The 121,896-nt window shown below is 32.0% G+C and overlaps 1 protein-coding gene across 2 annotated transcripts; it reads left to right on the top strand.

Annotated features, from left to right (window-relative positions):
- Positions 1-6,224: 6,224 nt before the first annotated feature.
- On the top strand, positions 6,225-85,660 carry LOC142326558 (uncharacterized). 2 transcript variants are annotated; one of them, XM_075369134.1, is made up of 3 exons: positions 6,225-6,512; positions 22,230-22,728; positions 84,550-85,660. In XM_075369134.1, the coding sequence occupies exons 1-3, from the start codon at positions 6,375-6,377 to the stop codon at positions 85,491-85,493; spliced, it is 1,581 nt and encodes a 526-aa protein (XP_075225249.1). In that variant the 5' UTR covers positions 6,225-6,374; the 3' UTR covers positions 85,494-85,660. The 2 variants fall into 2 exon arrangements, with proteins under 2 accessions (XP_075225249.1, XP_075225250.1); XM_075369135.1 differs by lacking the exon at positions 84,550-85,660 and adding an exon at positions 49,225-50,228.
- The last annotated feature ends 36,236 nt before the right edge of the window (positions 85,661-121,896 follow it).

Genomic DNA, 121,896 nt, shown 5'->3' with positions numbered 1-121,896 from the left:
TCTTTTATAATTTCTTCAGTTATCTTCAGTTCTTTTAGGTCTTCTTAATCTTGTATAAACCGTTTGCCTTTAATTTTTTTACTTTGGAAGAAATTAAAAATCTGTTTATTTAATCTACTGTTATTCATTCTGAATAAATGGAAGTAAATTGCAATTCGTTTTTTTCTTATCGTGTCTGACAGTTTTTCAATTTTAATATAAAACTTTGTTATTTGAGATTAATTTTACCTGATTATTTTGAAATTTAGGACCTGACATTTTTTTATAATTTTCCTTCCTTTTTAATCTACATTTTGTAGCAGACCTTTGTTGCACAGTTTAGAGTTTCTGCCGTATAGAAGAATGTTTCCGGCTTAATCGCAGACCTATAGTGTCGAAAATTTGAGTTCCATGATAAAAACTGTTTAAAATTTTTTTTGTCTTCAGTCATTTGACTGGTTTGATGCAGCTCTCCAAGATTCCCTATCTAGTGCTAGTCGTTTCATTTCAGTATACCCTCTACACCCTACATCCCTAACAATTTGTTTTACATACTCCAAAAGTGGCCTGCCTACACAATTTTTCCCTTCTACCTGTCCTTCCAAAATTAAAGCGACTATTCCAGGATGCCTTAGTATGTGGCCTATAAGTCTGTCTCTTCTTTTAACTATATTTTTCCAAATGCTTCTTTCTTCATCTATTTGCCGCAATACCTCCTCATTTGTCAGTTTATCCACCCATCTGATTTTTAACATTCTCCTATAGCACCACATTTCAAAAGCTTCTAACCTTTTCTTCTCAGATACTCCGATTGTCCAAGTTTCACTTCCATATAAAGCGACACTCCAAACATACACTTTCAAAAATCTTTTCCTGACATTTAAATTAATTTTTGATGTAAACAACTTATATTTCTTACTGAAGGCTCGTTTAGCTTGTGCTATTCGGCATTTTATATCGCTCCTGCTTCGTCCATCTTTAGTAATTCTACTTCCCAAATAACAAAATTCTTCTACCTCCATAATCTTTTCTCCTCCTATTTTCACATTCAGTGGTCCATCTTTGTTATTTCTACTACATTTCATTACTTTTGTTTTGTTCTTGTTTATTTTCATGCGATAGTTCTTGCGTAGGACTTCATCTATGCCGTTCATTGTTTCTTCTAAATCCTTTTTATTCTCGGCTAGAATTACTATATCATCAGCAAATCGTAGCATCTTTATCTTTTCACCTTGTACTGTTACTCCGAATCTAAATTGTTCTTTAACATCATTAACTCCTAGTTCCATGTAAAGATTAAAAAGTAACGGAGATAGAGAACATCCTTGTCGGACTCCCTTTCTTATTATGGCTTCTTTCTTATGTTCTTCAATTGCTACTGTTGCTGTTTGGTTCCTGTACATGTTAGCAATTGTTCTTCTATCTCTGTATTTGAACCCTAATTTTTTTAAAATGCTGAACATTTTATTCCAGTCTACGTTATCGAATGCCCTTTCTAGGTCTATAAACGCCAAGTATGTTGGTTTGTTTTTCTTTAATCTTCCTTCTACTATTAATCTGAGGCCTAAAATTGCTTCCCTTGTCCCTATACTTTTCCTGAAACCAAATCGGTCTTCTCCTAACACTTCTTCCACTCTCCTCTCAATTCTTCTGTATAGAATTCTAGTTAGATTTTTGATGCATGACTAGTTAAACTAATTGTTCTGTATTCTTCACATTTATCTGCCCCTGATTTCTTTGGTATCATTACTATAACACTTTTTTTGAAGTCTGACGGAAATTCCCCTTTTTCATAAATATTACACACCAGTTTGTATAATCTATCAATCGCCTCCTCCCCTGAACTGCGCAGTAATTCTACAGGTATTCCGTCTATTCCAGGAGCCTTTCTGCCATTTAAATCTTTTAATGCTCTCTTAAATTCAGATCTCAGTATTGTTTCTCCCATTTCATCCTCCTCAACTTCCTCTTCTTCCTCTATAAAACCATTTTCTAGTTCGTTTCCTCCATATAACTCTTCAATATATTCCACCCATCTATCGACTTTACCTTTCGTATTATATATAGGTGTACCATCTTTGTTTAACACATTATTAGATTTTAATTTATGTACCCCAAAATTTTCCTTAACTTTCCTGTATGCTCCGTCTATTTTACCAATGTTCATTTCTCTTTCCACTTCTGAACACTTTTCTTTAATCCACTCTTCTTTCGCCAGTTTGCACTTCCTGTTTATAGCATTTCTTAATTACCGTACCAGTAGTACGGTATTACTATGACTCGTAATACGGGTATTTAGAATTTAGAATTCAGAATTCAATTAATGTTTCTTTCTTAACATTAATTAGCCTTAGTTTAGACTACAATGAAATGCCAAACTGAAAATAACCTTACGTATAATATAACCAATATTAAAAAATGCCGGTAAAAGGTTGCATAATGTTCTCCGGCTGCGCTCTTGATAAATTTTTATTTTAAACATTCGTAGGATTTTGAAAAATTAACGACTTAGTCGTGAAATATGTAGAGGAGTATTCCGAAAAAGACCATAAGTTCAATAAAAACATTTTTAATCCAATTTGATTTCTTGTTCGATGACGTTTTTACCTTAAAATTATAATTGAGAAAAAATCAAAACTTTTAGAAAAACTTTGGGCACATTTTATCAAAATAAAACCCATATAAAATTTGTAATAACACTCACAAAAACAGAAATGATATAAAATTAGTATAAATTCTTAAATCATGACCAATGGGTCCTTTTTTACTTCCTTGTACGAAGTATTGTGATTGCGAAAAATTTCGGTTTTCAGATTTCAACGGAAATATCAATTTTGACCGTCCCTGAATCCATTTTGATTAATTTCAGTGTGACGTCTGTAGGTATGTATGTATGTACGTACGTATGTATCTCGCATAAGTCGAAAACGATCAACCGTAGCATGTTGAAATTTTTGATTTAGGACTGTTGTAACATCTAATTGTGCACCTCCCCTTTTGATTGCAATCGACTGGATCAAAAGTGTCCAAAAAAGCCCAAAACCCAAAACAATCGGGATTTTAGACTGTTTCTTAACTGCAGTAATAAGCCCTCACTGAGAGCGATTCAACAATATATCATAAGTGGTACTTACTTTCATTGGTTTCAGAGTTATAGTCAAATAAAATTTTAATTAATAAATTATTTGGATCTTACAAGGGGAAGGCACATCGGTTCGAATCTGACTTCATCTCCTTATTTTTACCTTTTTATTTTTTTTATTTTATATATATTGATTTATTAATAATTATTAGCCTCTGATTGTAAAAACATTTAAAAATAAATAACAATAAAAAATACTAAAAGTTATTAATTTTTTTTTTGTCTTCAGTCATTTGACTGGTTTGATTCAGCTCTCCAAGATTCCCTATCTAGTGCTAGTCGTTTCATTTCAGTATACCCTCTACATCCTACATCCCCAACAATTTGTTTTACATACTCCAAACGTGGCCTGCCTACACAATTTTTCCCTTCTACCTGTCCTTCCAATATTAAAGCGACTATTCCAGGATGCCTTAGTATGTGGCCTATAAGTCTGTCTCTTCTTTTAACTATATTTTTCCAAAAGCTTCTTTCTTCATCTATTTGCTGCAATACCTCTTCATTTGTCACTTTATCCACCCATCTGATTTTTAACATTCTCCTATAGCACCGCATTTCAAAAGCTTCTAATCTTTTCTTCTCAGATACTCCGATTGTCCAAGTTTCACTTCCATATAAAGCGACACTCCAAACATACACTTTCAAAAATCTTTTCCTGACATTTAAATTAATTTTTGATGTAAACAAATTATATTTCTTACTGAAGGCTCGTTTAGCTTGTGCTATTCGGCATTTTATATCGCTCCTGCTTCGTCCATCTTTAGTAATTTTACTTCCCAAATAACAAAATTCTTCTACCTTTTATATTACATATTGGTGTACCATCTTTGTTTAACACATTATTAGATTTTAATTTATGTACCCCAAAATTTTCCTTAACTTTCCTGTATGCTCCGTCTATTTTACCAATGTTCATTTCTCTTTCCACTTCTGAACACTTTTCTTTAACCCACTCTTCTCTCACCAGTTTGGACTTCCTGTTTATAGCATTTCTTAATTTTCGATAGTTCCTTTTACTTTCTTCATCACTAGCATTCTTATATTTTCTACGTTCATCCATCAGCTGCAATATATCGTCTGAAACCCAAGGTTTTCTACCGGTTCTCTTTATTCCGCCTAAGATTGCTTCTGCTGATTTAAGAATTTCCTTTTTAACATTCTCCCATTCTTCTTCTACATTTTCTACCTTATCTTTTTTACTCAGACCTCTTGCGATGTCCTCCTCAAAAATCGTCTTTACCTCCTCTTCCTCAAGCTTCCCTAAATTCCACCGATTCATCTGACACCTTTTCTTCAGGTTTTTAAACCCCAATCTACATTTCATTATCAGCAAATTATGGTCGTTATCAATGTCTGCTCCAGGGTAAGTTTTGCAGTCAACGAGTTGATTTCTAAATCTTTGCTTAACCATGATATAATCTATCTGATACCTTCCAGTATCGCCTGGCTTTTTCCAAGTGTATATTCTTCTATTATGATTTTTAAATTGGGTGTTGGCAATTACTAAATTATACTTCGTGCAAAATTCTATAAGTCGGTCCCCTCTTTCATTCCTTTGCCCAGCCCGTATTCACTCACTATATTTCCTTCCTTGCCTTTTCCAATATTTGCATTCCAATCTCCAACTATTATTAAATTTTCATCTCCTTTTACGTGTTTAATTGCTTCATCAATCTCTTCGTATACACACTCTACCTCATCATCATCATGGGCGCTTGTAGGCATATAGACGTTAACAATCGTTGTCGGTTTAGGTTTTGATTTTATCCTTACTACAATGATTCTATCGCTATGTGTTTTGAAATACTCCGCCTGCCCATTATTTGAAGCTGAGTTTACTCTAAAATCACCTGACCAAAAGTCGCCTTCCTCTTCCCACCGAACCTCACTAATTCCTACTATATCCACATTTGTCCTACCCATTTCCCTTTTTAAATTTTCTAGCCTACCAACCTTTTTCAAGCTTCTAACATTCCACGCTCCGACTCGTAGAATGTTATTTTTTAATTTTCTGGTGACCCCTTCCTTAGTAGTCCCCATCCGGAGATCCGAACGGGGGACTATTTTACCTCCGTAATATTTTACCAAGGAAGGCGCCTCCATTATTGCTATGTGAAAAGGCAGAGAGCCACATTTTCTTGGAAAAAAAGTAGCTGTAGTTTTCCATTGCTTTCAGCTGCGCAGTACTCAGAGGACTAAGTGATGTTGATACGGCCGTTTAAGTCGTTCTGACTCACGCCCCTAACAACTACTGAAAGAGCTGCTGCCCTCTTTCAGGAATCATTCCTTAGTCTGGCTCTCAACAGATACCTCTCCGATATGGTTGCACCTTCGGTCCAGCTACTCTGTAGCCCTGAGCACTCAAGCCCCCTCACCAACGGCAAGGTCTCATGATTCATAGAGTTAAAAGTTATTAATGAAATAAAATTTTATGTACTTTTCATTTTTTTTAAATGTGTATATGTAATTTAGTAGGCGTCTAAGGAAGTTATGTGGTGTCTACAACAGTTTTTTTTTAAACTTGGGGGTCTTGAAACGTATTTGGAAAAACATCAATAATATTTTGACCTACCGCTATATTTTTCCTTTGTAACCTTATTTTATGCTGTTATAGCAGCCACAGAGGTATGGCGGAGAAAGTAACAATTAGTATATAAAAAAATATAGGTCAAAATAAACTTCAACTTATAGTGAGATTTAATACAAGATTTCATACTTTTCAAATCTGACCAGATTGAATCGAGCTCAGATATTTCTTCTTCATATTAATACGCCAAATTACGAAGAAGTTATTTTTAAATATTTATTCTTTCTATATTAATATTTGATGATAAGAAAAAATGCCTTTAATAGAAAAGAGAGAAGGAGGTGCTAGCAACAATGAATGGGAAGTTGAACGAGAGAAGAAAATGAAGAAGCGATCGGGTGGGGGAGGGAAACAATGTGTGAAAACAGAATGAAAAAGTGAAAGAAAAAACGCGTTATCAGTATTTCTTTTAACGATGGAAATGATTTCTATGATTAATATGAAAAGAATTAAGATAACAGTAGCCTTAAGTAAACAAATTATAATAAAAAATCCGTATGAATGTGTGTTATTTTCGATGAACAAGCATGAGATAAATTATTAAAACGTAGGCTGTACGATATGATATTAATTTAAATATTATCAGTATAATGAATCATATTAATACATAACATATACACAGTTTAAGAATTGTTTGAAAAATTATCGGAGTAACAGGGAAAAACTATGTTCATCAATTATATAATTTTAACTGGAGTAATATTATCATGGAAAGGAAACCTTTTTCCACAAAATGGAATTATTAATTATGCCTCTGCAGAATTAGCAAAACAAAAGCCATCATCCTTAAACAGTTTTTCTCAGGTAAGCTAAAAAAAAAAATAATAATAATAATAATAATCATCAGTTTAATTTTGGTTTATTTCTACAAATTAAAGTAAACACTATATTAAAAAATGAAACAACTTTAAACAATTTGGATTAAAAATTGGTTCTTGTCAAAATTCTAAATAATTATAATTGAACGTGTGGTATTTAATAACAAGGTGAGATTAAATTACTACCAAAAAAAGCTGGCAACAAAGTTGTTAAAAGTTCCTTGCACAAGTTATTTATTCTTATATAATGAAAAAATAATGATACGTGAAAAAAATTTAAAAAATTGATATTTTTTAGACTTTTTAATCTACAATTCAAAAGCTTCTGTTAAAATTATGCGATAAATAAAAAAACTATTTTTTCAATATTCAGGGAAGGGAAGAATTTGGGCTAATTTTTATTTTTAATGGTAAGATAAGCATTGTAAGATGTACTGAACTTAATATAGTAGGGTTAAGTTAAGTTTGCAAAATTCTGAGAAAATTGACCCCAAAAAACTATCTACTCTACCCTCTGAAGATACTGACTCCAAAAAACGTTTCCCTAAACTTTCAACAAATTGGACCATATACTTGAGTCTCTGTTCCAAATTTCATCGAATTAAGTTCATGCAGTCAAATATTAAGCCGACACACGTACGTGTACGTATGTATGAACATTGAGCTTCAGTTTTTTTTTTTTTTTGGGAGATTTCTGGGTCATTAAATGTTGGGAAATGCAAAAAACTCATAACCATTTTTTGACTGATTACCATACTTTCCTTCTTGCAGCACAGCTGTAGAGCTATGATGCCAGGAAAGTAAAAATAGAGAGTAATGTGAAAAAAGATCATATAAATATATATCAGAAAACGGTTCGTTAGCGAGTTTCGGCTCGCGAAAAATTTTGCTCTGCTTCCTGCTCCCTCTGTAAAATTAAACCGTACTAAAATTCTTGGAGTACAAATCGAGGGATGAATTTGGTGCTTCTATATGGTTTTTGATCTAAGAAATTAAATAAAAATGGTCCCAGACTTCTATCTCATTTAGGTTTTAAGAAAAACGGGATGAAACACGAAAACGTTTTATCGGAAAAAATACACTTTTAGGTTTTGAATAAAATAACTTTGTTAATTTACAAATAAACAAATAAAAATATCTAGTTAACATTATAGATAATTTAATTCTGAGAAAACCGATGTAAATAACGTCTATTATAATTAAACGCAAAATGAAAAGTTCAACTCTAATCAGAAACAAAACACATATAATGGATATAAGTAACGCGTTTTTAAATTTCTGCTCATAGTCAACAAGAAGAATATAAAAATTATGATTTTAAATAAGCAATTAATAATAACTATAAAAAAGTTATCAATAATAATTAAAAATATGTATGTTAGGTGCTATAATTAAACAGTTTTGAGTATTATACCGTAAGACCTCATCAGGCAACCTAAAAAAGGCTAGTTTTTTCAAGAATAAAAAATATTCCATGCCAGGCTTACTAGATTAAGTGAGGGATGAAGTAGTTTACTGTTGAATTTTTAACTGAACCAAATTTAATGTTCAGTAACTGGATGTATTTGTTTGTTTGTTTGTTTGTGTATGTGTATGTGTATGTGTATGTGTGTGTGTGTGTGTGTGTGTGTGTGTGTGTGTGTGTGTGTGTGTGTGTGTGTGTGTGTGTGTGTGTGTACAGAATGAATAATAATTATAAATTGATACCAGAGAAAATACTCTGATTAGTTCCACTAACACCTTATTCAATTTACAACTGTCACTGGCACAAGAAATGCTGACAAAAATTATATAATATAGAAAAACAATTTTAATATCTAGGGGAAATAATAACTTATAATTTAAATGAAAAAGTGACATGGCTAAACAGGACAAATAAAATGATTAAATCCCAAAAATTAACTCGGTCAACATATAACAAAAAATGCCTTTCGACTAAAACAAAACTTAAATATTATAAAACTGTAGTTAACCAGAAGTCACCTACGGAAGCGAGACCCTTTTCAAAATCACTCAGAAAAACCGAACCGATAAAATTCTGAAAATAGACAGGAGAATTGTCAGAACGTGTATCGATAAAAAACACCAAAAAGAAGGTCGAGGGTGGATTGTGCCGAATGAGGTGGTGTATCGAGAAATAGAGCCTGTTACTGATGCTATGCGGAAAAAAAGAATCTCTTTCTTCGGTCATCTCATAAGGACACCGGAAACAAGATCGTCAAGAAATGTCATTGAAAAGCTCTGGTTTCAAAATCTAGAAGTAGGATGGTCAAAGAAATTAGAGAAGATATGAAAGAATTGGGAATTTCCCTACAGAATAAAACTGGAAAAATGACAATGCTAGAAGACAAAAACATTAGATTTAAACAAAAGATAGACAAACGACAAAATAGAACGAAGAGGGGGTTTACAGATGAAGAAAAGAAAGCGAGATCTGAGCGGATGAAGAAATACTGGGCAGCTGGGAAGAGTAAAATAACACGCTTTTCTCAGAAAAGAGCTAACTAAAATTGACTTAAGTGGTCCCATGTTGGCCGTAAAAGCATAATATTTTTTTTTTATATTTTTTTATTTATTTATTTTTTATAATTGTGCAACAGAACAGTTACAAAACCTTTGTATGCCACACAATATCACATAAAGTCACAAAAGAACACCCACATATAAATTAAAAATACAATATTCAAAACACAATAATAATTATAATAACAATTATGCAGTCAAATACAAAAAATAATTAGAACTTTAAAAACGGTAGCTACGGAGTGTTAATAAAAACACATAGATGAAAACATCCAAAAACAAAAAGACAACATTACTAATACATTCCAAATAAAACAAGTTTAAGCAATAATCCTTAAAAAAACAACAATAATTTTAAAATCATGAAAGTGAGCATCACACCAAGGACAATGATCCATCGCCACGTAACCCTCTCAAATTTTTAACGAAGGCTGCCTCATCTTCCCAAAAGCTTAGCTTATCCTGGAACTCCACTGCAACACTGGTACACCGCTCAATCGGAGACACGGTGGAACCATCCGGCGTCACAAATTGCCTAAAAGACCTCACTGACCTGGCCTGGTTCCGCAAGACAACATGATAACGCGTCGGAAGTCTGTTGTGCAGAGCTTTATAAAAGAAAACCAAGTCAAAGTACGTTCTTCTATCAGATAACCTGGAAAGGCCTAATCGCCTCAACATATCCTCTCTAGTAGCACCAACAAAACAATCTCCAAACTTAAAACGCATCCAGTTCAAGAACCTATCCTGAACACCCTCAACCAGATCAGAGGCAAAACGTCGTGTACTATTCCACACCACGGTCGAGTACTCCAAGCGACTCCTCACCAAAGACTTGTACAGCAGGTTACAAGTGGAAATATTGCTAAACCGTCCACAAATCCAAAGGACAAGACCAAGGTCCCGGCGTGCTTTACTGACAATCCGAGCAACATATTCGTGAAAATATAACTTCGCGTCAAATAAAACCCCGAGGTCCTCAACCAATGTCTCAGCGACAATAACGTGCGTACCAATCCTATAGCTGAAAACAGAGCTCGACGTCTTACGAGACAAAGTCAAATGTTTGGTCTTCCGAAAATTCAAGGGCATACAATTGCGGTCAGCCCACTCAACAACCTTGTTAATATTCAATTGTAGCAACAGGTGATCCATACTATTTCTGATCGGACAATATATTTTGACGTCATCCGCAAACATCTGAAAATTGCACGTCAAAAGATGCCCGATATCATTTATAAAAATAATAAAAAGAAGGGGACCCAAAACAGAGCCTTGCGGCACTCCAGACTTAGCCAAGAAGGATTCCTCAGACATCTGTCCACCAAAACGAACCGAAAAACGCCCGTCACGAAGATAAGAGGATAGCCAATCATTAAAACGATCGCTGAAGCCGAAGCCCTTGGTCTTTGTTAACAACAAATGATGGGGTATCTTGTCAAAAGCTTTGGTAAAATCAAAATATATCACATCTACTTGACCCCTATGCTCAATTGCATTAACTGAATCCTGCAAAAAGGCGGCCAAATTAGAAGCTAGTGAACGACCTTTAATAAAACCATGCTGAAATGACGACAACATCGGGAGAACATGGTCATAAACATGTCTAAATAGAATCCTCTCGAAGACTTTGGAAAAAGTACCGATGATAGAAATAGGCCTGAAATTATCCAGGGAAGGGACACCAGGCTCAGGTATAGGAGTAACAACTGCGTGTTTCCATAGGGACGGAAAAGAAGAAGACGACAAGCTCCAATTAAACAGGGAAGCAAGGATAGGAGAAACAATCTCATTCAAACCTTTGATAACAAACGCAGGAATCCGATCCAAGCCGACCGCCGATCTAGCGTTAAGAATTCCTATAGCACCGGATACGTCAGAAGATAATAATAATAATAATAATAGAAAAACAAATTTATCGTTTTCGTACACTTAGATGGGTAAATCTAGCTAATCGAACTAATCAGATACTTATTCATTAATCTTATTAATTAATACTTATTAATTCATCGTTTTATTCTTTAAAAAATGTTTTGTGTTTTAATTATTTTATACTTCTGAAAATATAAAAATTTAGTTCTTAACATTTTTGTATTTCTTTATTAAACTTCTTAAACCTTATTTCTTACTTTTCTTTCTACCCAGAATAAAACGTTCCAAAATATTAAGTATCAGCCAGTTTGTAAAAAGTTTCAACTGATAGGAGTTAATTCTTTTTTTTAATAATTTTTAATTTTTACATGTTATTTCAGAAAATACTGGTAGTGTTGTAAAACTATCAGGTTTTACGTGTCTACAAGTCGGTTGCAAGATTTCTTTTTTTTTTTAAATGTAATTTAACATCTTACTAAAACTTTTGATTTTTCCTATGTTATTACAACAATTTTTTTTTTTAATTGAAGAATACCAAATTAATTGATTGATTTTAAATTTGAATAAATATTTTAACAAAAATAATTTCCTTGTATCTGTAGTTTTTTATTTATTTATTACATAACCTTTATTTTAATATCTGTGCGAATATAAGTTGTGCGTGTAATGTATGAATATAAATATTTTAATAAGTTTTAGAGCGAAATTAAAAAAAAAAAAACAAAAAAAACACTTTTTATTTAATTATAAAAATAATAATTATCACATTATTAAAAAATATAATTAAAGCACTTTTGATCGTATAAAAAAATTACACTAATTGTTTGTAGTATATTCTGAAAAACGCAAAACCCGAAGTCTGGTGCATGTGAATAGATAATGAGATTTTTAAGAAATGAAAAATATGTGATTTAAAAAGGATTCAAACCTACGTTTTTCAGGGTGAAACGCAAGGTTCTCTACGCCATAGAGTCGGTAGAATTTTTAGAATTTTTTGAACGCATCTTCAAATTTTTTTAACACCTATGTTTTGCAAAATGTTAGTCAATTTTTACTTCCTTGTACGAAGTAAAGGAAGTATTGTGATCGCGAAAAATTTCGGTTTTCAGATTTCAATAGAAATATGAATTTTGACCATCCTTGAATCCATTTTACTTGCTTTCGGCATGACGTCTGTACATACGTATGTATCTCGCATAACTCAAAAACGATTAGCCGTAGGATGCTGAAATTTTGGATTTAGGACTGTTGTAACATCTAGTTGTGCACCTTTCCTTTTGATTACAATCGACTGGACCAAAAGTGCCCAAAAGCAATTGAATTTTGGACTTTTCAACTGCAGTAAGCCCTCATTGACAGCTTTACGACGATAGCATGAAAATAAGTGGTACTTATTTTCATAGATTCCGGAGTTATAGCCAAATGAAATCTTATTTGCACTGAAAATAATCCTAATGTTAAAATAGGTAATGTCTATGTAATCATAAAAATAAAGATAGTTTGTGTTTAATTTTGATGAATGTTAATTTTCTTTCAAATAAAAAAAAAAGGTTTAAACGCATTGAATTTTTACTAAATAAACATGATTTTTGATTTTTATATAACATAAAAGTAATTTTTCAAAAGTTATAACCAAAATTCATTCGATCGTAATGAAACAGCTTAATCTGAAATTCTAAAGTATATCATATCGAGGATCTGGGACGTTGCAAAAACGTAATTTTAAAAAAATTACACACAAATAAGCATTGTCTTTTCTTACGATGTAATTTCTGATATCGAATTACAATATCGACTTATTTCTATTGAGATAATGCACGCTGATAATTTAGGCAACAATACTAAAAACAATTTATAAAAATTATCATTTACTATTGCTTGATTTCTTTTTGATTTTTTCTCTATGTTAAGCACTTTAGCGGAGATCTCTGCTTCTTCAGAATTTATGAAAATATATATAAAACAGAGATCCTATGAAAACATTTTAATTAATAGAAAAAAAAAAACAGTATAAATAAATGAAAGTAATTTTACGCAAACAATTATATTTTCTAGGAAAAAAATTGCTTGAATATTTAATACAATGACTGTTTGCCTTGACCAGTGAGGGTAACCGTGGATTACAGGAGATACTTTGACAGCTCTTAACAAAATTTATTAATAAACCATTCTAAATTTAGCACGACCGAGATCAACATTTTTTCTTACTCAGCTGTGTGTTTAATTATATAGGAACGATTATGATGTTATTTGCAGAGGGCACATGCATGTTCTATCATATGAGGTCCATTTGCCCATTGATCGTCATATATTCAGACATTTTTCTAAATCAACTAGCACTCTGTCTGGATGACAGAAACCCGCTAAAAGATTACGCAGACAATCACAATACGCCTTTATTTTCTATAACATTCGGACCCTTTTTTAGCTTAAATTTTCGAAATATTTAGCATTTTATAACACGAATAACCTTCATTCCCTACGTCATTCATTCGGTTCAAATGTGTTTTTTTTTTGTCTTTTTTTTGTCTTCAGTCATTTGACTGGTTTGATGCAGCTCTCCAAGATTCCCTATCTAGTGCTAGTCGTTTCATTTCAGTATACCCTCTACATCCTACATCCCTAACAATTTGTTTTACATATTCCAAACGTGGCCTGCCTACACAATTTTTCCCTTCTACCTGTCCTTCCAATATTAAAGCGACTATTCCAGGATGCCTTGTATGTGGCCTATAAGTCTGCCTCTTCTTTTAACTATATTTTTCCAAATGCTTCTTTCTTCATCTATTTGCCGCAATACCTCCTCATTTGTCACTTTATCCACCCATCTGATTTTTAACATTCTCCTATAGCACCACATTTGAAAAGCTTCTAACCTTTTCTTCTCAGATACTCCGATTGTCCAAGTTTCACTTCCATATAAAGCGACACTCCAAACATACACTTTCAAAAATCTTTTCCTGAGATTTAAATTAATTTTTGATGTAAACAACTTATATTTCTTACTGAAGGCTCGTTTAGCTTGTGCTATTCGGCATTTTATATCGCTCGTGCTTCGTCCATCTTTAGTAATTCTACTTCCCAAATAACAAAATTCTTCTACCTCCATAATCTTTTCTCCTCCTATTTTCACATTCAGCGGTCCATCTTTGTTATTTCTACTACATTTCATTACTTTTGTTTTGTTCTTGTTTATTTTCATGCGATAGTTCTTGCGTAGGACTTCATCTATGCCGTTCATTGTTTCTTCTAAATCCTTTTTATTCTCGGCTAGAATTACTATATCATCAGCAAATCGTAGCATCGTTATCTTTTCACCTTGTACTGTTACTCCGAATCTAAATTGTTCTTTAACATCATTAACTGCTAGTTCCATGTAAAGATTAAAAAGTAACGGAGATAGGGAACATCCTTGTCGGACTCCCTTTCTTATTACGGCTTCTTTCTTATGTTCTTCAATTGTTATTGTTGCTGTTTGGTTCCTGTACATGTTAGCAATTGTTCTTCTATCTCTGTATTTGAACCCTAATTTTTTTAAAATGCTGAACATTTTATTCCAGTCTACGTTATCGAATGCCTTTTCTAGGTCTATAAACGCCAAGTATGTTGGTTTGTTTTTCTTTAATCTTCCTTCTACTATTAATCTGAGGCCTAAAATTGCTTCCCTTGTCCCTATACTTTTCCTGAAACCAAATTGGTCTTCTCCTAACACTTCCTCCACTCTCCTCTCAATTCTTCTGTATAGAATTCTAGTTAAGATTTTTGATGCATGACTAGTTAAACTAATTGTTCTGTATTCTTGTACGAATGTCCTGTATTCAAATGTGTACGCATATATATTTACAGGCTGCCGCAATATTAATTTAGTAAACTAAATGGAAAGTTGACATTCCATACTGTAATGAAGAAAGAAAAAATCTTGTTTGGACAAGTTTGTTAAAAATTACGAGAGCTATTTATAGATTAAAGTCCGAAAATATGTATATGAAAGTATATATCCGAAATATATGTATAGATTAATGTTGGCTAAAAAAGTATCATAAAGTAATAGAAACCTTATTCCTTGCGTGACCTTTTAGCAGCTCCTCCTCACCTTGGCAGAGTAGTACTCGATATAGAAAATGTCTGCACAAACGATGTTGGTTTATTACTAGTAATAATATAATAAAGTTAAAAAATTGATTATATAAGAACAGTTACACATACATTTACATTACTTCTCGAAATAGTTGCCGTCCAAATTCAAACACTTGTGGTAACATGACACTTACTTGTCTATTCCCTCTTAAAAAAAACGGGGTCGCAAAATTATTCAACCGTTCCTTGACTAATTCGTGAATTCGTCATGGCTTTTGAAGTGGTGAATAGTCAGTCGATTCTTCAATTTTTTGAACAGCTAAAAATCAGACGTTGCCAAAATCAGGACTATATGGTAGATGAGAAAAATTCTCATACTTAGAACATCCTTAGCGCTATGGGCGATGCAAGACCGTGAATTGTGACGCAAGAATACAATCCCTAAAGTTTATTCTGTCAACATTTCATAATAAAAAACTGCGGATATTGTCGGATTTAGCTTCATATATTCTTCCATTAGAATTTCTTTACGGTCATAAAACACAGTAACAGTAACTTCTTTGTTCGAATTGGTTCGTTTGTATTTTTTCAGCTTGTTCGATAGATATGCGTGCATCCACTGTTTATTGTTCTTGTGTCTAAATTTCGATGAACTGAATCCACATCTCGTCTCTAGTAACAGTATTGTCAAGAAATTCACTTAATTTATTTTAGTATTACTGAAGAAAAATCAATACCTCTCGCATTCTTTACGATTTGTGTGTATCTGTAAGTTGTTTCGAAACCCATAGTGCACAGTAATTAAGAACACCCAATCTGCCTGTAACAATTCCGTAAAGAGTGGAAATTTGAAGAAATTTTAGTTCAGTAATTGTTAGGCGGCATTTATCACGAACGGTATGTTAAAATCTTTCAAAAAGTTCATCATTCGCAATAATATGTCGGGCACTTACTTCCTCGGCAAGGACATTAGTTCGCCCTATTCCGAATTCCGTACACCATTTTAACAACCGGTGGTGGATCTCGGCTCCAAATGTTCCTTCTTCTTGCCAAATACGAGTGACGCTACGTACCTCGAAACTAGCGAGAGCTTAACAATTTCCTTCACATTTCACCACGTACTACTCGACTGGTGCAGAACATAATGACGACTGAATATATATGTGACATTAGTTAAGCTTATCTTATATTTACTGAGAATGCATTATATTGCTATGGGAATCAATTTGTTTGTAACGTCAGTAATGTCTAATTAAAGAAACTATCTAGTTTCTTTTTTTTTTGTAAAGTGATTTTCTTTTTATATAGAAGACCATTTTATGTTTGCAAATGTAAATGTACAATTAAATATTACGACGCGTAATATAGTCACGAAAAATGCGAAGATAAGTATGAGCGAGAAAATGAAAAATGTTACTGACAAATAAATTTAAAGGTGAAAAAATACCGAAACAACAACAAAGAGGTTGAACGGAAAGAATTTCTAAAGAACGCAGAAGATTCGGATAATAGATTTTTTAAACCAAATAGCTTAGGTCGTATAAATATTGCCAAGGGCCAGCAAGTAAAAGTGTGTGCGATTACAGTCGAGAGTACGAAAAAAGGTGCTTCACAAGCGTATTCCGATTTGCGACATTGTTCCATTCTGCGGTCAAGTAGTAGAAGTAACCGTGAACAGTAGAAACCGTTTAACTCCTAATCAACTTTTTTTTTTCCGGCTTCGGAAGTTTATACACATTAATTGTATCTATGTACGTGCTGTGATTTGTGTTTCATATGAAATCATTTTCAAATATTACACTTACATCGCTAACTGACATTTACGGATTATTTTTATACTGTTATTTCATTTGTCTTTTTTTAATGAGTTAAATATGTTGATAACATATTATTGGTATCACACTTAATGTAAAAGCTTGTTTAAATATTAAATCTTACATATAAATAATCAGTTTTAGATAAAATTGTTAGTAGTTTATCATGTTTATTCATGACTTTGTAGTTAATTATTCGATTAAAAAAAACATGTATAAGAAACGTGAAAATAATATACAACTTTTATTACGCGTTACATATATATTTATTAAAATCTATATATATATTTTATTTTTAACAGTAAAATATATAAATGTGTAAAAACGTATTTTATTTTATTACTTATATCAATCCAAAGATTATAATATTATAATAAATAATTGTATTACTAACAATTATTAAATCCTCTGCAATGTAAAAGTGAAAAGATTGTGATGAAAGCAAACATTATGCAACAAACTGAAAAGTATTTATGTATAACAAAATAATTTTGTCTTATGAAAGACTTCAGGTAAAAAATCAGGTTAAAATTAAAATTTTTTATTTAAGTTTGTTTATTTTAAAATTTCGAAAATTAATTTTATATTTTACAATCGGTTCGGCTGCGATAATAAATTTATTTTTTTCTAAAATTGCTCTGAAGTTTGAAATAATAACAACACTTGTTTGAGCTCTTTAACTGATAATTATATACAACCAACAAATTAAAAAAAATAAACTATTTTTTTATTTTTACTCGTAATAAATTATAACGTACTGTAAATTTTAATGTAAATAATAATGGAAGTTGGTACTAATAACTTGAGCTTGTTTACCAGGTACTGTAAAACGTGTCTAACTTACTTTCTATGGAAGTAGATCTTTTAGTTTAGGGAACAATCAAACAAATATTACTTAGACCTTTATGTAATATGTAATTTTATTGATGAATAAAATTGAAGCTTTAAAAAACTGAAACCTCTTTTTAAGGAATTAAAATTAAACGGATGAAATTAAAACAAAATTAGGAAATTTTGTAATAAACAAGAATTTCTACGTTTTCTTGAATTTGCTTTTAAAATTAAAAACAGAGGCAGTGACGTATTAAATAAAACGACCAAAGATATTTTTAATTCTATCTTTATACACCGGGTTATTCAAAAAGGACTAACATACAAAACTTTATGGAGATAACTTACAGATTCGGTTGAGGTCTCATTTCATATAAAAACACATCAAATTTTGATACGCGTAGTTCGAATCGGTCACCAGAGCTGGTTTTTAAACATGGATATATTTACGGGTGCGAAACGTGCTTGCCGTGTGTTTTTGTTTCACGAATTGCAGTCAGAAACAGCAGTTCAGTTAATTTTCGTAGAGAGCATGGTATAAAGCCTCCTAATAGGCGTACAATTGGCAGCAAACCTTCGCCAAGAAAGGTTGTTCTTCTTCAAAGAGGCAACCGTAAACGGTATCTGTTATCTTGACATACTTCAAAATTTTCTAATTCTTCAGTTAGACGATAATGACCAAAATGGACGCCATTATCTTCAGCAAGACGAGGCACCACCTCACTACCGCCTAGAAATTCGAGATTTTCTTAATACTCGATACCCAGATCGGTGGATCGTGAAGGTTCAACCGCATGGCCACCTCGTTCCCCCGCTAGATTTTCTATTGTAGGGTTTCATTAAAGATCGGGTTTATGTACCATCTTTACCTGTTGGTCATGCTGAGTTAAGCTTTGAATTAACGCCTCTGCTGCAGAAGTAAAGCCCGACTTGCTGGCTACAGTATGGAATGAAATCGACTTCAGGTGGGATATATGTTGCATTACAAATGGAAGCCAATATCAAACGAAGGTGAATGTTGGGTGACAAACTTGATGTGGTTTTCTATGAAATGAAACCTCAACCGGACCTGTATCTAAATAAATTTTATGTGCTTTTAAAAAGATTTAAGTCCTTTTATAATCATCCGGTATATATATATATATATATATATATACACGAGGTTTCTAAATAAAGTAATGAGACTAGTTTTTTTTTGGTAGTCAAAGTGACAACACTGTAAAGTTACTAGTAAACATACGGTTATATGAACAGCTGATTTATATTAGATATTAATATTTTTAGTCTATTTTTGCCACATGAGACGTATAAAAACGTTTCGTGAAACAAGCTTTTATGTGCGTTACAAAAATGAGTGATACTAATTATGAGCAAGGTTTTGCAATCAAGTTTTGTGTTAGACTCAGTGAGAATGCTATTGAAACTTTTTCAAATTTGAAAATACCGTATGGAGATGACGCTCTGTCACCAGCCCAAGTTTTTAGGTAATTTAAGGCATTTTCAGATGGCCGGGAATCAGTTGCGGAGGATCCATGCTCTGGAAGATAATTAACGTCAAAATGTGACGACAATGTTAAGCAAATCAGAGACTTGATACGGTACGACCGGCGATTAACTGTCAGAAGATAGCAGAACAATTAAATTTGAACCATACCACAGTTCATTAGAATTTGACACACGAATTAGACATTAAAAGGTTTATGCAAAATTAGTTCCAAAAAACTTCACTTTTGAAGAGAAAAACAACAGGGTAAAGTGTGCCGCGATCTTCTAGGGCGAACTGAAACTGATCCTGAATTTGTAAAAAATGTTGTTACCGGTGATGAATCTCGGATATATGAGTACGATCCTAAAACAAAATGCCAGAGCAAGGAGTGGCACACTTCAAACTCACCACGTCCCAAAAAAGCAAAAATGAGCAAATCAAAAATCAAAACTACGCTAATTTGTTTCTACGATAGTAATGGCATTGTCTGTAAGGAGTTTTTGCCTACAGGACAGACTGTAAATCAATATGTTTACCGAGAAATTCTTGAAAGACTGCGCAAAAGAGTTGTTCGCGTGAGACCAGCCATCAAAGTCAACTGGATGCTGCATCATGACAATGCACTTTGTTACACTGCACTCTCCATTAATGAGTTTTTGGCAAAGTAAAACATTCCTGTAGTTCCTCAACCACCTTATTCACCTGACTTGAGTTCCTGCGACTTTTTCCTGTTCCAGATTTAAAAAACACCTCAAAGGACACCATTTTGGAACAGCAGAAAATATAAAAAAAATTTAACCGATCATCTGAAGGATATTCCGGTTTCTGAATTCCAACACTGCTATGAAGTTAGGGAAAACCGTTTGAAGCATTGCATGGCTTCCCAAGGGAACTATTTTAAAGGTGATGAGTCCATGTATAATTGGATCATAAATAAAAAGGTTTTCTGAACCAGTCTAATTACTTTATTTACAGACCTCCGTATATATATATATATATACACACACACACAAGTGATTAACCTGAAGGTTGCTTCAAACTTATAGAAAATTAATCTTTCGTAACTTTTCTCACTTAATAAATTTACAACAATAAACTAACGATTCATGAATCAACTGAAAAAAGTGCAACGTACACGAAAAATATTAAAAACGTTTCAAGAGTGGAGGGTTTAGACATGGGCCAGAAAGTTGACCGTTATGCTAACTGATAAGGATAAACTTTCTGAATGGTATCCTATAAGCAAGTTAATGGATTTAAAAGTATTAAAATATTAAATTTACTTCAAAACTGTAAGTGTTAGTTTTTCAAGTTTTTTTTAAAATAAAATATGAGCAATTATTATCAGGGTGGAACACTTTTTATTTAGTTATTTAAAAGTTTCAGAGAATAACCTAGCTATTACATAATTTAGTAAAATGCGATTGCGTGGTTTAAACAAAAGACATCTATTTTTTGTATTTTCAGATAGATAATATACAATATCTTGTTCTAACATGTGCTTTTTTCGTAAATTATAGTTTATTATATAAAAAATAAACATATATATATATATATATATATATATATATATATATATATATATATTATTATTATTATGCTTTTACGGCCAACATGGGACCACTTAAGTCAATTTTAGTTGGATCTTTTCTGAGAAAAGCTTGTTATTTTACTCTTTCGAGCTGCCCAGTATTTCTTCATCCGTTCAGATCTTGCTTTCTTTTCTTCATCCGTAAACACCCTCTTCGTTGTCTTTTGTCGTTTGTCTGTCTTTTGTTTAAATCTAATGCTTTTATCTTTTAGCTTTGTAATTTTTCCAGTTTTATTCTGTAGGTCGGTCAGGGAAATTCCCAATTCTTTCATATCTTCTCTAATTTCTTTGATCCATTCTACTTCTAGCTTTTGGAACCAGAGCTTTTCAATGATATTTCTTGACGGTCTTGTTTGCGGTGTCCTTATGAGATGACCGAAGAAAGAGATTCTTTTTTTCCGCATAGTATCAGTAACAGGCTCTATTTCTCTATACACCACCTCATTTGGCACAATCCACCATCGGCCTTCTTTTTGGTGTTTTTTATTGATACACGTTCTGACAATTCTCCTCTCTATTTTCAGAATTTTTTCAATTCGGTTTTTCTGAGTGATTTTGAAAAGGGTCTCGCTTCCGTAGGTGACTTCTGGCTGTACTACAGTTTTATAATGTTTAAGTTTTGTTTTAGCAGAAAGGCATTTTTTGTTATATGTTGACCGAGTTAATTTTTGGGATTTAATCATTTTATTTGTCCTGTTTTGCCATGTCACTTTTTTATTTAAATTATAAGTTATTATTTCCCCTAGATATTTAAATCGTTTTACTATTTTAATTTTCTGATTGTTTACCGTAATGTGCTCTATTACCAGAGGATCTATGGCCATTAGTTCAGTTTTTTCGAAAGAGATATGAAGCCCTATCTTTTGTGCTAGGTTTTGAAGGCTCATGATTTGTGTTTTGGCTTCTTGAATATTATTTGCTAAAAGAGCGAGGTCATCTGCAAATCCTAGGCGATTTAGTGTGATGGAGTTTTTCTTAGTACCCATTTTTATATTTTTGGGATTTATTTCATACCATTTTCTCATGACAAATTCGAGGGCGCAGTTAAAAAGGAGTGGTGAGAGGCCGTCTCCTTGCCTCAATCCAGTTTTTATGTATATGTATATATATATATATATATATATATTATATACAACAGATTTAAGAAAGAGGAAGTTTCAGATTCAATCTATACGAACATTTTTTTTAATACATGTTCAAGTCTTACTTTTACCAAATGTACAGATTTTTATGACTTTTTGAAAATTTAATTTAATTTATTGAAGAAATTCCTCTATGGATCCAGAGTAAAGTCCAAGAAAAGTAATTCATAATAATAAAAACCATTAAATAAATTATATCTAAATTTATAACATTGTGACCGGAAATGAGGTGTACCTGATCTTTTGACAGAGGTATTTAGTTATTTTACTGCCTACTTTGAAGCAATAAATTTACGTCCTGCACGTATATAGTGTTAATTGGTTTTTTATTTTTATTTTTGTAATAAAATTTACATTTTTGTTACAGGAAAAACAGCACATTTATGATATTGAACTGGTCAAGAGAATAATCGGATTAAAAAAATTAAGAGAAAGGTACAGAAAAAGACAATATTATGAAGCACGGCAGGGATTGACCAGTTCTAAAAATTACATAAATAGTATACTTAAACATAAATTATGGATAAAAGATCCCTATCGTGCTGCGAGCCATTTTCGTTACGGTAGAAAACGTGATTTTAGTGAAGCGGCTTATGAACACGGTGTTTTTAAAGTGAAAAACAAAAATTATTTTTTGTGGGTAGAAAGTGAGAATGATTATATAAGTAAAGAATTTGGAGGTGAAATAGAAGTAAAGGATCCTTTGAAAGGTCTTTCAGATTCTGAAAAGAAAGAAAAATTAAAATTCATCACACAAACACATAAATATAACGCTCCTTTTAGAGATACGAAGGCGACTAATTTCTTGAGAGGTGTATACTACAGTTTCTTGTCCAAGAGTAAAAATACAAGTATATCTCAATTGGGTAAGTGTTTTATATTTTATAATCGTTTAAACATTTGTATTATTTTACCAAAATAATATTCACAATTAAATAATAATATTATAATAATAATATTCACAATTTATATAACTTTACACTGTTAAAACAAAATATTCGGAATAAAGACTTGAAAAATCTGAAGGAATGAAAATTGGCATAAACGAATACATTGGTTTTTTTATTACTCTTATGGGAATTAAAGAATTCACAAATATCCAAAATAAAATGTTTGAGAAAAATTTTAAAAGTCGTTTCAAAATGAATATCGGGGTTTTAAAGCTATGTAATATTTCTCAAATTTCAAGTACATTGATTAATTATACATGAAATTAACGAGAAATTTAAACAACTTTAGTTGTGCGCAATCTCATAAACTGTTTCCTGTACCTTCTGCTTGAAAGAGCTACCAGTGGCAATCCTCCAACATAAACCGTTCTGTGTTTTACAGTTTATAAAGTGTGAATCTGTAATTACCGTTCAACATGGGTTCCTCCATTATAATCACCCTAGTGACAATAAAATTCATAGATGGTATAAACAGTTTGAAACTATCGACTGTATTTATAAAGGGAAGAGTACAGGATGACCGAGCGTGTCCGAAGAGAATGTTGAACGTGCAAGAGAGTCTTTTGTGCGTAGAGACGCGAATTAGCGATTCCAATGACGTCTGTGTGAAGGGTTTTAAGGAAACGCTTACAACTGCGTCCGTATCGTTTACAGCTGTTACCAGGTCTAAAGCCTACAGATTAAGGTTTGCGTGCTAGCTTCGCAAATGGAACAATGAAGACTTTCTTTATCGTGTCGTATATGAGTACAGTAACGAATCAACATTTCATGATAATGGAATAGTAATAAAAAGTAAAAGTATGTGCATATCCCCAGATATGCACATGAACGAGATATGCACATGATATACAGTGTGAACGAGACTCCCCAAAACTAAAGCTTTTTTGTGCCGTATCCCGAAGGTAAGTTTACGGGCTATTATTTTTCGCGGAAGCAAGTATATTTGGAACGAAATATCTTGATACGCTACAACTATGCTCTTTCCTAGACTGCAATACGAACCGCAGAAATTTATTGGGCAACAAGATGGTGCGCCTCCTCACTGATGTAACGTTGTACCTGATCGTTCGAATGAAAATCTCCCCGATCACTGGATCGGTCGCCCGGACCAGATGACCACCGTTACCAACTCACCTATCCGACTTGAGATTGAAGCATCTGTCGCATCAATTACTCCATACTTGCTGATTAAAATACGGAATGAACTCTCCTGTCGGCTGGATGTGTGCCGTATGAAGAATGGCGTTTACATTGAACACGTAAGGAAACCTGTTTAAGATGCTCTTTCATTTCATGTGTAACTTTTTTTTTTGTCTTCAGTCAATTGACTGGTTTGATGCAGCTCTCCAAGATTCCCTATCTAGTGCTAGTCGTTTCATTTCAGTATACCCTCTACATCCTACATCCCCAACAATTTGTTTTATATACTCCAAACGTGGCCTGCCTACACAATTTTTCCCTTCTACTTGTCCTTCCAATATTAAAGCGACTATTCCAGGATGCCTTAGTATGTGGCCTATAAGTCTGTCTCTTCTTTTAACTATATTTTTCCAAATGCTTCTTTCTTCATCTATTTGCCGCAATACCTCTTCATTTGTCACTTTATCCACCCATCTGATTTTTAACATTCTCCTATAGCACCGCATTTCAAAAGCTTCTAATCTTTTCTTCTCAGATACTCCGATCGTCCAAGTTTCACTTCCATATAAAGCGACACTCCAAACATACACTTTCAAAAATCTTTTCCTGACATTTAAATTCATTTTTGCAGTAAACAAATTATATTTCTTACTGAAGGCTCGTTTAGCTTGTGCTATTCGGCATTTTATATCGCTCCTGCTTCGTCCATCTTTAGTAATTTTACTTCCCAAATAACAAAATTCTTCTACCTCCATAATCTTTTCTCCTCCTATTTTCACATTCAGCGGTCCATCTTTGTTATTTCTACTACATTTCATTACTTTTGTTTTGTTCTTGTTTATTTTCACGCGATAGTTCTTGCGTAGGACTTCATCTATGCCGTTCATTTTTTCTTCTAAATCCTTTTTACTCTCGGCTACAATTACTATATCATCAGCAAATCGTAGCATCTTTATCTTTTCACCTTGTACTATTACTCCGAATCTAAATTGTTCTTTAACATCATTAACTGCTAGTTCCATGTAAAGATTAAAAAGTAACGGAGATAGGGAACATCCTTGTCGGACTCCCTTTCTTATTAGGGCTTCTTTCTTATGTTCTTCAATTCTTATTGTTGCTGTTTGGTTCCTGTACATGTTAGCAATTGTTCTTCTATCTCTGTATTTGAACCCTAATTTTTTTTAAAATGATGAACATTTTATTCCAGTCTACGTTATCGAAAGCCTTTTCTAGGTCTATAAACGCCAAGTATGTCGGTTTGTTTTTCTTTAATCTTCCTTCTACTATTAATCTGAGGCCTAAAATTGCTTCCCTTGTCCCTATACTTTTCCTGAAACCAAATTGGTCTTCTCCTAACACTTCTTCCACTCTCCTCTCAATTCTTCTGTATAAAATTCTAGTTAAGATTTTTGATGCATGACTAGTTAAACTAATTGTTCTGTATTCTTCACATTTTTCTGCCCCCCACATATATGCCCCCCCCTCACATATGTGTATCTTATCAATCTAAATAAAACTTAATATATATTCCATAACTTTAAAACCCTGATATTCATTTTGAAACACACGAAAGCTAATTGAATTAAGAAAGTAAAGCAAAATATAGTTTTTTTTAAAAAATGACCAAAACAGGCTATAACTTCACAACAGAGCAACCAAATAAAAATGAAATTAAGAAAATGTTACAAGATTTAAAAAGGTTTTACATTTTTTTTTTAAATCTATTTTTTTACATACTTGACGAAAATACTGACAGAATTTTCCGGTTGTCATCGATCATGGTATGGGTTCATTAATTAATTCTTGAACAAGCAAATAAAAGATTACACTGATAAACAAAAAAAAAGATTAACGTTTCTCTAAGTGTGCTACCATTTCTTAAATCGCTTTTTTGCACACATTACAGGTCTATAAATACAATTTTTCTATCACCCTTGGTTTTAAATAAATTAGGCTTAAAAAAAAATAAGGGAAAATATAATTAAAATCTGTAAAATTTATAATTTTGCTTGGCCATACCTGTGTTAGAATGATTTCGCTGATGCTTTTCTTTTATAAATAGCCTCAGGCACATCCCGAATTAATGTCCAACAGTAATTGGCTAGCATGTTAGTATTCCATTTACCTTTATAGTGGTTTTCCATCACCGAAATCTCTTAGTGGAAATCTCTTCACCGTGTTCGTCACATACATCTCCGAGGTTATCCAAGAAAAAATCCAGATGTGAGTAGAGGAAATGTATTTTCAAAGACGTACTACATCCCGTAGCTCTGTATGAAATAAGAAGTTTATTAACAATATCGTGGTAATTGTCGAATTTTTGTTTGCCTAGAAAACTTTTGCAAATGTCTTTAAATGAAGCCCAAGCTGCAATTTCTACCTTATTTAACATCGAGTTAAAAACATCCTCTTTGAAAAACTCTCTTATTTGAGGACCACAAATATTCCTTCTTTAATTTTTCCGTCACTTACATTCGGAAATTTCTGCCTGATGTACAAAAATCTGGGACTATCCTTCATCATTACTTTTAAAAAATTTTTCATTAATCCAAGGTTGACATGGAGAGGGGTTAAAAATATTTTTTTTGGGTTCAACTAAGGGCTCGTTAATAATACGTTTCCCATTTGGAGTAAAGTTATCTCGTTTCTTCCACTCTTTGGTAACATGATGTTTATCCCTAGCTCACCTGTCACATTCGCAAAGAAAACATATGTAGTTAGTATATCCTAACTGCATGAATCAAAAAAATAGCTATAATTTTCAAATTACCACATATATTCCAGCTATGTTTTTTATAATTTATTTTTTCAAGAATTTTTTTCATTACATAATATGTCTCTTTCAAATTAATACCATAAGTGATTGGTATTGAAGCATATTTGTTACCGTTTTGTAGTAGAACCATTTTTAAACTTTACTTGGACGAATCTATGAAAAGGCGCCAGTCCTCAGGTTTATGAACTTGTCCTAAGTGTAACATAAGCTCATCAATATTTCTGCAATAAACCAAATTATTTTTCTCAATAAAGTGCTGACAAAGTTCTTTTTGTCTGCTTCGAAAGCCCGAAATTTTTGTATTTTTTTGAAGTAAATTCCAACCTTGCAGTCTTGATCCTAACAGTTCAGCTTGATTTTTTTGATAAATTTAAATCCCTAACCAAGTCATTTAATTTACCTTTGTGATGTAAGATGTGGCTTATCGGAAGATAATTCAAAATCAAAATCACTTTTGTCTTCTTCGGTACTGCCTGATTCTTCTTCATCGCTGCTTTAGAAACAAACATTCAGAAGTGGCTCAGTAACTGGAATAATTTCACTGTGAGGTTCAGTCCTGATTGCAGATTACAATGAAGGATATTTTATAGTATGTTTAGATTTTATAGAAATTCCTGATACACCTGTTAAACAAAAGTAACAATCGGTTACATGATCCTTTGGTTCACGCCAAACCATGGGTACACCAAATGGCAAAGCCTTTCCGCGTACCTTTCAGCCATCCTCTTAAATATACAGAACAATTAGTGCATACAATATGAGGAGCCCACGTCTTATCCTGATCACCAATTTTACACTGAAATTACAAACGATATGCTTTTTTAATTAAAGGTGAAATATTTTTTCTACTTGATTTTGCGGTATGTACATGTACATAACAAAAGGCATCCGCATCATTTACACAATTTCGTGACACTGCACTATTAACAAACTTAAAACAGCAATAAGACTGAACAAAATTAATTCATTTCTAACTCCGGTGGTTAATACTTCAGTATTAGATACGATGTCATAATATGTGTAACTATGATATGATTTAATTCTTTGTCTAATAATGTTTATTTATAGCTTACAAATTATGTTACCAAAGTTAACAATAAAAAATGAACTAACAAAATACAATACAGAAGCTTAAAAATGTTAACTGTATGTTGAAAAATGAAAAAAATCCTTTAATTAAAATTTAAAAATTTTTCCAAAAATGTTGGCTGATAGGAAGATTTTGAGTTTATATTCGTTTTCGGCATCAAAAAACAGATTAAAATCATGTATCGCATGTTAGGAAACAAAAATTATGTTTATCAGTGTTATCTAATTTCAATTCTTATAATTCCCCTAACTTTTTCTTTTTTATAATTATTTTTTTTTCAAAGAAAGTTTTTACTGTTTTCATTGGACTTCATTATCATATTTAAAATCTTAATAATAAAAAAACTTTATCACGCAAATAATTATTAATAATTAATTTTAAAAGTCAAATTTACAGTAAAATAGAAGAAATTTATTATAATTGATTTTACTTTTCATTCATTTAAATGACCTTATTAATATTTACAAAAAAAAAAATTATTATTATTCTGGCAATTCTAAGTAATATACGCATGTGAGAGTAGCGTGCAGACAAAAATTTACCTGTTTTATCATTACTATGAGAAGAAATAAATCCTAGTTTGATAAACGTTAAATTAAAAATGTAATTAAAATGATTTTTTTTAATTACAAATACGAGCATCTGGCGATACAAATTTAGTAGCACATGCACACTTATGTAGATGTTTAGGAATTTAATTACTGTTTTCAGGAATTAAAAAAAACAATTCATAAATTATTTCTAAAAATAAAATCCAATTATTTTTAAATATTTTCAATTAGTTGGACATATTTCGACTTTTAAATTAAGTATTCCAAGTGTAATAATAATTTTTACACTGTACTATACTTTCTATAAACAAGCCAGGAAATTATTTTAAACATCTTTAAAGTAAATTTATCTTTAATCCATTAAATTGTTAATAATCTTAATTTCTACTTTGATTTAGAATCAAAAAATCTATAATTTACTCTAATCATTTTTAAGTAAAAGTCAGTATTTTTATGTACATATTTATTTTAAGTTTAAAAATTTAAACTCTTTGTAATAATTTTCACAGAATTCTCAATAACTTTTCTAGCAAAATTTTATTATTTTTTTTAAAGCAATTGATTACAGTTAACATACATCAATCTAAAAATAGAAATCAATAACAAATTTTCTTCAACTGTCTGAGAATCAAGAACCAGATTTTCTATAAAGTTCTAGTTACAATTAATTTTCTAAAAAAAATAATTATATATATATAAATAGATAGATAAGGGTCGTTCAATAAATAAAAGAACCAAACGGCAACATCTATTTAATAACCAAATCTATTCAATAAAATTAAATCTATTTAATAACCAAATATTTTAAAACTAAATCTATTTAATAGAATTTATTGACGTTTAAGTTTGCACTTTGACAAAAAATATCATCTGTTCGAAAAGAATCTCCATTATTATATATTTTTTTTTATTTCAAAATGTCGGCACCATTTCAAAAAGTGTACCGTAGAAGAGCAACGTGTTGTGATAAGATTTTTATTTTTTAAAGATATAAGACCGGTCAAAATTTATTAGTCGATGTTAAAATAGCACGATAAAAAGTGTGCAAATTTTTATTAGAGAAATAAACATGTTAAACCAAAACAAAGCAAAATAAGCGAACCTAATATCTTTGTAGAGGAAGACAGGTGAAAGGTTCGACTGATGCTTTGCATAATCGCATTAATGATTTTATTTGTAAGGACAAAAACATAAAGATTTTGGAATTGCTGAAATTTTTAGTATAAGCTGTCCGTTTCATTATCCGTGATAACTTGAATTACATCAAACGTTTCAACGTGGATTCCGAGACGGACTCAATTTACAGTAATCCGAATTCACATTTTTACGAAACTTTTACACGCGTTTTAGCGGAAGGTGATGCTTATTTAGACTTCATAATAACTTTTAATTAAACTTGATTCATAATTTTGAAGCGGATTCCAAATTTCAGAGTACGGAATGGAAACATTGAAGTTCGCCCATCATTAAAAATGTACAAAACTTATTTGTCAGCCGATAAAGTGATGCAAAATGTGTTTTGGGACAATAAAGGCCCAATTTATTATGACTATTTGGAAAAATAAAGCCAAATCAACAGTGAATGTTGTAACATGCTAAAAAATAAAAAGAAACCGCAATTAGTCCTCTCTCAAAAGATAAAATTCTTTTGTATAACTCCCGTCTCATACTTCTCAAAATACAAGGGAAGTCGGATTGGGAGATATTGCCACATTCCCCATATAGTCCCGTTCTCGCACCATCAGATTATTCTTTCTTTGGTTTTATCAGGATTTTACTTGGTACCGAGTTCGGCAGATACCAAGATGAACAATTCTTTACTACTGTAATAAGAAAGTTCACAGAAAGATTATACAAGTGCCTAAATATAATCTGGGATTACGTAGAAAAGTAGCATTAGTTTCATTATAATTGATTTTCTTCACCCATTTGCCTTTTAAATATTGAACGACCTTCATGTATGTATATACATATTTGAAATACCATTTTATTCAAAAGAAAAAAAAAATAAACGTCAATCTTGGTTGTGATTTTTCTTAATGAATAATGTATAAAAGGAATTTTTCTGGGATCGCTCCAGTTCAAAACGTTATGTACGTTTTAATTATTATAAATATAAGTAATATTGTTAGAAAGAAAACAAAAGAATGAAAAAAAATAAGCAACTGTAAATTAAAAATTCATTTTTTATTCAGTTACAGAGTTACAAGAATTTACTGAACTGAAACCTCATCCTTTTTTGAAATGTTCCATATTCTCCTCGATTTCAATCATAATCTTATTAAATAGGATTTAAAGGTTTTTTTTATTGACTACATTAATTTCTTTTGATTTTATTTTAACAGTTAATCGTAATAGATATGTACCACTGTTATGTATACTTAAGCGACAAAGAAATCTTTTTTCAATTTTGTGAGCAAAATTCTGTTCAATTTTGAATTTCATTTTTTATAAGTTAAACATGTTCATGAACTTTTCCACAAAATATAAATAGATAAAAAGTACATCTACTTCATAGAGTTGTAATATATCAGACTTTCATAAAATATTCTGGGTTGAATTCCGGTCAGGCGAGTTCAAAGAAATAAAATATTTCCAACTTTATCTAGAATTGTTTTATATGCAAATACAACTTTTCCACATTTCCACACAATTATCATATTTATGTTATAAATTAAACAAATAAAAAAGACTTGATACGAATTACGTTAAGCAAAAAAAAAAAAAAAATCAGCAAGAACAAGTAGCTGGTGACGTTTAAATACCTGAACATGAAACTCGAAATAAAGAATATTTTTAAAAAACTAACAACACAGTTGTAGACTTTTTTGTCACGCGGCTAAAGCTGCGTTCCGGGAAAGTCCTACAACTTTGGGTTTCTGATGTACGGCTTACACACGAATACACATACTACTTAATTTATAATACTTACTTTATTTAAATATATACTTTCATTTATTTAATTTAGTGATTCTAACTAAAGCGCGCGCGTATACCGTATAATTCGCGCGGGTGTGGCGGTCGGCACTAACTAAATTAATGTAATTTCACAACCTACATAGAAAAAATATCGCTTGTACGGTCGGCAGACTGGTGTAGCCGCGAGGCTTAACGCATCAGGAACTGAGTCAACCGGGCGATTGATTTCGAGACCAGCCAGACAGAGTTATTTTTTTACCCTTTAAATATTATTCATTTATTTAATTCTACCGTTCACCTGTGACTAAAACAGCTTTTTTTTAGGGTGGAAGAACGATTTTGCAAAACCTTTTTTTTCTAAATATTGTTGTTTTATTAATCGTTAACAAATGAGCCTAACAGAAATATGACCTTAATTAGGCGAAATCTCGAGATAGTGAGGGTGACCTTGCTGTACAGTCTCACCCTCTTGACTTGTTTTAATTTGAAAATTTAATGGCATCAATGCCCAATATGTAGAAGTAATCTGACCAAGTTTGTTCAAAATCGATCCGGTAGTTCTGGAGATTTAAGGTGATTTAGAGGTCACAACCGAACACACGTACATACGAACATTAAAATCCGGAAAATTTCCATTCGGTTTTTGGATTTTTTGGGTTCCTTAGGTGTCAAAAGTCAAGATCCGGCAAAAACCACATATGTCAAAATTGGACCGATTACAATACTTTCTCTTCTAGAGCTATAGCCTATCTAGACGGGAAAGTAAAAGACTTTTTTATATATATTCACAGAGTTATTTTTATATAGTCAAGAACAAACTCCCCTTTTGCCTTAAAAAGAAATTATACCATCAATCCATCCTGCCAGTCCTTAACTATGTAAGCGAAACTTGGGCATTAATCATTCAATCATTACAGAAACTGCGGATAGCACAAAAAATCTGGAACGCTGTATGCTTGGAGTTAACAAACGGTATGGGAAGACCTATAAATGGATCAGAGAATGGACATTACACCATTATGAAAGTTAAAGAATTAAAATGGCGATGGGTAGGTCTTGTAGCAAAAGGAACTGATGACAGATGGACTAAACTAGCACTTGAATGGATACCATGGGATTTTAAACGCCCACGAAAAAACCAAAGGTTCGTCGGATTGATAATATTAAGTACACTGGACAGAAGATCGCACAAGACCGTATTAGTTGGAAACGTGCTGAAGAAGCCTTCATCCTGAAGCGAATCGATAACGGCTGAGATGATGATTTATTTTATTTTATTTATTCATTATTTTCACACATAATTACAAACAATAGCACAATTACATATTTTATTTTTAATAATAATAAAATAAAATTCCATAAAACAATTTCTACAACATAACATAAACTGTGTAACTTGTATGAAAATTTAGGTACTCTCTGTTGATAAATCCATGTCAAGGATTATCATCACAATAACATTTTATAAAGTGAAGCAGAACTTCTGCGATATACCGCCAGCAATTTAAAATAGCATTGACAATCTTTAAATATTGTAATCCTAATATATTAATTTCTTCAGTAATTGAATTAGAACAATAACTTTTCGGTATCGTTAATTTCTGGTAATTTTACAAAAATCAGAACATTGTTTTCTCTAGTTTCTTGATTCCATTGCATTATTAGGTAACAAATTATACCACTTCGGAACCACAAATGAATAAAAATGCCAGTTGCAATTTCGGCAAAGGTAACACAAATTACCCTACATAAATTACTCATGACATATGTAAGCATTACTCTATACATATTACATCTTTTACAAAAAAAAATTTAGGACTCTAAAAACATACAATTTCTAAATTTAGGCTAATGGAAAGTTTTTTAAAAAACATTTACATAATCCAAACGAGGCCTGCCTACACAATTTTTCCCTTCTACCTGTCCTTCCAATATTAAAGAGACTATTCCAGGATGCCTTAGTATGTGGCCTATAAGTCTGTCTCTTCTTTTAACTATATTTTTCCAAATGCTTCTTTCTTCATCTATTTGCCGCAATACCTCTTCATTTGTCACCTTATCCACCCATCTGATTTTTAACATTCTCCTATAGCACCGCATTTCAAAAGCTTCTAATCTTTTCTTCTCAGATACTCCGATCGTCCAAGTTTCACTTCCATATAAAGCGACACTCCAAACATACACTTTCAAAAATCTTTTCCTGACATTTAAATTAATTTTTGATGTAAAAAAATTATATTTCTTACTGAAGGCTCGTTTGTAAAGTGTAAAACAAAAAAAATCTAGCAAAATTTACAAAGATGAACTGTATTGTACTAATTTCAGAAGTTGAATTTTTTGTTATTAAAAAATCCTATTTTTATATTTTAAAGAAAAAACAACGAAATTTTACTTTCATTATAAATCAATTCAACTAAAACAAAAGTTAAGATTGAATTGTACATTAAGAAATTAATAAAAGCTTTCAGCTGTGATCATAGCTACCGATAATTTTAGTAGGGAGGTTTTGAATGATACGGCAAAGACTAACGTCATTCTTTACATATGAACAAAGTATGCGTGCATACAAATATCGTTTGCATAATCCCACATTTACGTATTTTAATATTTATTTTAAGATTCAAGAAAATGATGATGATCTGAAATAAATTTGACATATACTTTCAAAAATCTTTTCCTGACATTTAAATTAATTTTTGATGTAAACAAATTATATTTCTTACTGAAGGCTGGTTTAGCTTGTGCTATTCGGCATTTTATATCGCTCCTGCTTCGTCCATCTTTAGTAATTCTACTTCCCAAATAACCAAATTCTTCTACCTCCATAATCTTTTCTCCTCCTATTTTCACATTCAGTGGTCCATCTTTGTTATTTCTACTACATTTCATTACTTTTGTTTTGTTCTTGTTTATTTTCATGCGATAGTTCTTGCGTAGGACTTCATCTATGCAAAGATTTGCTAAATCTATTTTTATCTGAAATCATTTTAATTTCATCTTTTTATTCTATCAATAATGACTTTATATTAGAATAATACACACCTTCCCAACAAATTATACCGTACATTAATCTCGATTCTACCAAGGAGTAATACAACATCTTCAGTAATTTTGTTGTACAAAAACTCTTTAAGAAATAAAATTGATATATACTTAGTCCAAATTCTTTTTTTAATTTTATTTATATGTTCCTTCCACGACAAATTCACATCTAAAATTACTCCCAAATTCTTACTTACTCCCAAACATTTACTCTGCAAATGTTGTCATGTAACATTACATTTTCCGCTACATAAATCATTTATGTAAATAATAAATAAAATAATTTCAAGTACAGAACCCTGTAGGAAATCTTACCTCGAGAACTCATTTCTTCTCCTAATTTGACCAGTTAAGAGATCTTTCTCTCAACAGCTTTCCATAGTTTCTCAAGCAAAATATTGTGATTAACAACGTCGGATGTTTTTTCAAATCCAAGAAAAATCCAGTACTTGCTGACCTTTGTTTTTACATGCTACTGTATTGGAAAAAAAACTCAAAAGGGCATTTTCGGTATTTTTTCATTTGCGAAAATAATATTGATTTTTACTGAAAAAGCTTGTTTTTTCAAGTAACCTATTAAGCTAATTTTTATAATTTTTTTCTAGAATTTTTAAGACTACAGGTAATAATTATATTAATTATTAATATTTTGTGTATCACCGTTCTTAAATATGTTTATAACAGTAGATTTTTTTAAATATAGAGGGAAATTTACTTTTGCTCACATTGAAATTGAACAAATCAGTCAAAACATTAATACCAATATCACTAAATTCTTTATTACATTAATCCTTATCGAAATACTTTTATTTTTCATGTAGAAAATTATATACCATTTACAACAGCTATCTACATTATACTGTACTGTCATTTTTCAAATCCAAACATAAATATTTTGTAAAAAAAAATTAAAATCTTTTACTTAGGAGACCTCTAAACCCTTAAAAATAAAAAAAATCGAAGTCCATTTGTTTTTAATAATATATCAACCAGTATATGAAAATACATAGAACGTTTTGAATTTACTAACAATATCCTTTTTAGTAAAACGTTACTAACAAGAATTATTAATATATTTAAATTAGACATGCCCAGTATTTGGCTAATACTCCTTTCTGTTTCGCCTCCGGTAATTATCGTTTAGATAATTCTTCAGAGGATGAATGAGGATGATATGTATGAGTGTAAATGAAGTGTAGTCTTGTACATTTTCAGTTCGACCGTTCCTGAGATGTGTGGTTAATTGAAACCCAACCGCCAAAGAACACCGGTATCCACGATCTAGTATTCAAATCCATGTAAAAATAACCGGCTTTACTAGGACTTGAACGCTGGAACTCTCGACTTCTAAGTCAGATTTGGGAAGACGCGTTCACCACTAGACCAACTCGGTGGGTTGGCTAATACTCCTGAAAACAGTATAGTTAATTTACCCAAGAAATATTTGTGGAGTAATATTCATCTGGAGGTCCCGGGTTCGAATCCAGGTCATGAATGGCATTTTCACACACGCTACAACTCATTCATCTCATTTTCTGTAGCAATCCCTAACTGTGATCTCGGAGGTTAAACAAAAAAAGAAAAAGAAATAAAAGCAATATTTGTGAACTGGTATCCAGAAATTGATGATTACCGATTATGTATTATATTATTACAGTTCATTTAAATACCTGTATTGAATTGTTATACACAGAATGACCAATCTTAAGGTCATGACTTAAAATACATAAAAACGTTCATGTAGACAAATGCCCTCTCTCGCTTCATTTTATATTTTTATTTAAAAAAATTGTGTTTTTTTTGCAAAAGTTGGAGCAAAGCTACAATTTTTTCTTTAAAGTGTTATTATAATCACTAATAATAGGAATTACTATTAACACAGTTATTGAAGGAAATAAAACAAGTATCAAATTATCAGACTGCATAATTTTTGAAATCCACTTAACGAATTTCAACCATATTTCAAATATCAACCTACTTGAACAAATGAGGTGTAATTAAAAAAAATAAAAGACTTAATGTTTTATTCAATAAAACATAATTCGATAAAACTAACATTTATGGAACTAATAATCATTTTTTTTTGTCTTCAGTCATTTGACTGGTTTGATGCAGCTCTCCAAGATTCCCTATCTAGTGGTAGTCGTTTCATTTCAGTATACCCTCTACATCCTACATCCCCAACAATTTGTTTTACATACTCCAAACGTGGCCTGCCTACACAATTTTTCCCTTCTACCTGTCCTTCCAATATTAAAGCGACTATTCCAGGATGCCTTGTATGTGGCCTATAAGTCTGCCTCTTCTTTTAACTATATTTTTCCAAACGCTTCTTTCTTCATCTATTTGCCGCAATACCTCTTCATTTGTCACTTTATCCACCCATCTCATTTTTAACATTCTCCTATAGCACCGCATTTCAAAAGCTTCTAATCTTTTCTTCTCAGATACTCCGATTGTCCAAGTTTCACTTCCATATAAAGCGACACTCCAAACATACACTTTCAAAAATCTTTTCCTGACATTTAAATTAATTTTTGATGTAAACAAATTATATTTCTTACTGAAGGCTCGTTTAGCTTGTGCTATTCGGCATTTTATATCGCTCCTGCTTCGTCCATCTTTAGTAATTTTACTTCCCAAATAACAAAATTCTTCTACCTCCATAATCTTTTCTCCTCCTATTTTCACATTCAACGGTCCATCTTTGTTATTTCTACTACATTTCATTACTTTTGTTTTGTTCTTGTTTATTTTCATGCGATAGGTTTTGCGTAGGGACTTCATCTATGCCGTTCATTGTTTCTTCTAAATCCTTTTTACTCTCGGCTAGAATTACTATATCATCAGCAAATCGTAGCATCTTTATCTTTTCACCTTGTACTGTTACTCCGAATCTAAATTGTTCTTTAACATCATTAACTGCTAGTTCCATGTAAAGATTAAAAAGTAACGGAGATAGGGAACATCCTTGTCGGACTCCCTTTCTTATTCACGTTAAAGATCGATTTTCACGTTAAAGATCGAATTTCACGTTAAAGATCGAATAAATTAAATTATATTTTATTAATTTTGATTAGTCAGCTTAGAAAAAGTTTTAAAAATTAACTTAAAATTGCTTTTTCCAAATATATTTTTTGACATCTCAGATGCTTTAACGAAAGTATAAACTTTTTTTTCTTTTTTATTACTTATTTATTTTTAATTATTACTATTCTTTTAATATACGATATTAATTTATTAAATATATCAGTGTTTATTTCGATCGGAGCATAACTATACATGTAAAGATCATGTCAATATACAGAGCGTTTCTAAAATAGCGGCCTGGCCACTCCCTTTCGGATTCCACCTGCAAAACTAAACAAAAAATATCGTCAGGAAAAATTGCAACACCTCTTTGGCTCTCCGACTGTCCGCCACTTTGTTACCCCCATAAAAAAAATATATCTCAAGCTCGGATAGAGGAACCAAATGAACATTTTCAAGCGTCCTTGATATAAAGTCTTAAAACTAGCAAAAATTCAGGACCCAAATACCCTCGCAAACCATAAATAATTGAAATGCCCGCCGGCCACATCTGAATTTTTAAAGGTAAAATTTCCAATCGTATTTACTTTGTAGATTTTGTTGGGTACAGTCGCCGCCAAATAACGACGAGCTTGGAGTGGCTACGATTATTACCCGACGTAAAAACATGTTCCTGGCTCTTAGTAATCCTCCTTACCAAATAATTGTTCTATTTTTAACAAATGAATGCAACAATTTTGAAATGAAATACAGTCGGGCTAATTCTGCACTGTAGATTGTAAAGTGTAATAACGGATGACCAAATATTATCTATTACTTAATACACGGTAAATATTGCGATAGACGATTTATTGCTGTAACTTAAATTACTTATTGGAAAATGAACAATCCGTTTAATTCGTCAGCTAGAACATTCTTCTCGCTGTCATCACTATTTCAATGTAACTGTCCCTACTATCACTGCCTCAACACAAAGAGTCGATGAAAGATTTTGTCGGAGAATCTATTAACCGTTCTTGGTTCCAATATTCATCTTCGATTTTTTTAACCTTTCCACAGTAAGGTTTCCAGTGTTCGTCGCTCATCTAATTCATTTATCATCACATAGTTTCTGCATTTTTGACATCTTAAATGTTGTGTTGTGGCTCACAACATGTCGTTTTAGCTCTTATCATAACATCTCTACCGGATTTAAATCAGGATAGTAAGGTGGAAATCGCAGAACTTGATGCTCACTTTCCACCAGTTCGTCAAACTGGTATCGTTTGCTGTTACTTTTTCTCAACTTAATTAGTTCATAAGATTGTAATTTAAGCGTTTCAGACGAAAATGGAATATGATATTTCTGTAGCCAAACAGTCATGTCTTGTTTCTTGCTTGATAACATTGGAAGTTTTTCAGAAAGGATATTATGATTAGCAGCATTGTCAATAACTAGTACAGACTCAGGAGAACGATTAGGAACTAATTTTTCTTCTGCCCGTTTCAAATAATTTTTAGTATTCATGCTATTATGGTAATCGCCTATTTTGATTAGGCTGTCCAAGTTAACATTGCGTTTGGAATAAAGCCCGTTTCACTTCCGGAATGAATAATAATTAAGTGTTCACCTTTATTTATTGGTAAATTAAGTCCTGTATCGATCGTCACCCATGACTTTACCGTTGAATGAGATGATAAAACAAAGGATTCATCTAAATATACGATCGCTCCGTTACATTTTCTAAACTCGCTGATTACCTGCAAATATGAAATCCTTTTCCGCCTAATATCATGTTTTTCAAGTAAAGTTTTTATTTCGTTATCTGCTTTGCGCCTAATTCTTTCAAAACTAATTCTAATTAGTTAAAACCTAATTCTTTCAAAATTCTTCTTTAACTAGTTTCACCGTTAAAATTAATTTTAATTTTCAATTCTTTACCTAGTTTATTAATTGTTGACAGCTTCCCTATGAGTGAAATTCATTCAGAGTTGATCTAACTACACATTTATTAAAATCACCAAATCCGGAAACTGGTTTAGAAAGTTTCTTTTTCGGGATGATAAACGAATATTCTGACCCTTCGGATCTAAGGAAATCTATTTTTTCTTATCTTAGGTTTTAAACCTTAGTCCTGTAAATTCCACAGGGAGCTGCAATTCTTCTGTATCTTCGCACTTCTAAACGGCAATTAAATGCTTGTCATTTCTTAATTTTCCTCCAGCTAAAGATTCTTTTTTCATAAAATCAAGCACGTTGTTTACAATTTCGAAGTTTTTTACCTTCCACAACAAACTTAAATTCAGTCATAACTATTCGCACGTGAACGAAGTATTTTAAAAAGTCTGAAACGTAAATCACTATAAAAATTTTTTACAAAATATCGTATCGTACATTAATTGACTATGTAACAAAATACATGACACACGCCAAAAGAAAGCGCATCAAGAGGTAGAACCAGAAAACTAAACTTTATATACCATAGAAAAGCAAAAGAGAAAGAAAAATAAAATAATGGTTTTGTATCTGAAACGTGATGTTACTTTCTTAATACTGTAAACATACAAAGATATATTGCTTTGTAAAGAACAGTTGAATCATGTTTATGCAACTAAGAGAGACTAATCATGGTGTGCCAATATTGGTGATCACCCAATGTCGCCGTTAGGTGGCGGCTACTTTAAATGTATATCAAAATTTATAAATAAACCTCAATTTATTTTTAAGATATAAATTTTATTGAAAAAATAACAAATAGTAGACAAAGGAAAAATGAAACGAGATGTCCACATGTACTTTTTCTTTATTTTGTTGTCTTAAATTAATCTCCTTAAGTTAGGTCAACACCTCGCTATATATTACGTAAATGGGTATAACAATTTTTTTAAGTGCTGTGTTTAACCACAGTTATAGCTTTTGTGACTAGTAAACTAGTGTTACATGATTAAATATGGAATAATATTAGTAAAGTCATTGGTAAAATTGTACTTTTAAAAAAGATTTTACGAGATATTTTTAATAATTAAAATTTACAGAAAAAATATATACTCATGTACGTTGTGAATATATATTAATTATATATATTAAATACGGATTTCCTGACCATAAAAATATTTATTGACTCTTACTTTAATTATTCGAATTGTATAATTTTAATTAAATTTTTGGTTTCGTTTCTTTCTATGAAACGTTTATTGGACTAAAGGCTTCCTTTGTCAAGATTATTTTGTCCATGGACTTTGTGATATATCATTATTTCTGTCATATTTATATCTTATAGTTTTGGCTGCGTATGTATATGGTTTTTTTGCGGATTATGTATACAAGATTGTTATACCGCTGTATAATTTTTTGCAAAAAATGAAGATTTAGCCCTACACATTACAACGCAGAAGTTGACATTGTAAATTCAGTTAATATACAGAAAGTACAACAATTTTGTATAACATACCACACCCGCGCGCGCCCACACAACACACACACACACACACACACACACACACACACACACGCATACACACACACCAAAACCAGGTAAAATAAAAATAGTGGAAAAGAACGAAACTATTTGACCAAAACAAAATAAAAATTCACAAAAAGGATTCAGTTTACACACGCGCATACGTGCACAATAATATATATATATATATATATATATATATATATTAGACTTACTATAATAAATCATTAACATAATTACTTTAAAAATAAATATTAATTAAATTCAACGCATTTGAAAAATATATCCTAATAAAGTTTTCAATAAAATTTAGTCGTTAACTTATTAATTAATTAAGAAAAAAATATTTATAGTCTAATTAAATTTAAGCAAGAACAAATCCATTCATTTTTTAACCTTCTAATCTATTATTATCTTTATTATTTAATTAAAAAACCCTTTTAACACACAAACTTCAAATTACAATATTTTACTGATGCAAAAAAAAAAGAATGAAGTTATAATTTTGCAATAAAAAATAGTTGGGAAAAATACCCATTATTATTTTTAGAAAAGAAATAATTTATAAAAAAAAACATTATAATTTATTTTTAGTAATTTACTTATGTTTTATAATAACTCTTTAGTTTTTAATAAACAAATTATATTTTTGTTATAATTTTTTGTATTTTACAAAATTTTTTATTCTGTATAATCGAGAATTCGGTTTCGAAGGATTTTTACTTTTGAATTCTTTTAAGAGGTGTTACTTTCGAAATAGATTTTATTAAAATAATTAAATTCATTAATTTACTGATCATAATGCAACGTTATTTATTTTAGTAAAATTTATAAGTAAATCTATATTAGTTTAAATCGAATGTAGTAATTATTGATCTAACCTTTGAAAGCCGAACACTGTAGAAGAGGATACCTCCCTGCTGATTAATACGGATGATTAACGACTAATATTTTAAATACGTAAATTAATTTATTTTGATTTTTTAAAGAGATACTACCGTTTTATGAAGAACAAAATTACGTTTAACTAGACCGATGATTAAGACGTTCTCACTGCGAGTAAATATATCGCTTCACATCAAATAAACCTTCACTTCAGTAATAAAACAACGTATCGCAAAGGTTAAAGATACCGACTTTAATTTAACTAATAAATTAAGCTACGTTTTTCTAACAACCCAAAATGTAATCACAATGCGCTAAAGAACGGATTTAAAATAATTAAGTAAGTGATTTAAATAACGCATAAGTAAAGCACAATTATGATGAGCGTGACACAACAGTTTAACTGTTTTTGGAATAATGCATGCGACCAGCGCTGTGCAACGGACGATTTTGTTGTATTTTATAATTTTAATATTTGTATTGTATAATCTGTTTTATTAGTTTGTCGTGGTTTTGAGTTTAAAATATTACTTAAAAAGAAAGGTTTCATGTTATAAGAAAACAATACTTTTTTATTTTGTGATTCGTTTGAAATATTTATAGATCAACTCTAATACTTATATCATATTTGTAGTTCAGCCCTATTTGAAATATTGATAATCATTATTAATGTTATACTAACTATTAATACTTTCGTAAATTTAAAAGAAACATATTCACTGGATGAACCGTCTAACTTTAAATATAGATAAAACCGTTGCACTGTGTTCTCAGTCGTAGCATTGTTGATCGCATGGATAGAATTCTCATTAAAGATAACGATAGTATAACTGTTACACCCAAAACGAAATTTCTGGATGTTTTATCTCTCCAATAAAAAAGCATATGCGTTGGTTTGTTTTCTGTATGTGCTCATATTCTTTTTTTGAATGAAGCGCACGAACGATTCATTCGTTCAAACGATTTTTACTTGATACGAACGATTTATATAGAATTATATTTCTGTTTTGGGTATAAAAAAGGAAAAAATTGGGGTTAGAGCTGCGTTAAAAAATCAGAACTTAAAAATCTTTTATATAGAAATGCGAAAATTTGTCTGTTTGTAAAAACATCACGCGGGAACCAACCGACCGATTGCTTTCAAATTTTCAGAATACATTTGTGTTATTCCAGGGTAGGTTTTAAGCCACAGTTCGAGACCCTAACACCCTCGGATGTGAATTTGTGAATTAAAGATATTCAATAAAGAAAAAAAGCATCCTTTTCTTCATTATATTTCCGCCACCACGGCAACAGAAATATAATGGAGTAAATTAATTATTTATTTTTTTAAAAATTGTATTTTATACAGAAGAATTGAGAGGAGAGTGGAAGAAGTGTTAGGAGAAGACCAATTTGGTTTCAGGAAAAGTATAGGGACAAGGGAAGCAATTTTAGGCCTCAGATTAATAGTAGAAGGAAGATTAAAGAAAAAGAAACCGACATACTTGGCGTTTATAGACCTAGAAAAGGCATTCGAATTGGTTCAGCATTTTAAAAAAGTTAGGGTTCAAATACAGAGATAGAAGAACAATTGCTAACATGTACAGGAACCAAACAGCAACAATAACAATTGAAGAACATAAGAAAGAAGCCGTAATAAGAAAGGGAGTCCGACAAAGATGTTCCCTATCTCCGTTACTTTTTAATCTTTACATGGAACTAGCAGTTAATGATGTTAAAGAACAATTTAGATTCGGAGTAACAGTACAAGGTGAAAAGATAAATATGCTACGATTTGCTGATGATATAGTAATTCTAGCCGAGAGTAAAAAGGATTTAGAAGAAACAATGAACGGCATAGATGAAGTCCTACGCAAGAACTATCGTATGAAAATAAACAAGAACAAAACAAAAGTAATGAAATGTAGTAGAAATAACAAAGATGGACCGCTGAATGTGAAAATAGGAGGAGAAAAGATTATGGAGGTAGAAGAATTTTGTTATTTGGGAAGTAAAATTACTAAAGATGGACGAAGCAGGAGCGATATAAAATGCCGAATAGCACAAGCTAAACGAGCCTTCAGTAAGAAATATAATTTGTTTACATCAAAAATTAATTTAAATGTCAGGAAAAGATTTTGAAAGTATATGTTTGGAGTGTCGCTTTATATGGAAGTGAAACTTGGACAATCGGAGTATCCGAGAAGATAAGATTAGAAGCTTTTGAAATGTGGTGCTATAGGAGAATGTTAAAAATCAGACGGGTGGATAAAGTGACAAATGAAGAGGTATTGCGGCAAATAGATGAAGAAAGAAGCATTTGGAAAAATATAGTTAAAAGAAGAGACAGACTTATAGGCCACATACTAAGGCATCCTGGAATAGTCGCTTTAATATTGGAAGGACAGGTAGAAGGGAAAAATTGTGTAGGCAGGCCACGTTTGGCCACGTTTGTCGGACTCCCTTTCTTATTAGGGCTTCTTTCTTATGTTCTTCAATTGTTATTGTTGCTGTTTGGTTCCTGTACATGTTACCAATTGTTCTTCTATCTCTGTATTTGAACCCTAATTTTTTAAAATGCTGAACATTTTTTTCCAGTCTACGTTATCGAAAGCCTTTTCTAGGTCTATAAACGCCAAGTATGTCGGTTTGTTTTTCTTTAATCTTCCTTCTACTATTAATCTGAGGCCTAAAATTGCTTCCCTTGTCCCTATACTTTTCCTGAAACCAAATTGGTCTTCTCCTAACACTTCTTCCACTCTCCTCTCAATTCTTCTGTATAAAATTCTAGTTAAGATTTTTGATGGATGACTAGTTAAACTAATTGTTCTGTATTCTTCACATTTATCTGCCCCTGCTTTCTTTGGTATCATAACTATAACACTTTTTTTGAAGTCTGATGGAAATTCCCCATTTTCATAAATATTACACACCAGTTTGTATAATCTATCAATCGCTTCCTCACCTGCACTGCGCAGTAATTCTACAGGTATTCCGTCTATTCCAGGAGCCTTTCTGCCATTTAAATCTTTTAATGCTCTCTTAAATTCAGATCTCAGTATTGTTTCTTCCATTTCATCCTCCTCAACTTCCTCTTCTTCCTCTATAATTTTTTTAAATATCTAAGGAAAATTTCAGTAATAATCTTTCATAAATAACCGGCAAAGATTTCATATATTTAAAATATCAAGTGTTTTTATTTTGCGTTTCCAACAAAAAAGATGAAGGATCAATAATGCTCATTCTTGGATTTAAAAAATATGCTATCATCATGATAGATCCACGTTATATCTGCAGCTGCGTATAGAAAATCGTTTAATTAAAAGAGAATTATATCGTTCTTCTACTTTAATTATATTTTTATTTGACTTTTTGTTTATTTGTAATTTATATGTATACATGTTATATGTAAGTATGCCCGCGCATGTTACTAATAAATATGTATCTAAAAATAAAATCTATTTGAAACTTAAATGGATACAGCGTTTTTTAAATAAATAAAAAAATTATTATCTATTTAAACAGTCGTGTTAAATATTATGAAATTAAAAATAAATTACATTAGGTTATAAACTCAAATTACTTTAGATATTTATTATTATTAATTATCGTACCGCCGCTTTGGTTTAGTGGTAAAATCATCGTTGCGAATCAGCAATTAACAGACGTTTTTCGGAAATCTAAGGTCCTATGATTCAAATTCTAGTAGAGGTATTTATTTATACGGATTTGAACACTAGACAGTGGATACTGATTTTCTTTGGTGTTCGGGGTTCAATTAACTACACACCTCAGGAACGGTCGGCCTCAATCTGTAAAAACATTTACATGTCGTTCATATCATTCTTATCTGATTTGGCTACGGAATAGCTTATCGTTCTCAAGAAACAGATTGGAACGTCAACATTTAGGAATAGAAAAATAAAAATAATTAACCAATTATCGAACAGTTTCAATGTGTTTAAAGAAATTTTTCCAGATCTATTATCTGTTTATAGGTTAATTTTTTAAAAACTTTTATATACTTTCCGAATTAGATAAGGTATTGACTGATGGTCTTAAAACCATCTACATTTTATACTAAAAAATTAACAAAAAAATAATAATAATTTGTACAAAATAGAAATGACAATATATTTTTCTTTATTTTTAGGAATTGTATCCGATCGACAAATGAACCTTTCAAATACAGAATTTTCTGATTTCTGTTCACTAGAAGAAAAATATATTATAAGTTTAAAATATCTGCTTACTTTTGTCGGGGTGCTTGAAAGGACACCGTTACCGCAAGCGGATGATTTATTTCCACCGTACTTACCGATAGGAATGCCTGAAAAATATATAAAATACTATTACAAAAATGTTTTAATGTCGAGAGATAGATTATTATGTACGTACGCCAACAGTTACAACAGGGTAAAATTAAGATGGCAAGATAATCCTGCTAAGAGTCGTATTAATACGTTATATTGTCACGATCTTGCGACTTATAGAAAAGAAGTCAACTGGAATTATAAAATTTCTACTATTTACAACAGCAGTAGGAATTCCATGGCGTATAGTATATGCGGTAAAGTAATCGATAAAAATGCGTTAACAATATTATATAATAAAACAGGTTGCGTTACTCACTTTTGCGGAATAATTGTAAATCCTAACGCACCTTATATCAGTTATATGCCTAGTGGAGTTTTATTGTGCGACGGAGATGAGTGGTTAGTGTCTATGAAAGTTCCGTTGATCGGTCGTAGAAAACCGTTGGATGAAACCTTAAGAAGATTACCGTACATAAATGTTGACGCAAACAGTGTTGTAACGCTTAAAGAAAAAAATAATGTTTACGCTGAACTTCAAATCGGAATGGCTGTTATGAGACTGAAAAAGACGATGTTTGTTATAAACAATGTATACGATCGTCAATTAGCTATTATTAAAGTTTATTTTAATAAAGAGTATTTTAAAAAAGTACTTGTTAAAAAAATATTCTCTTTCTATTTTTCAAAGCTTTTACCTAGATTATACAAAAAATCTTTTATTAGATAAAAAAATAAAATAATAATAATAATAATAATAATAATAATAATAATAATACTTTTTATCATATCTTTTATATCATCTAGGTTTTTTGATTTACGTACATATAGCTCTCTCCCTTTTTCTTCTCCTTTATTTGTTCCAATAGACGAGACGAATAAGGAATCTTACGTGTAGTTTTACTATAAAAGAGGATAGTAGAAATAATAGAACTAATTTTTTCTCTGTCCCTCTCTCCAGTAAGAACTGCTATCCTATCGATTTTTTTGTGTACATAAAAAATTAATTTATGACGTAAAATTTTGACCATATGTGAAAAATTGTGACGCCTGACAGGAACTTGAACACAGATACTTGTCAAATGAAAGGTGACCATTCCCCTACGCCGATCGGAAAATTTATTTATAATAAATCTGTAAACCGTATTTATTTAAAACTATCTGCTTAAAACTTTTAAGAGAAGTAAACATCAAGCGAAATCCAACCTATTAGTTCCGCACACATAATCGAATATTATTTTTTTTTTAAATTGTAAACAATAAAGTTTACGTAAGTTTAAAATAAATAAATAAACCAAAAATTAAACAAATACTAAAAATAAGTATAAATCATCATTTCAGCCGTTGTCGATCCGCTACAAAGGGATAAAGGCCTCTACAGAACGTTTCCAATAAATACGATCTTGTGCGATCTTCTGTCCGATGTACTTGATAGTATCATCGATCCGACGAGCCTTTGGTATTTTTATGGGCGTTTAACATCTAACGGTACCCATTCAAACGCTAATTTAGTACATCAGTTCTTCGTGCTACATGGCCTGCCCATCGTCATTTTAATTCTTTAAATTTCTGAAGGTAACATGTACTTTCGTCCGTTCTCTGATCCATCTACAGGTCTTTCTATTCCATCTATATACTATAACTTCCATCTATAACTCCAAGCGTATATCGTTTCGTATCTGTTTGTGCTATTCGCAGTTTCTGTAGTGATTGAACGGGTAATATCCAAGTTTCGCTTCTATGTGTAAGGACCGGCAAGATACGTCGATCGAAAATCTCTTTATAAGGCATAATGGGAATTGTTCTTGAAAACGATTTTAAGTCTCTCGAATGATTATCGCTCAAGCTTAACTCGTCTTTCAACTTCTTTGATTATTTGATCGTATCACCCTCAGTTGATATCCGTTGGCTCAGATATATGTAATGATCTACCTATTCCGGTTCTTCTCCAGAGACAAATATCTTTCTTTCCTCGAAAAAGTTGTCGATTACGATTAAGTATAAATACGTAATAAAAATGTCATATCTGTAATTAAAAAATTCATTTCGTATTTACAGTCGAGCTGTGACAATTAAAATTCAAAAAATGTACTCGTTAGTTGATTAATATACAATAGCCGATCTGATTTATAATCTAGTAAAACGGATATATAAATTAGTATTTAGAAATATAACTGGTTTATAAAATTTTTAAGATTACAATCATTCACTACAAAATAAGAGGCAATATGAAATTACCGTCAAAAAATAAATAAATAGAAAAATAATATTAATCGTAATTTAAAAAAAAAAAAAAAAAAAAAACAATTGAAGTAGGATGTATCAGGGGTACACCCAACATCTACAAAAGTACGTCTTATATGACTGATATTTGGATGCGTGTATGTTGATGAAACGAAACAAAATTTATTTCAGTAATTATCGTTTATTTTTAACGGCCCGCAGTTTCTTTCGATACGTGATTTGTTCAGTTGATGCGAACGGCACGTTTTTCGATTCAACTTATGATCTATTCTCCCTACCAATTTTCTTCTGACCTGATCGTATTTACTGTCTTTCTGAAAACAAATACTTTATCTAATAATACGCTACACAGATTTCACAAAAAGTATTTAACGATTGGTCTTTATAGTATATCAGAATTTTCCTAAAACTTGAAAACCGTATCGAGTAATCTTATATCCTTTATCTTTAAAACGATGTGAATTTTTTAAACTTAAATTTGCGTTTGAAATATCATGATTCCGATTTAATTTGGTATATGCAACCCTAACCCCATGATAATTAATAAAATAAATTCATATAAAAAAAATAAATAAATTCGCGCAAAAGAAGCGGATGGTTGAATACTACCCTGTCTGGTAAGAAGTGAATGGATTGAAAGCAGTATAATGTTATAGATTCCTTTCAAGTATGTTTCTCCTGCCCAGAATCGTGATTAATACTTTGATAATAATAAGTGATGCTCTATAGCATTTCGGTTTCTTGGTTATTTAAGAAACATCATGGCTAATAATAATACTACTACTGTTTTTAAATTCAGATTATTATATAATTATGAGATACAGATTCAAAATACATTAAAGACGAGTTAAATTATTTTTTGATCGGTTAATTAATTATTTTTTAAATTAGAATAAAATATGGATGTTAAAAAATTCGGTGTTAAAATCTAAGAAAAATGTTTAAAAAAAACAAAAAAATATTGCACGATAGTTTCTAAGATTGTTTTTTTTTTTTGTAGGACTGAAATTCACATTGAAAGACATGATGAAAAGAAATCTGTTGATGTGCTCTAATAATAAAAAATTATGTAGGGCGGAATCGATTTATTACGATCACATGCCATTTATGCATACATATATAGGTAATTGCGAAAGGACACCGAAATTAGAAGAAGATAATTTATTTCCTAGTTATTTACCGGTAAATTTACCGGACGAGCTTGTGGATTACTATTACGAGAACGTTACGTTATCCAAGGAAGAAGCTCTGACAATGTATAAACAAACTTACCCTAGCAAAAATTTTTACCTTTATAATGCTAATCCAAAAAGAGTAAGAATCAGCGGTGATCTGTGTCACGGTTTAGCGTCTTACCGTAATAATTCTAAACCCGATTGGCACAAAAAACTAAATACTTTATTTAGGAATAATCCCTATTTTAGAGCGCACAAAGTTCGCACTCTCCCTGAAGCACTGCACTTGTTCTACAAGAAAACCGGATGTATTCCTCACTTGGTCGGATGGATGGTTAGCCTTAATGCGCCTTACCTCGTATATAAACCGGATGCGATCGCTTATTGTCGCGGTGAACCTAATATAGTAGTTTTGAAAACGCCTAAAAGGAGTCGATTGTATCCTTTGAGTAAAATAATGGGAAAAATACTTTATTTAAAATACGATAAAGGATCTTACATCTTTAAACGGAAAACTTCCGTTTATGGTAATATACAATTAGGAATGGGCTTATTAAGAATTAAAACAGCGTATTTTGGAATTTACGGAGAAAGAGATCGATTACTAAAACTTTGTAAAGTTCGTTTCGATGAACCCTATTTTAAGGATATGATTACAAATATATACAAAATATATTTTTCTAAATTACTTTCTCGGCTTTATGACAGGGATACACACACTCGTTGACCTCATAACAACGACAATAATAATAATATACCATTATTATTTTATTATATTAATAATATAATGTTGTTTATGTAATTATAATAATCATTTTTGCTAATACTGCGACATAATTGAAAAAAATAAAAGAAATTATGTAAAATTTCTACAGTATTACATCTTAATTTAGTCTGTGATTAGATTCACATTCCGTATAAATTTTCTCTAATTATTCTTTACGTACTTTTCCTGAAAAATATAGTTAAAGATACGAAATATGTTTTTGATTTTTCATCTTTAATGTAATTTTAATAATTAATGATAATGACCTTTATTTACGAATCATTAAGGCTTTAAATCGATATAATCAGAAACCAATAAGCAATTTTGATATAAATATGCCATTACTAATGAGATGAAATTCAAGTAAGATCCGCGTGAAAAAAAAAAACAAAAATTCGGGTAATGGCCTATCTTTTCTTCCGCAGGGGCTATTATTAAATCAGTTGCATTCACTTATTTATGAGAATCCGGTAATGATCTATTTATGTATGTATACATTTTTTATCATTAATATTTTTTAATTTTTATATTTCAGTATGTTGAATAAATTTAATGCTTCTATTAAAAAAAAAGATCATAACTGTTATTTACATGAACTCTAAAAATAAATTGCAGTGCACAATTTTATGTTATAAACAATTTAACGATTTTTTATTGTAAAATATAATTTGTATCAACGTATATTAATTAATATTTAAACATTTCATTTAAACGCTTACGGTTATCATAAAAATTTCTAATACCAGATTTTTAAACGCAAAAAAATAAATAATTTTTTTAAATAATAATAACAATGATATTATCAAATCGGTAACAAATTTTATTGGAAAAAATAAAATTTATGTTCTAAGTTTAAACTTAGAAATTGTTACTAATGTAATTAATTTATTTTGTAGTTATTGAACATTATACAAAATTATTATTAAATTCGACGATATATATATATATATATATGACATATTAAATTTCATATGATGTAATATGAATTGCACTAGCTTTTTATACTAATTTTTTTCGTTAAAAAGTTAATTATTCTTAGAAAAAAAAAAAATATATATATATATAATAATAGAAAAATAGGAATAGAGTATTGAATTAGAATTTATTAAAATATATATAATAACTTATCTTTAATGAATGTAGTAAGTATTGATATGATTTCATAATTATCATATGTAGATAATATGTAGTATACGTAGATACATAATATATATGTGTAGCTAATTACATACGTAACGAATTTACATTTTACAAAATAATCGATCTATACAGGAATTACATCAGTTTTAAAACTTTTTTTTATGAAAATAAATTATATAAAAATGATTAATCAAGTATATTTAACTTGACTACTACGAGGTCCCATATGAAGTCTCTATTGGCGTTAGTAACAGGTCGCATAAAAAAAATCTAATCGTTCCTAACCGGAAACTACACGTTTCCAACAAATAATGAAAATATTTCAGTTCTTCGTATTATCTTAAGAAATCAAAATCATATAATTGATTTTTTTGCCCTAGAATGTGAGATCCAAAATAGAATCTCACAGCTTACAACTGGCGCATATTTTTTTCTTACTGTACAATATTAATTACGTACAATAGGAGTATATCGTCATATAAAATAAGATATAAATTGTATACGTCAGTATTTTTTGATTAATTAAATTTTGATAATGTATTTTAATCATATAGGGTTAAAATTTAAAACCCGTTGCTATGAGATTCTTTCTGATTGATTGTTGCGGGATTTATTTTTATTTATATTTGCTACAATTTTTTCTAGCTGAAATGCGTATATGCTCAATTTTTGTAAATAAATGAAGTACTTTTATAACAAAAACATAGTAAGCTTTATTCAATAATAATTAATTACAGAAAAATACTTATAGGAATAACATTTTTTAATAAACTTAAAAAACTACTGCTGTATATCAAAAATATAAAAGAAAATTTATATATGCGCAAAATATAAAATGTATTGAGTATAACTGTGTAATCATAATTACTCAATCAAGTAAATGAAACTGAAAGAAATACATCTACTTTTTTAAATTTATATTCCATAAAAAAAACATTTGTGACAGTAGAAGACTGAACATACTGAGCATTTAGTATGTGCTATTGGAATCTCACTGTGTATACTTCCAAATTTGGTGGAGTAATATCTTTTTACCTTGTAACTCTTTAAAGTTTTTATTAATAAATGATAAAAACTTAAATTTAAGTCATTAAAACCCGATATTTAGTTCTTAAAAGTTATAAACTTATTAATTCCATTAAAAATTAACGTAACAGGTAAAATTAAATGCGATGCAGAGTCTCCGAATCCAAATAATTTACTGTATGTGAGATTACGAATTGGATTTTATGAGTTCATTTGATAATATGTGCGACTTCAACTGGGATCTCAGGGCCATTGCCGCTTAAAGAAGGGCTGGAAAAAATTGGCGTGGTAGTCGAGTTGTTGAAATTAATAAATAAATATAATTAACAATTTTGAAAATTTCGTCTAAATATTTTTTAAATTATTAAGAAAAAATTATAATAATTGTCATTTATTTTATTTTATTATTAAGAGTGTAGTATTTAAAACTGTACTTGTAGATCTTTTTTTTTGTTATGACACTATTTATAAAATTTCTTTATCGAATTTATAATTATGACGCACACGAATTTATTAAATTGTTATCTAACGAAAAACCTTTTAATATAACTATTCTATAATTTGAAATTACAGAACGGTTTAATTTTTGTTTTAACTTATATTTTGTAATTTAATCAAAAGTAATATTATAGTAATTATGCATTTTAATGTAGTATATTTCTTTTTTTAAGATAAATATAACTGATAAATTAGAACCGAAATGTATTTATTTGAACGTAAATATTTTTACCAATTCTCTTTGTAGATCCTACTATCACCGTTAAATAATGAGTTGATAAAAATCTACGAGAATATGGAACTACGATTATAATAAAAATTTGAGTGCATCTGCACGCGTGTAAGTATGGATGTATCTGCGAGTGTAAATATAATTGATAATACAGAGTAATGATCAATTATAATTTGCAAACTAACGCAGAGAAAATAAATATTTTAAAATTGGAATTTAAATTAGTGAAAAACAAATTTATTCAACCGAGCTATTATTTCAGTTACATTTTTGTACGTAGCTTAAGTAAATTATATCGCATATGTACCCGTTAAAAACGAATCCCCTATGAAATTCCTCAAAAATTATACGCTACTACTATAATGTACTACTCTGAGGTTAGAACGATTAGAACGACGTAGTACATTCGTCGTAGTTTTGAAAGCTGTTCGTCAGTAGTATAGGAGAAAACAAAAAAAAAATTACAAGAATCATAAATAGCCGATTGATAAAAATGGAACGATTAAAAAAAGAGAAAAAAAAATTAAATATGAAAGTAAAAACAGGAACAGAGAGGAAGGAAATGAAGTCGTAATTACAGCATGATGTTACTAAGATCAAAAAAGTTTACTAAGGTTACTAAAGTCGCTTCTAACACCCTTACCGTTGTCTAGAAGGTTTACCACCAAGCGGTTAACGCGGTCATTTACCCGAAGTTAGTATTTCAAAATGAAAAGTTGTACTTCTTCCTTGACGTACCGTAGACCCAAATAATCGTGGATTTCACCGATTTCAACAAACCACGGCTCCTCAGCTGTACACCTCACTAGTTTGTTCTGAACCCGCTGTGTTATTTCAACGTTTGATTTGCCCGCCGTGCGCTATTATTGGACGCCATAGATAGTATAAAAGGAGCTTATTAGATAAAGATAAATCAGACCTCCTTCTCAGCAAACGGTAAACCAATCGTAAACCTTCCGCGTCAAACAACGATCCAGGTGAAGACCCAAGTATCTTACGATGCGGGATTAAAATGCCATTAAGGTGGACCCGTGGACAGTCTCCTCTCCTCTTTGCGAATGTCACACGGATCTACTTAGCTTGATTAATCCTTATCTTCCATGTATCCAGCCACCAGCTGATTAGATTTAATTCGACTGTAGGTTAGTTAAATTATATTGTAGGACAAATTACATTGACTGTAGGACAAATTATATTGGTGAAAATTAACTTTTGTAAAGAACTAATTAAATACCAGAATAATGCTTTTATATCATCAAACCAGTGTTAAGATCTATGGCTTGTTGATAAAAAGGTCAAAATCAGAAATTTATCGAGTTTATTGCCTTATCATAATCTTTTATGTTACATTCTTCTAGCGTTAAAAAGGCCAAACTAAAGCTAATATCTTCTACTATATTTTTCACAGTTTTGTAATATTAGCCCAAAAGAAAAAAAGGCAGAAGTTGTTTTACGTTAAATGAGCCAAAGTAAACATTGGCCCATTTAGCATCAAGCCACAGATATTTTCCTTCTCCAAAATTTCCATAAAATCCGCTATTTTTCATATTTACTGATAAAAAAAACGTTTAGTGAAAATTTTTAGATAATTTTTTTTTGAATTTTATTAGTTTATTAGAATTTGACTTAATAAGGAATTTTGTTAGAATTAATAATAACTACAAAATATTAGTAAAACTCTATTTTACAAACCAATTTAACAAAACTATTTAGGTATTTTTGATACATCTCCTGGTCAAGTGCAACAAGAAAATCTAGAAAAAAAAATTAATGTAATATTAGAATCAAACTGACGTTAAAACATCAGAATATAATAGTCAAAATTCTTACAGCAGAAATAAATATACAAATAAAACGTATCAATTAAAATTATACCAAATAAAATTAATTAGAAATAAAATTTTCCATCATTTTGTATTTAATTAATATTATATTTTGTTTTAAACAAATTTTTTTTTTTTTTGTCTTCAGTCATTTGACTGGTTTGATGCAGCTCTCCAAGATTCCCTATCTAGTGCTAGTCGTTTCATTTCAGTATACCCTCTACATCCTACATCCCCAACAATTTGTTTTACATACTCCAAACGTGGCCTGCCTACACAATTTTTCCCTTCTACCTGTCCTTCCAATATTAAAGCGACTATTCCAGGGTGCCTTACTATGTGACCTATAAGTCTGTCTCTTCTTTTAACTATATTTTTCCAAATGCTTCTTTCTTCATCTATTTGCCGCAATCAATACCTCTTCATTTGTCACTTTATCCACCCATCTGATTTTTAACATTCTCCTATAGCACCGCATTTCAAAAGCTTCTAATCTTTTCTTCTCAGATACTCCGATCGTCCAAGTTTCACTTCCATATAAAGCGACACTCCAAACATACACTTTCAAAAATCTTTTCCTGACATTTAAATTAATTTTTGATGTAAACAAATTATATTTCTTACTGAAGGCTCGTTTAGCTTGTGCTATTCGGCATTTTATATCGCTCCTGCTTCGTCCATCTTTAGTAATTTTACTTCCCAAATAACAAAATTCTTCTACCTCCATAATCTTTTCTCCTCCTATTTTCACATTCAGCGGTCCATCTTTGTTATTTCTACTACATTTCATTACTTTTGTTTTGTTCTTGTTTATTTTCACGCGATAGTTCTTGCGTAGGACTTCATCTATGCCGTTCATTGTTTCTTCTAAATCCTTTTTACTCTCGGCTAGAATTACTATATCATCAGCAAATCGTAGCATCTTTATCTTTTCACCTAAACAAATAGTTAATTATAAATAAATATTGTATAAAATGTTATTATATTAGATAGAACGTAACGTAGATACACGTAGTTTTGTTACTAGCGCATTCTGAGCCATTCTACTAGCAAAAATAATAATAAAAGTTTTTTTAAACATGGGTCCGGAAACGTTCCGTTTGCGATTTACAGCTAGCGAAAAATTTCGCTCTGATTGCTGGGAAAAGAGTGAAATAAAACCGTACTGAAATTCTAAGAATCAAAATTAAGATGTATAATTGATGGTTTATTGCGGGTTTTGATCTAAAAAATTGAATAAAACAGGTCCTAGAACCACATCTCCAGTATTTTTCATAGTATTCGAGTAAACAGAAAACTTTGTCGTCTAAAAACACGTTTTATACGTTTGTAACACAAAGAATTTGTTAAATGACTAATAAATACGTAAAACTTATCAAAATTTGTAGATAATTTCATTTTGAATAGATTTATTAAAATAGTCCAATATAAACCAAATAGAAGTTCAAGAAATTTGATTTTATTACTAACACAAACAAAATATTTCGTATACTTTGCTTTCCTGTAAAACGATACAAAAATACTGTTGCATTAAGGATAAAAATAAAATAAAAACACCAGAAATAATATTATTCAGACAATAAAGTTTATGTATCTTTTTTGAATTTACTGTCAAATTAAAAATTTAAGTACGATTCCGAAGTTGTTAATACAGAAATAAGTTGGCCAACAATCCATTTTATGTCGTGTCATCAGTATGATCTACGTTTCTGTTGTGAATTATTGCCGGTACAGTGTAGTTTAATTAATTAATTAATCCTTGGCTATCCTTGGTTTAATTAATTAATCCTTGGTTTAAATTTAATTAATTAATTAATTAATTAATCCTTGGCTATCCGTATCTCGCTAACCGAAAGTTTCCGGACCCGCGATAACATAAACGTTTTTCATTATTTTCGGTATTAGAATGAGCTCAGAAATCGCCGGTAACACTATGCGAATCATTCTGTATGTATGAAATGTCAAAATACTTAAAAAATTACGAGGAAATTGATAAAAGTTAAAGAAGTATATCTATAAACTAAATTCTTTAATTTGAAATAAATATTTACGTATATTAATTTTCAGATTGTACACGACTAGAGAAATGTTACAAATCATTCCAAAAAATGACATAACGACATATAAGAATAACAAATATCCCGTTCCAAGCTTACTAGGAATGTGAGAATACAAATGGTTTCCCGTTATTTTCTTCATTAGACCAAATATATGATGGCACGTCAGCACACCAAGACCACTGAAATATACGTAATATTCAGCTCTCCTTTTCCGTTTAGCTGTTAGAGAAAGCGACTAGACCTCTTAGCTCTAATATGTCAGCTGCTTTACAAACGTTACAACATAAGGAAGACCGGGGTAGATAGTGTAAAGTATCAAATTAATGAATCCCTTTCTATAGTGAATTAGTGAATTATATTCAATAGATTAGTTTAAAAAAAAAGTTATTTAAATTGCGTTTGTAATAACTATTAAAAAAAAAAAAAAAATTAACGTAATAATAGAAAAAACGTTTTAATATAAAAAACTTAGGATTTGGAATATGTAAAAAAAATTATTAGAACAAATTATTAAAACAAATTATTAGGATGTAGGGGGTATACCGAAATGAAACGACTAGCACTAGATAGGGAATCTTGGAGAGCTGCATCAAACCAGTCAAATGACTGAAGACAAAAAAAAAAAATGAAAAAACGTTATAATATTAAAAACGTTGAATTCATTTCGTAATTTGTTTGAAACACACTATATATATATATATTTTTTTTTTGTACACGACACACAGACTATCAAAAATAAATGAAGTCGTCCTTTCTTTCGACACTCTTCAAGATAATCTGAAACTGCAAACCGTTTTTAGTATTAATGGTATATAATAATATATAATTTTATGGTTTACATCAAATGAATGTAGTCAGAATCTTTTTATGAGAAATATCACATTGATTTATATGAGAAGGATGCAAATTCGTTAATTTTATACAGATGCTAAATACATATAAATAATGGATCGAAATATTCAATATCAGTTTCTTTTTTTGAACTTCAATTTTTTAAACACAGGAATTTATAAATTAAATGATCATTCGAAATGATGTCTTATTCAATGTTAAAAGACTAATTGCGGTACCAATACTTTTTTAATTTAAAAAAAGAATTAATTTATTATCAAAGTCTAAATTCTTCACAGAATTACCCAAATTTGGTCTTCAGTTTGGTCTGATAAAGAATGTTGAGGCATTTTTTAAAAGATAAATGTTATTTCCACACAATCAACTCTTGCAAAGTACAAAATAATACTTTTTATTATTATTTTTAACATTATATTTTTATTCTATAATGGATTTAAAAATGAAACTTAAGTTTATTAAACTTTTACGAAATTGTTATAAAAATAAATTTCTTGTCATTTTAGTCTTTTGTGATACATTATTATCATTTTTTTTTTAAAAACAAATGATCCATTGCTTATGTGTTCTGATGACGTATCGAAAATATTTTTTTAAACAAAAGATTATGAAGTAAAAATCATAAAAACTTATAAAACTTCCTTTTATCAAGAAAATTATTTCATTATAATTTTATTCAGTAGTTAAGTCATAAAGTAGTGCAGCAAGAATAGGCTGCAATAATCAAGTTGGCAGTCGTTTTAAAACGCTTGTTTTTTTCTTTAAACCAGTTAAAAACTACATAATGTGTAATTTGGACTGCGTCGTGTTTTTGTGTGGAGATAAATATAACATTTTAATTTATAATTTATGGCTCTGTACATGAACACATCATTTTAGAAAAGTATAAAAATATCAGCTCTAAAAATTCAGATATTGCAATATTGTATAAATATTACAGCGAGGTTGGAAGACACGACTGCGTTTTGTTTTTGCCGATGTCGGGCGGTGTGTGGACGAAGCCTGCGTCCACTCCTTTCACACCACCTGGTGGTAAAAACCGGGTTGAGGGTGAACTGATGTGAGTTGGCTCAGTCAAACGAAGGCTGAACACGAGTAGGAACGACAAAGTTCTACCTTTTGCCTGTCATGTCCTCCTTTAATTCGACCTACCCTGCAGGAGAAAGTAAGCGCTGGTACACATCGTCTGGATGAGCGAGCTTTCGTGCCGCAACCTGTGTGATGCCTCAGGTGCTAGCGATTTCGCCACTCTGCGGTTCGATGTGAGAGATCGCAAGTATACGTGTTCGGCGAAGAAACTTGTGAAGGGAAACCGTGCAAGGATCCTCCTGTTTGAGTCGACTGCAAAGTACAGCATTCATGTCGATCAAGAAATTGTTCTGTTTATAAAGGTGAAGCAGCTTTTCATAAGTTAAAATATTACAGAAAGTCAGCTATTTTGAAGTTACAAACTTAAACAGCCGTAGACCTAGAGCAGCAAAACGTTTGTCAGGTAGGAGCTACAGTTTCTACCGCAAGTGTTGATGCAGGTTCCTAAGTAAATTCGCTCCAATGTTAGCTACAACGGTAGAAAGAATAATCGATGATAAAATGAAATGTTTCTTTAAAAGGAAGCTATAGACCGCCGAAGCCGCCAGGAAATACAGCGAGTAAAAATAAAATCGGATTAGAACAGAATAAAAAGAAGACAAACTTGAGGTTACGGTTCAGCTACATAATCTGACAAATGAATTTGTTAAGAAGGCTTCGGAACATCCGGAGGGGGCATTGAAGCCATGTTCTTCTGCACTGATCTCACAACTAAAACCGCAGAGAACCCTAAATCCACAATAAGAGTCCTGTTTTTCCTCTTTCCAAGTCGAGGAAGCGAGGTGCGATTTCTATCGTGTATGCAGCTCCTGTCCCCGCCTCTGAATTGACTCCTACACAGAACGTCGAGCCATGCCAGTTCTCGTCAGCGTTTCCTTGGTCTCCGACTTGGAGAATGGAAGCTACACGGGAGATTACTTAGTATTAGAACATAAAGCAGTTTGGAGATGAAAAATAAAATAAAAATGATATCTCGAAGAAAATATATGCCATCCCCGAAAGTTGGTTGTTTTATAAGGCAAACTGAACTAGTTTCACTGCTGATACGAAACTTCCCAAACCAACTGAAGTTATCAGAAATTAAGTTGACGCTATAAACAATATTATATTTTCCTTGACAACAAGATATATTGCCAGAACATCCGGGAAACTAAAGAAGTCACCCGTTCCGTGATGGAATGTTGAAATAAGTGAAGCGGTAAAAAGGAAGAAAAAGAATATAACGCTTTCAAGAAACGTCCAACATCAGAAAATCTAACTGCCTTTAAAAAATACAGGGCGTATACAAAAAGGTTTATGACAGATTAAAAAAAAAAAAATGGTCCTAGCAACAATATGTGTCATCTATTAGAAGAAATACGACTGCAGCAGATGTTTGGAAAGAAGAAGGCTATATGTGGTCGTACAAACTTTATCTCCATAACTTACTCGCCTTCAATATGAAAATGATTTAAGGTACTCCAAACGAGATTGCTGAATTCTTAGCCAAATAATTCGAAGAAGCCAATACAACAGTTAATTTTGACGAATGCTTCAAAAAAAACAAAAACTTAAGGGTCACCTAAATTTTGGAACCAAAATGAATTTTTAGTACAATGTACCTTTCAAAATAGATGAACTTGTGAAAGCGTTAGAGAAAACAGCTAATACATATCTAGTTCAGATGAAATATATTACATCATGATCAGACAGCTAAGCACCGCTGCAAAATATAAATTGTTAAAATTACCTAATCAGGTATGGTGGGATGAAATTTACCCGTGGCAATGGAAGAAGGTAATTGAATTGTTCCAATTTAAAAAAAAAATAAAACCTTCGGACATCGAAGAGGAATTCCTGGTGTTCCTTTGTGTATGAACATGGAATAAGAGTCCCTGGGGAGTTGTATATAGGGTCTTGAGACACAAACGACGAAAGGACGTATTTTTGTCCGCTCTCTCGACCCGGCTCGGTGTAATTTCAGACATGTCTAAAATTTTTCACAGACTACTTGACGATTTACTGCCTGATGATACTACAAAGCAGGTGAGACCACATACCATCAGCGGGTGAAGCGTGAGATTGCTCAGTTTCACGGGGGTGCAGTTTCCTTGGAGATTGCAGAGACCGAGGTCCGTCAAGCTATCTGTAGTATAGGTAGAGGTATAGAGAGCACACAGGGGGATACTACTGGGAGTAGTATCTGCCTATAGAACTGTTTCTTACGAGGCCCTCTGTGTGCTCTCGAGAATGTTACCGATTGACCTTATCGGCAGATATAGAACTGACAGGTTTTTAGGCAGAGCAAAAAATGAAGTCAGGGAAAACATACATAGAATCTGGCAGGAGAGATCGGCGGAGGCTGGAATGGCTGGATGGACAAGAACTTTAATTCCAGAATTAACAGGATGGATTAACAGGCGGCATGGAGAGACTGACTATTGGATCACCCAGTTCCTGACGGGACGTGGGTGTTTCAATGGTTATCTCTATAAGGTGGGAAGAAGGAATGAACCCATGTGCATGTACTGCGAACAGGACGATGATTCTGAGCATACGTTTTTAGTATGTAATAAATGGATAAGACTAAGACACGACGCGGGTATTCATGGAAAAACGCCGAAGGAGACCATGGATTTCATGCTCAGCAGTAATGAGAACTGGAGGAAGGTCGCTGATTACATAAAGACAGTACTAAAACAGAAGAATGAAGGTGAAAAAAGTATGAATTTCTAGAATGTTAGGTTGGGTGGACAGCCTCAGCAGTGAGAGCCAGCAGGCTTAGGTGTGCTGGTTTCAATGATCCGCTGAGGACTCCTTGGGGTGTGCTGTAGGGACAATAGCGTATTTTAAAAGCCCGGGAGTCACATCACGACTTGCAGATATGATGTGGTTCCATAGAGGACATAATAGAGAATAAAAAAATCTCAAAAGAGCCACCGGTAGGCCTGACCTGCCATGCCGGTATATAGCCGGTAGGCGGGGAGGGCCTATTAGAGTAACGGACACTCACCTGGGGGGCGTAATACCATCAAGTCGGTCCGGCCCAGGGGAGTAGAGATAAAAAAAAAAAAGGCTCCTGGCTTTGATGGGATAACGACGGAGCTTCTTGTTCGTTCGGTAGGGGTAAGTGTGATAATTATCAAACAGGTTTTAATAAATTCTTGTTTGGAGGATACTTCTCGGATATATGTTGAAAGAAGGGTATTGTGAAATTATTGTTTAAAGGTGGCGACAAGGATTCTGCTGTTAGTTCGTCATATAAGCCCTTGACGTTACCACCGGTTATTGGTAAGGTCTTTGAAAAGATTTTGTATCTTCGTATAAATGAGAGGTTGACCTCGCTTGGTTTACTAATGGGTAAGCAGCATGAGTTTCGTCCCGGAAAGGGTACTGAGGACGTCATATTTCGTGTGATGAGTTTGGTACCTCCAGTCGGGAGGAATATGTCCTAGAAATTTTCCTGGGCATTTCTGGAACATTTAATAACCTATGGTGGCCTTCTGCTACATAACAATTACAGAAGAGCGATTGTACTGTGAGCGAGTTGCAGGTTATGAAAAGTTACTTCAATCAGGGATGTGCTGCTCCGGCAGCCATGAAGTAGGGAAGACACTGCTCAAGGGTTGTCCGCAGGGCAGTGCGTTGGGTCCCTTATTGTGGGTGGTGGAGTTTGATTCACTTCTGCGGTTGAGGTTATCCAGCGGGTGTCGCATCGTGGCTTATGCTGACGATGGGCTCCTGCTGGTCGAAGGAGGTTCGCGGAGGTGGGTTGAATTCCGAGCCACTCAAGTATGCAGGATACTCGAGCTATGAGGATATCAACATAAGATGACGTTTAGCCCGGAGAATAATACGATGATGCTCCTCAAAGGCCGTTTGGCTATGAGACGGCTACGGCTTCGCTTATCAATTTCAGGCTAACGTTTTAGATATGTTCGAGTTCAAAAATCCCTTGGAGTGTTTCTTGATGATAAATTGCAGTTTAAGAAGCACCTTCAATACGTTGTGGGGATGACCTGTAATGCCTACTTCGGAATTGACATATGGTCAATCCTGATAGGAGTCTTAATTTTAAGACTATGAGTATCTTTTATAAGGACGTCTGTGAAGCAATTATGCTGTATGCGGCACCTCTTTGGGCGGATAGGCTAAAATTTACAAGCTATCGGGATATTTTGTTACGGACTAAACGCCTTGTATTGCTAACGTTAACATGATCGCAGGCGTGAAACCGATACACTTGATTGTTTCTGAGAGGCAAAAGCGTTATGTTGCTAAGAAGTCAGATGAATTGACTTCAAAGAAAATAGAGGAGATAGAATAGCAAGCATGGTGTCGCCCTGAGACAGGCCAGATGGGATAAGACAGAGTGTGGGCGTTAAACGCATGATCTTTTCCCTAATGTCGTTGATTTGCGGGACGCCTCTTGGGTACACCCGAGTCAAGTATGTGACGCAATTTCTTTCAGGGCATGGTGCTTTTCGGGACAGATTATAGAAATTCGGCCTGGCGGACTCTGGTATGTGTCCGCAATGCGGATTGTTGGACGATGCTTATCAGGTGATGTATGAATGTATGACTTAATGCGCACGAAGACCATTTGTCGGGTTGATATAATCGGGTCAACACTTGATCTCCGTGTTAATTGGAAAAGCCAGGCCGAATGGGTGATCGTAGAAAGTTTATTGCATATTTGGTAAAAGAAAGGATCGCTGAAGGGGTGTGTGATGTTTGCTTGGATTTTCCTTCTTCGTGTTTATATTTGGTTTTAATTAAATTTTTTGCTGTTTTTGTTTCTGTTTGGTTATAGATTTTTTTTGTTTTTCTTTTGTTACGTTTTATGTTACTATTATGTTACATTATTTATTGTTATTGTTATGTGTTGTTAGTGTTTTTGTGTTACATTTTATGATTCGTTGTGTGTTGAACTCATTTTTAGCTTCGAATGCAAGTCGTTTAGTCTTGTTTGAAACTTGGCTAGATGTCTTTTGTTTGGAGTTTATTTTAGTAGTACACTGATAAATGTCGCTTGTAGCATTCGCATCGGTGGCATCCTGGCTGAGGGTTCAATGAAAGATATCATTGCCGAGGTACTGAAGATGACCTTCAGTAAAGCCCAAAGGAAAGGACGGACGGGCTTCAGGATGTGTTCACTTCTGTAGAAAGAGAACTCCTCATCGTGGTCATGTTTTGACCAACGATGACCATCCTATTCAGTACAAAGATAATGCACGCTTTTTAGGTTTATTATTATGTAAACCCGTTATTTGGAGACTACACGTACAGTATTTGAGTTTTAGATGCAAGAAAGCTCTAAACGTTATTAAATGTTTATCGAACATGAATTGGGGCTCAGAAAAAGAGAGATTATTGCAATTGTCTAAATCATTGGTTCAATTGAAGCTTGATTAAGGATGCATTGCATATTCATCCGCTATAAAGTCGCATCTATGAAAGTCATACATAATAGCGGAATCAGATAAGACAGCGGAATCAGTCCCACAGGCGCTTTCCGTACAAGCTCTGGTGATAGTTTAATGTCTGAAGCCGGCATAGTGTCATTACATTACAGAAGAGAGATCTTACTATTAAAGCCTACAGCAAATATGTGGGCCTTTTTTATCCACATAAGCTATAAAATATTTAATAACAATCCTTTGGCTGCACTGTATGAATAACGCGCAACTTATTCCACGCCAGGCAGACTACAGTATCCATATCGGTACTGGTATCGTGAGTTAGCAACAAAACATAGACTTGCTTTGAAGAATACACAAGTAATTTCTTGTAGAGAAATACCATCAAGGCTTTTCCCAACTGTAAGCAGAAGATTATATCTGTCTTATGGAAAAATAAAAGAGAAACCTGCAGTGATCATCCTACAGGAATTTTTGTCAATCATCAGTTTCTGGAAAGAATACATAAAAATTTATACTGATGGTTCTATAACCGATTATGGTATTGGATGCTCTATATACCTAAAATGTGAAGACTCATTCGTGAAAACTGCCAGATATAGCCGCATTGCTACACAGCAATTTCTTCGGTACAAAAATTTCTGCAAAGAGAGAGTGCTTATTTGTTCCATTCTTTAAGCGCATTAACTGCTATTCGGATTAAGAACAGAGAGGATGTTTCTATCGCAAAACATTCTGTCCATTCTGTATGTACTAAACCGAAGTATTATTTCGATATACATTTGTACATCGAATTGTAGGACTCCAGGATAAGCTGGTATCTCGGGAAATGAAAGCGCAGACGAAGCTGCCAGAATGACAACAATTTATGAGAATGTAGACATAACCCAATTCATGTGACAGACATTAAAAATCATCTAATACTATCAGTAACACACGGTACAATGAATGGAGAAGATTAAACACGAGACTGAATGCAATTAAGATTACTCCAAATAAATGGAAGAGCGACCCAAAACTGACTCGCCGAGAACAAATTGCGGTGACCAGACTCAAAATCGGTCAAATACGAATAGCCAATTCATTTTTTGTAAACGGGTTAGAAAGACTGTTATTCAGTGTACGTGATAAACTACTTACTAGTAGATAAGCATCTACTAGAGGAGTGTACAATATATGAAAACCTCAGGAAGAAGTATGAACTAAGAAATAATATTGCCGCTGATTTAGAAAATGGTAAAGAAGAAGAAATAGTTTACATGCCAACGGATTATAACGCTATTAGAGTAAGCCTTTGACGAAATCAGAATATTTTGTTTGACAGAATGTTTTTGTGCGAAACTTACGGTCTTAGAGGAAGAAAGGGATCGCGCCTTCCATAAATCGGTTAATTTGATAGTTGAGAGTTGTAAGTTATGGTAGGTGATCGTGGTTGCAAGAGGCCGTACGAAGACAATAGTGGGTTTGTAAATATACTGATGGAAATGTCTGCCGAGCCATTTGCATCGGTGGTATCCTGACTGTGGCCAAACTGATAACAATATTGTGTTATCAAGTTTAGAGGGTCTAAAATATGAACTCCGGTAAAGGCCATAAATTCTACGAATGGAGGTGGTAATGCGACGACCGGGAGCGTCACGAGACGGGTTTCATCCCTTATGGGGATCAGGATGTAAGGCAGTTGACACCTGAACATAGAATTAACAAATTTACATGGTGCTTGTCCAATATTTTTTGTATATTTTAGTTTATTTAATATTTTAGTTTCCTTTTTATGTTTCATGTAAATGTAATGGCCATATATACCCTAACATATGACGATCCTACTGGTAATTTTATTCTTTTTTTACAGAATATGATCAGGGCTGACATGAATGATCTTAGAAGTCGATGCCCATTTAACCCAATTTAAAAAAAAAATAATAATAAATATAAGTAATACGTAATTGAACCAGTGAGTAAATCCTCAATGATTCATATCAATAATCGGGTCCTTCTTTTCCTACTTCTCTTAATTAAGATAATTTTCTGAATAAAATAAAGTTTTGTAACTTTTTTTTGGATGACTCTAGCTTGATCACTGTTTGTTAAAAATTATTTTCAACATATCAAAAAACGTAAAAATGAATTTTAAAAAAATAAAAAATTCTAATAGTTACATACAAATAAACTGATAGATAATAAATTTTCATTACAATTTTCTGAAACATTAATAAATGTAAACCGGAGTAAAATTTATTACTACTTAAATAACCGTACTTAATTTTTTTATACTTTATCTTGAAATTCAAAATATAATGCTAAGTATATGCATTGGACAAGACACGTTAGGCGAATGAGGAACGAAAGAATAACTGCTGGGGTTTTAGTTTGAAGCCCCATCGTCTTCGGGTAGATGAAGCCTGGTATTTTGTAATTTGCGACAGTTATTATTAGTAACGGGTACTTTATAACAAATAAGAATAAACTATTTTGACAACTCTTAAATGAAGATTCAAAAAAGGTACCGTAAATTAAAGAGATACGTGAAACCCGGTACAATAATAGCGTTAAGGCACTGTAAAAAGAACGTAATATTTTTCTGAATCACCAAATCTGCATCAGTTGAAATGCATCTCAAAATTTATCAGAAATATATTATACTTTATTGTAATTAAACTAATATAAGCGTTAGACTTAAGTAAAAAATGTAATAACTCTTACTTTACTGTACTGAATTTCAGAACTTTTCTAATTTTTTAAAATGGCACTTCATGAATATTACAATTTAAACTTTTAATTTTGAAACTTTTATTAGTTTCAATTTTTTTTAAATTCATTAACAAAAACAAAAAAAACATTGTGCTTAAAAAAAAAATAAAAATAAGAATAGATTGTACATATTTCTCGTAAAAAATTACGCGAATAAAACACACCAACCTCAGAAAAAAAAGTTCTATTTTACAAAGTTCCAATCTGAAATGTACGGAGCGTATATCTTTAAGAAACCTCGTCTAATTTTAAAGTAGTTTTAAGGTTTTCATTTAAAATGTTTAAACATTTTTACCGTTCTCGAAAACAAGATGTACACAAGGTTTAAAAAACCCAGAGATAAAAACTATAATTATTCTAAGAAGTAATAACAATCGCTTTCATTAAAAGTGCATCAAAATTGTCTAGCAATCAACAGCTGAAAAAAGTTTCAGATAAAAATAATAAATTTTTGTCGCATTAAAAAGTTAAGTCATTAACAATTTATCAGCGTAAGTCTACATTTACCGGTAATGTATACGTAGCTTGAACAAACTCAGGCTAACCATTCCTGAGATGTACGGTTAATTGAAACCCAATTGGACTTGGTATCCGTGATCTATTATTCAAATCCGAATAAAAGCCACTAACTTTATTAGGATTTGAACCTGAGAACTTCGACTTATAAATCAGCTGATTTAGGACAACCAGTTTACCGTTAGACCAACCCGATGGGTTGATCGAAAAATTGTTGATTTACCACTTATCAAATTTATTTAAAAACAGACGTAAAAATGTTCTTTTAATCGTAAAACACGCTAATGGATGATATCTTTGGCAAAAATTAAACATTTATTATATTTTCTAAAAGCCTTTTTTAAATAAAGTAATGGTAAACGTTCTTCCGGTACAAAGTACATATATAGAAATATTTTGTTAAATAACATCATCATATAAGTCAAATTTTAAAATAAAGAGAAATGAATGCATTCTTTTTTTTATAACGAATTTTTTTTAATTATTCAAATTTTTATACAATTTTAAGATCTTTTGTGACATAAATTATTGATTAAATAATTGATTATTTTTCTATATTTTTTTTTGTTTTAGAAATAGATTTTTCATCAGAAAATTTGAATGACAAACGAGAGTTATTAGATTTCGATTATTTTAAAAAGCAGATGTATCTGCATACTTATATTGGAATTTTAGAAAGAATTAATAATGCAGTCGACGATGGTGACGATAAATACATAAAATATTTACCGCTAAATTATCCAAAAAATTATACAGAATTTTACATGAAATGGATAGCTATAACAGCTGAAGACGGTTTAAAATTATTTAATCAAACATACGATTTATTTTTAAAAGAAATCGAACCGTTAAATAATCCTGAATTCATAAGGATACCCTGTACATTTGCTTATCAAATATTTACATACGGTTACGGCGGAAGAAAACCGAACTGGGATTATAAAGTTAGCAAAATATTCTTCAACGGTCCACATATGGTAACGCAATTAAGATTCGGAAGATTAATCGAAACCGATGTTTATAAATCTTTTTATACAAAAACAGGATGTATACCCCAACCGACAGGGATCATTGTCAACCCAAAAGTTCCGTTTTTATCCATATATCCAGATGCTGTAACGTATTGTAATAAACAACTTTACTTAGTATTATTTCATAAACCTTTATTGGTCGCTCCGTTAAAAAAAATAATGAAGTTATTTCACAGCGTACAACTTATGCCGGGAAACAATTATAAATTAAAAGTAAGAAATAAATATTACGGTATGTTACAATACGGAATGTATATTTTAAATTTAAATAAAAGCTTTCTAACAGTTTATTCCCGTTTCGATAAACAATCAGAAATAATAGAAGTAGATCTGGATAAACAGTATATTCAAAAGATGGAATATAGATATTACAAGGCGTATTTCAGATACATATTACCACGTATTTATTATCGATTTAAAAATATAACAACTCTATACAAAAAGATTAAAAACGACTAACATTTTTGAAATTATGGTATTTCACAAATAAATATTATTTACGAGTAAATCGAGAGCTAAATTTTAAGGCCGAAAACCTGCCTTACTAGTAAAACAAAAATAAAAACTGAAAACAGAACTGCACGGTTATACGATTTTTAAACGCTACATCTTTTGAAAATATAGTTAGAAAAATCATTCAACTTACACTTGGAGAAGTAAAAGGAGTAAGCAGCGTTTTCTACGGTAAATACATTTTAAGATGTAACGGTTCAAATTTTCATAGAAAAAAAAAACAGAAAATAATAATCGCCTAAAACGTCTATTTAAAAAACCAGTTTCCACATATTTGTTGACGAAAATACGTACGGTAATCTTTAAATATTACAAAATTTGGTGGATTTAAACACAGCTTTTTCGGTTTAATAAGGTAAGATAAGGTGTATGAAGTGAAGTAAGGTATAAAATTGTTGTAGTAAGAAAACGAGGGAAAACATCTGATATGGTAAAAAACGAAAATTTCAAAGTAGCCTAACCGACTGTCTATTCTAAAATTTTACTTCTAATTGTATTACTAGATAGTAATACAATAATAATAATATTTCTAAATAAAAATACATGTTTCTTTTTACGACTTCTCAGTTAACATCCTCTGATTGAAGGACCACATTTGGATGTATCTTTTTAAATATTAAATAATAACGTATTTTGCTTTTTAAATATACAGTTGTGAATCATGTGCGGTAAGTAATAAGACAAAACATAATAAAAGGAATTCTAATATCATTTTAATTTTTTTTAAAAATAAATATTAAAAATTATATTCTAATTGATTCTTAAACTTAGCCGATGACTTTGAAAGAAAATCTGAGAATCCAGAGTTTAAAAAATAGATTTGCGAGATCAATTTTAGGTCTGAGTAGAAATAATATGCTTTAAAATAGTAGAATTACAAAGTAATTGAATATTTTTTTTTTTTATCTGGAATTTTACGGGCATCGACTGCTAAGGTCATTAGCCCTCGTCACAATCTTTAAAAAAAAATTACTATCACAATCTGGATCGTCATATGTAAGGGTGTAAAGGGCCCTTACATTTTATTTAAAAGCACAAACTACACAAAACATTTAAGACATAAAAGACAAGGACAATCACAAACACTTACGGGGTGTAAAGGGCCCGATATTAAAATTTGAGATAAGGTTCTCAAAAGACCATGAAATTAAAATTAAAATTAAACTTATCAATACCATTTCTTTCTTTATATATATATATATATATATATAAACTACCGCTTAGAGTATCTTTTATCACAGTTTTAAACTTTCATTTTATAGACTTTTAAGAAGTCCACTGGCGTGTAGAAATGCAACTATATTTTCTTCATTTCCATTATCCAGATCAGCACTAATATTATTTGTAAGACGGAACCTCTTTCTGAGGTCCTCATATATAGTACAATCTTCTATTAGATGCTTGATTGTCAGTGTTTTATTACAAACACCGCACATTGGTCTCACTTCGCCGGTTAACAAATATAAATTTGTTAATCGCGTGTGACCTAAGTCTGGTCACCGCTACTTGTTCACGGCGAGTCAACTTAAAGTCGCTTTTCCATTTATAAGGAGAAGTTTTTACTGAGTTTAATTTTGTATTTAAAGTCCTCCATTCAGCGTTCCACTTGTTTCTTATTATGTTTGTTAGACGGTTTTTAACATCTGCCACTCTTACAGGAAATGCATCCAAATCATCACAGACTGTTGCCTTTCTGGCAGCTTCGTAATTGAATATTAACAATTTTAATGACAAAATGCAGAATAACACCGACAAAGAAATATCGAAATCTAGAAAGAATCGATTGTTAGATTATTATTAACTTGATAGTTACAGGAATTCTGATGTCCTACTAGAAAATGGCAGGAATAGAAGCATCATTGAAGCCCCAACGGAACTAGAGACTGGCTGTTCGAGGTGAAAAAAGTTATATATTAAAAACCAATAGTTCTTGAAGAATTTTGATTTTTTTACTTATTTAAAAAAAAATTAATTTGTCTTTATTTGAAATAATCTACATAGTTTTAGAGATACAGCACGTTAAGTGATTGGTATCTTCGGCTGATGTCAACTTTTCTTAATATTTTTCCTCTAAATACATTTCTGTAAAATGAAATCATAAGCTTAATGTAAAATGTTAGTAAATTCACTGGAAATAAGCCTATTTAATGGTATAAACAACCATTAAAATACAACCCCAAAATAACCCCAACCCCAAAACAAACCCAAAATATTGGGGCATATACACACACACACACACACACACACACACACACACACACACACACACACACACATATATGTGTGTCTGTGTAAAGATAAAAAACAAGATTAATAAAATTGGTAATGTTTATTACTAACTGGATTACTAACGAATTGACAATTTATCGGTGAGTCAGTGAACGACTCAGAACTTACTAATTGATACAAAACCAGTTAATGTCAACGACTTAAAAAATCAACAACGAATTAAAAACTAACAAGGAACTAGCTTATACAACTAAAATAAAAAATAAAAGTCTTCGAGATTCCTGCCAGCTTCAAGTAAACGTAACTTGATATACTTTCTTTAATGGAAAATTATCTGTGAAATATTACATCCTAACAAAAAAAAATATTTAGAATAAAAATAATGAAGATATCTTACGTAAACTAAAGATATATTTAATAATTTGAAAGCAGTTGTGATGATCATACCACGAAGATCATGCTACGAGACCCGATTCTGGAGATCTTACGTTATATGTAGTACTATGCTAAGAAATCCGTTTTGATGTCTCAGTGTAATAATGATTTTCAAACGGTCTTTATTTCATCTCATTTTTTAGCAGGACAAAAACGTCGAATATATGAGAGCAAATTACGACAACTCCAACGGTTTACTTTGCATTGCCTCATTCAAACGATATTAAGCTATTTCTCATAAATTATAAATTTTACATTATTGTTATGTTGATTTTTATAAAATAAAATAATTTGTAAAATAATTTTATTATTTAGGTCAGTAAAAATGTTAAGTCCCCGTGTTGGGGATGTGCTATACTTTTGTACCTGGATTACTTATTTCATAATTTATATTTTACGGTTTATTTAATATTATTTATTGTAAATCTCTACTTGATAGAGATAATTGTAGAGAAATTCTTTTTTAACATCTTTAAAAACTATAAATTTCATTAAAAATATTTTACTTTTTTCACATCAAAGTTCTTTTTAATTACGTTATTAAAATTTCATTCAATCATTGTGTTCTGCCATTACGGCAGGTCTTGTCATGGCCAGCAGTCTCTAACTTAATCTATCTTGCCGCAGTTACTTTGTCTTTCCGTATTTTCCTTTTTCCATAATCCCATCCAGAATAAATTACCTTTTTTCTTTACTATCTTTTTGAAACCTTTTTCTTCCTCTTCCTTTTTATATTTTTAAAATCTTCCATCGCATCCACTAAAACATTTTCTTGTGATACAGTATCCCAACCGGTTCCTTTTCCTGCTATCAATTACATTTAATATTATTCCGTTTTCTTTTATTCTTTGTAATACCTTATTATTAATTACCCGATTTAACCATCTGATATTAATCATTTTACGTCATACAAACGCCTTAATTCGCCTTCTGTCCACCTTCCTTAGTATCCACGTTTCGGCTCCGTGCAGCAAGACATTCCATAACATCTTGCGAATATCTTTCTTAAATTCAGTTCAATTTTCCACACAACAGTTTTCTCCTCGTATTAAGCGCTTTCTTACTCCTAGCTATCCTCGTTTTAATTTCTGTGATACAAGTTAGGTCTTCATTTATATTGCAGACCAAGTATTTAAATATTTTCACCTGCTCTATTACTTCATTTTCCAGTCTTCTCCACTTTTCCGCCTGTTACCGAGCTTTTTGTTTTCTTTTTATTATTCTCATTCCTTGATTTTCACAAGATTTATCTAAGTCATTAAGAATTTCAATTAGCTTTGTTTCACTTTCTGCACCAGCGCCTTATGATCACCAAATCGTACATATTCCACTTTTCTTCCTCCCACTGCAACTACTCTTTTGCCATAAAAGTAACCTTTAATTATCTCTTATAGATATACAGAACAGAATAGGCGGGATGCAGCATCCTTTCCGAATTCCTCTTCTAGTCTCTATACTTTCTGTCGTCTCATCACCCGCTTTAACTTTTATTCTCTGGTTAAAGTAGAGCTCTTTTATCAGGCATCTTTCCCTCTCCAGTCAACCCTACTAAAGGCATTTGAACTCTGTCGAAGGCCTTTTTCGGGTGAACAAATGTAATATTCATCTTCCGTCTCTTTTCCACATTTCTCACTACACATCACTCTTAGCAGACCAATAGCGTCTATAGTTCTCAATCTCCTTATAAAGATATGCTGCTCTTCCCTAATATCTTCCTCCAATTTTTTGTAAAGCCTCTTTTTTAATACTCTTAGCAGCATCTTTGCGGCATGAGATATTATGCCAATAGATCTATATCCTTCTCTCTTTTTTCGTATTTCTTTTCTTTTCAATTAGTGTCATTATTTTATAGTTTCAAGGAAATCCTTAGGCCGCTTCTTCCCTTCTTCATATATTGTATTGCGCAAGTTTAGTAATAAGATCTCTCCTTTCTCCAAGAACCTTAAACAGTTCAATCGGTATTTCATCACATCCTTCAGCTTTTCCTTTTTTCATCAATATAATACCTTCTTTTACTTCACTTCGTAGTATACCATAACCCTTTTGATCTCCATTGACCTTTGCTCCTTTCTTCACTTCTTGATCTATTTCTCTTGGCTTTTCTTTTATCGCATACAAATCTCCAATGTACTCTTCCCATCACCTTTTCACTTCTTCCCTCTCTGTTACTGTTTTTTCATTCTATGTTCTATGTCTGATCTAAGTCTAAATCTGTTTTACCTCTATGTCTCTCTTTGACCATTTTATTCCTCTCTTATCTTTAAAAACCATTTTAAGTTTATAAAACCATTTTAGTTTCTGAAGCTAAAGAAGCATCAGAAATGGTTTTTAAAGATAAGGTCTTTATAATATAATATAATATGTATATTATATACTATATAATATTATATCATATCGCCCTTCCTTTTCCAGGTTTTCCATCACAGCACATCTTTCCTGGAATCATCTTACTTTAACTTTCTCAGTTTTTCTACTTAGTTTATTTGATTCGTCTCCAGTCACAGTTTCTCTGCCATCACTCTTTCCATTTCTTCTGCTGTTTTCTTTTTCCTTAGTTTCTCAAAATCGTCTCCTTTTCATTCCATTTACTATTTTTTCGAGCTTTATATTCACTTCTGCAACAACCAGTTTGTGATCTGAATTTATATTCGCCCCAGGGTAAGCTTTAGCATTTTCAAGCGATTCCTATATTTTTGTTGCGTTATTATGTAGTCAATTTTGTATTTTGCACCGTTTATTCTTGGCACCTATGAACATCTTTTCCTCTGATAGTTTTCTTACAGGGTGTTTTTCAACACTATTTTTTTCTATATAGAAATTGACGAGTCTCTCTCCTCGTTCACTCCTTTTTTTCAAAACATATTTTCTAACTACCTTGTCTTCTTTTCCCTGTCCAATCACTTAGTATCACTATACACACCCCTTTTCTTCCATTTTCAGATATCTCTTCTACGTTTATCGTAATACTCTTCTACTTCCTTTGTTATTACAAAGTGATCAATAAAATATAAAAGTTGAGCATTATAAAGAATATTGGATGTAATTTTTTTTTTCAGTTTCATAGTGTCATAGTAGATAATGCAATTGTCAGTATCGTAAGTTTTATAGTGTTTTTTTTAATTTTATTATTTTTTGTTATGCGTTTATGTTGTAATTAAATATTATAAATAACTTCTCGTTTTAATTTATAAATGAAATAAAATAAAATTTGTTTTAGTTTTTACAAATACAAGAATAACAAATTTTGTAAACTATATTCTTATGATTCATTAAGTATTTTAACTGATAACAAAACAAATAAATGTCATTAAAAAAAATACTTTGTCATTCATTTTAAAAAAATATTTCATAGATTAACGTAAAATTATTTACTTAAGTTACACAACACACACACACACACACACACACACACACACACATATATATATATATATATATATATATATATATATATATATATATATATATATAACCTATTTATATATATATATATATATATATATATATATATAAAACCTATTTATATATATATATGTGTGTGTCATAAAAAAACCTATTTCAATTTGTAACCCACTGAAAATAAGAGGTTTTACTTTTGACATAAAATAAAAATATTGCTTTTTTTTTTGGTCTATCTATAATATATATATATATATATATATATAATAATTATAGTTTATTATAATCTAGAATATACATCAAAACTTATTTACTCATAAAATAAAACCTATTCGGTTTTATTGAAAGTGGACTGATAAATATATAAATAAATTTACAGTGAAAATCAAATATTATTTATTTGGTTTAACGATGATATTTTTTTTACTTTCATTGATAACGAAATATATATGCTATGATAATAAAAAAATATATGCTATTTCGATTAAACAATTAACAGATTAATGAAATCGGTAGTTGCACCAACTACGCTATCAATGAAATTAATTAGATTTGATTTCAGGTTTATACAACTTATCTTCTCTATCTTTTACTATTAAATGCTATTAATTATTTCGTTAATTATTTAATTTTGTCCCATAATTATATATTTTTTAACAGTTTCTATTATAAAAGAAATAAATAAACCCACTGGGTTGGTCTAGTGGTAAACTCGTCATCGTAAATCAGCCGATTTCGAAGTCGAAGTTCTCAGGTTCAAATCGTAATAAAGGTAGTTGCTTTTATTCGGATTTGAATACTAGACCGTGGATACCGCTGTTCTTTGGTGGTTGGGTTTCAATTAACCACCTATCTCAAGAGTAGTCGATTTGAGTTTGTACAAGACTATAAATTTACCGATACAACTTTACATTTTACTGATAAGTCGCTAATGGCTAACTCTTGGTGCGACTACAAACAAAAGTATTGAAAAAAAAAATCCATTTTAATTAAATATTCGTAAATTAAAAAAAATCAAATAAATCAGAATCTAAGTAGAAAAGAGTTTAAAACTTAAAAAATTGTAACAAAGTAATTTGTTTTAAAGCGAAAAGTAAATTGTGAATATTTCTTATTTGATATTTGTTAAAAATCATAAACGAATATTTGAGCTTTTTTTCTTGAACGTAGTTATATCTAATTAGTATTCTAGTACATAGTGGCGCGTAAATTTTCATATAAGTTTCTATTGATTATTACATTTTTCTTTAATCTGGTAATATGTTCTGAGGAAAAATCGATTATCCAACCCTAACTCTAAACCTACTCAAATACAAATTTTCAGTATAATCTCATAAGATTTTTTATTACAGTTCATTTTTAAAACCGGTGGAAAGTCAAAATACATATAAAGATGATGAAATAAATACATTAAAAATTTTAACATGTAACTGTTAATAATAATGATTTTGAGCAGTTTACCTCTAATATTATCAGCGTTAAGAAATAGTAAAATATTATTTTATTTAATGATATATTTTAAATATAATACCATGATAATGTCCAGCTGTTGACATTTTTTTTATAATGATAAATGTTGAATAAATATTTACCAACCATTCAACGAATTGAACAGGCTACCTCTTTTACATAAATTACTCTTAAACGGTATTATAAATGATAAAAAATTCAGCTTAAAAAAAAAGTGAAATAAAAACTTAGTTTCTTAATAGAAAAATTAAAAGAAATAAACAATTTTTATATATTATAATAATGCAATTGTAAAAAAAAATTCGTTATAAATTAAAAAAAAATTAATATTTTTTTAATTTTTAAAATATTTGCAAAAAATTGTTAATTTTACATTTCTTCTAATTTGGATTAACGTACGAGATAATAATTAATAAAAATAATTATAATAATGATTTAAATTGTTTCTTTTTTTAAATGAACAATCCAATGAACAATTGAGTGTTAATTAAGTTGAATCTGAAAAAATATTGATGACAATATGAGTTAATTTTTTTATATTCATGTTAAGCTTTCATATTAATATTAAAATGGAAAATGGATTGCCATGTCGTTGGATTATATTTTTTTTGTTAAAATAGTTTTACTTAAATTGTCAGTTCTCAGTGGTTATTATGTCTCCGATCAATCCCTGCCTAATTCGAAAAGCATTAGAGAAAAATAAAAAAAGCCATCGAAGATTTTTTTAGCGTTTAAATTTTATGCTAAAAATGTTTGAAAATATGAAATATTATTTAAAATTAAATGAATTTGTTTGTTTATTTACTGTTTTACAACACTAGATTAAAAATTACTGATAACCATATGAATATAAAATATTGTATATATTTCTAAATTCCCTTAAAATAAGAATGCATTCATTTTAAATTTTTTTTATTAATGTAACGATTATTTATTTATCTAATAGTAATAAATGGTTTTCTTTAATTAAAAAACTTAAATTTATATCATAAATATTTATTTCCGGTTATCACTATAACCGGAAACCGAGGAGGAGCTCCTCGCTCCTCCTCGCTCCTCGCTCCTCGCTCCTCACTCCTCACTCCTCACTCCTCACTCCTCACTCCTCAAGTAATATATGAATGTTTTCTAACCTATCCGTTACAAATTTCTCCTGAGCAAAACAGTGATCTATCCTGATTCGTCACAATCTCTTTGTGGAGACTCTTTCTCATCTCTTCCTTTACTTATCCTTTACTAATTTTTCCCTGGATGAGTACCATGAAAATGGGAATAGCCGTTTACCTTTGGCGTCATGCTGGGGCCTTTTAGAACCAGTCAGGGTTATATTTATTGAATCCGAGTGGTACAATGACTTTTTTTAATGCCTCCTGCATTTTCCACGGAATCGGTTTTCTATTTGCGGATTTTCAAAACGCAAAACTCTTTTTGGGAAAAACCCAGGCCTTATATTCATCGTATTATCTAATCTAATCTGTTACAAATAATTTTTTATAAAAATAATTAATATATATCATCGTTTTAAATTATAAATTTATCTTTTTTTTGTTATTTATTAGATAATATATTGTAAAAGATTAAAATACCATTAAAAAAAAGATTAAGAATTAGTTACGAAATGATAAAAAATCTTAATAAAACATTTCCTTTATATAATTATTGGTAGATTATGTTTAAATTCAAATATTAAAGTTTCTTTGATTGAATCATCCAGCCGTTATTTTTAATTATACAATATGTCTTACTTCGGTGATCCTAGAAATAAATTCTATACACACCCTTTAAATTCTCGTTTCGTGAACACGGTAAGTAAACATCATTGGATTTCAATCAGAAAAGTAAATTGTAGTAAATATCTTGGATTCTTTCAGATTATATAACAATTATTCGTAAAATCAGATTAATTTATTTAGAAGCAAACTGTACTGTAAAATATTGTATTATAGTATTATAGTATATTGTATTGTATCTTAATTCGTGGGAAAAAATGGATACCTTTTTGATAAATTTACGGCCCAAATCGCATTTTAATAAAGTTAATAATAATAATAAATAAAAAAGATTTTATGTAAATGTTGTCCTTTACAAAAAAAATATAATAACAGTAGTAATACAAGAAACAAAATATTTTATAAAATATTTCGCAGTTTTGCGCAAGACCGACTCTTCGTTAATTTAGTTTGGTTTTAATATTTCAATATATTTTTTTTAATTTGGTTTAATATTACTAACAATAGATACGCAGATAAAGAAATATTAACCTTCCAACTCGCAACATCATAACGGACTACGCTTCTAACTTGCCCGGCTTTAAATTTTTTTTACCTTAAATTGAGTGTAACTCAAAAACTAAACGAATCTTCAAAAAATCTTCACACGTACAATTTTAGATTCATTACTACAACATATTTAAATTTCAATGGAGATTAAGTAGTTTTTGAGATTTTTGAGCCATAAAATTTTATACGTACGGAGGCAGAATTATTTATTACAACTGAACAGACGAAGGTCACCTAGTTGGATGCGTTTCAACTAATTTTTATTCATTTTCGTATTCATCATGGAAAAAATTTATGGAGAATATAATTTAACCCATAACTACTAAAATCATAAAAAATTTTAAAAATAATTTTCTGAAATGCACTTGATACTAAATATTTTCTGTTTATTTATAAACCGAAAAGCTTTTAAACCTTTTCAATATTCAACTATAATAAATATTTTGGAAAAAAATTAAATTACAATGAAGAAAAGAATGGCTTCATCTTGGATTAACATGATATTACATAAAGTGTTGATGAATTAAACTGACGATTTGTTAAAACGGAATAATCCTTAGGAAACTTTTTATTTCATGTACTTTTACGTAGGAAACGAAATTTGAATTGAATTTTAAATTCTAATACATTTATTTTATTACTCGACCAAGTGAATACGATGAGTTGTAACGTTTGTAACTTAGTACGTTTGTTTGTTTCTTCCTTTCTGTAGCTTCACGAATCCAACCATTTACAATCAACTTTTGGATAGTAACACGTCTTTGGGCTGGACGTAACATAGGCTATCTTTAATTGTCTAATTTAGAAAGGGGGACTCTATACTGGGGACAAATATTAAAAATTATGTTACTTTCAGACTTTTTGAGGGTATTCCATAAAACGATAAAAAACACCTTTTGTGATTTTCTCGAAGAATTTATCGTTCTCTTGATATAAGCGAAAAATTTGCTCAGAAAAAGGAAGCAGGAATGCATCGCTGCTAGCGCCCGCCTGCGCGCTGTATGTTGCCGGTATGCGTTGCATTGCATCGCTGTTAATGATAGGTATATGATAGATCAGATCCTGTGGTTCTGAAAGTAAATAAATAAAACAACGTGTCTAAAAAAAAGTAAAATGGTAAAATAATGAAAAAGCGCTAAATAAAATAATTGAGTACGCTACAATTAAACATCACATGTTGCAAAAAATCGAAAATTTAGATGGCAGTGCTTTCCATTAGCATTGGAAAATCGTAGAATTCGATTATATTAATGGTTAGAATCAAAACTCGCTGTTTCGTACGGAAAATAGGCCTAAGTTGACGGTTAGTGACAGTTAACATGTTCCTTCGGAAGATATTATTAATTTTCACAGCAGCTGTATTGACAGCCAATCAGAGGCCGTCATTTCTGCTAATGAGCTATGGAGGTTATGTTCATTAGTTTGGTTTGTACGATTTATTTCTCTGTGTAGTTTTTTATAAATAAAAGTACATTTTAACAATATTTATACAATACCTAAAGTCATTTAAATAAATAATGGACTGTACACCTCTGCACATTGTCAAAACTAATTAGTTTCAAACTTAGTTCATAAATAAAATCTAAACTATAGAGAAACTGAACATTTTGATTAAAGAATTGAAAAATTCAACCGAAATTACATAAAAATAGTGTAATTTTATTTTTAATTTGCTTTAGGAAGTACCTAAATAATTTTTTTGCAATTTCCGAAAAATTACGTTTTTAGAACATATGATGTTTGATTCTACGGTACTTTTTTATTTCTTTTTATTCTAGCGCATTAAGAAACAAAAAACCGACTACTAATTGTACACATCTCCCTACATTAATTATAAAAAACGAAAAAAAAAAGTTAAATAAGTTTTTCTTTCTTTTCTTACAGGCATATTTTAGTATATATTAAGTTAAGTAGACATATATTTAGTATATTAAGTCAGCGATGTGAAATTTGATATTACTTCTAGATTTTACGTAGTAGTCGGAAACTTGCTTGACTATATGAGATGCTACTTAATGGCTTCCACTTAGTTAACTAATAACCACCCGAGTACAATACAACATACAAAGAACCCAAATATTACAGTACCTTTCAAGACTAACAAACACCCAAATATATATAAAATCTAGAAATTTAATATTATTTCTATTTCCTATTTATTTCTATATATTTCTTTTTTTTCTCTTCTTTATAATAAAACTGATAATTTTAGAAAAAAACAAAATGGAGTAAATAACGATATAGGGAAGAATGAAAGTGTAATAAATGCACTAGAAGTATAAACAAATGAGACAAAAAGCGCAGAATATTTGTCAAAATTGACTGCTCTTCATATGTATTTTAAGCAAAGGACACCAGAAATAATTAAATATGATGTATCCTGAAAAAATTCCTGTAAGAAAAGAAAGAAAAACTTGCTTAACTTTTTTTTAAATATTATTTTAGGTAGATATCTGCAATTATTAATCGGATTTCTTATTTTTAGTACTTATTTTTAAAATATATTTTCATAAATATCAATAAAATCGTACAATTTATAAAAAATATTGGTAATTAAGCAATAAATACTCCTCATTTTATAATGAATCTCTTTATATCGATATGAAAATGGTGATCAGTAATATTCAGCTTCCATTGCAGTAAAAACAATAATAATAATTTTTATTCCATAAAATAAACAGATTAATAATGAAAATAAAACTATTTACAGTTACAAATTTTTAATACATAAGCTTGGTAGACATACAGCCAAACAATATAAAATAATAAAAGTAAACCATTATTACATTATCTTGTGGAACTAGATACCCCTACAGTAATAACTGTATTGGAGGTGACCATCCATTATCTTTCAATGAGTAAAGTAATAAACTAATCATTTATTAAATAATAATGGTCAAGTGTGGATTTAAAAATTAATTACCCGATATAAGTCTTGCAGAAATAAAATTTCAGCTAGTGACAAGATTATATTTATATAATACAAATTAAATAACTCAGAACCATATATACAATACAAGAATACAGTGATAAAATTGAAAATGAATTAAATCCTAGATAAAATTGAAAGAAAAATAATGATAACAAAAATATGAAACTTTTAGTCATCGATTCCACCCAGAATCACAGGCCAATTAGTTAAAAACTCTCTACATCTTTAATTGACAACAACCATTCATAAATTGTTAGTGAAAAGTCTTCTATGGATTTAAATTCCCTTGGTAAGCGATTAAATATTTTTTGACCTAAGAATGGACATTTAAATAACTCAATTCTTATCCTAGGAGGGACTACTCTATCCGCTTGCCGCAAAGGCCTTAAAAAATCCTTATTTCCTTAAGGAAAATGATGGATCGGCAGCCGTGCTTAGTGATAAGATATTTTTCGAATAGCGATTTCTCTGATGGTTGGTCATCCACCCATTTCCTTTATTCTAATTCTTTTTTCCATCATTTTCAGTTCTGTACGTACAAATCTCACCTTGTTAGTTTCATCCTGATTAATGATAGGGTCGCCGGTTCGTTTTCATAATCTGATGGGATTTAGGATTCTATTCTCTGTCCAATGTTTACAACATAAAACGAATAGTTGACAAACTCAAATAAAGCCGGACTTTCTAGCCACAATTGAAATAAAGAACCCCCTATAATTATAATAATATAATTTATAATAAAATAATTATAATTATAATAATATAATTTATAATAAATAATTATAATTATAACAAAAGTAATGAAATGTAGTAGAAATAACAAAGATGGACCACTGAATGTGAAAATAGGAGGAGAAAAGATTATGGAGGTAGAAGAATTTTGTTATTTGGGAAGTAGAATTACTAAAGATGGACGAAGCAGGAGCGATATAAAATGCCGAATAGGACAAGCTAAACGAGCCTTCAGTAAGAAATATAAGTTGTTTACATCAAAAATTAATTTAAATGTCAGGAAAAGATTTTTGAAAGTGTATGTTTGGAGTGTCGCTTTATATGGAAGTGAAACTTGGACGATCGGAGTATCTGAGAAGAAAAGGTTAGAAGCTTTTGAAATGTGGTGCTATAGGAGAATGTTAAAAGTCAAATAGGTGGATAAAGTGACAAATGAAGAGGTGTTGCGGCAAATTAATGAAGAAAGAACCGTTTGGAAAAATATAGTTAAAAGAAGAGACAGACTTATAGGCCACATACTAAGGCATCCTGGAATAGTCGCTTTAATTTTGGAAGGACAGGTAGAAGGGAAAAATTGTGTAGGCAGGCCACGTTTGGAATATGTAAAACAAATTGTTAGGGATGTAGGATGTAGAGGGTATACTGAAATGAAACGACTAGTACTAGATAGGGAATCTTGGAGAGCTGCATCAAACCAGTCAAATGACTGATGACAAAAAAAAAAATAAAATAATTTAAATAAAATAAAATTATAATAAAATAATTTTTTTTATAATCTACTCCTTTTTTTTTAAACACCCCCAAGACGACCAGCCCACGCTAAAAAGCTTAACACAGTCGCCTCAGAGTGTCGCGGCAGCGCAGTCTGTCCTCCCTAGCTCGTCCGAACTCGGACATCCAATTTCTCCCGTGCCTCCTCGAAAACATACTAATCACCTCTTCCGGTGATCAGAATGTTTCTCCGCAGGGGAGCTACCCTTTCCGTCCCTATTATACCTGATCCAGACACGCATTTCGCTTGCCCTTCACAGTTACCCGTCCCCCCATGCACACCTCGAGGGTCCTCTGTGCCATCATCCCCCACGCATTCCCATGACCCCTCATTACTTGTTGCCTCATGTCCCCCTCGACGTCAGCGGTAGAGCACCGCACACAATATCCCTCCACTCCATGTCTATCGGTATATCCGGCATAGCATATTCAAACAACAACACGGACAAAGACACATAATACAATCATAAATTCCTAACCTAAAAAAGTACATTAACAAATACAAAACTAAAACACATTTCTACGCTTTTCATAACATTGAGGGCCGTGTGCAAGTCAAGGGGGTTCCTTCTCCCTCTTCGCTGTTAGTACGAGACCAGCCACTCTCTCTACCTCCCTCCATCCATTCTCACTCTGGAGCAGGTGTCTGACAACGTTATCTGGTGTTACGGCCGCCGGAATCAGACGTCTCTCGTTCTCCCACCTGACGCAGTCGAACCAGGTGTGTTCGGCTGTGTCAGCTGTCGCACAGTACCTGCAACTGTCGTTCTCCTCCTCTTGAAGCGATGCAGATAGCTATCAAAAATTCGCATGGCCAGAAAGTAGTTGAGTAAGGCAGTATCATACTTCACCATGCTTACGCCCCACGCAAGCACTCACGTCCGGAATCAGACGCGTAGTCCATCGTCCTACCCGGCTCGCCTCCCCTGTTGCTGCCAGATGGCCATGATCTGCGCCCTTGTATTCTCTTTGCTTACACCACTACTTTATTTCCTACTTTTATAATAATGTACCTGGGCGATTGGTTTTTTAATTCCACGAATAAAATCGTGTGTAGATTAATACGCGAGTATTTACTTATATAATCGACAAGATGATACGTATATGTTAATTTTAAGTTAAATAATAAGTTTAATTTTAAATAATAATAATATTTATACTAAATGTAATCTGTTTTCCCTCTTCTGTATAATAAAACTGATAATTTTAGGAAAAAAACAAAATGGAGTAAATAACGATATAGAGAAGAACGAGGGTGTAATAAATGCAATAGAAGTATTAACAAATGAGACAGAAAGCGTCGGATATTTGTCAAAATTGACTGCTCTTCATACGTATATTGGCGTTCTGGAAAGGACACCAGAAATACTTAAAGACGATATTTTTCCACATTTTATACCTTCTGGTTGTTCTAATAAATTAATCGAATTTTATTACGATAACGTTATTATTTCTAAAGAAGAAGGATTTGATATATTTTTAGATAGTTTTTTTCCACAAGTTTTTAAAAAATCTTACAATCCGAGTTCGTTACGATTAAATGAAATAAGCGGTTGTAAATTAATGACGTTCACGAAAAAAAAAAATAATACTAACAAACATAAACCGGAACATACACCAGAAATTTTAAATATTATTGCTTCTTCGTATAAAGATCCGTATAAAAATGAAATAACTAATGATGTTGCTTTAAGGGAATTTACTAAAAAGACAGGGTGTACAATTCTTCCAGCTGGAAATATAGTGAATCCAAACGCACCGTATTTAATATATCATTCTCACGCGTTAACATATTGTCGCGGTGAAATTTATATGATCAAACTGACATCTCCTACTTACGGTCGAAAAACGAATTTAACTAACGTTATTAGAAAATATAATTTTATAAAAATCGTAAATAACGAATACAAAATTAAAAAAACTCACCGCTTCTTTACTAAAATTCAAATTGGATTAGCGATTATGAAACTTCGTAAATGTTTTTACATTATACATGCGCCATATGATAATGGATTAGAAATAATAGAGTTGGAATCGGATGAAAAATTTATTAAAAAAATTACAAAGGAATTAAATAAAGTGTATTTTCATTATGCGTTACCTGAATTTTATCGCCTAACTCAGAAACATAAAAATAAGAAAATATGGCAATAAAAAAAATTGACATATGAATATATATTCGTAGATATATATATATATATAAGAATACAGGTAGATAGATAACAATAAAAATACAAAAATAATGTATATATTTTGACAAAATGATTTTTTATTGAATATTTTATAAAAATAAAGAACAAAAAAGTTATTTCTATTATATAACGAGTAAATAAATTTTTTAAAGAAAAGATTGTACTGTTTAAATAAAAATTAAAAAAAAAATTTTGATACTAATTTATTAATATGAATAATGTAATTATTTTTCATAAATAAAAAAAAAATTGTTGTACTTTTTATTTTGCTTTATTTCGTTAATAAAGGTAGAATTTTACATATATTAGCCATTTTTTTTTTTTAATAATTACTTTATTATTTAATTACCTACTTGTCGATCGATCCTGTAGCCCATGTAGGACACGATTTGCATCCTTCACATGATCCAATCGCTTCCCTTTCATCTAATTCTTTCAGTCTTCGTCTTTGTAACAATATCATATTCTCCAAACAACTGTTCCAATATTTCATCGTTCTCACCTTCTCTCTCTCTTTCACCGGCTCGTACATATTTTCCTTAAAACCTCTTTTTTTTTTTTTTTTTTTGAGGTTTTTAGGGGCATCGACTACTTTGGTCATTGGGCTAATGACCCATCGCACTTCAAAAAAAAGAAAAAAAAAAGGTTCTTTAATTCATATTTCCATGAAGAAAACAAGTGTTCAAAATTTCAATCTTCTAATTTAAAATCCAACAAATTACCGTCTAGGCTTTCCTTTCGGCCATCCTTTCTTACGTTTTTCCATTCTGCGAACGGCCTCAACTTCCGACGACAGAGTGTCTGAGGCTTCGGACATGGCATCGTCTTCTCTTTCTGACGCCAATGACGTTCGCCGGCTTACATCAGGTGATGAAAGCATCAATGGTGCTGTGAGCATCGTTGCAATTGAGTCTAAACTTGCAACCGATGCACTTTCGGCGGCTGATGAACTTGATTCAATGTCTAAGGCTGTGCTTGGGCCGGCTGATACAGATGCTCTCGCCACAGTTGTTCTCTGAGCTTTTGGGGCTTCTGTAGGTACGGTTTTAATATCGTCTGTGTCTAGTGCTTTTTCGATAGTTACTTGCACCTCCATTTTGGTTGACGCAGATTTTTCCTGTACTCTTGTCACAGTATCCTTAGCTATATGACTCGTCGTCGGGGTGATCTTTAGATCTTTGTCGGATAAATCAAGATTTTTCTTCATTACGTCTATTGCTGGAGTTATAATCGAAGATTTTGCCGGTTTTTTAAACTGCGCTGGTACGGGTCTTCTGTCGGCGACGTCAGTCCGGGAATGAGCCTTCTCATGTTTACTTTGTTGTATCTGATGAGTCGACTCGATCTTGGAATCAATGATTCTTTCTATCATATTCGCGAGACTTGGTGCCATCGTATTAAGCAACTGCTCCACGTTGATTTTAGGTGTGGGGGGAGCAGCAGCTGCTTCTGCGTATGTAGTCGATGGTCTAGGTGTGTAAAACCTCTTTTTTCACTTTCGCAAGTAATGTTCATCATTCACTGCAACTGTTCATGTTTCTGATCAACACATAATTATGGGATCTCATCGCATTTCTGTCTTAATTTTCGTGTTTTTTGCAAGTGTTTTTATTTTTTTAAAAAGTCTTGGAAAGCATAATACAAGGGTCGTTCAGTAATTAAGAAAAAATGACTACGGGAAATAGTTATTTATTAAAAGAAAATAAAACAAACGATATATTTCAACATAATTTCCGGTTACATTTACGCACTTCACGCCATTTTCTTATTTACAGTAATGAAAATTGTTCACATTGGTATCTGATCCAGTGTTGTACCGCATTCTTGAGTCGCTCATTGTTCTCGAACTTGGTGGTGTCACGTAAAAATATTTTGGGAGGACCAAAAAGGAAAAAATCTGATGTTACGAGTTCGGGACTGTAAGGTAGATATGACAACACTTCCTGATCCAACTTTTGAATAGTTTCCCTTGCCTATTGAACGGTGTGGTGGCGAGCGTTATCACGTAGAAGAATTAATCCCTTTTTTCTGGTTTTTTAAAACCAGAACGTTTTTCTCCTATTTTGCGTTTTTTCTAGCATATCAAAATAGTGTTAATTGTTGATTTTACGTTGTTTTCCCAAAAAATCACAATAAATTGGTCCTTTATAGTCCTTTGGGACTATAAAGGACTATTTAGAGTCCCAAAGGACTATAAAGGACCAATAAAGGAAGTGAAACTTGGACAATCGGAGTATCTGAGAAGAAAAGATTAGAAGCTTTTGAAATGTAGTGCTATAGGAGAATGTTAAAAATCAGATGGGTGGATAAAGTGACAAATGAAGAGGTATTGCGACAAATAGATGAAGAAAGAAGCATTTGGAAAAATATAGTTAAAAGAAGAGACAGACTTATAGGCCACATACTAAGGCATCCTGGAATAGTCGCTTTAATATTGGAAGGACAGGTAGAAGGAAAAAATTATGTAGGCAGGCAACGTTTGGAATATGTAAAACAAATTGTTAGGGATGTAAGATGTAGAGGGTATACTGAAATGAAACGACTAGAACTAGGTAGAGAATCTTGGAGAGTTGCATCAAACCAGTCAAATGACTGAAGACAAAAAAAACTATATATATATATCTGAACTGTACGAATCAATTGGAGTAAATAAGTTCTCGCTACTGAAGAGTATTTTTTTGAAAAAGTACTGTGAATTAAGAATGCCATCGTACCGCTCTGAATTCAATCGACTGCGTTGGTTTAGCGAAAATAAATAAAAAATCAGGTTGTAAAAGAAAATGTCTCATATCGGCAAAATATAATAAAAAAATGGTTGAAAAAGTTTTTTTCTAAATATTCGGTTGATTACTAAAAGAAGTGCTGTGAACAAGTATTAAAAATATAACAAGTTTGTTAAGAGGAGAGAGAGATTTAATACCTAACAATGATAACGAAAGCAATGACGATAGCACCGGTGAATCTCTCATCAGGGTATGAGGAACGAGATGGTTTAGGTACAAATGACATGGATGGGATACATCCGCTAGATTATAAAAAAAAATGTATGTTTCCTTCCTGCTTTTCCTTTTTGTTAAAAATAAAAATATTAAAACATAAAAATAAATAAAATGAAAAAAAATAAAACAAATCAAAAAATTAGATAGATAAAATAAATAGACAAAAATATCATTAAGGTGGATAACAAAGAAGCAAAGGGGAAACAGATATATTCGCCGTACAGCGTGCATGCGTGCATGCTGGTAGTACGCGTAGTGATGATATTAATACTAAGGCATCCTGGAATAGTCGCTTTAATATTGGAAGGACAGGTAGAAGGAAAAAATTATGTAGGCAGGCCACGTTTGGAATATGTAAAACAAATTGTTAGGGATGTAGGATGTAAAGGGTATACTGAAATGAAACGACTAGCACTAGATAAGGAATCTTGGAGAGCTGCATCAAACCAGTCAAATGACTGAAGACAAAAAAAAAAAATAGTCCCAAAATATCGTTAGCATTACTTTATCGATTGAAATTGGTTTTGGAATTTTTTCTTGGTGGGGACATCGAAAATTTTTATTTGATACTCCGATGTTTTTATTCCGTCTGAAAATGATTAATCAATGTTTTATCAAAGGTTATTATCTAAAAAAGTATTACCTCCTACTAAAAACAATCGCTCAAGTTTCGTACAAATGTGAATTCGTCTATGACTATGAATCGACCGTCTCGAACCCACATTGAAGACGTTTTACGGTAATCCAGGTTGTAATAGATAATAGAGTAGATAAAGGATCTGCACACAATTTTCTGTAATATTCCAAATTTTTATACGTTTTTTCTTGCGAATAAGATCGCTAATACGATTTTGCAAAGCGTCAGTCGAAACTAGCACCGGTCTTCCGTTATGAGGAAAATTGGTTGACACTTATTCTGCTCGAATTCTACCGTACTTAAAAATATTTAGAAGTTTAGTACACTTTTAACTGTTTTAACAACGATGAGTGAATTTCGGCCAAGTTTACATCTTCAGAAAATTAAAATATTATTACAGCACGCTGTTTTTCCGCGTTACATATTTAAAACGGAACTGCATTTTGAAATAAACAGCTAATATTTTCTATTTTAGGGTGTCAACTTTGCCAAACAATTTCAGTGTATTCTATTAAATATTTTTCCCACTACTGTCGTTTTTATTTAATTATTGTACGTCCCTAATAGCATCTATTTCTAATTGTAACCTTTTCCGGTATATCCATCTTGATTTTGGTCTCCCCCGGTAAAATTTCACCAAGTTTTATCGATTTATCCGTTATTTTAAACACAGTTTTTTCTTACAGTTAACCCTTGATCTCTTTTTACTATCCCTCTTCTCTTTAATATTATGTATGTGGAATGGAATGGAATGCAAAGTTGGCAGGAGTCTATTACTCCCTACTTTATCGCAGAACCTGGTCAGAGTCCCTTGCTGCTGGATCATTCTAATCGGGCTTGTCTTTTTAAAAGGTTATTTTTTAATCTCGGATCTAATTTTTCAAGTTTTGTCTATTATTAATTTAGTGAATTTAAGACGGATTTAATTGCATTCCAATCCGTTTTTAAACCAGCGTTATCGAACCCATTTCATGGGCCGACCGCGGAAGGCTAGGCTTATAAAGCCTGTCCTCCCGACGTAATTCCCCTTCAGACCGTCCACTGAAGTCCTTTCGGTGCTGACTCTTTAATAGGCTAGCAGGAATACGCCACAACGGGACACTAGCTATAAGGAGGGAGCAATGCGTCCCTTTTTCCGGAGGAGTCGCTATTGCTGGGTTATTTTGTCTTACTGTAAGTTTTGAAATAGGAGAGGTTGTGTAGAAGCTCTTCATCCGCTTCTGGTATGGCTGCCCTTCAGGATGCATCTCTGCTGGGCTCTGTTCCGGACTCCAGTCCGTGATGTTGAGGCGAGTGGTTGGTCTTCCTTCTTCTTCTCCCTCTTCTTCTTCCGAAGACCTCTTCGTTCTTCTTTAGCCTGCACTTTCCAAGAATTGGTAGTAACCGAAGTTACATACCATTAACCTTGAAATTCCCGAGGCCCCGAAGGGCTGAACGGGGGAAAGTGCAGGTTTCTTCGTTCTTCTGTGCTGTCAGTGGCTGCTAGGCAGATGACTGCTGGGCTTGTGACTGCTGGGCTGATGGCTGCTGGGCTCGTTCCCTCTTTCTTCTTTCTTGAAAGGAAAGGAAGGTAATAGGGAACTTACAAATGGTGATACCTATTCGCGATCGCGGTTTTGGGGCGGCGATTTTTGTGGAAAGAAGTAAACAGTAATTATTCACTCCACGTAATTATTAACCTTCAGACACACGTGTGTCTGAGAAGGGGTTGGGGGGACCGCGTGGCCGGCCGCAGTGAAGAAACCATTTGTTTTTGTGGTGGCTGTTGGTATCTGCAACAAAAGAAGCAGAACACACACGCGAAGAAAAAAAAAAAAAAAAAAAAAAAAATTTATTTTTACTTTCTTTCGACTGGCAGGATGAGACGGCACGTCGAGACGTTCCACATCCACGCTTCTCCCGTTTCTGAAACAAGAGAAACAGAAAAAAACACACGCGAAAAGAAAAAAAAAAAAAAATTTTAATTTAGACCGCGTTTTTGTTTTATGCGCGACTTACCGTGTTTGACGTCTTCAAACTATATAACTCGCGAAAACTATTCACTCGCGACCCCGGAAACACGTCTGACGCACTATTCCGTTTATGGCTCATGCGATATGGAGGCCCCTAAGCCTGGTTTGTCGATTTTCGGCTACCGCACCGCACCATCACGGTCGTCAGTACGGCGTGAGGCCGCTTCCTTACAACTGTCGGAGTTGGGTCCTCTCTGCAGATGTCCCGAAGATGACTGTGTTCGGACACAGCCGCTCTCCCGAACAGTCTGCGCGCCTGCGCCACCCCCACCTCGGACACGGATTGAAATCTCGCATCAGATCGGAGAATGGCGTTCCTGACGAACCACGGAGCTCCAAAGATCGTCAGCAACGCGATGTTTTGGACGGCCTCGATCTTCTTTTGAAGCGAGGAGCTCAACACTGCCCCCCATGCCGGGTAAGCATATGTTAGAATCGGCAGTACGTACAGCCGAAAAATGAGGAGCTTAGTTGCCAGTGGGTACGGGCTGGCACTGTTCAGCACTGGGTATAGCGAGGCTCTGGCGGCCTTAGCCCTCCGGGTCGCATAATTTACATGTTCGCCGAAGGTAAGCCGCCTGTCCAACACCACCCCCAGATACTTAACTGTTTTCTCAAAAGGTATTTTCTCCCCTGAGATTTCCAGCTCTCTGGTCGGTTTTCGTGTCTTGCATGTGAACATCACGGCCACCGATTTTTCACCGTTGACCCTGATTCTCCACATGTCGAGCCACTGTTCCACTAAGTCCAGCTGCCTTTGGAGCCTCCGGACCGCGTAATCCACATTTGCGGATTCGTAGAAATATTATGTATGTGTGTTAACTAGGAGTCTCATTTCTTTTGTTGCCGTTTCCATAGCTCAAAACCCCTATAGTAAGTTTTTGTAAGTAAGCTTATAACTTTAAGTAGTCTTTGATTTGTAAATAACAAAGCTAGTTAGTTTAATACCGTTCTTTTGAATATAAAACTACAAGGAATGTTTAAAAACAGAATAAAAAACATCGAAAAGAAAATTTCAGTAAAAAATAAAGTGAGAGAAGAATAACGTAAATTTTTCAAACAGACAAAATAGAGCGGTGGAAAGTTAACGATGAATTGCGGTTGGATTTCATTTGAGTGTTGTACATGTAATAAATATATTTAATGGGTTCGTATCACGATAACTGCTCACAATGATAAGTCGGTATAGCTCTGCACAACATAATTGAACAAACGAACCGAGGTTTTGTGTTAATTCAACAATTATCCCTTTAGTTTGGTCGTATATTTGTAATGAAGTTGTACCAAAACGTATTTTCTGATTATTATAAAATCTGATAGGTGTTTTGCTTTTGGGGGGAACGAAATTTTTTATTAAATTTACTTTTTTCTTACAAATCGTATATTTATAATCAATTCCGAGTAAAAACCGCAAATAAATCTCATTACAAAACGCACTTAATCAGAGATTTCCTGCGAACACCCGCAATAATACGTACGCATATAAATAAAGATATATATAAATTAATTTGTGCGAAAAAGCCTTTATAAACACACTGACTTTGTAAAAACATTGACTGGGATCACAAAGATACAAGAGATCACAAAAGTCCAATGAAAAAACAAACCAAAAAAAAAATGTATAATATTACTAAACAATAGATAAGAGATAAACAAAATAGTAGAATAACAAATTCACGAAAAAGATAGAAGGACCCTAGGCTACTCATTAAGGCTTAGTAATGACGTTAATCACATATCTGATACCTGAGGTACATTCAAGTACCCCACGTCCAGCACGTGTAAGCATTTCAGTCACTGGACATTTTCACTGTTATCTACGAAACTACCTGCTAGAAAGTTCAGGTGATTGTCTAATCGCTATCTGTAATTTAAACCGAACGGTTTTATCTTGTGGTGAACATACGGCAACCAAAGGTAATCGTGAATTTCCTCGTTCCGACCAAACCGCTGTGCCCCTGCGATTGAACTCGCCAACTTATTTTGAAAACGTTGTACAATCGCAACGTTTATTTTGTTCGTCGTAGCTATTCCATACGTCCAAACCGGTTTTAGAATCATCATGTATATCAAAGACAGATGACAGAGACAGGTGCGAATTCTTTCCTAACAACCAATAATCCTCATATTTGGTGGTATTTTTTTTCTCTCTTTCATGTCATGTAGTACTTTCACGTAAAACAACGATTAAGGTGGAGCCTAAGACACCGTACCCGGTTAGAGTGCCAGATGAGAACGCCGTCTAGAAGGACTCTGAGATAGTCACCCCTTCTCATCGGAAAAATATTATAATTGGCTTATTCGAATTACTTTTATACATGTTGTTAACCGCATTCCAATCAGGTTTAACAGCGATTGTACCGTCGTTGAGGCCATGTGCGGGTCCTCCTCAACGGCCAGGATTGCTGTATTGACAACAAACGGGGCGACAGTGATATGGTTCAGAGCTGGAAATCCGCAGTAAACATTGAGTACAGGACTGGTCCTAAGGCAGAGCTTTACGGTACCTTGATTTAATATCAAAGAATCCAGATTACTGGGAAATCGTTCATCGAGACAATCCTGCAAAAAAAGGTAGAATGTTCGAGGAAGGATGCATTACAACTTACGGAGGAGATTTGTTTCATAATCTGTAGGCAAACAAATCTTGTCAAAGACCTGCTGTAAACGCAAGAAAACCGCCGAGCAGAATCTCTTTTCTTCCAGGTTCTGTGGGATGATATTAACAGCCGTGTGCCTTTCGTCAACGGTAGAATGTCCACATCTGAATCCAAATTGATAATCCGGATTAATTTTCTTCTGTTATATATTATATTAAGTATATATTATATGCATAATGAATTTTCAAAAATGTTCCATTTCAAAAAGGTGTTCATCGCTGCTGTTGGGAAGATGTGTCGTCTGTTTACCCTAACCCACTGTGTGGCCGGCCTTTGTAGCGCAAGTGGTAGCGTCTCGGCCTTTCATCCGGAGGTCCCGGGTTCAAATCCCGGTCAGGCATTACATTTTAGCACACGCTACAAATCATTCATCTCATCCTCTGAAGCAATACCCCCGGAGGTTAAACAAAAAGAAAAACAAAAAGACAACTGAGTGAGTAACTGCCAAACGGGTCTTCTATATTTATTCTACATTGTGAGTACAAACTTAATTTTTTATAATTTATTGTGTACACTGTAGCTAACATCATTTGGAAAAAGTATTTACACGGAAAAATTCAAAAACAAAATCCTTAGGAATATAGTAGTAGTTTCTTCTCAGCAGTTATCACTCACTGATTTAACAAGTCCCTTGTAACAGTACTTTAAATATTGTTAATATAATAAGGTTAGTAATATTTAAAGTACTGTAATAATTTATGTTAGTAGGGGCTTATTATATTACTAATATAATAAGGTTCCGGCCTCCGTAGCACGAGTGGTAGCGTCTCGGCCTTTCATCCGGAGGTCCCGGGTTCGAATCTCGGTCAGATATGGCATTTACACAAGCTACAAAAATTGTCATTCATTTATTTATTTATTTATTTATTTACAATTTAAAACTTACATGGTCATCCGTCAGACCTAAGTCTGTCGACAGATATACTAAAGAGTATTATTACATTATTAAGTGGTTAATGTAATAACCAATTTTATGTAACAACTAAAGATATTATTAGTTTTATAATACTTATAATAGTAGTACAATTATAAAAATTAATTTTACAAAATTAGACTAAATATTTAAAAACTAACGAACAAATTATTTCTTTAATAATTGTAATGTATTAGATTTAGTAACTAAAATTATATTCAAGAAACAAAACTATACTTAATTACAACAACGAATTACACAATTAATATCTTGTTGCAACAATTACATAAAGAAAATAAATAACTAAGCTTTAACCATTCAACAATACATTATTTATTGATTTACAATAATTATCAACATTAAAATAATAACTATAATCATGTTATAATTGTCTGGACTGCCAGTATAAATCCAACATGAATCCTGTTAGTACCTATTACGTTATAATTAATGCCCACTCAATGAGAAGTTTTTTTAAATCATTTTTTTTTATTTTTACATTATTGAGGTGATTCGGTAAAGAATTAAGTAATGCAGGAACAACGTACTTCTTTAATCGTTTACCGTAAGTATTATTATATCTATCTGTGATAAAGCTCATTGCTCTCAAATTGTATCCACTTTCTATATTTACCCTGTATTCACTGTTGTAAAAGTTCTTAAAAATAATTAAGAATTTAAATAGACCTCTAACCGACAGAAACCTTGTAAGATTATTTAAATTAGTGTCATAATTGTTATCAGAATCATAAAGAGCAATATCTTTGAAGTAATACCGTCGCCTCATCCTCTGAAGTAATACCTAACGGTGGTCACGGAGGTTAAAAAAAAAATATATATATATATATATATATATATATATATATATATAAAATAAGGTTATTTTTGACACCGGCTAAAACTTTCATCGTATTGCACTTTCTTTTAATTTTCAATTTATACCTACATACAGTTTTTATTAGGAGTTTATGTTGTTAATAATTCATTAATAGTTGCACAAGAAGTACTAATTGTAAAAGAATTGACTTCAAGATTGTAAAAAGACACTTTTTTATTTTTTTGCCCTAAAAAAGTAAATTTATTTGCCCCAAAAAAGTATAATTATTTTCTTTTAAAATATTTCTCAACAAGTTTTGCTATCGAAATGAAAACAAATGTTGTATACCTACTAGTAGTCAGACTTAGTTATTTGGTGGAAATTTCTACCAAATTAGTGCACACCAAAATAACAAAAATTTTCTTTTATAAATAACAGATGACTCTAACCGAATGTACTCATATATCATTTATAAGTTACAACAAATCAGTCTATAATAGTTTAGAAGGGCTTGTTACATTACATTAAGATTCCTAATGTCTGCAATCGAATTCATACTAATTTTTTGATTTTCAGTATTCTAAAGATGATAAAATAGGAAGATTAAGCAATGCCACCATTATATCTAAGGAATCATTTCATATATCATACACGAATGATTCTATTTTTCGCATTACAAGAACCGAAAAAAATATTTTGTTGTCTGTCTCAGTCGCCATTTATAACCGCCTCGGCAGCCGATTTACTAAATACCAATTTTTAGGGAAACCAATATTCAAGGAGCCTCTTGTCATTTTCAGGTAGTAAAAGTATTATATATTACGAAAAAATTGAAATCATTTAAAATAAGTAAATTATTATCTGATTAAAACTGAAAGTAAGTATTCCAAAAATAGTATTGATAATATCTAAATGAATATTTGCGAATTTGATTTAAAATATTAAGAATATTTTATTCAGGTAAGTATAAAACATAGATAAAAATATTTTTAATAATTATTTGTCTAATGCGTTTGTTTGACGTCTTATCAGAATCTCAGATAAAAAAATCGATAAATTAAATGACGGTGACGTATTCGTCAAATGCGCTTTTAATTAACAATCGCTATGGTTGTTTAATTTAGGTTTGTTATATTTTGATTTAAAAATATATTTTTTAAACTGAAGATAATGTTTATTTATATGATGCAACAGAATCATTTTTAATAACGATTAGCTAGTTTTTAAAAAAATAGTAATAAATAATACATATTTATTTATTATTACTACCTTGGAATTTTTATATGCATTTTAACGAAAAAATATTTGGTTTGCTTGGCATTTCTCCCGCCACCTCCCCATTCGGTCGCCCTAAAGCATACGACCAAATGTCTGTGCCACAAACGGCTACTGAGCCTCGAACAGTTTAGCGATCAGTATCCTAAACAGCTCCTAGGGCTTACCTAACAGCGTGAGCGGACTAAGCGCGATGTCATACACCATCGGCTTACGTGTCCCAACCGCTCACTTGTCATATATTTGCTAAAAAGGGTAGGCGCACCCCGTTAACTACTAAAAATATATATTACATCCATAAATTAAAATTTATTTCGTCGAGACAGCAATTCGCTGCACGCCTAGGTTGCTGAATGCCAGCAAGTACCTGTCCATCATATTAAAGCGCTTGGAGCCTTAATTGGCTGGTGGTCAGCCATATATATGTCTAGGTTAGCTTCCCATAGCAGTGCGGTAGGAGTCTTTTCCCTTAGGTAAACTACTGATGTCGTTTGAACAAAGCAACCACACTAAGGAACTCCCACACGGTCCGACAATGCGGCTCTCGCCACATTGACTCGCCGCTTGTGAGTCGCCAATTTTCCCCTTGACCTCTAAGTTGCAGGCTGGCCTGAGTTCTGGCCCCCCCAAGAGCTGGGCAGTCGAACATCATGAGTTCGTTCGACCGGATCTCCCCGCAGACGAACAGCTCATCAGCTGCCAGGGGAACCGAAACAGATATTGGTTTAAATTAACATAGTTGGTGAGCACCTGGGCACCCGTTGCACTTAAAAAAGAGCAAGAGGCATACCATACCCCCAGATCCTGTATAAACTTATACAAGGATCTTCTCTTAGTCGTGGTGTGCCCCATTCCAGCTACATGTATCCATCGCGAGTATCTGCAGCCTCTTCCGCAGGCGAGAGATGGGCAACTGAACGAAATTTAGATCCGGTGCATTGTGATCACCAATCCACTCCGGTACTGGCCCGGCTCGAAACCGCATCCCTAATACAACGAAAAGATAGGGGAGTTAGATGAAATGATAACTAAAAAATTATAAACCAGACCGTTATCATAAATTGAATCTGAGACCAGTTAAAAAAAATGGTGCCAAAACATTTTACTTAAAAAAATAAATTTAGAATAATTTGTGTTTCACTATAATTTGGCCAAATGCAGTTTGTTTTAAATCCACCTTTGGATACAGTTTTATTTTTTGACATTGTAATCAAAATCAAAATATATATAAATATTTTTTTTAAATTACGACTGTGACGATGTTAATAACAAAAAATATAAATGTTAGAAAATTTATTTCATAATTTTGTTGATTTGTACATTAAAATACATAGCTTTAATTTATTAAATTAATTTAAACAGATAAAATCAAACCAAATCATTTAAATTATAATGATATACTTCAAAACGATAGGGCAAGATTATTTTTAAAATAAGGAGTATTACGTAAAAACACTTATTTTTAGTCCTTTTTGAAAAAAAAAATTATTGTTTAACTTCTAAATCAATAGAGCGGAGCATATGTTCATTAAAATAATGATCACATTAAATATTAATCCGAAGCTTATAAAAATTATTACTTACCTGTAATAATTATGGGATTCTGAATTTGTATTTAATTTGTCTGAATTATCTGAACATTTATTAGTTGAAATTATTAATTTATAAATAAAGATCCTTTTATTAGAACTGTTTCAGGGAATATAATTACTGGTAAATGTGTGACAGTTTCAAGACATAATTAGAGCCACTCACGTTACCCGATGTCAGCGGAAATTTCGCCACTATGCATAAGATGCGACTGCCGCCTAACTGTGCTCCACAACTTACGTGGATCGCGTGTGTTATGCACCCTTACGTCTTAAATTTGCCTAGGAACATTCGTCAAATCCTGGGCAGTGACAAGGAGGTTTTAAGCCGGATGTTGTTAGTTCTGGGACGAATCAGTTTATGCATAGAATTTAAATGTTTTTATTAGTTTCTAAGTTTGTTTTCTTTAGTATGTTATGTTATCCGAGAAGGGGCCCTTTATACTCCTCTCGGAATTTGTTGAATTTTATTTTTTTCTGTTTGTTTTTATTTTTTTGTTTCATTTTAAATTTATTTATCTTATTATTATTCTGACTGTGATTTTAGATGTAAGTTTTTTGTGGTATTTTGTTTTTGTTATTAGTAGTAAGTTTTGGTTTATGTTTTTGAATATTGTAGTTTTTTAATGAGTTTCAGTTTTTAATGTGTTTTAGTTTTTTTGTTGTCTTAATGTTATTTTAGGTGTTTGTTTTGTTTTTATCATATAGTCTTTGATATCTGTTAATCCTTTTTTTTCTCTTTTATATATTTTACTCCGGACGCTGATAACGCGCAAGCGTTTTTCGCCCTAAAAAAATCAACAGTTTCAAATTTCAGGATGTTTTCTAGATTCCATAATTTAAAATGTTAAATATAATACATTGAATTTTGGATATATGAAGAAAGTGAACTTTATTCAATACTTTATCACCTTTTTTGACTTTTTTTTTGTTGTCTTCAGTCATTTGACTGGTTTGATGCAGCTCTCCAAGATTCCCTATCTAGTGCTAGTCGTTTCATTTCAGTATACCCTCTACATCCTACATCCCCAACAATTTGTTTTACATACTCCAAACGTGGCCTGCCTACACAATTTTTCCCTTCTACCTGTCCTTCCAATATTAAAGCGACTATTCCAGGATGCCTTAGTATGTGGCCAATAAGTCTGTCTCTTCTTTTAACTATATTTTTCCAAATGCTTCTTTCTTCATCTATTTGCCGCAATACCTCTTCATTTGTCACTTTATCCACCCATCTGATTTTTAACATTCTCCTATAGCACATCATTTCAAAAGCTTCTAATCTTTTCTTCTCAGATACTCCGATCGTCCAAGTTTCACTTCCATATAAAGCGACACTCCAAACATACACTTTCAAAAATCTTTTCCTGACATTTAAATTAATTTTTGATGTAAACAAATTATATTTCTTACTGAAGGCTCGTTTAGCTTGTGTTATTCGGCATTTTATATCGCTCCTGCTTCGTCCATCTTTAGTAATTTTACTTCCCAAATAACAAAATTCTTCTACCTCCATAATCTTTTCTCCTCCTATTTTCACATTCAGCGGTCTTTGTTATTTCTACTACATTTCATTACTTTTGTTTTGTTCTTGTTTATTTTCATGCGATAGTTCTTGCGTAGGACTTCATCTATACCGTTCATTGTTTCTTCTAAATCCTTTTTACACTCGGCTAGAATTACTATATCATCAGCAAATCGTAGCATCTTTATCTTTTCACCTTCTACTGTTACTCCCAATCTAAATTGTTCTTTAATATCATTAACTGCTAGTTCCATGTAAAGATTAAAAAGTAACGGAGATAGGGAACATCCTTGTCGGACTCCCTTTCTTATTAGGGCTTCTTTCTTATGTTCTTCAATTGTTATTGTTGCTGTTTGGTTCCTGTACATGTTAGCAATTGTTCTTCTATCTCTGTATTTGAACCCTAATTTTTTTAAAATGCTGAACATTTTATTCCAGTCTACGTTATCGAAAGCCTTTTCTACGTCTATAAACGCCAAGTATGTCGGTTTGTTTTTCTTTAATCTTCCTTCTACTATTAATCTGAGGCCTAAAATTGCTTCCCTTGTCCCTATACTTTTCCTGAAACCAAATTGGTCTTCTCCTAACACTTCTTCCACTCTCCTCTCAATTCTTCTGTATAAAATTCTAGTTAAGATTTTTGATGCATGACTAGTTAAACTAATTGTTCTGTATTCTTCACATTTATCTGCCCCTGCTTTCTTTGGTATCATAACTATAACACTTTTTTTGAAGTCTGATGGAAATTCCCCATTTTCATAAATATTACACACCAGTTTGTATAATCTATCAATCGCTTCCTCACCTGCACTGCGCAGTAATTCTACAGGTATTCCGTCTATTCCAGGAGCCTTTCTGCCATTTAAATCTTTTAATGCTCTCTTAAATTCAGATCTCAGTATTGTTTCTCCCATTTCATCCTCCTCAACTTCCTCTTCTTCCTCTATAACACCATTTTCTAATTCATTTCCTCCGTATAACTCTTCAATATATTCCACCCATCTATCGACTTTACCTTTCGTATTATATATTGGTGTACCATCTTTGTTTAACACATTATTAGATTTTAATTTATGTACCCCAAAATTTTCCTTAACTTTCCTGTATGCTCCGTCTATTTTACCAATGTTCATTTCTCTTTCCACTTCTGAACACTTTTCTTTAATCCACTCTTCTTTCACCAGTTTGCACTTCCTGTTTATAGCATTTCTTAATTTCCGATAGTTCCTTTTACTTTCTTCATCACTAGCATTCTTATATTTTCTACGTTCATCATCAGCTGCAATATATCGTCTGAAACCCAAGGTTTTCTACCGGTTCTCTTTATTCCGCCTAAGTTTGCTTCTGCTGATTTAAGAATTTCCTTTTTAACATTCTCCCATTCTTCTTCTACATTTTCTACCTTATCTTTTTTACTCAGACCTCTTGCGATGTCCTCCTCAAAAATCTTCTTTACTTCCTCTTCCTCAAGCTTCTCTAAATTCCACCGATTCATCTGAGACCTTTTCTTCAGGTTTTTAAACCCCAATCTACATTTCATTATCAGCAAATTATGGTCGCTATCAATGTCTGCTCCAGGGTAAGTTTTGCAGTCAACGAGTTGATTCCTAAATCTTTGCTTAACCATGATATAATCTATCTGATACCTTCCAGTATCGCCTGGCTTTTTCCAAGTGTATATTCTTCTATTATGATTTTTAAATTGGGTGTTGGCAATTACTAAATTATACTTTGTGCAAAATTCTATAAGTCGGTCCCCTCTTTCATTCCTTTTGCCCAGCCCGTATTCACTTTTTTGACTAAAAGATAAATATTCAAATAAATATGAAATAATTTGATTTAAGATATATATAATTTTATGAGCTCAATAAATAAATAAATAATACTCTGAATTAGAAATGTGTTCAAGAATACTGAAAAAAGACTCTAATGTAATTCACCAGAAAAAGAAGTAGCGATAGGTTATATAAAAAAAAAATGCTTTATTTTAAATACAGAGAGAAATAATTTATCTACCGATAAATAATATATTGATAATAAATATATTGAGAGATATAATTTTTATTTTTAACGTTAATCAGACGAGGTTAGCGAGCGAAGCGATCGTAGGTTATGTTTGATTAGATTGTATTGATTCTGTGTAATGACGCATCGCGCACTATATCAATATAATCTAACCAAACATAACCTTCGCTCGCTTCGCTCGCTAACTTCGTCTAATTAACGTTAGATATACAAATTATATATATATATGTTACCTATTTAGGTGGCCAGTAAACAGCGCTTTAATGATTTTTAATAATTAGCTATGAAGCCTACACAGATAAAGATTAATTTCCGACGACTATTGTTTTTTTTTCTGTTTTGTACTAGTTTGATTGTCCATCATATTGCAATATAAGAGATATTTAAGTTGAGGACGTTCAGGCTCACAATTACCAAAATATCTTTATTTCATTTTTACTGTAATCAATAGTTTTATAATCTTATTATGTTTAAAAATTAAATAATCTGCTTACTCCTTTATATATATATATATATATATATATATATATATATATATATATAATGTTTTTTTAATTTACTCTTTGTTAAACAGTCATTTATAAAAAATTATTTCATTTTTAATAAAATTTTACAAACATATTTTTATTCCGATATTTTTTTCAACTCTTAGTTCTAAGAGAGCTTTCTACGAAAGCGATTAAAAAAAGATAAAAAAGAAAAAAATACAACGAGCAGAAAGTAAGTAATAAATAATTTTATTCTCCTGCTAGATTAAAATTTGCTATTCTGTCCAATATGTGTATATAAGGTGTAATAACCAAAAATGTTGAAACCTGAAACGAGATACGAGATATAAGTCGCTCCTGAAAGTTACTCGCTATTCTCAAAGTAACAGACATCCATGCAAGGCCGAATGTTTGTTACTTTGAAATCCAATCGGAGAATTCAAGAGATGTTCATTTGTACAAGCGACAGCTTCACTCAGCCTAACACAAGGACTGGGTATACTGAGCATCATTACTCTTACAGAAAGCAACTTTGAATTGTGTCTCTTACATTTCAACTACTTTATGTATAAAACACTAGTAAAAACCGAGGTAAGTAGTACAAAGTGAAAAAAATAATATTGTTAAGAAACACTAGGTTAAGTATATTATTTATACTCGAAAAATGCCGTATGAAACTTTATTAAAATACTATATGTATAAAGAATAAGATGGTTTTTCTGTTGTTCAGTGATTAGTGAATGAGAATAGAATAAAGAAAAAATAGAATCAAGAATAAACAAAATAAACTGATTTCAAAAAAAAGAATATACCGACAATTAATATCACCATAATTCTACGCCTTGTCGATTTAGCCACGCCACTCTCATCGCCGCTTCTCTCTTCAAGTAATTATATGAACCAAGGCCCATCTCTTCTTTAACATTATTGATGATAGTTGCTCTAGGTTTTTTACCCAAAGTCTTGTTCTCAAATATATTCGTCAAGAACTGGTCATGTCATATTACATGTCCTATCAATTTCGCTCTTCTTCTTCGTATAACATTTATCAAGGACCTCCTCTCACCCACTTTTGTTAACATTCGATCATTTCTTTTCATATTCACCCATCTTGTTCTTGTTATTCTCCTCCAAATCCACGTTTTCATTGCTTCCAGTCTTTTTCTTTCTGCTTTCCCAAGCATCCACGTTTCACACCCGTACGTTAGAACACTCCAGACATAAGTTTTAGAGAACTGTTTCCTTATTTGCATACTCATATGATTATCAGTCAGTATATTCTTTTTATCCTGAAAAGCTCGTTTTGCCAGCCCTATTCTTCTTTTTACTTCTGTGGCACATTTATTATCGCTAGTGACTGTGCTTCCCAAATAAGAAAAATTGTCAACCTTCTCTACAACAGTACCGCTAGTTTAATACCAACCTTTGTACCTTCCTTTGTTTTTCTTACAATTATTTTAATTGTTTTTTTTTTTTTCATTTACACTTAAAACAGTCGGGTTTGAAATGAAATAATGCGTAAAACTTAAGCTTACTATCCCTTTAAACGGTACAGACTTCAAAATCGAATTTAAAGACGAATTAAAAAGATTATTAATTCTTTTTTTTAATTTTTAGAACGGTTTAATTGTAAAGTTTAATCTTTGAAATTTTATTTTTCCCCTCTAACGAATCCTACCGAAAATGACTTAAGATTCTTTGAAATTTTTAAAATATTATTACTTTCTTTACTCTAATATTCGTAATTATATTTCCAAATATTTAAGTAAAATATTTATTTAAATATTAGAATATCATCGGGTATAAATATTACGTTAAAACAATAATGGAAACGTAAACTGTGGTAAATACCTCGACTTTTTCTATCGTAAACAAAACATACTAAGTTTTTCTTTAAAAAACTTTAGTTTAATTTATGGGAAACATTTATTACAGGATCGTCAGTAAATCTTCTTCAATAAAGATTAAAATATGAATCATGGAAATGGATCAATTTCGTGAAAAGTAAAGCTGGACATATTGAAAAGTTAAGTAAAAAAAACATACTGATTCGAATTAAAAACTTTTTTTTTAATTTTATTAAAAATAAATTAACAGCCATAATTTGATTAGTATAATTTTAGAAGTATTTCATTTTCCTTTTGTATCGATCTAATTGAAATTAGTTTATTACATAGACGATGACAAAATATGAAACAATTGTAAGTTTATAAAATGTCAAAACTTTAAAGTATAACTCAATTACCGGTATTGTAAGATCATGATTTATCGTTTTACGAAAGTCCAGTTAAGTGAGATGCAAGTGGCAAACCGCCTTAGTCGTGTACGGGTAAGTTGTGGATTGCAATTAATTTACAAAACATGTGACCTAGTTTGAAACTCGCTTAAAACATGGATTACACTATAGCCCTCTAAGCATATAGGTACAACAGCTCGTACAAACATATTGCGCCATGTAAGCATGTACATTTTAACCACAACATTCCATTTCCTTATTGATTAATGTCACACTTTTATTCAATTATCAATTTCCGCGAATATATACAGTATTTTCATATATATTTTTATACATATATAAAAAAAAAATCATACTTCACACGAAATGCAAATATTTAAAATTACTTCGTTATTAAATATCATTTTTGATCGCCCGGCAACTTTGCCTAGTCTAGATATAAAATAAATAACTCAGAATAAGTAGAAGGGCTTTTGAATTTAATATAAAGGATACATTGTTTAATTACTTAACAATCTTTAAGTGATAGGGATTTATGAAAATTCTTCGTTCTATTATTGAATTGGCGACGGGTGGGTGTGTATTCATTTCATGAAAAATTTATGTACGTCTCCTACAACTGACATTCCAGAAATTCTCCAGATATAACAACAATATTTAGGGTTTTCCTCACCCTTTCTACAGTTATTACTAAAAATATGCTACATTTAACATTAGATGGTTATTTTTGTCCAATATAAAAAAACACAATTATAAACTGGCGGTAAATCTTTAAATAACTGCGCAGACATTGCAAAAAATATCCTACTTTATCTCACGATACGACTGTTTATTTTTAACGCTAATAAAAATTATTTGTTACCTTATTATTGTTACCTTATTATTTGTTCGCCTTACTGGCGAACAAATAATAGAAACAGGTGGATTTGACAGACACAGAAATACGAAACAAAGTGAGATTTAAACATTCCTTGTAACAAAACAACGGGACCCACCCTAGCTGGAATTCGTAGAAAATAACGGAAACTTTATGCCAGAATGGTGTAAACAAGAACATAACTGTGGAGATGGTGCGGGCAAATTGGAGAAGCTGTCCTCCAACATAGACTTTCTAGTCAAACAAATAGGAATTCTCATAAGCATACTCTTCCAAGAAATCGCAAAAGTCTGCCAACAGATAAGTTTCAAAATGTCGTTACATGAAAAATCAACGGTCCTGTTAATACTCGACGGGAAGAATTAAAATCTCAGGACTTGCCGAATCATTAAACGTCATCCTTACACCGAAAACGCATTTCACTGAGCAGAACTAGATTTGTTGTTTCTTCGTATATACGAAACAATATCCGGATTGCAGAACACATTGGAGTATTGTGATGTTAGTTAAAATCTCCTTGAGGCATCACCAACTAGTTGCACTCAGCACGTTACAGATTTAGGCGACCACGGTCGAAAACATGGACTCGCTGTGTCCCACTAGATTATTTCTGGTGTACTGTCCTCCTCTCCATGAGATAACGAGTGAATTCTTCTCGGAATTCTTCGCTAGGTTCCGGTTTATCGCAGGGGTGATATATTAATATTATCATTTTAATTACGCGTAATCCCGTAAATAACACTTAAAACGAGCGTATCCAAACAATCGAATAATGATATTAAAATAAAGAAAGTCATTGAATCAAAAAAAAATTCGAATATATTAATATACAATCTAAAGATACAATGATGCTTTATCTAATCTTAGCAATTATTTAGAAGAGTAAAGTTATTTTTTTATAGAGTACATATATAACATTTGCCGCGAAAAATTACATCACTCTCCTTCCTACGAAAGTTGAATAAAAGAAATCATTAAATCACAGTATCGCTTAATATCAACAAATCTGAAGAATGAATTCATTTCACCAATAGGCAACATACGTACATAGACCAATTAAACAGGTGATTTTTTTTTTTGATCGATTGGAATACACATAATTCCAACCACCACATTATTTAATATTTTAATCAGTGTTACGAATCAGCACACCGGACCAGTAGGAATACATCAAATTTGAGCCAATCGTTAAGAGTAATTAAATTGGTAAATTGAAGTGCGAAATTGTGTTCGTTCAACTACGTCCCAACCAATCACAAGACCACATTTCTTTATCTTTAAAAATGACACGTACACCAATTATCAAAATAGCAAGTTTTCACTAACTAAAATAAGGAGCGCGCGCGCGAACACATATGTGTGTATCATAATCTCATATTAAAATATGATATAATATTATACGCTATAATATTAGTACTATGTAAATTTTATTGTAAATATGAGAGGCTAAAAAAAAAAGTTAAATTATTCTAAAAAAGCAGATATCATATCTAACACATCATTCCCATTTGTGATATGAACAAAGCTCATTTCATTGTAGACACGTACGGAAAGCAGAGCCACAGTACTTTTCTTTATCGCTTGTCTGGATTCTGGCGGTGTTTCACACACTTGTCCCTTCATAAATCATGTTAAATTTTTATTTTTTATTTTTACTTCGATGTATTTCAATCGTTAACTGTACGTGAGTTGCAATTTTTATTAAATATAGATTTTGTTACCAAATTAAAAAAAAAGAAACAAATTAAGATTTTTAATTAATTTTTCTAGAATAAATGAATATATTATTTTTTAAATGAAAATAATTTATTCATCGTTATTCTGTAATTTACGTACAACATTTAGTCGCACAATGTTCTGTTCTTACAAACAGCAGATGTTTAAATAATTAATAGCGGTGTATATAAGTACAGTGAATGAATTGCTGTGTGAATAGTTGCACTTCCATTATCGTACTACTTTACAAACGCTTAAATTTAAACAATACAGTTACTGTAAGCAAATTATGAACAAACTGCTAATAGCATTGATACTTACAACCTAAACAATAATAGTATACGCGAGAATTCAAGCTGGAATAGATATTAAATACTTTAATAACTTTAGTAATTTACAACTTTACTTACTTATTTTATGTATTTAATTATTCGTGTTTTGATTCTGACTTTTATATAATTTCAAAATTACCTGAAAGTTGTAAATGAAATTAAAAAATTTATATGTTAAAAATTATAATTTTTACTAAAAAAAAACTATGATAAAATCTACTTTGAAATTTTACATAGCATATAATAGAAAAATAAGAAGGAGGAAAGTGAAAAATAAAGAAGTAAAAGGAAATACTTGATATTTATAAACTGAAAAAAAACGTAGATGAAAACTAATTGAGATAATTTTGATATACTGTATGCATATAAATGAAATGGAAACAAGAAGAGTGGCAAGAGCAGAAAGAAAAGAATTTTTTATTTGCTTTTAGAATTAAAAGTGACTAGGAGTCATCTAGATGGAATTGATTTGATTGGCATTTCTCTCGCCCCCACCCAATTCGGTCACCCTAAAACATAAGACCGAATGTCTGTGCTACAAACGGCTGCTGAGTCTCGAAAGAGTTTAGCGACCAGCGTCCTAAATAGCTCTTAGTGCTTCCCTAACAGCGTTAGCGGACTTAGCGTGGTGCCATACACCACCGGCTTACGTGTTTCCACCGCTCACTTGTCATATATTTGCTAAAATGGGTAGGCGCACCTCTTCAACTACAAAAAATATATATTAGATCTATAAATACAAATTTACTTCATGTAGACAGTAATTCGCTGCCACGCCTAGGTCGCTGAATGCCAACAAGTACCTGAACACCATATTAAAGCGCTTAGAGCCTTAATTGGTAGGTGGTCAGCCATATATCTCTAGGTTAGCTTCCGACAGCAGTGGGGTAGAAGTCTTTTCCCTTAGATAAACTATTGATGTCGGTTGAACAAAGCAACCGCATCAAGAACTCCCACACGGTTCGACAATGTGGTTCTCGCCACATTGACTCGCCGCTTGTGAGGGGCCAATTTTCCCCTTGACCTCACCTAGTTGAAAATTGCTATGGAGAAATTTTATACGATATTATCAAGATTTGTTAACGAATTAAGGAGGGATAGACAATGATGGTGGTTTGCAGCAGTCTAACTCAGAATTATGTAGGTATGGGAGACGTTAGTTAAATAAAATTTTAGATTAAAGCAGTTGGCACAATTAAAAAAATTATTATACTCTTTATATTCAGCTCTCTGATAATAATCTCTCTTCATAATCTCTCTAATAAAAGCTCTCTTCATAATATTAATATATAAGAAAAGTGTGTATATATATATATATATATATATATATATACACTTTTGAAAGGAAAATAAGAACCATTTTTCTTAGCTCACGGGAACGAAAGATATCGTTCCCTGGTTGGTACTAACCAGAGAATCAATGACTGGAATTGAATTTGACATTTATAAAATCTCATTGGCAGGTCTTGAAATTTAAAATAGGTTTCAATTGCAGAAATAATACGATTTTTCTGATCAAGTCTACTGTATAGATCTTTTGCATCTTAGACTTCACCTACTTCGGAAATTGGGTTATTCTAGGTTACCATCAAAATACAAATCCTGTAATAATAGAATAAAATTTTAAATTATTGCCATATAAACAACAAACGTAAACATGTTTTTAGTAATGGTTCTTTTTATAAGGCTGTAATTTAAAGGCTAATATGAGTCTGAAATTGATTAATGATTAAATGTATAAATTTTTGTGTGCATTAATGCAATTAAAACTGAAGTAGTTTATTTTTCTAACAGGAGAAAAATTATTAATATAAATAACAAAGTAATTTTATTTAAATTCGATTTCTGTCAGCTTAGTATAATTACTTTAATACTATGGTGCTAAATTTTGTTAATTTCGTTAAGAGGACCAGAGATCAACAAAGAGAGAGAATTTTATAGGTTGTTCAGAGAGAGGATTCTTTGTAACAGGACCAGTATAACAGACCTCGGTAACGGATTTCTTTCGATTTAGAAGAAAGAAAGAAAAAATAATAATGAAAAGAAGAATCCAGAAGGGACTAAAAGGAATTATTTTCTTAAAAATTTGTTCGTTGTAATACAGACAATAGCACCTCAAAAAGCTCTTGTTCGACCAGAAGGGTTACCGGACGAGGAAAAGAATTTGCAGAAAAACTTTAGGGCGCGGAAATGGAAAATATTACGCTTCAACAATTGAAACGGACGAGTCGGGTACTGGTTTTGCAGGTCAAAGGATATGTCAGGAATCAGCGAATAGAGAGTAAGGCGAAGCCGTGGTCGGACCATCGTGATAACAATCGATAAGTTAGTAGTTCTGTGAGGTCATGTTTGGCTCATTCGTGATAACAGAGACATCAGTAAGACTGTTTCAGTATGGACAGTGGGTAAATACAAGAACTTGTACCGTGAGTTATTGATAAACAGTAAAGGTAATAATATTTGCAGAAAATTGAATTGTATGAACTTTAGACTTTTCTAGTGTTATCTCGTTAAGGAAACATTAGGTTCTTTCGTTCATTATAGCGTTTTTAGTAAATTAGACTGTATTCTGGTTTTTATAATTTAACTATCATTAAAAAATTTTGTCCTTTTTATTTTAATTACTATTATGTATATTTTATATATATGCAATTATTATTTTTATAATAAATTATTTATAAAAAAATTGTAGATCTCTCAATATCCTTGTCTTAACATGAACAAGCGACAGTATCTTGAGATAGATTTTGATTGTAACCTGAAGTTTAATATCCATATAAATAATTTGTTACGAAGGTTAGGAAGCTCTTTTAAGTTTAGGATTCTTAGAAATATTCTGATTTATACCCGTTTGTTCAGGCATAACTCTCATATGGCATTTTGGTTTGAGAGAATATTTGTAACTTTGTACTCCAGCTGCTGTTGATATTAACTCCTTAAAGATTTTATCCTAGTAATTTAATTTCTTCTTTGTTTAACGTTAATAATCTTAAACATTTATATGTTAAAAATATATGATTATTTGTTTATAAAAAAAAAATCAACATTTATTTAAATTTTACTATAATCATTTCTACACAACTGGACATTCTTTGACGAGTCATTTTTTTATAACTCTTGCTAATAGAATTCTGTTTAGGAGAGTTAATAAAATGAAACTAGTCTATTACTGTTAATACTTTATATTGATTTTGGTAATTTTGTTTTTACAAAATTGTTTCACTCCTTTTTTTTTTTTTTTTCTTTCCGTAGCGGAGGAAAAAGCTCTGCCAGCCGCCGTCAGGCCCGTACTGACGGGCAGTGCGGGGCTCTCACCCGCTAAAAAACCTCCCCTTCTACCATGCAGGGGCCGGATCTAAGCCATATGGTATGTACAGCCCCTGAATGATCACCCAGGCACTCCACTATCCGAATCCGTGTGACCGGAATGGGTCCCCAGGGGGCGATCGACGAGCGACGACTCCGAGGAGCCCCCGCCGCCCACCCCAGAAGCTGGCCTCCTTTGATCACCCATCATCGAACTCCAATCCTCCATAAATTCGCATCAACTCATCCTGCCGTCACCTCTCTTCATCGGCCTTCTCTCGTATCATTGATGCGATCGTAGTCGAGACACACTCCCACTTGTTGCCATTGCTGAGCATTACTTCGATTATATTGTTGGCCCCCTCCACACCCTGACCCTCGAGCACTACGCGGAAGTTGCGCCATCTAGGGCATAAAAATACTACATGCTCTGCTGTATCCAGTCCGCCGCAATCGTAACAGCAACTTGTATGGCATCTGCCCATACAGGTAATCTTGAAAACATCCATGTCCAGACAGGAACCGGGTGAATTCGTAGCTTGTATTACCATGCTTCCGCTCCACCCAGTTCCTGACGTCTCGTATGAGCCCATAGGTCCACCTTCCTTTGTCTGAATCTCGCCATCTGTCACACCAAGCCATGTAGAGACCGTCAATTGCCTCCTTTCTGTCCCCTCCATTCACTATTGCAGCTCTCATTTGCGCTTGTAAGTCTACGGGAGGTACTCCAGCTATAACCGAAGCCGCCCCGGCGCTGATCGTTCGATACCCTGCGATGACACGTATGTTCAGCCTACGTTGTTGCATAACCAAACGCCTCACGTTCCTTGCCCTCGACAACGCTCCCGGCCATACAGGAACTCCATATAACACCACAGAAGAGTACACACTGGCCAACAGTTTCCTCTTACCAGTCTGAGGACCGCCCTTATTTCTCATCATGTTGCTCAGCGCCTTCACCACATTTTCGCCTTTTCTCGCCGCCTGTTTCACTCCTTAAAGAGATATTTGAAGGGGTTTTCTCTAATTAATGATTATGATTTTAACAGCGTATATTAATTATTTTAATTTGGGTATTTTTGTTTCTATTCCTCTAAGTGATGTTTTTATAAGAAATATTTTATCGTATTATTTATTATACAGTATACGCGTTGAATACGATAAGTAATATTGTCTTTATAATCGATTTATGTTATATTTTATTTCGTTAGGTTTTTTTTTGTTTCCTTGAGTGATATTTAAGTTTTTACGTGTAAATTATGATTTTGATAACATTTATTCTTTGATTCCTCTATTATTTATCGTTACTCTTGTTGTTGGCTCAAGTATTTACTTTCATAACTACTTTTGAGAGAAGGCTTGAAGTGTATTATTAGAAATATACGATATTTGTATTACCGTACTGTTTAATATTGTGTCTATTCAAGTGAATTTTAAAAAGTAAAAAAAAAGCACCGTTATATCCAAAATACGACGATGTTTAGGATTTAAATGGCATTATAGAAATTAAAAAAAAGTATTAATGGGGAAAAAGGCTTGAATTCAAAATAAATTATACATGAAAAGGTGAACTTGAAATTTTTTTTTATGTATTGAATGATCAATTCACCTGTTGGTGAATGGTCAATAGAGGATGAACGATGCGTTGAATCGCAATCTTCCCATGTCAACCGTTCTTTATAAGTTGGATATGAATAACAGGTAGCAATCCTTCTTTCAAAGTGGAATGAATGGTGACATAGGTTATATTTACTTTCTGTTTCTAACCAGATTATAAATATAACCAGAGTTAACTCTACGTTATAATATAAAAACATTAATTCTAGTATATATTCACTTTCACGAATGAGACTGTCACACCACGCCAAACGAAAAATGGAAACATAATTTAATAGTAATATTATTTTACAATATGGAAGGCAGAGAAAAAAAAAATTAAAAACACTCAGCTGTATTGTGAACAAACGGGAAGGCATATACATTTGTTTCATGATTGGAGTGATAAAAGGGTAAAAAATAATAGCATCAATTCTCTAAAAGAACTTAGATAAAGATATAACTAAATTAAAGATTAGGAAGAAAAATGTTAAAAGAAGAAAAAAATGGAAATCCATATTTTCCATCTTTTATGATAAATAAATGTAATAAAATAAAAATAAAAAACTAACTAATTTAGAAGAAATTTCAGACAGTATAAATTTTTGAAATTTTAATTTATAAATAGAGGAAAAAACAAACAAAAAATCCACAATCCTGCATAGATAAGGTTGTTTATTTATTTAGCATTTTTAATCGTAGGATATTTAAAATACTAGAATAATATACCGATAATTTTGTTCGTTTCAACAAAACTTTGCAGTATTACATCAAAGAGAAAATGTTGTACAGTGTTTGTACGATAAAACGGAACAGTCAAAAGTAAAATATGACAGAATGTTTATATGGCATATTCATAAAAATAAAGAAAACATTTACTTCAGTAACTTAATATGTTACATTATGATCAAGGAAAGAAATCACAAATACAATATATCCAACACGCTTAATGATGCGTGTAAAACGCAAAGCCACACGCAAACGCACGCGCACACATTCATGCACAAACCAATATGGCTCAAAGTATGTCGTTCTTTAGAGCGACCGTTATAAACTCGACCACCTCTTTTTTGCCGTCAATTAAGTTTTAAACGTTTATGCTTTTCCATTTATAAGTTTTCTTTGTTCTATTATGTAAAAACAATTTACGCTGTTTATTTTTTGAATTGCAATTATATTAACATTTAAATATATGTCATTTGTTCACCGTTGATTTAGAAACGGTAAATGCCTAAAAACTGATAAAATATCACTTATGATGGAGTTAAATTATAAATAACTCTAAATAAAGATCAAATTTTCATTTTTTTTTTTGTCTTCAGTCATTTGACTGGTTTGATGCAGCTCTCCAAGATTCCCTATCTAGTGCTAGTCGTTTCATTTCAGTATACCCTCTACATCCTACATCCCCAACAATTTGTTTTACATACTCCAAACGTGGCCTGCCTACACAATTTTTCCCTTCTACCTGTCCTTCCAATATTAAAGCGACTATTCCAGGATGCCTTGTATGTGGCCTATAAGTCTGCCTCTTCTTTTAACTATATTTTTCCAAATGCTTCTTTCTTCATCTATTTGCCCCAATACCTCTTCGTTTGTCACTTTATCCACCCATCTGATTTTTAACATTCTCCTATAGCACCGCATTTCAAAAGCTTCTAATCTTTTCTTCTCAGATACTCCGATCGTCCAAGTTCCACTTCCATATAAAGCGACACTCCAAACATATACTTTCAAAAATCTTTTCCTGACATTTAAATTAATTTTTGATGTAAACAAATTATATTTCTTACTGAAGGCTCGTTTAGCTTGTGCTATTCCGCATTTTATATCGCTCCTGCTTCGTCCATCTTTAGTAATTCTACTTCCCAAGTAACAAAATTCTCCTACCTCCATAATCTTTTCTCCTCCTATTTTCACATTCAGTGGTCCATCTTTGTTATTTCTACTACATTTCATTACTTTTGTTTTCTTCTTGTTTAATTTCACGCGATAGTTCTTTCGTAGGACTTCATCTATGCCGTTCATTGTTTCTTCTAAATCCTTTTTACTCTCGGCTAGAATTACTATATCATCAGCAAATCGTAGCATCTTTATCTTTTCACCTTGTACTGTTACTCCGAATCTAAATTGTTCTTTAACATCATTAACTGCTAGTTCCATGTAAAGATTAAAAAGTAACGGAGATAGGGAACATCCTTGTCGGACTCCCTTTCTTATTAGGGCTTCTTTCTTATGTTCTTCAATTGTTATTGCTGCTGTTTGGTTCCTGTACATGTTAGCAATTGTTCTTCTATCCCTGTCAAATTTTCATACATTATTATTATGTATTAAGTCATCAAAGGATTCTTAAGTAATATTAAGTGTGATTAGTGCGTCTATAGCACTCATTTCAATTCAAAAAGCAAAATTAGTTACACGTTATTAACATATTTAGACTTTTACCAAATATTTTTCTACTTTTTTAAGTTATAAAAAAATAAGCATTAAAATTTTTTAGTTCCTACAACTTCGTTCTCTGATGATGACTTAAGATTTACTTCTCGTTACCTCATTAAAATTATTTGCTCATATACATATTTCTACCACATATATACCTAATTTAATATTGGTGGATGTCAACGGTAGCAGCTTAAATTCAGCTGGAGTACAGTATACATACGCTCTAGTACAGCGTCACTCCCACCGTGCAGATGATCGCGCAGTTCTTCCTCCATTGCGGCGCTGCGACCCCACCATTCTCAGGCTCTAATAAAAGAGCGTGCACGAGAGTAAATTTTTAATTCATCATCGACCACCACCTGGAGAAGACCAAAAAGAAGAAGAAGTTCTCTAGTCGACTTAACGTGGTACCTCTCGGCGGATGCCAACATCCCCGCCTGAGCAGCAGCCCTAGCCGGCCCGTGAGGGAGCCGCTGGACACGAACTCTACCTTCCCGCTCCTGCTCGCCTGACTTCAATCGCCCTGGTCGGCGGACTCAGCAGCAGGAGCCGGCCAAGTGTGTGATCGCGCGGGGAGAACCGCCTCGGCCGCGCAGGCGAAAGAAGACCGACGCCGACCCGACACTGAGGGGCTCTGGAGGCCACCACTGCCACGGTCTAGTGGGGACCCAACTGCCGCTGAGGGGAAGCCCGGTCTGATTTCAATGGATGAGCCGCAACTCCCCGACTTCCCCAGAGACCAACTTCCGGATCCAACAGTTCTTCTCAGAGCTAACGCAAAAAACGGCCCTTTTCAGGGCTACCACAAGGTTATAAATTACGAGCCGTCGAACCCATTCGATGACAACAGCCTTTCTCAGGCCTACTACAAGGTTATTAAGTGTCAAGTTCCATCGAAGCCATTCGGCGACAATATATATAGGGTATATTCACTATTGAGAGCTTAAATCTATATATATAAAAATGTTAAGTTCGTTTTGTACGCTTCAAAAACTCAAAATGTTCTGCACTGATTGAGCTCAAATTTTAGCACGATATATAACCCGCATCAAAGATTGTTTTCATCTATTTTTAATAAATCTATCTATCTATTTTTAATTTGTACATTTTTAATTTGGAAATGTAAAGAAAGGAAAACCAATCAGATCAATGCAAGATGGCCGCTGTCAAAACACAACGACCAAATTTCTTTGAATTGTATTTAACAGCTAAAAAATCTGTATTTTATTAAAAAAAAAACACGATAAAAAAAAAATTAGCACGATATATATAACCCGCATCAAAGATTGTTTTCGTCTATTTTTAATAAATCTATTTTTAATTTGTACAGTTTTTTTAATAAATAAGAGGCTAATAAATCAGATGGAAATGTAAACAAAGCAAAACCAATCAGCTCAATGCAAGATGGCCGCTGTCAAACACAACCACCAATCACAAAGAGCCCGTATGGCCGTTGCCAATGTAAACAAAATCACAACTGATTAAGTAACAAATTTCTTTGAATTATATTTAACAGCTAAAACTTCTGTATTTTATTTTTAAAAAAACAAAAAAAAAACACCAAAACAAAAAGAAAAGCCACCAAGAAGGATGAGTTACAGTAAATAAATTAAAACACCCAACTTTCTTATAGCCCAGATAGACTTAAGACTATGCAAACAAAAAAAGTCGAATAACCAAATACACAGAAAATAATATACCTACATAATGATCAAAAAATCCTTTATTAGGTTAAATATTCACTTTTTTCTGAATTTACAGAAGGCATTTACAACGAAGCATTGATAAATTTTGAAGACAAGTGCTTAGTTATTGCAAATAAAGTTCTTAGTTAATTGGGAATGCCAGCACCCACCCGAGCTGCGATTGCTTCATTTGATGTGGATATACGCCGTGAACACAGTTACAAAATTGGTGATCTTCAGTCATATGTCCGATCAAACATTCCCAAATTAACGCGTGAACAGAAAGGCATTTATGATCGCATAATGCAAATGATAAATGACGGAGTTGGGGGGACCTTCTTCTTGGATGCGCCAGGAGGAACTGGGAAAACATTCCTCATTAGATTGATTCTAGCAACGGTTCGATCAGAAAATATTTTTTATAAAAGTTTGATATTTAATATTAATATATAAAATATTATTATTTATTACATAAAATAAATAGTTTTAATGCAGTATTTTTTCCGTATAAAATCAAATAAAATATCTTGACAAACTCACAAACTTTTATTCAGCTTTTAAGTAGAATTTTATATTAACAATTATATCGTAAATTTCTATTTGAACAGATACTGTCTGGACAGTCATAATGAAAATACTCATATGTTTATTATTTTTTACCGATTAATTATTCACCAAGACTGGGTATTTAATAAACTGATGCATATGTAGTTGCATTTTAAGATAATGAAACAACAGTAATATACTGTACATTATTATTCGTAAATAATTAATTATTATCTACAAAACAATGTATTATTATTGTTATTCCTATTATTATCATTTATATTACGTACATTTTTATAATTTTTTTGTTAATTTTCGCCACAATATTCATTTATCATTGTTAATATTATGTAAGGTGGTTGTAATTGGGTTTTCGGCTGTTGTAATCAATTCCGAATAAATAAATACATTACTGTCCATTTATTTGTAATATTATCTAATAATGGTTGAACCTATTTTAATGAAATATCGAATGAGGTTATTTTAGATAAAACTGATTAAATTGTTTAACCTCCATCTTAAATTTAAATAATAATAGTCATTCAAATATAAATAGGAATTTGTTTACATAGATTTATTGTTATTAAACAAAATTACAGATAAATTATCTTATTTCTCTATATAGTTTCCTTCAACAGAAATGCATTTCTCCACCCGATAGGTAGCTTCCAGATTACCTCATAAAAAAAAAAACAAGATGGCTACCCGAACAACCAATTGCGCGGATAAAACCCGACTGCAACATCGTCATCTAATCTTTCCCCTCCTAAAGCTTCAATCAGCAAACCGAAGATGTGGAAATCAAACGGTGATAAGTGTGAACTGTACAGTTGGTGTCCAAGAGGTTTTCAGTGAATTTTAGCGATTTTATCGCGAGTCTGCTGCTGTATGTAGCCGTGCGTTGTCGTGGTCGTTGCGAACCGGTTGACGGTATCTTTTATTAAGATAACCAGCCCTAACGTTATCCAACATTTCCGGCCTCCATGGCGCGAGTGGTAGCGTCTCGGCCTTTCACCCGGAGGTCCCGGGTTTGAATCCCGGTCAGGCATGGCATTTTCACACACGCTACGAATCATTCATGTATCCTCTGAAGCAATACTTAACTATGGACCCGGAAAAAAAGTTACCAACAACTGGTAGTAGTATGCTGCATTTACTGTCCTTCGTTCGTGCAGGAAATATCAATCAGCAGCACACCATTTGAGTTCCAAAACTCAGTTGCTAGAACCTTTTCCAGCTGATAAGCTTCTCTTGAACTTTATCGGTACCTCCTCACCATTTTTTCCACCACATCATACTTGTTCTCTTGCTTTCCGGAGAGTAATGGTGGACCCACATTTTGTCGCAGGTCACAATACGGTCCAAAAATGCCTCTTCTTCTTCCTTAAAGCGATTACGAAGCCGATGACAGTGTCTTTCCGGACATTTCTCTGTGCCTCAGTAACAAGAAGTTAAACCCAGCTCGCCCACAAGTTGCTATATACAAGAGCGTGTGACAACATTGTATGCACACTCCCAACACATATTCCCACACCTCTGATGCAATTTCAGTGACGTTATAAAGCGGTCACTTTCTACAAGATCACGAACGGCCTGAATGTTGTTATGTTTGACGTTGATCCACGGACGACGTTCGTGCCTTTGTTCCCCACTGCATCATATCCACTTTGAATTTTGTTTGCCCAAACACTTCAGTTTTTGACAGGTAGCACTCCAAAATGTACCTGGAGTCGAGTCAAAAATTCAGATTATTTAACACCTTCATTGGCAAGAAATCGGATTATAATTCGTTGCTCAAAGGACGATGTTAACTACTAACGTGGGAGTGTGACCTACGGGCGTTGCTGGCCGGTTGCTCCCCTCCACACATATCCAACTAAATTACCAGCAGTGCCTCAACACATTCGCTGCTCTTCCTCAGTTGGCACGGCAAAATTCCGGTTTATAAATGAATGACCGTAATGCTTACAAAGTTTATGTCCTGTTTAAGCATTAACGGCTGAGGATAACTTTTAGCAAAATAGCTTTAAGGACAAATTTAAACCTAGTAATAATACCCCAAAATTTTAATAAATAACTTTCTTTTTTTTTTAAACTCCCCCAAGACGACCAGCCCACGCTAAAAAAAAGCTTAACACAATCGCCTCAGGGTTTCATGGCAGCGCAGTCTGCCCTCCCTAGCTCGTCCGAACTCGGACATCCCATCGGGGTTTCTCATGCCTCTTTGAAAACATACTAATCACCTTTTCCGGTGATCAGAATTTTTCTCCGCAGGAGAGCACCCTTCCAGTCCCTATTGTACCTGATCAAGACACACATTTCGTTTGGCCTTCACAGTTACGCGTCCCCCCATGCCATCATCGGGGAGCTCCGACCCACCCACTCTTGCGCGTGAGTAGGCCCGAACACCCTAGGCATAGAGGCTGCCTCCCTGGCCCCTACACGCATCAAGATGGACTTGTACCTGTCCTCGATCCCCCACGCATTCCCATGACCCCTCATTACTTGTTGCGCCAAGCCTCCCTCGCCGTCAGCGGTAGAGCACCGCACACAATATCCCCCCACTCCATGTCCATCGGTATATTCGGCAGCATAATCCAACAACAACATGAGCAAAGACACATAATACAATCATAAATTCCTAACCTGGCAAAGTACATTAACAACTACAAAAACAAAAACACATTTCGACGTAAAAATATCTCGTCTAAGGACACTTAAGAAAATGAGGAGAGTGCTGGTTTCCTAGTAATTAGCCATTACTAAACCAAATAAATATTCTTTGTCATCTTACTAAGCCCTTCAAAATTCAAGTAATAATCACCATTGAAAGTGATAACTACATTCTTTCATTACAGGTATTCGCTGCATTAAACATAATTTAATCTCAGGGAAATCAAAGCAGACTAATGCTTCTTATGTTTACCTCAATTATAAAAATATATATAATATATAATATATAATATATAATATATAATATATAATATATAATATATAATATATAATATATAATATATAATATATAATATATAATATATAATATATAATATATAATATATAATATATAATATATAATATATAATATATAATATATAAAGGAATAAATTAATCGCTACCTTCTATTTCTAGCTGGAGAATATACATTCCACTTAAATCAGTAAGGGAATTCGTAATCGTTGCAAACAAAACTTAATTTGAATTAAACGAATTAAATTTATTTGTCAATAAAAAATTGAAAGAAGAATTAAATATTATTAATTAATACTTCTAAATATGTTTTTTAATTTTTTTTTTACATGTTTTTTTATGTTTGAAAGAACCGCAACCCCTGCTTGAAAATATTTTTGTGATTTACTTTAATAGCATCACCTCCCTCTGTATCAACAGCAGCTCTCGTCCTCTCACCACAAATCTTTGAAATTCATTGAGTAATTTCTATATAAAGTTTATAATGATCATTCTATTTTTTTACCACTCTATTTTGAATTAAATACGATAAATTCGTACGGTTGACTCCGAATATTTCATTTCATAAAACAAATGCTACACATGACTAGGAAACTTCCATTATAAAATGGAATATAACGTAACAACGTGTCGTACTTTTATAGCAAAACATTTATACGGTTATTTAATTTTAATTAAAACATGTATAAAGAAATAAAAATATTTACTAAAAAATAATTAATAACAATTAGTTACGTAAATAAAGTCAAAGAATACTTATATAATATATGAACGTAAAAATACAGATACAAGACGATTAAATTGAATATAGTAAAGTAAACCGCTGTAGCGTAGTAGACTGTTATGTGGTGTGGGGTATGTGGATATTTCGGTGTAGCATCTCCGGCCACAGCTGGTGAAAATTTAATGCCGCAATACGGGACCGACGTTTCTGCACTTAATGGACCCACAGTAGTAGTATTGACTGCATCGCTACCTTCTTCCACCCTAACAAAACTACTCCCGTTCCTATATTCTCCTCGTACTCTTTTAAAGACGTGCACATTCTTAATGTTTCACTCTTTTTTCTTAGTTGTTACAAATACCTAACTGTAACGCACTTTACATACCACGATTACACTTTAATTACACTAGTAATAACAGATGTAAACGTGGATTTAAATAAAAACTAATTATTTGAACTCTATCGTAATTAACGAATTAATTTTTAAAAAAAATTAAATTATTTTCTTTAATTTAGTTTTTTACTCCATATAATAGTGTAAATAACCCTTAATAATTACCATACCCGTATGGTACGGAAGGTAATGTTCAATAAAAATAGAATCTTATTTTTGTTATATTTCGTTATGTACCATTGGACAGATGAACAGAGTACACTTCTTATTAAAGCAATTATACAAAAATAACAATATTTTTACGGCTACGCAACGATTTTTTGGCTTTAATATCTAAAGAATGATACAGTGCTATTACTACATGCCATTAAATTCTAGGTAAAAAATCTAGTTCAGCGTTGAATAAGAAACTAACTTCTTACTAAGTAAAGGAAAGTACGTAAACCTGATCCGCCGTAAGAGTTGCTATGTTACGAAGTTCCTCATCATTCATTTCACTTGATTTGTAGATCACTAGTGTTAAAAATATTTCTCTTAAAGATTTACCCATGTAAACTATATACTATACTATTATTCAATTAATGCAAGCATTAAATGACTCGAA

The sequence above is a fragment of the Lycorma delicatula genome, chromosome 6 (genome assembly GCF_047948215.1).
Source record: "Lycorma delicatula isolate Av1 chromosome 6, ASM4794821v1, whole genome shotgun sequence".
NCBI classification, from domain to species: domain Eukaryota; kingdom Metazoa; phylum Arthropoda; class Insecta; order Hemiptera; family Fulgoridae; genus Lycorma; species Lycorma delicatula.
This window is presented reverse-complemented; position numbering and strand designations above follow the sequence as displayed.

Coding starts and splice junctions, on each gene's coding strand:
- LOC142326558 (XM_075369134.1), top strand. CDS start 6,375: ATGTTCATCAATTATATAATTTTAACTGGAGTAATATTATCATGGAAA. Junction 6,513..22,229: donor CCTTAAACAGTTTTTCTCAG/GTAAGCTAAAAA, acceptor TTTTTGTTACAG/GAAAAACAGCACATTTATGA. Junction 22,729..84,549: donor TACAAGTATATCTCAATTGG/GTAAGTGTTTTA, acceptor TGATAATTTTAG/GAAAAAAACAAAATGGAGTA.